The sequence below is a fragment of the Channa argus genome, chromosome 16, assembly GCF_033026475.1.
Source record: "Channa argus isolate prfri chromosome 16, Channa argus male v1.0, whole genome shotgun sequence".
In the NCBI taxonomy this organism is placed as follows: Eukaryota; Metazoa; Chordata; class Actinopteri; order Anabantiformes; family Channidae; genus Channa; species Channa argus.
In genome coordinates this window covers 11,425,633-11,569,811 of record NC_090212.1, presented here as the reverse complement: position 1 = coordinate 11,569,811, position 144,179 = coordinate 11,425,633, and the positions used below count along the sequence as shown (strand labels likewise).

At 39.9% G+C, this 144,179-nt stretch overlaps 3 protein-coding genes across 11 annotated transcripts; 1 reads left to right on the top strand and 2 right to left on the bottom strand.

Annotated features, from left to right (window-relative positions):
• Positions 1-55,986: 55,986 nt before the first annotated feature.
• id2a (inhibitor of DNA binding 2a) lies at positions 55,987-58,353 on the top strand. 3 transcript variants are annotated; one of them, XM_067480936.1, is made up of 3 exons: positions 55,994-56,459; positions 56,759-56,819; positions 57,715-57,835. In XM_067480936.1, the coding sequence occupies exons 1-2, from the start codon at positions 56,106-56,108 to the stop codon at positions 56,813-56,815; spliced, it is 411 nt and encodes a 136-aa protein (XP_067337037.1). In that variant the 5' UTR covers positions 55,994-56,105; the 3' UTR covers positions 56,816-56,819; positions 57,715-57,835. The 3 variants fall into 3 exon arrangements, with proteins under 3 accessions (XP_067337036.1, XP_067337038.1, XP_067337037.1); XM_067480935.1 differs by lacking the exon at positions 56,759-56,819 and having other exon boundaries at positions 55,987-56,459; positions 57,715-58,353; XM_067480937.1 differs by lacking the exon at positions 57,715-57,835 and having other exon boundaries at positions 55,991-56,459; positions 56,759-56,821.
• A 1,172-nt stretch (positions 58,354-59,525) lies between these two features.
• On the bottom strand, positions 59,526-100,155 carry kidins220a (kinase D-interacting substrate 220a). Of its 6 annotated transcripts, XM_067480926.1 has the most exons (33): positions 99,998-100,140; positions 97,875-98,098; positions 95,810-95,968; positions 95,059-95,157; positions 94,257-94,355; positions 93,007-93,105; positions 92,465-92,563; positions 92,204-92,302; positions 90,745-90,942; positions 90,524-90,622; positions 90,083-90,181; positions 89,839-89,937; positions 89,551-89,728; positions 89,260-89,424; positions 88,925-89,104; positions 87,548-87,713; positions 86,958-87,109; positions 86,388-86,488; positions 86,108-86,293; positions 85,713-85,853; positions 84,516-84,753; positions 84,243-84,334; positions 82,083-82,227; positions 81,248-81,410; positions 69,839-70,017; positions 67,939-68,150; positions 67,504-67,608; positions 65,046-65,078; positions 63,764-63,880; positions 63,442-63,540; positions 62,342-62,560; positions 61,341-61,562; positions 59,526-60,970 (listed from the first exon to the last, which is right to left on the bottom strand). In XM_067480926.1, exons 3-33 carry the CDS (start codon positions 95,939-95,941, stop codon positions 60,065-60,067), a joined length of 5,121 nt encoding a protein of 1,706 aa, XP_067337027.1. In that variant the 5' UTR covers positions 95,942-95,968; positions 97,875-98,098; positions 99,998-100,140; the 3' UTR covers positions 59,526-60,064. The 6 variants fall into 6 exon arrangements, with proteins under 6 accessions (XP_067337027.1, XP_067337026.1, XP_067337028.1 ...); XM_067480925.1 differs by lacking the exon at positions 97,875-98,098 and having other exon boundaries at positions 99,998-100,155; XM_067480927.1 differs by lacking the exons at positions 65,046-65,078; positions 97,875-98,098 and having other exon boundaries at positions 99,998-100,155.
• Positions 100,156-101,593: 1,438 nt separating this feature from the next.
• Positions 101,594-134,731, bottom strand: mboat2a (membrane bound O-acyltransferase domain containing 2a). Of its 2 annotated transcripts, XM_067480932.1 has the most exons (13): positions 134,243-134,731; positions 118,871-119,016; positions 115,277-115,354; positions 110,774-110,869; positions 109,883-109,938; positions 108,438-108,492; positions 107,727-107,913; positions 106,960-107,152; positions 106,302-106,405; positions 106,132-106,196; positions 105,687-105,819; positions 104,724-104,875; positions 101,594-103,770 (listed from the first exon to the last, which is right to left on the bottom strand). In XM_067480932.1, the coding sequence occupies exons 1-13, from the start codon at positions 134,324-134,326 to the stop codon at positions 103,605-103,607; spliced, it is 1,515 nt and encodes a 504-aa protein (XP_067337033.1). In that variant the 5' UTR covers positions 134,327-134,731; the 3' UTR covers positions 101,594-103,604. The 2 variants fall into 2 exon arrangements, with proteins under 2 accessions (XP_067337033.1, XP_067337035.1); XM_067480934.1 differs by lacking the exon at positions 118,871-119,016.
• Positions 134,732-144,179: the final 9,448 nt, after the last annotated feature.

The window sequence follows — 144,179 nt, the reverse complement described above, 5'->3', positions numbered from 1 at the left end:
AGATCGCACAGCAGACGGAGGCTGCAGTCAGAGCACACAGCTGCTGGGACACAATTTATTAACACTGGAACATAGGGAAGTGTGTGTGCATGTGTGTCAGAGAAAGGAAGTCATGTGGCAACAGCTTGTACTTCTGTCAGTCTTCCTGTCACAAGACTTGCTTAGGGTGTGCTATCTTGGCTGTGTGTGTGTGTGTGTGTGTGTGTGTGTGTGTGTGTGTGTGTGTGTGTGTGTGTGTGTGTGTGTGTGTGTGTTGGGGGGGGGGGGGGGGGGGGGGGGTCTGTACAGTGAAGGTAATTTAATGTGCATCAATCTGTTGCCCAGCCGTCTCCTTTACTTTAGGCAGATTCTTCCATTGTTCAGTCACATTTAATTGTCCCAGCAAGACTCTATGTGTTTGTGTGTTACTGTGTGTGTTAGTGTGTTTCTGTGTGTTAGAGTGTTTTTGTTTGTGTTAGTGTGTGTGTGTTTGTGTTAGTATGTGTGTGTTTGTGTTAGTGTGTTACTGTGTGTGTGTGTGTGTGTGTGTGTGTGTGTGTTACTGTGTGTGTGTGTGTTACTGTGTGTGTGTGTGTGTGTGTGTGTGTGTGTGTGTGTGTGTGTGTGTGTGTGTGTGTGTGTGTGTGTGTGTGTGTGTGTGTGTCCGTATGCGTGTCGAGCCTGGGCCAGCTCCTGGGCCTGCTCAGTAATGAGAACAGACAGTGCATCAGCAACAGAGCCCCAGACCTGCCTGCTATGTTGGAGATATATGGGGTGACTGGGCATCTGAACCCTGCTTGACACACAGACACGCACACACACGCAGACAAGTACATATGCATGCATGCTAAGTTCAAACCCACACAAAAACATAGACACACACCCAAGAGACAGCAGGGGAAGGGCAGACGAGGACATCTACCCACCACCAGCACAAACAAACACACCCCTTCTGTCAATCCTTCCCTCCAAGTATGTTGTTCATCTACCGATTTTTTTTTTGCACACAACATCTTTATATTATAAAACTAAGGTCTGGCTGATATTGAAATACTGTAAGTACTAAGGGTGATTAAAACAAATCCATCTTTGAATCATATTGATATTCTGTATAATTCATGACACCTTATTACTAAAAAGTATCAGTACCATACAGTTGAACAGAAAGACAAACTAGGGGGCATAATTTGTGTGGAATTGTCTTTCACACATATACAGATTTTTACTGGCTATTAATTTAGCTTACAAATAGGTAACTAATACAATGTGCATTTGAGGTCTATATAATTTAAATAAAAAAGACATCATGAAATGTTAGAAATTGAAAAATTCTAATATTTTATTTTTAAGGCAAATAAAGCCCATATTTTGCAGTGAAATACTGTATGTTAGGGACCAGTGTACCAAATGTATAGATATGACATAGAAAGAGAAGGGATTATATCAAACACACAAACCAATCTGATTATTGGTTATTGGACCAAAAGACACCTAACAAACTTACAACTAAACCTACACCAGTGTTATATTTTAATAATATAATCTTGTTATAGCTAAAAGACTAGTTGAGTCTTTTATAGTTTACAATTTTTTTGCCTACAAATTGTGATAACACTGAATTTAAACTTCAGTTCCTCTCTAATAAAGACACGCAAACAAAAACTAATAGGGCTGTGTACAAACTAGTACAATCTGCGCAGAAGGGTCCAGTTCGAGCTATTGCCAAATACATGCAGACTATGAGCCATGTAAATGTCAGCAGTGTCTCCGCCACCGGCCCAAAAAGACTTTATACACACAGGAAGCTAAGGTACGTCTGGCACTATGGGTTGCAGGCAGACACACACACACACACACACACACACACACACACAGTGGAAGAGGCTAATATGCAGGTTGAAATAATAACTTTACGTAATAAATCTGTGCATGCATTTTTTAAATACCTGAACATGTAACCAAAAAAAAAAAAAAAAAAAAGTGAACTAAAAAGCAGCCCAACCTCGGGGCTGCTGTAACTTCAATTAGTCCTCTGAAATAACTAGTGTCCTGGATTCACAGATAAAACTGAGAGGGACAGAGAATTCCTGCTTCTATCTTCCCTTCCAGGCAATTTTCAGCCAAAATCTGGACTGATGATTAAGTAGGATTATGTGCTCTATGGTGAGGTTTAGCAACAACTATGTCATGTGCCCAAACCCTGTGAGAGGGTGTGAGCACATAACTGTGCATGTGTACGTGTACAAGAGAGAAGAGAGAGAGTGAGCGAGAGACACCAAGAGAAACAGAAAGGAGAGGAGAGCAAGCTTTTGTTCCAACTGAGCCCCTAATTAGCCAGGCTAATTGAGCTGTTAATTGATCTGTTGTCTTAATTAAACATCTCCTGACGCTTCTTTGCTCCTTGTAGTCAGGAATCTGAGGGATATGCATGCATGTGTGTATGAGCGTGTGCACAAACATCAAACACAGGTTGCTAGCCCCAACAGTGGATAATCTGAGTGGGCTGATGATGCCATGAGACTCTTTAGCTGGTTTTAGTTTGGGGCTAAAGCTGTCATTATAGATCTGTTTGGGGTTATAGTGGTGGTAAAATACATTTAAAAGTAGAATCTGATTACATTAATCTATGCATGATGTACTCTGATAAAGCTGCCAATTTCAAAGAAATCTGTTGAATGACAGGGGAGGATTATGCTCACTTACTCAACCAAACCTGATCCTTTGGTTCCAAAAACAGATCATTTTCTTTGTATGATGTTAGCACTTTATTTTTAACTCATCTTCATTATATCCACCTGGAAGCAGAAAGAAGTCTCTCTGCATTCATACTTGCCAGAAGTAGCATATGTTTAAAGCAGAACACAATGAAGTGCAATGGAAAGTGACTCACTGACATAAGAAAACAATGCAAATAAAAACAGAAATCAGAAATGTCACATATGTTTCCTACATGTTTTTCTCAATTTCAGGTGTGACTGGCATTCTTTTCAGTTACAGTACATCATGTAGTTGTGTCCTCTTCTGCAGTGGTTTAATAGCACCCAACCGGAAAATAGCTCCACCAGCTCTCCATTTCCACAAAATGGAAATGTGCATTAATTCTTTTGCCAGATTTTCAGAAACAGGGTTGAAACTAGCAGTGCAACTGAATAATAAACATATTGTTCACCAAAATACTATCTGTATTTCCTTAAATTATTATTTTTTTCACCCTCTTTTGCCATTTGACATTATTCTCCTCCCTCTAACACTCTGTTGACACTCTTCCTCTCATTCTTTTGCATGTTTCCTGTGCCCACTTCTGGGGAGAACAGAAGTTGGAGAGCTGTCAGGGCATTTCCTCTCCGAGCGCGCGCACACACACACACACACACACACACACCCACAAAGTATTTTGAAGGTGTTAGCGTGCGTGTATGTGCCTGTGTTGTGTGTTTCCAGGTGTGTCGAATTGTCCATATCCAGGGGTAAGAAGCAAAGCAATGACGTTAACTTTGTCATCTGCTTAGAGGGACGGTGGCATATCACATTCCAAAGAGCTTGCAATACTGGTGTTTCTGAGCCGGCTAGGGTTTGTCAGCAAAGCCAGGTTTTGTCAGCCTGCAACCCGTGGGTGTCAACACGGATGTGATAAAGTAACAACAATGGATTGAGGAAACAGGGAAAGAGGAGAAGAAAATGAGGAATCCATTGTGAAATTCTCACATAGGCTTGGAGAATGATTAATTGATTATTCTAATGGTTAACCATTATGGAGTGATTGTCTTCCTGAGAATGTTGCACAGATTGACTTTAGTGCTTGACTGCGCTGAACCTTTTGCTTACTGGGAGGAATACAAACTTGCGCAGAGATGTAGTGTGTAATACAAAATCAACATCACAAAGAAATAAATTAAACTTTTTTTGTTTACACTTGTAAAAGAGATTGAGACTCAATGCACTGCTGCATATAAAAAGAAAGACAGGTTGATCATTCAGCAGTATGCATTCTGCACCTTGATAATTTACAGTATGAGGCACATTTGATGGAACCAGAGCTACAGTCAGTTGCTTGTAAGAGGTACATTCTGTTTTTAATCAATTTGCCTTTGCCTGGGCATTCAATAATCAAACAAGCAGAGCTCACCATGGCAGATGTCACGTCCATACTCTGTGGACTATTAAATAGGTTACCATGGCAGCACAGGGTGGTCAGGCATAGAGAAATCTATTATGGCTGTAACCACTGTATGTCACGCTAAAGAAACTTTACCTGTAGATGTGTAAACAACCTATTATAAATGGGAAAAAATATTTATATTTAATTATTATTTTATAGTCTGCATGTCTTGTTTTATATTTAAAACAAGACATGTAGACTTTGAGGATTCTATGCACACAAAACACCAATTAATTTTATACGCAAGATCATCTACAAAAATCATATATCAAGTGGTTTTATAGCCCCAGCTCGTAGCTTCTTTCTAACTTCTAACATTATTTTAAAGGTTTTGACTTGGTTACAAACACCAAAAAAACACACTGTATCAACAAAAGATTCCTGTATTCATGATAGGTTTTGTTAGCTGCCTGTAGCTTACGGAAGTAGCTTGAACACTGCAGGGTTCCACATACAGCATAACAAATGACAGACTTTTAATCTTAATTGGATCTTTGTGAGATCATAAAAAACACCCAATCTACAGGTAGCTGTATGATTTAGAACTTCCCTCTGTGTTCGGACTCAAGTTATCAGAAAGTAATAGCCAATACTCAGAGAGATTTATCTGATTTACCCTCAGGGACAGCAGTGCCAATTTATCAACTTTAGCATCAACACAGAGGACGACTGCATGGAGGCCTGCTGGTGCAATGTTGTACATCTGCATGAAGATTGGCTATGTTTTACTAACAGTGACTCTCACACTGTGCTGTTTAGATATGGCCACAACTGTAACGCACAACCTTCTGGTTTTCATTGCAAGTGTTCCGGATAGCAAAATGTCAGTGTGTCAGTTTATAGACAAATAGTGTCCTAGCTAATAATTCATTCTGATTTACTGTATGAAAGGCAGCAACAGGCTAAGTGTTATATAGTTTGATATCAGCTGTCCTCTCATGTTAGGGCAGAAGGGTTGATGCTGAGGCATTCTTCACACTTAATGTAAACAGATTAGCTTGGCAGAGATTTCAAGAGTACTCCTCTGGAACACATTATGTATGTCAAAATAAGGCTCGCTAAAAGGTTTTCCAGGTTTTTGCTCTTTGCTCATGTGGGATAGTGTGGATGTGCCTGCGGGAGTCGGAAAGAAAAAACAAAGATTAGATTAGTAGGAGGCAGAGGCGGCGTTAATGGAACGCTGATTGATCAATACATTAAGGTGCGAGGTCACTGGAAGTTCAAGCTCACAAAGTATCTGGTGCGTTACTCATAGTGAACGAGGGTCATACCAGCTTATGTAAATAAGCAAAAGCCAGATCAGGTTTGGGGCAAAACTTGATGAGTTGTGAATATGCAGAAGAATAGTGTGTCATAGGTTTGTGTCCAGTGTCGGTCTATTAGTTTTGGAGCTGGTCCATGCAGGGCCACATGGCTGGCTGTAACCGGTGAGTGGGTGGGAGGAGGCGGAGTAAACAGGAAGTCATTATTACACTTCCTCCAGCTGCTTTACACCTACTGACCACATGGACTGATTGGTATAAATTCAGTAATAAACTCAATATTAACAGGTGTTCCTCTCTACAAGCACAAACACAACACATGCTTTTTACCACATGCCTCATTTACTTCTTTCACGGAACTATTTCTGAGTTTGCAAAAAAAGGAAATGTTCAAATTACATCCATACGCTTAGATGAGCCATTGAACTAATAATGGAAAAGTCCATTAGACTCTAGAACAGAAGGAAACAAGTCCAAAATGAGTGTGGCTATGTGGGTGGAGAGTGTGTATGTGCATGTCCATGTGTGAATGTGTATGTATATGCGTTCATGGCGGTCTGCCTGTATGCGTATGCTTGTGATTGAGTCAGGGTGCATTTCTCTGTTTGAGGGAAACTTTGACAGCCTGGCATCTTTGTTCTAAAGTTCAGACAGGGAAGCAGATGGCTCTTCTCAGTGTGACTTAGCAAGCTAGCTAACTGTGGAGTGCAACTTCACCACCACAGATACTGCTGTGCATAAGGAAACAAGGAAGCTATAGATTGAGCCTTTCAGCCATAGCAAGCGTGTTAACTAGCCTAATGTGGTCTGTAATAAAATGGTACTTCTGTATCAAGGCAAATATGTTTAAGAATTACTTGAAAACTGTGCATGCTGCAAACACAACAACAATGTTTTAAAAAACAGAAAAACCACAAAAAATGTGAAATCTGGATTACACTACACCTCTATTTTATATCAGCACTATTTGAAACAGTAACTCTCACAAAGAAACATATTAGAATGCTACAGGCTTTATTAAATTAGAAACATTTCCACTGCCAGATTTATTGGGTCACATTTATGAGCTTGTTCCTAACTCTAAACATGCTGCTCTCTGACATAATCAAAAACAAATTTAACTAACCGCATCACCAGAAATTTCTTCTGGTCATTAAAGCTGTCTATTTAAAATAAATCTTGCTTGAGGTTGCTCTTGGTTAATGACTCTGCTACTACTGTGAGCTACATGACTCTAAACAGCTGATTCATCCACCTTGGAAAGACATTGTTTCCAAATAAAAGCCTCCCTCAACAGAAACCCAGACCTCACATTCTTCTGCTTATTTGAAAAACCCCAAACTTTATCTACAGTGGCAATATCTTCCCTCTCTTACTCTCTGTCTTTTCCCCCCTTCACAAGACGTTTGGTCTTTAATGTATTTCAGAGAACATCTGCTAACTATCACTGAACCTCGTGGGATTTCCATTTAGCCCAGTTAATTACTCTATCAAGCCAGGTTCATTATCATATTCCTCCTCTTAAAAAATGCACCCAACACTGTGCAACTGTGTGTGTGTTATAGGTTTAGGTGTAAGGATGTAACATGCTTGTGTGAGTGCATGTGTGCTTGTAAGTGCATGGCTCTGTCTTAAACACATTCCTAATTGCAAGTGTTTCAGCCATAATACTTGCGTTAATGAAGCAGAGCCATCTATAGGAGCCAGCTCTGGAAGTCAAGTAGGTAATCTGTTAGTTTGGTTCTCTTGGGAGGACAGTGAGCAAGTATTAATCTTGATGAACAACAGCCCTGTGAATTCTGCTTGTCTATATCATTCCCTACAGAGGTTAGTCCAGGTGACTGATGGCACAGCCTCTCTCTCTCTCATATAGGAATAGTTTGTGAAGAGTTACATTTAAAAAAGTCACTGCTGTGTACAAAATGTGACACTTGCTCTTAATAATGGTTGTATTGTTACATTCTCTAAGTGATTAATCTATAAACAGTAAGTGCCAGTGTGAAGCTTACACAGGTATACTATGGAAAGGGCAAAACACACCATAGACACAGAATCCACTACAGCACTAGTGACCAATGTCATTTTAAATATTACCAATGTTCCCTACCAAAAATGTCTCCCTAAGAAAAAAACAAAACCAAAGCAGCAGGGTGTGTACTATAACAAATGCAGAGACATTTTCATATTTCACCCAGAAGGTCGCATTTCTCCTTCAGGGATCAATACATGAACACAAACAACAAAAAAATAATACATCAAGGAAACAGTGTCTGTCCCAATATAAACACCAAGCACTTTAAAATGATAGCCTTTATAATGAGTTTTCTGTTGTGTCATTTATAATGTGTTTTCAAGTGAGTGACTATTGTTTTGTTTCTAGAGGTCACAGAATTTAAAATATTGCCAGCTGTTTTACTAAAAAAGCAAAGGAAAAAACCCAACTAAAAGTAAGGGTCCAAAAATATGCTTAGATTCCAAAGCATTAAAAATATCAAGTATCTTAAAATGTCATTATAGTAAATCTAATTATGAACCAAAAAAAAAAAAAAAAAACAACACACACACAAAATGATCTAGCAAGAGCTTGTTTAGACAACAGTCATCAAGACCTAATGAAAGAAAATTCTAATACTGATAAGGAGCTTAATTTCACTTATAAACAAAGGTTCAAATTGGTTTTAGGATCCTTCCTTCTTTTGCTAGGACACTGGAGCTAGAATGAGGACTGTCATAAATTAAAGCAAGACTTCTTAAATTTGTAAACTTTTCTGAAGAATTTGTTTGCACCACCATCAGTCTAAACGTGAGGATTTAAGTATGTATATTATGTTTTTTTGCATGCAATAATCAGACTATCCAAAGGTTAAGTCTTGTCTTTCCCTTTTTCGGTGTTGGGCTAGTAGCATCCTGGATAAATTTTGTTACAGAATGGTAGATAGTTTCTGGTAAAGGTGGTATGACTTTTGTTTTAAGGTGGAGATGGTGAAGTAGATCTGTTTTATTCATTCAGAGGATGAGGATTTTGGTCACTTTATGGCTCTTGACGGGGGACCACAAACGTAGGCCATTTTGTGTGAGTCTCTACTGTTTGTATATGAGGTTAAAACATCAGCCACTTTTCTCACCGTCCTTTCATATTCCCTGTGCCAATTTCAGGGTCTCTGTCTAAAAGGTTGCAGCAAAATGCCAGTGAAGGTTCTCAGTCATCCAGGCCTTGTTACAGTATCTGAATGTTTCACTACTCATCCAAGTAAGAAGAAGATGCTTGGATAAGTAGAAAGAAGTCCAAGAAGCAATAAGTCCAGTTGAAATCACTCAACCTTCGGAAAACTAAACTTGAATGACTGAGAACCTCCACTGACAATATTAGGCTAGTTACAAGCATTATTTAAAGTGCTCTCATTTATACCAATGGTTTGAAGACATTTGGTTTATATCACATTTGTATTGTAAAGTGTTCACATCATCATCCATAGTATCAACCACTCCTCTCTACCAATTGCCTTTCCATTTTGGTAGCAGAATCAGCACCCACACTGAGAAGCTTCACAGTATATACAGATTGGCTTCCTATATATGAAAGTCTATATGGCAGTAGGTGTTCTCTGAGTGCAGCGCAGTAAAATCTACCATTTGATGAGATTAGCTGAGTGGTGTACTTGAAATAACCTTTTGTGCGCTTCCATTATTGTATTAATCTATTCTAAAACAATTTGGTTGAATTAATTAGGCCCTACATATTTCAGAAACGCTCACAGGCTGCCTGGAAACAGATGGCTCTGAGGGCGAGCCACTCTCTAATGATTGTGTATGGCTAAGGAGAAAAAGCAAAAAAATAAAAATAAAAAAAGAAGAAGAAATAGAAATGTTGAGGAAAAGTGAAAAGAAGAGGAAAGTAGTGGTGGGAAGGAAAGAAGTACAAAGTAATTAATAATAAAACATGTATTAACAAAACATAATTTTGATAATACAGCCAAGAACATGTGCCAATGAATAAATGATTAAGCAGAGAGAGAAAGTTCCAGAAAGTTACTTGGGGTCTCGGGTCCTAATGTCTATCAGTTCCTCTGCAGCTGACAAGAGATTGGTAGCTTAACAACAGTTGGGCAAAGAAGGCTATTATCTCAATCCTACAGTGAACTGGATGGGTTCAACCTTGAACAGCTTGTCGATGATGAGCCTATCCATATGGTGTTTAAATCGTTCAGCGTTTCCCAAGTCATTAACCTTCAGGACACCTTGCACTTGTCTTCCACTTTGACTGACAGCTCTGCATAGATTTCATTCCCTATTGTTAAGTAATTAACATCAGTGGTTCAAAATCTGTCTTGAATTGTAACCCCTTAAACTGAAGCAACATATAGCCTTATTTATGAGCTTGAAGTATTACAAAACTTTTTTAGGGTCGTTTTTTAGGGTTAGGGTTAGGGCTCAAGGTCGTTAGTCCTTGAATATGTGAGAGTATTTACATTTTTACATTGATCAGATTTATTTCACCCCCATTGTCAGGTTGTTTGTGGTTAAACTTTAAAGTTGAGTTTATTCTTTAAAGAGATTTGGAACTGTGAAAGAGGTGACAACAGTCAAGATGTGGCGTGTGATTTAAAAGCAGAGAGCTTGAGTGATGAAGTGCTGTGGCATTTACAAGCCGCTGCCACATCATGAAGGACAAGTTAATGGCTAGCAGAGGGGAGATGGATCATAATGCACTTTGTGGCCCAGCTCCAGCCAAGTCTTCACTTTTTAAAAGGAATCTCAACCTTGAAAATAAAGATGCCCTCTGAAAGGAAAGACAACAGGGGAAAGAAAGTGAGAGCAAAGGGGGAGGGAGGAAGTAATAAAGAGGCAGAGAGACAGTAAGAAAGATGATACAGAGAGTCTGAGGTTAGCTAATGTTGTCACAAAGTGCTTAGCTCACTTCAAGTCCATGTCAGTTCTTGTTTCAGAGCTTGCATAATGGACCTCAAACCTCTGGCACTACTACGGAAGCCAGGGAAATTAAACTTTTCCAACTCCTGACTTGGCAGGAGCTGTGGCAAATGATACCTTTCACCTGAGAGGGGAGGGACAGAGGAGGAGTTAAAGTGAGAGTGCTGTCACTGGCTTTGAGCACAAAACACATAACAGCAAAAAAAAAACATAGGGGTTATTCCATACCAGGATCAATCAACTGTTTGAGGTTTAAAAAAAAAAAATCAATCAACTGTTTGAGGTTTCTGTTGTTGTTGTTGTTGTTATTTTTATCTCTATTGCCACAAGCAAAGTACAAATTACTATCTCACAACTGCCCTCTTTCTCTCTGGCAGTATGGCAGACTTCTGCCCGTGCCAGTGTCTCCTCTCTGACCACATCACTAACGTTTAAACTAACAGGAACATCCTGCTGCCGAACACGAGTCATCCCCTGTGCCTGCTTTTATTACCTTGTTGACACCAGCTGCTAGTTTTAAGCACTTTTAAATGCTAAGTCTGAGTGGTGGCTGAAATCACAGAATTAATGCAGTTATTCCTGCCCAGCCTTCTTTTTGGCAGTGCTTTTAAGCCTTAGACTTAACAACAAGCCTGCATTTTATGCATTCAGACAGCTGGTGGGAATAAGGCAGTTGCCAGTGGCATAAAACACAGTGTGCATATGTGTGTGTGTGTGTGTGTGTGTGTGTTATAATGTGGTCGGCGTGAGCCTTCACGTGTGGGAGGGCATCTGAATATTAAAAACTGTCTTTTAAAAGTTGCTTGTCCACAATCCAAATATTAAAATTCCACATTTGTCATATTGGTCAGCCTTTGTAAATAAGAATTTATCTCTCAGGCTCAATATTTGGCATTAATAAAGGTGCTTAAAATGCGGTGGAAATGTGACATACTGGAAACCAAATGTTGCAGATTCCTCCTTCCTCTTCACCAGTTTGACACTCAACTTCTCTCTCCACACTGGCACGCTTCATTACTACTACGCCTGTGAGAAGTCACTCGCCTCTTCATGCACACAAACACACACACACACACACACACACTCAGTAAAGTGTGTATTCCCGTGTGCCCCCCCAACCCACCCCCACATACACTTTCCCTCACTTCACACAAACTAAGCAATGCTATCTAGCAGCTGTACCTCTCCTTATGTGCAGAGAGTGTTGATCCCAGTTCTTTTCTCACACACACTGAACATATGTCAGTCAGAAACAAGGCAGACTCTGTATTCCTTCGTCTGAATAAAGTTTGCCTCACTTTTTGCACAGCACTTCTAAAATCTCCTTAGACCTGTATAGAAAGACCCTAAGAGATACATTGAGGTGACCTTGTTTTGTGTGTGTGTCTGTGTGTGTGTCTGTGTGTGTGTGTGTGTGTGCGCGCGCATTTGAATATGTAAACCTGCATGAGTGTGAGATTACAAAGGGAGGATCTGAGATGCCTTAGGTAAAACAAATACAGACTCTGATAGATGCCAGCAGCACCTGTCTGATTTACATTTCCTAATTGCAAATGAATTACCAAAGAAACATTTCGCCAGCACTGACAGGCAACACAACACAGAGACAAGTTCTACCTGAAGGAGAAAGGGTTTCACAGAAATATTTATAGGAGGCTTAGAAAACTTGTAGACAATCCAGAAGTCCCCTGAAGTCTGTCTGAATGTATGTAGGAATGCAAATGTACACATTAGTAACTGTGGAGTTTATGTGGGAGCATTTACTCTGCTGGACAGAAAAACAACTCTCTGTACAATCAAGAACCATTTAATAAGTATGTTGCAATGATGCCAACTGTCTTAATTTTGTAATGTCCGTGCAACATTCTGCTTTCAGCCATTTTAATTATCGAAAACTATGAAAAAAGCTGAAAGTAGCAATTATGTCATTCAATTATTATTTTCTAGCACAACATTTATTAAATGTCAGAACATAGTGGCACGTGCATGTTACACTATATGGTTCAAAGTGACACAAACAAACCAACAGTCTTAAAAACAAAAAGTCAAATCATCAACACCAACACAGAAGCATCAGGCATTTATTGCTGAAAAATAATAAACCAGAATGAATCTATATACTCCTGTCTGTCAATTACTGATCTTCTAATGCTCTAATTGCTTTAGCTCTAAAAGCAAGCTCAAGGTAGCTCTATACTAACAAAATAATAGTCTAGCTAGTTCTAACGATTTCCACCAAAGAGTGGAACTACTGTATACATTTCTTTTTAAATCCTTAAAATGTGTTAAAAGTCATTTCTAATAGCTACAAAATACATTGCACCTATGGTGACATTTAAGAGAGAAAGTAGGTCACCAAAATGCAAAAAAAAAGAAGAATCAAGAATTTGATTTGATAACAAACATTAAAATTAAAAATAGTAATTTTCATTATTTTACACCCCCCTCCTGATGTGAGAAGTGGTCCTGAGGGTCAAAAACAGGTCAGACAGGTTCAGACTGACAATGAAACAACCTCAAGGCCCAATCACACAGAATTCCATGACGACAACAGTAACCAACAACACCTGATGATGTAATGATTTAACTGATATCCCATACTCACCTGAAGATATATTTAACCCTTTAAACTTTTCTTCACTTCTCCTTGCCCTCTTTGAAACCATATACTTCCTCACAATCTTTACCAAACCACCATCAAACAACTAAATCATAAAAGGTAGAATATAAACTCATGTTTACTCTCTTTGTATAAACTTTACTTGTTTCTGTGATCAGAGCTGTGTAGTGGTAGCAACAGTCATCTTTGATTTGGGAGTATGACACTGTCACAGACACACACACACACACACACGCACAAACACACACACCCCAAGCAGCGGGAAACAAGAGAGGAGCAGCTGTGAGTTGCACTCATCAGTTCAGATTGAGGGAGACACAGGCAGGCTGGTAAACAGACACAGATGTACGGAGCTGAGCAGAACAGAGAGTGGGAGAAAGAGGAAGGTCACCCTTTCACAATAGGAAGGTAGCGACAAAGTCAACAACACTCGCTGTGTGACTAAAGCTACTGTAAAAAAAAACAGGACAACTGTAGTTGCACATGTCTCATATTCTGTTCAACATAGACTGAAGTTATGGTACTCTTTTGCAGGAAAATGTTATCTTTAAGTTTGGTAGATTATTTATTTTGACCACTTACATGCTCATATTTGTGAAATTGTACATCTACACTAGTTTTTAATGTGCAATAACCAAATTATTTTCATTTATGAGGAATGAACCTGAGGAAATTCACCTGCGAAGACAGACTCATGTGACACACAAACAGAGGTTTGTCAGCAACTGCCGCTGCCCCTGAGGGTGACACCCTACCTGGAAGCTCAATCCTGTCAATATTCACTATCTCAGTTTCCCTTCCCATCTTCTACACTGTCTCTTGTTACACTCATTGTCAGAGCTTCCCTCACACAGAGTCACTTTTAACCACAGGCACAGCTCTAAGTACTAAAGAAGAGAGCAGCAAGGTGGCGTAATAAGGGATCATTCTTTACCATTAAGAGTTCAAGCACTCATGAAAAGAAAGAAAAGGTCCCTAAAGAGATTATGAGAGATGAGGGGAACAAAACGTTACTTACCTGTATTCACCCATATTGTCACAGAGAAGAGATGACAGGAACAGGGCACCTATGTAGATATATTGAAAATATTATGACCTTACCTTTCCCAAAAAGTGAATTTATACTGTATTTTTTAAAATCAAATTTAAAATGCACCTTTATTGCAGTAGAGATTGTTGATTGCTGCCCTGCAGGATTTCTTGTTGAACATCTGATCAGTTCATATTCAACAGGATCATCTGTATCACAATAAAGCACATTAGTTTATTAAACTGTTATGCATTTAAAGTGCAATTATCTCTTCACTCTCTGTTGTCTTTACATTTAAAAAAAAACATTCACATGTTTTCTCAGAAAGTGGGATAATCTGGAGTAAACTCCATAAAGTTTAACAAACTTTTCCCTTTTCTGATTTCTTGTTCTACTCTATGAAACTATGTTGTGTACTATTGTGTTACAGTACCTGTCACTATAACAAAAACAGTTGTCTTAATTTCTAAATTCTTTCCCAAAGCATAATATTTTAATTAATGTTTATCTTTTACACCTTAACTGTTACTTGAGTGTTTGCACATTTTCCTGTTCCTAAAAAAAAACAATAGCTGTTATCTTGTGCCATCAGTCACAAATAGTTACAAACTGTTACAAATACGGTATGAAGGCTTACCGATCTTAACCCCCAGGCTCAAGTAATGTCTAACCAGTTTGAGGTAAACATTTACCAGCAGAGCTGATCAGACATTAATGACTGATCACCACCTGGAGCTTAACTATTCTCCATGTCCTGACCTAATATGCTAATAAGTTGTCCAGGTGTGTGTAAGCATGTGTGTGCACACAAGATGGAATGTTTGTAGCCTGCAGGAGGTAGAGTGAAAGACCATCAACTTAACAACAATCCAGGTGGTGAAATCAAAGGGAAGACATGTCGGTCCAGCAACTGTTATCCTCAAACAACCAAACTAAAACTTCAGGTGGCTAAATCTGCGCTCTTTGCAGCTGCTGCTAAAACATCCAAGAGACATGAAACATTATAAAGCTAAAGCACATCAAAATGTTTTTGCTGAGTTTCCCACATATTGAATCTTTTTGTGCAGCCAATTTCAATAGTTTTGTCTTGGCTTAATTTGAATTTCAAATTCCTGTCCTTTTTTTCCATACAAACGTCTGTGGAAATAACAAAAGTGCAAATGTTTTGCACTCTAAAGACAAGGAAAGTGACTTCCATAAACAGAAAATAGTGAATGAATGAAACCAAAGCATTACACCTTACCGTCGTCTTAATAATTTCATCTGCCTTTATCTCTGTAACACAACAGATCTCTCAATAAATATGTACATGAACGAAGTAATGACACTATTACAATCATCGTTAGACATCTTGAAGAAAATGGACAACACACCCATTCAGCAGCACAACATCCACAGCAAACTCACTAAATTAAGGGAGCACTGGCACCAGTTAACTATGTGCTGCACAACTGTTCAGTACTACGTCAAAGTAATTCCTATAAATACTCAGTTGAATTAAAGACTACATTTCCCCCCCCCCCCAATTTTTCATAACAGGACAAGTTGGTTAAGTCAGCTGAGAAATGTAAGTTTTCCTTTTCACTTGTACCACCTTGAAACCAAAACAAGCGTTGAGACTCCAATGGACCCTTGACATATTCTCATTTACCCACTGCGCTGTTGTGGGATGTCATGGCTATTAATTCTATCTGAGCTTCATTAATCCACATTTTACCATCCAGTCCCCCTGTCCTTTATCATAATTTCAGCCTTTGCCAGCATGGCCTCTGGTGGCTAAACGCAACTAGGGTCACAATGTGTTCTCTCAACTCTCTGGGAGTATATGCACATACAAAACATAGATAATAAAACAGGTCGTCCATCTCAATCACACAGTATTGGACGCATGTCATTACATTCTTCTCACTGGTGAGAAGCAAAGAAAATGCACACAACTGTGCATTCACAGACAAGTCCTTCAGTGCATGGTGATGGATATTAGAAAGTCATAACGTTTGCCAGATTATGGCATCCACTAGAATGTTGTAAAGCACTCCTGAGTTATAGTGGATTTGTGAAGAAGCTGAAGGTCAATCAGCGATGAGGTGAGAGAGAGAGAGAGAGAGAGAGTGGTAAAACGATAACCAGAAGGGACGCTTTAGAAATGCTAGCTGTTGGAAAAGAAAAAGAAACCCACGCTCGCAATTGAGTGTTGATGAAAGAACTGATGACTATCAAGACTGTCTTAGCACAGCTCAGTCCAGGTGGGCGATTGGTTGGAAACTGCTTATTGTTCCAGCAGATCTAAGCTGTTTGCTGCTATCTGAATACCAAATGGTTCCAATTTACTGTGTGTGGGGGGGATACCACAGAAGGGGGCTACACACACAATGGAAACTGGAGAGGGCAATCTGATGGAAATATCTAAATGTTCCTCTCTCTGATCACTAAAGGTTAGTCTGCTTAACTGCATGTCTGCTGAGTGGTTGCTAGTTATTCATTCCAACAGACTAACAGAGAAAAACACATAAGAAAACAGGTGTATGCATAATCAATCAAGATCATTGTTGGTAGTTTTCTCAGTTTCAGCTTGAAAAACTAAAATCAGTTGCCTGCTCAGTGTGAAATTTAAAGGCTTCTCCTGTGCGGGTCATATTTTACTTGTCAATCAAGATCATCAGCTGACCTCTGACCCCTAGATACTGTTGCAGCGCTTGTCAGTCAAGTCTACATGTCAGCCTGCCTTTCCAATCTGACTCTTTACTTTCATTCACACACACACACAACATCCCACCATGCTGATGGCACTTGTATAAAAGCCATTTCTTTTCTTTAATGCAGATAGAACATAAAACAAGAAGCCAGTGTTTGTATGTGTGTGTAGTGGGGGGAAGTTGTCTATATTACAGGACTGTAAGCACATAGAATAACTGTCGCCATGCACAGCCAAAAGCCTTTAGCATTGTGACAGAGCAGATGTTAAGAGTAACGACAGTGGAGATTACCCAATAATTGTAGCAGCGTAAATCATTTCAGAGGGGGGCAGAAAAAATGAGAAAAGGGGAAGAGAGGGGAGGAGAGAAAAAAGGATGGAACAAAGGTGGATGAACCACAGAGGAAGCAAATAACACCTTGTTGCTGGTATAACAATGTATAAGAGGACAATTTATATGCCGTGCCATTTCATCTTTTTAAATGTTTATAGGCAGAGAGCTCATCTGTAGTTGCATGAATAAGGGCAAAAGCTTCCAGAAATGAGTGCTGCCATGTTCTGTGGGGATAGTGGTCGTGGTGGGGGATAATGGTGATTATGACGATGTGGCTGCTAGTGTTATTGTCTGTGCTTGGGAGCTAATCACTGTGATGCAAGCTGCTGCTTGAGGCCAAAGACAGATGATAGAACGGCTGATCTATACCAGTATGAATACACATTTCTCCCGAACACACTTTAACGTTGTCATCTGGCACTAAAACCTCACATCAGGCCCTTACCATTATCGTTTATCCCCCAGTCACAGTTCACCATAGCCCATGCGGGTCAACAGATCAGAAGCTATGACACCCACTACAACAAAGAGTAATTTTTTGTCCCTCTCACTTACTCTGTTGTTGCGTTGACTGCATAATAAACTTAATTCAGTTAAGCATAAATTATTGTTAATTGAACCAAAAAGTAATTTTCCTAATTGAAACAGAGAAGGGATGGGAAGACCAAATAAATGAGTTAAAAGACCGTTTCTGCCTCTCTGTCTCCCACCATCTTGCCACTTTTATCTAATTCTTTTCCAATTGCAGTTCTCACTAAACTTTTTCCACATTCTGCAACTGCAGTAAAAAGCATCCAATCTACTTAGCTTCACAAACATCTTTAAAAAGGGTTATGTTGAACACTTCTGAAAACAGCAAATCCCTGTGTGTGGCTCGGTAGTTGCCAAGAGCTTGCATCAGTGTATACAAACATTCTTTACAAGAGACAAGGTTAACTTCAATGTCACAAGCAGTACCTCAATAACTTTGAATAAAAATGTGACCATTCATGCATCAATATCACTAAAGCCGTTTGTGGTTACTTAGAAAAAGAAGCTCCATTACAGCATTTATCAATAACAAAATACTTGCTTTTCCAACAGTATGGGTGTTTATGCTAATAATCCATGTCTTGAGCAGCAAAATTTGTCTAAACTGATTTGCTATAAGTTCTTCATTTTATTTCATTGCTCTGGTAATAAAAGAAAATTTTGTAAAATTAATAATATCTATATCTATATCTATAAGGATTGCATTGTCAGAGATAATCCTTTTAGATTTAAATTAATAATGTAGATGATGCAGATGTTTGTTTTCTCCCTTCTCTTTTTTTATTATAATGTGATTATTATTTCTAAATGTGAGCTCTGAATAATTTTACAGGAATAACATCTATCTCCTAGTCTCTAAATATTTACTTCATTTTCTAACCAATCTACATGTATAAGTGAACTATAGGCTGCAGAGGAGCAAGCTATGTTTTGGAATTTTAACCCACATACCAGATCCTCAGCAGAGCTTCAAGAAACAATCATATTCCAGTAAACACATGTGGAATTACCAGGGTGAGAGCTCAAATATTATCTCATACAGAACAGTATCACCCCCCTACACAGCAGCTATTGGATGAGAAGGAGGAAGTGATGTATATTGACTTTTCCTTTGTGCCTTGCTGACTCTGCTGACAAAAGAACCAGACCACATCCAGCTGCCTAACCTTATTCTGCTGAACATGATTCAGCTGCATTTTGTTTGTCCCAAATTAGTTTTTTCATCAAGCACTTCTGTTGCTTAACAGCCACAATTGTGAGTCATGCATTGGTTAAAATAGCTAAGTGACACTCACACTATTATCACAGTAATTTTTCTCTAAAATGATTAGTATATTACATGCAATATAAAAAAATAGGCTTTCTGATGGCATAACTGTCTATGGTAATGTGATCCATCTACACACTAAACATTATCCATCTATTCATGCTAATCCTTCTGCATTAGCACATGACCTTTGTAACATGAACATTCTTGTTCAACAATACAGGTCACCCTCCACTATTTGTCTATCTATAGAGTATGTCTGAGCCATCTAGCACCTTGTCACTCATAAAAGCAGTGAGGAGGAGGGAGGGAGGAAGGGGGGCAAGAGGAGACAGAGGAGGGGATAAGAAGAGTTCCATTAACAGCGCTCTAGACCTGTGTCTTCCCTGGGTGAATAATTACGTCTGACATGTCATGAAAAGGGAGGGACATCACAGTCATCCCGAATACCCCTTCTGTGTGTTCCCACCCACACATACTTGCACAAACAAGACACACACACAAATTAGGACCCCACTAAATGATTTAGGGATCGGTTAATAATGCAAGGGCTCCTAGAGCTAATTAGGTAAGTATCGGAGTGTGCAGTCTGTGAGGCCTCATCTCACTGATACAAGCTGTAAAGGAATGAAGCATGGACTGCTCACACATATTCAGAAAGCACATGGATTCATGTTTCAGTGCACACATACCCTAATACCCTAACCTCAATAGTAGTTTTAAATATTTTCTAACAGGATGGATATGACTTACATTTATGTTTCAATATTGATTATGGCACAAAAACGGAGGAGTGCCGCAGCTTTGCTATTGTACTTCTTTCACTGCCATACATTATGCATTATTAAGTGGATCAGCAAAGGTAACTGATCTGCTGTGACCCTGAGATATTTTGACCAAGCAAAACCAGAAAGGTTGAAAGGTAGCAGGGATCTGTGTGCTCCAAGAAAATCAATAGCAAGTGATTATCTGGAAAGGGGACAAGTGGAGAGCCAAGGTGGGCCTTGTCACGTGCACAATCTCTTGCTCTTTCTCTCTGGCGCCATAGCTGTCAGCCCTGTAAGTGCAGTGTCAGGGTGATTGGAGAGCAGAGAGGCCCAGAAGGAGCACAGCACAGCACAGCACAGCACAGCACAGGGGGAGTGCACCCCCCCCCCCCCCCCCCCCCCCCGACAAGCCAGCCCTCCAGAGACACACCATCACAACAAGCCAGGGTCAGGCTCCCTGCTTGCAAGACCATCTTGTGTAAACAACTGCAGGGTCAATAGTATACAGCTCTTTTATGATATCTTTAGGCTCATTGCAGTTACGTTATGCACAGATGGGCAGTTCACAAAAACGATGAATTACTCTTTTTAAAAAAAAAAGAATGTTTCGTGTTGTTCTGTTTTCATAGCTAAACGTTTTCATGTATTATGACTTAAATATTGTAAAGTGGAAAGTAACAGTAGCCTATAAGGACAGGAACTTTGTTTTTGAAATAAGTGAATTAGTGCTAAAACCGGTAAAATTCCAACTACTTGAGGAAAATGTTAGCATGACAGAGAGCTATTTGCTTAGACGTACCCGTGATGCTGAAGTGTAGGCCCGTCTCATTTCCCCGGGTCGCTCATTTACGTAGGTCAAGGTTGCAATTAGACGTCCGTTTGAAATTCACGGCAGACAGGGCAGAGGCAAAACATGTTTAGACACTCAAATAAAAACAATGGCCTTAACAAGACTTTGTCCTTTTGCACTAAGTGTTTAAACACCTACCATAACATCATAAAGCCCGTGTTTAAGAAAAAAGGGCGCAGCTAGTTAGCCCAAGCTAATTAGCTTGGGGTACGCGGAGGAAGTTAGCTTGATATTCGGTGCTGTCATTTTAATTCCGTCTAGTTAACTTCCTGCTGGCCGGTAAATGGTGTATGTAATTTAATTAATGGTCTTAAAAATGTTCATCACAATAATTATTATTTTAATATTTTTAATAGCTTATGATTGGGGGAATGAGTATTTTGTCAATAAAACTGCAATAGGTGAACAATAATTATCCATCGGAGGATAAAGAGCAAGTGAATCGGGAACCATAACCAAGACTAAATACAGAAGAAGAGTTTTCCTATCAACTTTAAATAGTGACAAGGTACCTGGCCACCTTACAAGAATAAAAGTAGAAACAGTCGCTCTCCAGACTTGATGTGCCACAGCGGCTGTTAGGTTGCCAGGCAACCCACATACTGGGGTTGCACAAATGTGTTAAGGATGGATACTGCTGTCAGAAAGTACCTACACAGTTGTGTACCTGTTACTTATAAGTAGGAAAACGCAAATTATTATGTTATATTAAAACTGTCAACATAATTTTTTGTTGATGTTATTTTTTTCATTAACAAGACTAGAGCTAATGTTTTCACCTGCATTGGGGCCTCATGATCAGCTACGCTAATTGCCAAAAGCATCAGAAAGTATTTTCCTAAATTTGCTATTATTTATTTTTGTTAGTTACTGTCAGATGTGATAATGTAGACTGGCTGACATTTATACCTAAAAATTGTTATAACACTTTTAAGCAACCAGAATCTTAGGTATATAAATTAGGTATTTATAATTTATAAACCACAATTTATATATATATATATATATATATATATGTGTGTGTGTGTGTGTGTGTGTGTGTGTGTGTATATATATATATATATATATATATATATATATATATATATATATATATATATATATATGTGTGTGTGTGTGTATATGTATATATATATATATATATATGTGTGTGTGTGTATATATGTATATATATATATATATATATATATATGTATATATATATATATATATATATATATATATATATATGTGTGTGTGTGTGTGTGTGTGTGTATGTATATATATATATATATATATATATGTGTGTGTGTGTGTGTGTATGTATATATATATATATATATATATATATATATATATATATATATATATATATATATATATATATATATATATATATATACACATGCATATACATTTAAAAATTTACCTTTAATCAATTTCTTATGAAGGAACATTTGTACTAGTAAAAAAATTTGTTTTACTCTTTCTGCCATTTAAATATAAGGGAATGCAAACTTGTGTGGGGGGTGTGGTGTGTCTATGTGTATGTGTGTGTCTGTGTGTGTGTGTCGATGAGAGGGGAATTCATAATATAATTTACATTTTTTCAAATGTTTCCTTTTTTAAGTTTCCTGTAACACACACTTGTTGACAGATTGCTCATTAGTGTGACATAAACTTTCAGCACTGTCTGCAGTTTGAGGAGCTCTCCAGAGCTCTCCCATCCCACAGCATAAGGGAAAGCTATAGCCTGGCTGTGTTCTACCTATATGTGATAGCTATGGCCTGAGGGTTGAAAGTATCTAATCACAGCTTCAACAGGTGAGGAGAGGAGACAGCACAGACAGCATGGCACCACATGGAATTCCTCCACTATCATGTAAATACAATGTAAATAAAACCACACACACAGTATCCAGGGTATGTGGTAAAATAATCATAATAATGTATAATTATATCAATAATAAAGTGTATGTTTTAGAACATTTAATAATGATTTTATTACATTATACAGTGTGGACAAATTCACAGTTTTAGTGACTCAATAAAATTGTAAAGGATTTGTAACAATGCAAGATGAAAACCATAGTGTTCAGGCATTGATTGAAGTGTACACAAACATTATTGCGTTCAATTTTATTTATTTACAATGCAATATTCTTCAGCCCAGTGTTTGAAGTTATTTGACCTCATCTTCCCCTTAGCAGCACAGAATTTAATCAGACATAAAAGCCGTCGGAGAGGGCAGAAGAAGCCAAACCTCCTCAGGGGAAGGAAAAGCAGAGGAGTGGAAGGAGACAGTAGAAGAGAAGGAGGAGCATAGGTGTCACTATTTCTACGAAACCCTCTTATGCTCTAAATATCAAAGCACTGTACTCCCAGCATAAAATATGGTCAGATATGACTCACGGCAGACGAAGGAGCTCATCCACTGTTAAAGTAAAGGCAAAAAGAAAGAAAGACAGAAAGAAGTTTCATCATTGTAGAATGGGGGTTGAGAATTTAAAGTGTCTTTGACAATGATGGCTCACAACATTGTTCTTGTTGCATTTCCTCTGGTGTTTTTTTATCAAACAAAAAAGTATTGTGTGAGACATTTGCCTCACTGAGGCTGGCTCAGTGATCAGAGCTGACCAAGACAAAGAAGACATAAAACAAAACAACCGAAGGGCTACGGTTTCTCACAAAGTGATCCTGATTATGGCAGCACAAATAAATGATAAATGGGGATTTCGTGGCGACTACATGAAATAGTGGGAAAACACATTTATTGTTGGGACTTAGAATCATAGTAACTTCCATCTAAAGTGTTTTAAGGCAAGTGATGTTTTAGCTCTTTTATCATTTTTTTAATTTAGTTTTTAAAGAGAAAGTATGTAGGATGTAGGCCAGATGGGTACACAGCGCTATTGTATGGTTGACAGAGAGATGACCTTGTTGTGCCTGTGTGTATGTGTGTGTGCGCATGTGTGTTTAATCAGACAGAGAGGGGGGATTAGAGACCAGGCACCTGGCAGGTGGAAACAGTCTGTACTCATCTGATGCCCTCCTGTCCTTTCGTACTCACACACCCACACAATATGTAACTTGCACATAAGTGGACTGTCATATTACAGTGTGTACAACAACCTGAATTGTATCTTTGTTTCAGACTGAGAGACTGTTAAGCAAACCACCCTGCGGCAGCCCCCTTGGAAGGCAGAAAGCAGAAATACAATTACAGAAGTAGGAAAATTGAAGCAGGAAGCAAGCTTCTGTATATGGCGAACAAAATGTTTCATAAATGAGGTTCTACTTTAATGATTTGTTAAAATTGTAAAGAAAATTATAAGAGGCATTCGGGATCTTTATTCCTAAACATAAGATTAGGACTTGGTCTTCAAGTTGCAAGGTGAATCTGAGAGGTCATGTCATGATACAACAGGAAAGCTGAAAACTAGTATACAATTTATTCATTCTTTTCTGTAATCTCTTGCTCTTTAATTTTGAATCCTTTGATTACTTTACAATTACAAGCCAGTAAAAAGCTGGTGAAGATTTACAACCAGTGACAAGCATTTGCATGAAGACAAGCCTTAGCTTTAATGGTTAAAAACAGTTTATACTGTGATGTTAGGGAAGAAATACTCTCAACATTTTAAAAACCCAGTCTTTAATTGGAATGTTTTTTTAAATAAGCAAAGTTGACAACAATGCAGTGCTAACACAGATGATAAATTACACACTTTTGGCCCAACAGACATGAGAAAATGCCACATATGTTTCACACAATGTGACACTACTGACCAATTTCAGGCACTGTTGTGCATTGTATTTTTAAAGGTTTTACTAGTTTTACCAGTGGTCCTGTTTACACTGCATCAATCCAAGTTAAATGACATTAATGTTGGCTACAAACCAACCATTTTGTGAGTGAAATTTACTACTTTTGTTTTCAACATACAGCATTACTGTTGCTCTAAGATGCTTAGCCTCTTACGTGGAAACGGTTTAGAGAGAATTCCTGCTAAACATTAGCAAGGTAAAATAAGCTGAAAAACATCAAGCTCAAAAATCATACAGCACCATCCTGACTCCTGTCAGCCTTCCCAAAAGAGTACTAAGCACCCCATCTGTTATGGCCTGCTCAAAGATAGTAGCTCAAGTGGAGTCATCAGTGTTAAGTTAAAACAAACACAGTAATTACCCTAATTAGGATCTGGCAGATTCCTTTAGATTAATAGTAGCCTGCATGAGATACTAGAGAGTTGATATCAGAGGCAAGAAAAGAGGATTATAGAAGGTCAAGAAGAGGAATAGGAAGGAGGGAGCAACAAATAAAAATTATTAAAAAGTAATTACAGGATAAAGATAAAGAGAAAAGATTGATTGTTGATTTTGAAATAAAAGGATAGCGGCTGTTCAAGAAAATAACTCATGCAGAGGAGGCATGAAATGGGAGGGGTGAAACTTCAGGAGGGAAAGGAAGGAGGGAGTATGTCTGTGCCGGTGATCGAGGAGGGCATTTTTTCGGCTTCAACAGGAGTAAATGGCTCTGCAGGCACCTGTCACTCTGAGGGCCAGCATGGGATGATCAGCAGTGATGACGGGGGCATGGACTTGTGTCAAGATGCTGAACCCAGATGTCACTCAAACCACTCTGGCCTGTGGGATGACAAGGATGGGCCTTAACCCTGCTGGAGAGAGAGAGAAGAGACGTGATGGAAAGGCAGCAGAGAAACATTAGACAGGGAGAAGTGAGAAAAAAGCTGAGAAATTCAGTGTGACATAAGGTAACATTTGGTAAAAACAAAAAGGGAAAACAGTGACCAAATTGTTTGCATGGTGATTATTAATATTAAAAATGTAATGATGTCATTTAACTTCAAATGCTAACGTTTCCACCATTGTGAAAACAAGCAGTTACCATTGTGGCTATTCAAATTTTTCCATTTGGACTTCATCATGGAGCTATCTATCTTGGGAAATGAAATATCTGATGTCCCTCTCCTTAGTAGGCAATATGACAGTGTGTGACCATGTGATTTGATGGCGAGAAAGGCCTGCATGAATCATCTCCTAGCTATCTAGGATCGTAACCCCCCAGGCCTCCTGGGAACACAGAGGAATAGCCAGAGAACCAGTAAATTAGAACACAATAGAAAAAAATAGAAAAACTCTATCCCACAGTCACTGGAATTCCAGCAAGCTGTTTTCAGTTAGTGCTCGCTGATTCTCAGTGTCGGTCTACCGCATCATTTCAAGTAAATGCAACTATAACTTCAAGCAACAATGTTTGGTTTGGCCATGAGGAAATCTGTGCTTCTCTCCTTTCTCTTGTTAGCGGGAACCACAGCTGAAGTTTTCTAACATGAAATTGTATTCAATCCTTTGTTTGCACTACAGGCAGAACATCTTCTTTTACGGTGATGTAATGAGGTGCACTGATCTACATGTAATTAAACGAATAGTATTACTATACTTTTCGTAAATGGCTGATTCAACTACAGTTATATTTGCATCAGGATTCAATTAATTAAGACACTTTACGAGTTAAGATACCTAGTGCAATTTTGTGAAACTAAAATTCATTTAGTATGTTGATTGGTCATCAGTATCAATTATTGCTATTTATTGGCCAATGTTTCTACAAGTTGCTATTTCAGTAGATATCCTTCTTGGTGCAATACCCCAACCTGGACTCTCATTTCACTAAGATAGGTGTCTGACTGTCGAACACTCTCATATAAACACAACCAAAACTGAAATTTTTGGCACTTTCTCATAAATTGTGGTGTATTTCATTGTGTTGATTTATGTATGACCTGTGAAGAAGAGCTTTTTGGAATTTAGTACTGGCATTTTTTGCTTGCATGTGGGTTTTTCTAATTTGCAATATTATAATATAACGTGCATTATGATACATTATTTGATAATTGATAAATTGAACTCCTTTGTCTACATAGCCTACCTATATTTCTTCCTAAAGTAGCTTAACTTTCACCATGAAGTAAATGTTAGTCTGCAAAGCTATGCTTTCAAAGTAGCCTCACAACACTGGTTATTAAAATGAAAATGTTACACGTTCACACCTTTTAACCCAATAGCAAACAGATTATGGAAAATGTCCACGCCTACGAAGAGGGCAAAATATATTAAGGATAAAATCAGAGTGAATTAAAAATCTAAAATAAATATACTTTTTGAAAGATGTTCTCTTGTGTATGGGACATAAGTGCGGGAGTACTTTTATAGTTAAGCAAACTATGTCAGATGTAACGTCTCAGGAGGCTTTAAAGGTCTATTTCTAGAAGCCTGATGTCCAGATGGGAAAACGCCCCCACAGAAAAAACTTCACACATAAAAATAAAATGGAAGAGGAGAAAAAATATTGGGGAGGGGGGGCATACTTAGATAATAGTAGTAGTTAATACAGTGAATAAGCAAAATGTTACATTTAGAAGAAATGCAAAATGCGACTACTAAGCAAGTTCATAGTAGGTACAACCTGCATTGATTTACATCATTCTCAAAGCAAGAGTTCAGAGTTAAAGGAGTAATAATAAGGAGAAAATAGTGACAGAAGACATACCACATACACAGGTCAAGCTTATCTGGAGCATATTTTCATAATCTGAGATGACCAGCAGAGGAGCAGCAGCTGGTGCCAGGCTGATTTGCTAAATATGCAAAATACATATTGTACATACACGTTATTACTGCATTGAATTAGTGCAGATATTTACCAGTTTATCGCCAGAACTTCCATTCATTTTCAGTCATACCCAGACTTTACCAATGTGGGTCACGGTTCAAGAAATACTTTTATTTGTCCCACTATAAGGGTGTATACTGTCTGTCTGTGTGTGTAGACATGAGAGACAGGCATACAGGTATAACAGAAAGAGAGTGACAGAAAGAAGAAACTTAGAAACAGTTTTCAGGGGATGCTGTGAACCAAGCGAAAAGCCAGTGATCTTTAGGGCCCAGATGTACAGTGTCCCTGAGGTGATCAGAGCCATGACCTGATACTCCGCTATTCCAGTACGCTCGGCAGATGTGGGTCAACTGACATCTGTTTCTCACTACAGCCTGGGCTCAGCCTAGCTTGGCCCAACCCAACCCTGCTGCCATATTCATCTTAATAACCACTCCCATAATCACTAGGGATTATTCTAATATTAGTGAGCACACATACACACACACACACACACACACACACAGGAACTGGTCTGATTAAGGTATAGTGCTCCATATGGTTTTGTAGAGGGTTTTTTTGGAGGGGATTTGTATGTTTTTAGCCTTTCAGTGAAAAGCCTTGAAAAAGCCAGCTTACAGAGGACTAAAGAGAGTCCCTGCATAAATAATATTGGAAAATAGCTTGGGCAAAAGCAGGGGGGTCATGCTGGGGTGAGATGCGAACTGCCAGCAGAGGTGGTCTAACAATGAGAATGCATAGTGAGGCTGCTGCGCTGAGATCTGGCCTTGAAGTTAGACGCTGAAGAGAGACAGGAGTGTGCTATTCTGTCTCCATAAAGGGGGGATTACGAACCACTGACAGGATGTGTGAATCAAGATGGCACACTCACCACACAACAGGACTAGAAAGAAACACTGCAGGGGGCTGTCAAGACAGACCCAGAGTGAGCAGGGAGGATTACCATATAATGATGAAAGATGATGGAGACTGATGAATAGATTGTTGGTGCTTTAGTTATGGGGGAGGGAGGACAACGTGCTTCTGCGAGGAACTAGATTTTAAGCATGGATGCCAAGACTTAGGATTTCCACTGCAAAGAAATGTGCTGACTTTTTCAGCTTTACTGTACTGTACTGATTATGTATTGCTTGTTTGTGCATTTCCTTGATTTTAAGCTAGTTTTTTTTAAATGTCAAGTACAAGTGTAAATTCATTAAGTTTAATTCCTTCTTAGCTACACGCCTGCCTTTTTATATTGTGTGTGAAATAATTTCCCCCCTTCTTCAGCCTCTGCCTTTTTTCTCTAAGAGGTCTATTTGTGGAAGTCATGGCCTGCTGGTGTTTACGACTCTCACTGGGCCTCTGTTGGTGTTTTTCCCGGCACACACACACACGCACATGCACATGGTCGCCCCTTACTGCTGACACTCAACTTCATTCTCTGCTGAGAACTGCATCTGTTGTCACCATGGAGATCTTGTTTATTACTTAAACCCCCCCAGCTCGCAAACACATACACTTACTTTGACAGAGAAACGGGCCGGCTGTGTCTCCCTCTGTGTTTGATTCGGTGTTATAGGACCCATCGGATCACAGCCTCCAGCAAACCCGGGCCCATATGCACAAACACCCACATAGCAGTTGGCCTGAATGGATGCAGCAGGTCTATGCTAAACACATAACCATGAGCAGTACACTACCTAATCACCTCCAGGCTGGTCTGGATAATGACATTTGTTAAGGCTTTGAGTCAACCTGCATGAGTAAGAAGGCCAGTCTGGCTACCTTTCCTCTCACATTTTACTTATACAAATAGAGTCATGCAAATGATGCAAAGCAAAGCTGCAGAAGAATCTTGGTAAAGAGGTTTAACAATGAATCTGCAAAGCACTGGGTGTGTTGATGCATACATGTCTGTGTGTGAGTATAGACTGCGTTAGTCAAAGGCCATCCTGCTTAGCGGGTGGCAGCATGCAGGCAGGTTTTTCACAAGAGGGGGGATCTGTTATGTAACATGTGAGAGCCTGCTAATCTTGGTGAACAGGCTGCTCCTCCTGGCCACCTTTTGGCCCGTACACACACACACACCTCCTGGCTATCTTTCTAGCCATGGATGGCTACACACCCAGGTGGCCTTAATAGGTTTAAGAGCAGTTGGAGATCCTCCTTTGCTCCTGTCCAGACCTGGGCCCTAATGTCTCCTGTCTCTGCATGTGACTGCACTGGAAGACGCGTGAGATGTCAAGAGTCAAGAAGTCAATAAAACACATTATGGTGGCAGCTTGTAGTGAGTTAAGTGGAATGCAGCTCGAAATAAATTGCAATGTTTTACTTTGTTCTGACTTTCTGACATTTCTAGCAGGGACACAAACAAAGGCATTTAGCTGCTATTGTACCAATTTATTTGTGTTTGTAGTGGGTGATTATTAATTGATTTGGCATTTCACACTTGGCAGATGATAACTTTGGACCCTGTGTCTGCAGCTCCACATGTGAAGTAAAGGTCATTAGATGACCTATTGGGGTCAGGTGGCCGCACTCACCAAGCTAATTCTCACCAGAATTACTCAGCTTGCTGGCATATGTTGACAGGCTCCCAGCTGAGTGGCTCAGCCTGTTAAAGACGCACACACACACCTGTATCAGCCTCAAATACACAGCCAGAGGTCCCGTCCAAAGCGACCTCAAGGGGATAGACTTCCTACAGTCTGCTCTCTTCTATAATTCGCTGATCTTACATGTGCTACTGCACAGGACTCCTCTAATTGGGACTGAAGTATAGCTATGTCTGAGTTTGTCATTATGAATTTAGTCTGACGCAGGAACAATTCCAAAAGTTAGCTTATTAATAAGTTGCTTATCATTGTTCTGCAATGCCAAGCTTCTTTCCAATTAGTTCAATCTTTGAACATGTGAATGAAGCTAAACTCAGTCGCTCTGAAAAGTCAGCATAGTGATAGTGTGAGAACATTAACCAGAAGCCCAAACTAGCCGAGCACAATCATTACAACTCTAAAAAAGCCTTTTAAAGTGGCTTCTTATCAGTAATATTTTGGGCTCATTTCATTTGTGCCCACAGCCTTTCTTGCCATTTAGCCCTTGCACCATATTTGTGACAGCTTTGATGTGTTGCAAGGTTTCAGGGCCTCTCTTCATACACAACTACAACACAGTGGCACAATAAATACTTTGATAACTGCACAATCTGTAACTCGGGCAAAAACAAATAACACAGTGGTCCTTACAAGAGTTCTTTTGTCAGGGTTTGGTTCTGGATTCATGAACCGAACAAAACAATTGGTTCCAGATTGAGGCGGGCTTCTGTTCGCCCCAGGGGGATGGTTTAAATATATCAGAGGAGAGAGAAGCAGGAATAACTGTAGAAATGGTGAGAAAGCAATCGAGAGAGGAGGGATGAAGGAAATGGAAAAGAATTCAACAATGGGTAGTGTGGGAGGATTTAAAGAGGATAGTTGGTTAAACGGGTGCAAGGATGGAAGTTAGATAAAATGTTTTCAAAACGAAGGATTTTCGAACAAAAAAGACAAAAGTAAGACACAACAGAATTAGAGACAAAAACTCTTTTATGAGGTCAGACAAAGGAAGCACACATTGTATAAACATTTTCAAACTAATAACTGGCTAAATCCATTGATTATCCATTGATCCATTGTTGTGACTTGTTTGTGTGTGTGACATGTTTTGTGACTTCTGTTTGAAATACACAGAACTTTACAGCATTTCTGCAACAGAGTGCCAAAATGGAGGAAGCTCTCATATTTTATTTACTCTATGTTGATATTCATTTTTTATCCTTCGATGTACAGGTATATTATGCAGGGATTTTTTTTCATATTAGCAACCGTTTTGTCTTACAACGGTTACAGTTTGTCCTACCTTCAGTAACTCTTTATTGAATGTAGGCTAATGATATTGATGTGATGACTGATGGGGAAATAACACAATACATTAAAAATAGAAAGAAGCTCAAGCGCCCTTGCATGTTACTGGCTCATCAGCTTATTGCCCATTAGCTTGACAGCTACTTTAGTTCACCAACCAGCCCAGTGGGTGATCACTACTCCACAAAGCAGGGCTGTGGCTGAATGTCATTGTGCCATTTCCCCATGTGACCAGGCATCAATGAAAAGTGAAACTTAAAGGCGTATAAGTCTGAACAAGGGGTGATTACTTTTTTTGGTAGAGAAAAAGTCCCTGCCTTCACACCATACTGACCTCGTAAGTTTACACAGATTGCTATGGCCGTACAACACAGCCCTTTGTACTATATTTTGTCCTCATCTTTATGTACAGCAAACTGGATGTTCAAAGATGAGGGGGGAGTGTCGGTGTGTTACTGGGGTTATGTAGGGGCATTTTCCATCTCAGATGTTTAGTTGAATCAGGCCTGCTACATTATTAAAACAACAAGAGGAATTTCCCATAATCAACCTCCACAGCTCACTCTCAACATTTCTCACAGCTTTCCATGACGTAGCAGTCTTAATGGACTTGACGGCAAATTGCTGTACTGTGACATCAACTTTCTTATTTGTAGCTCAGAGCAAAAAACAAGATGACATTTCCTTGATGTAATTATGTTATAAGACACTCAGTTCTCTCCCACTTACACACACAGACACATACTGTACGTACACACTCCTTCCCTTTCAAGTGGGTGCTCCATTCTTGAGAGGATATACCAAAAAGGGTCTAGCTGAAGTCCAGCTGCCTTCACACACACACAAACACACGCACACACACACACAGGGCACATTCAGTCCCATCTTTGGTGATTACATAGCCTTTCAAACTCATTTACACACACAAGCAGTCAGGCTTGAAAACTAATTTGTACCAACATAAACAAATACAAGGATGCACTCATGCACTGACAGTCTCTCTCTCTCTCTCAACAACATCAACAAAGTGAAAATAAGAATGAGCAGTAAAAACAACACACTCACACACATAAAAGCTACAGCCATGTCTAATCTCAATTATAAATGGTGAAGTAAAGTAATTTGACACGACAGCCACAAATTGTAATATCAAGCAATCTGACTTTGATGCCATGAAAGGATCCTGCTCCTGCAGCCGATGTCAGGCATCAATAAACCAGTCACCTTATGGTTGTGGAAGTTGAACTCAGATTCCATTGGATGATAAAAGAGAAAGTTTCCTCCTCCCTCCTCCTTCTCACCCACAGCTTCCTACCTCCTTTATTCAATTCTGCACACTCAGCCATTAGCAGAGGCACTACCTGTTTGGTCGGCTAATTACTCATTATCAGAGCTTCCACGGGTGTGCATATGGATTTTTATTTGTGTGTATATGTGCCAACAGATGAAAACAGGAGGCAGGCACACACTCTGCAGGAAGAAGGCTGCTGGCGACTGCGCATCCATGCAGGGTGCTGGGGGAATGAAGACAAACTGCTGCTGTGATGTATAGATGACTATTTGTGTGTGTGTTAATTTGTGTGTGTGTGTGTGTGTGTGTGTGTGTGTGTGTGTGTGTGTGTGTGTGTGTGTGTGTGTGTGTGTGTGTGTGTGTGTGTGTGTGTGTGTGTGAGAGAGACAGACAGACAAAATCGGCAGACAGACAGTTGTTGTGTCCCAGAGATGGATCCCTGGGCCATCTGACACCTCTTCCTGTTTGGACATTAGGCCCCTGAGGACATACACAGCTGGGGATGGGACAAAGCTGCATCCAAACACACACACACACACTCAAATACTCCACAGTATTGCTCATGTGGTATCCATATATCAGTCTTGTTGGCGATGCATTCTCCTTTTCATGTGTGACCAGCAACTCACAGTCACATGAAGGATCAAACAGCAGCTGTGAGGAACACACAGGGCAGCATCTGTGAACACACGTGCATGTGTTAATATGCATTACTTTTAATGTGTGTATGTGTGCATGTTCTAACTGTTTATTCTAAACTAAGTTTCGTCTGACATCACCTTGTCATTTTTGTGTAGCTGCAGTATCCATAAAACGACTGTTAGAAAAGGGAAAATGCAACAAATCAGTGCAAAACAGCTGCAACTCGGAGTAGAATGAGTCAACTGTCACAAAGTTTAAAGACAAACAAGCAAAAGCAAGGTCTCACACCTGGTTGTTTGGAGCAGTTGGATCAAAATGTGATATTTTTCTTGTAACATCTTCAGTTTATTTTAGTTTGGGAGGTGAGAATGAGCGAATCAGACTCTGGTACCTCCTGAAGAACTGCCATCTTGTCTGTTTTAAATACCAGGATGATGCACAATGCAAATGCAGTTTTAAAATGTGGGTATGTTATGTATATCAACTGGGTATGTAATGTATGTATGTCATATACGGTACACATTCTGACTATCAGTAAATACAACTCCATATTTACTTCAGTGTACTTTGGGTTTTAGGTCATTTTCATTATTCCGGCTTATGGGAAACACTAATGCAGCATTATACTAAGATATTCCTTGCACTTTGTGGCAACACTTTGGGTGAGGCCCTTTTCTGTTTCAACATGACAGTGTTTGCCAGCACAAACAAGGTCTTTACCTGGGAGCAGTTGCCAGGCAACCAGAGGAGACCCTAAGATGTAGCTGGTCCCAACTAAGAAATAGTCCAGTATATAACCACATATAAAGCAGCAAGTTATCACGTTTATACTTGGCTTTTTGTAAAGAATAAAGAAATCAGAGGGGTTAGAAGTTCCTGTGGTCAGATTATGTTATAGGCTTAAGTTAAGCAAACTGTTTTCCTTTGTTTCCATGCAACCTTTATGCTAGTATGGGCTAAAATGATGCTGGTGGTCAAATCATTTTTACAGTACAGACAGATCTATTCATCCAACTTAATTGAATAACTACATTTTCCAACATTTCAGACTATTCTACTGAAGGCATTTTGTAAGCATGCACGTGGTCCTCTTCATGCACCTTATCACCTAATATATAGCCTGACCTTATTTATACTCTTGGGGCTGAATAGGTGCAAATCCCTGCACCTGGGTCTCAAAGTCTTGTGGAATGATCACATATGGGTGTAATATTTAACCACATAATTTGTTAATAAGGTATTCGATTGTTTAACTTACAAAATGCTTGCGTAGACTTACAACAACTCAACTAATAAACAAGTATCAGTGGGTGAAAATATAATATTGCTGAGAACAGCATTTAGGCGAGTACTGCAAATGTCACAAAAGTGGCAGTGATTGTGTTAACAACCACACATTGCTGCAGTTGCATTGATTGCAGTGAGTGATTTGCTTGTGTGAAACTCAAGGATTCATTACAGACAACTCTGCTGTCTCTCTTTAGTTTTGTCCGTAATGGAAACAACTATATCAAAATAATAATAAGTGTAGGAAGAGATGTAAGAAAATAAAGGTGCTCTTGAGAACTGACCCAGTGGTGAGGACTCTCACATTAAAACCTTGCCTAGTGTAGCTTTAAGAATATATGATCCTTACTATGCCTGTCTAGATTTCTAGATGATTTCCACCCGTGTTCTTCTGTCAGCAAGCTTTGCTGCAGTTCTTGCCTTGGGTACTTTACCATTTAGCATAGCATTGCATTTAAATCCAGGCAGACATAGTCTGATAAGGCGGAAGACACGCGATGCATTAGTGTAGTATCTTAGCCAGCCATGTTAGTAATTCCTGGTTTGATATGAGAGAACCTGGGGAAGACGAGAGAAATATCTTAGACAGCCATGCCAGTTATCCAGCTAGCTAGCCGTGATATGGAACTGGACATGTGTGGGAGATAGAGAAAGAAGCAGAGAGACTCCTCTCCTCATCTCTGGGCAGCAGGATTAGAATGTTTACCCGTTAATGTCTTTAGCTACGCCGAAGCAAGATACACACATCAATGTGTACTGTACACACTGATACACGTAATGTAGATACAGTTCATACATAGACGTAGGAACAGATATGTTGTGCACACATCATAATTTGACATATACATGTATTGTCCATACATACACTCTGATAAGTCCAAAACACTACAGAAGCCCTGGCCTTGCTTTGTGTATATGTGGGTGTTGAGGTCTGCACCCATCTGCTCTTGTGTGTGTGTGTGTAATCTGCCTCAGACAGGCTACAGCGCTTAGAGGGGCCAGACTGCAAACACTGCACTGGGATGAGACACCTGCCACAAGGCTAAGACCCAAGCCCTGATGCACAAAACACACACACACGCACACACACACACACACACACATACACAGATGGAAAAGCCTCAGTTGGACAAAGCAGTCGGTCGATTACTGCCCAAGCTGAAGTGACATTCAGGTGTTTCTGTACTCTTTGAAACTGTATTTTGATTTAGAACTCTGTATGTCCTGCAGGGTGTGGATTTTCTGTCCCTGCGCTGTAACTATCACTCCTAATTGGTTGGTATTAGTCGTCCACAGAGGAAACACATTTGACAGTTCCATAACGACAGTGTTCATGATGCTCCTGGTGAGGAGAGAAAAATCTCTACTTATCCTCGTCTTGAAGTCTTGCTTTGAGCATCTGCTGCCAGAGTGTCACGTCTGAATTTAGCAAATGCCCAGGCACGAGGTGGCTGCGTTCTAAACGCCCAATGCTCAAAGGAGTGTCTGTCGTGCCGCGGCTCGGCGTGCCAAATCAGAGCTGGCTAGGAGCTCCCTATAGGCGAACAGATGGCCATTACTATCATTTATAACTTATTAGGGCCTATAATCCTACCTGCGTCAAACACGCCCCAATGCTTAGGGCTGGCTCTCTTTTTTTTTCTCTTTTTTTTTTTTGCCTCATTTAAAAGTGTTTTGTGTGCCAGAAAAGACCTCGTCACGATTTCTCTATCTCTCTCTGTATTTTTAATCTCCAAACTGCATGGATGACACATATGTCCAGGGACACAGGATGATATAGGGTTATCTTTCCTTTAAAACAACAGTCAACAGATTGCCCCACGATGGTGCAGAGTTGGAAGCTGATAGTACTGGATGGAAATAGAGGAACACCATGCGGTGTACGGTAATTTTCACCAACTGTAAAGGAGAGTCATACACAATAATATTTATTTTCATAATATTGCGTTGTATTGGCTAGATATGGCAATCATAGCGACAATAAACAACCCTGCATCTGAAATCGTGTTTTGCAAGCCTATGTTCCTGACTGTGTTATTGACTATGGAAATGCCTGTTATCCTTCTGTGGTTTGACATTTATCTTTTATAAAATGCTGATGGATAATTCACATTCTAGCAGATATCTGCATCCTAACAAAGTCCTTCCTCCTACTTTGTCAGTCTCTCAGTTTGGCTCCACAGAGGCAATCGTCAGTGATGCCTCACATTCACCACCCAAGCAGGTGTGGGCATTGACGTTTCTGCTGTGAACAGGCTGCATCTGTCATGTGGCAAAGCAGAAATAGCTCCAATCAATGTCCCCCTCGGACACACACACAAACCCACATACACATGCTACGCTCGCACACACCTCAGGCACCACTGTTCTCCATCAAACAAGGATCTGAGGAACAATCACTATAAACCACCCTAGCTAGGCAGTCAGGGCGATCGATCAGCTCATCACCTGTAGAAAGTATAGAAACTCAGCTGTTGCATCCTCCTTAAAGTTCACTCAGACTTTAAAAGAATCACCACCTAGTAAGGCTGGACAGATCCTGAAACCTTTGACTCAATGTCACACCTCCCATCTGTCGTCATTTTGCAGCAGCTACTTTGTTGCAGCCATTTTGTGTCCCTGCCATTTAGCACACCATTGAGCTTCAGCTGGGGATGCCAAATGGTGCGTGTGAAACCCCCCCCCCCCCCACACACACACACACACCCCATCATTTGTGACCGTTTGGATGACAGACAAATAGATGGGCAGACATGCAGGCAGACAGAGAGACAGAAGGAAGGCAGATGACTGGCTTTGATGAGCTTTATCTGGATGTGTGCGGAAAGACAGACACACAAATGTGTGTCGGCAAACAGACAGACAGATAGACCGACAGAAGGTATGTATACATGTGTGTTTGTGGGTTTGTGTGTCTGTGTGTGTGTGAGCGGATGTCAGACCAGGTTGAGTGTTTCTGCAGTGGCAGAAATGAGAGAGAGAACAGGAAGCTGCTCTCCTGGAGACAGATGGACTGCCATGCTGTGGACACACACACAAACTCTCTAACACACACACAGAGTGACACAAAACAGTACAGCCAACAACTGAACATATCAGAGCACGACTGCTGAAAACAGAAAAACACACCAACATGCTAGCCTAAACAGCCATCATGTACACACTTGCAGCACATTTGAGGAAAAAGGGCCGAAATATGCAAACCGAACTGACGAAGCCAAAGTTCACATTTGCATTAGCTGCTTCAATTGTCTCTTGACTCTGCAGATAACTTTTTCCACAGTTAAATCAAGAAGTGAAGCCTTGTTTGATTGCTAGTTTTTTGCACAAATTTTCAGACAAATGCCTAAAATCCACAATGAACACACAGAGTGTTCATTGACAAACATAAATGACACACTCACGCTCATAACAGGTGTTAATCCCGCCAGCCTCAGGTATGTGGTGACAACATTCTCACACCCAACTTGAGAGCTGTGGCGGAACTAGGCTACAGCAGGTTCTTACACCGGATGTGTTGTGTGTATACAGCAGGCAAACACACACACACACACACACCCTCATATACACACTTTGCTTTTCTCCGTCTCTTTTTTGAACAGAGACACACAGGAAAAGGAACAAGATAGTGAGAGAGTGAAGATGAGAGAGTCTTCACAGACATCGACTCCAGCAGCGACAACAGCAGTATCACACCGTGTGTTTGGGTGTTTCTGCAAGTGTATGTGTGTTTGTGTGTGTGTGTGTGCCTGGGTGCGTGTGTTAGGTGTGTTTCACAGGATTGCCAACACATCTCCTCACAGCGAGAGCCCTATAGGAACAGAGACATCTGTGGAGTGAAAGGACGCCAGCTTGCATGGCCGTCTCTTGAGAAAGGAGAGGAGAGGAGAGGAGAGGAGAGGAGAGGAGAGGAGAGGAGAGGAGAGGAGAGGAGAGGAGAGGAGAGGAGAGGAGAGGAGAGGAGAGAAAAGGGGAGGAGAGGAGAGGAGAGGAGAGGAGAGGAGAGGAGAGGAGAGGAGAGAAAAGGGGAGGAGAGGAGAGGAGAGGAGAGGAGTAATGTACAGGAGGATGGAGTATTGTCAACAGGAGCTCCAAACCTTGTCTGTTATTTGATAATTAGATACAAATTTCTGTCTAGATTAGATGGAGATGGCACCACAACTCACAGAAAACATTAATTGCCTTTCCCGATCAACATTTTTTAAGCGTTCAATTTAACCCATCAAATCAACTTAAAAAGTAAGTCAACTGAGAAAAAGCTTAATGTGGTTTCATAATTGTTCATTACTGGATGATAATGTAACCCTAACAATAAAAAAAGTTCAGTTTTCTACCCTCATTGTGAATTCATTTAAATATGAGCTTCTGTAAATAATAAATACCTATAAAAATTACCTTTGCAGATCAGTGAATTGGTCTTGGAGATGTTGGCCTTCTTCAACACTTCATCCATAACCCTGCAGCCAGGGACTTCCACCGCAAATGGAGCTGATGACAATACAAGCAAATGTCCTCCTTGTGTGTACAAGCAAGTGCACTCAAGCAGATGTGCACTGCAGACCTTGGGAGAATGAGACAGGGAACAGGACACAGGTGCACCTGCTCTCTGCTCTCGATGAAAGGTCAGCCAAATTCAGAGAGGGATGCAACCTTCCAGTATTTTTGTGTAAGTGTGTGTGAGCCAGTGGGGACAAAAACTGAAAGTGTGTGAGAGTGACGCAAGAACCACTATGGTAAAGATGTAGTGTGTGTACTTAAACTTAGTTCATCTTTTTTCCTCATCTTTTTTCTAAATAGCCACCATTGCCACACGCAGCTCTGTGATGATTGCCAGAGTGCATTTCCAGCGATCTAAGCAGGTATACAGGACAAAACATGTGCAGCCGGATCAGTGCCAGAAGAGCCAGAAGGTCTGCAATGATGTTTCACTACATAGATTATGCAGATACCGCGGTCAGAACGAGGAACAGACAGAGAGAGGGAAACAGAGAGAGAGGAACACAACATGTGAAACAGACAGACAGAGGGAGAGCAGGCAACAAATACAGACAAAAAGAGAGGACAGAGATGGGAGCGAACACAGAGAAGCAGAGCAAGTGTAAGCATGAGAGGGAGAACATGAGAGACAGAGAGAAGGAAGTGAGGCAGGGAGGGGTGTGTGCAGGCTACAGCTGGCAGAGGGATTCCCAGCGCCAACTGCCAGTGTAGTGGAGCTCCTTAACAACTTCACAGGCCCCTCAGAAAGGAGCTTTAAAGTGGCCACATGGCCTGGCCAGCACAGCAGAGCAGAGCAGCAGGCTTTACTGGGGCTCTGCACACATGCACACACATTTGTGCACAAGCATTCACACACACACCAGTGCAAACAAGACTCAACCCGCCAGCTGCTGACAGGGACAAGAGTGTCCAGAGTGATAAACCTGACCGTGTGTGTGTGTATGTGTGTGTGTGTTTGTTAGGGAGGAGGGTTACCCAAGCAAATAGCAAAAGACAAAAAACCTTCTTCTTGCTATACATGCTGCAAAGCAGTCACGGTATAGCATAACGGTTGCAGATTTGCATAAAAATGTGAAGCCTTCTTGGTATGCTAGTCGAAGCCACTTTTTTGTCTCACTCATACCTGCAAGCCTTTTCATCTCTTAGTAAGCTGCCTCTGCTGCACAAAACAGAACTATAAATTCCTACAACTGCTGTCCTCCTCCTCCTCTTCCTCTGTACCTGCAGTACGCCTCCAGAAGTGAAAACATGTGGTACATGCTGTTGAGCAAAGCAGCTTTGCTTTTCGCCGTTTGATTCCTCCGATAACAGCAAGCAGCGGCTGATCATCAAATGTTTTCAACGAGTTAAGCCTACTAATTTCGGAATCGCCCGATCCTTTTAATGTCGGTGCTTAGTGCAAGGTAGAAATTGGTTCTTTTTTTTTTTTTTTTTTTTGCTCTATTCATATGCTTGCTAATCATTATCCCTTCTTTGAACTGAACATTAAGTAAGGAATGGAGGAGGTTTAGAGACAGGGGAAGAAAGGGGAGGAGGCCAGTGGATGAGATGCCTCTACACACCCTAACTCTGTGTGTGGTGAGACAAAATCTCTCTCTCTTTCTTTCTGAAAACACCACTAGATGCTTGTCTGTCTGGATCAGCAAAGTATATTTTCCAGGGGTTGACAAAAGTTTTTTCAGTTGGGGTCACAGTCTTCCCTATTTTTTCCCACCATCACTATGCTAGACCACCGCTATACTAATGGTGGGACATTAGCATTTCAAGGAGTCTCCATTAAGGAGGGCAAGAAAAGCTGCTCTCGGCGGTGGAAAATCCATTTTGTCCTAGGCTCCAACATCTGCTGCAGCCGTCCCAGCCAGAAGGACGCTCGGATAAAGCCAAAGAGCCCTCTGATTTACTGTAATGACAGACAGACAGATAGACAGGCAGAACGAGTGACCATATGCGGAAGCAAGGGAGAAAAAGGAAAAGACAAAAACAACTTCTGTCTCACTGTCTGTCATTTTCTGGTGCTTTCTGTGGGCATGTGTCTGTGGTAGTAGTGAAAGGGGGTCATGGGAAATGCGGGTTTCCAGATAAAGCTATGCTGGAAAAAAATCCTTCATGCTAGGTGGTGTGAAACTTGAAAATAACATAAGTTATATCCAGAATTCCACAGAAATAGTTCAAGCCGAGTGGTGAGAAGTTGTCCTAATGAGAGGGACCCAGAGACGTGTTGTCATCTGGCCTGACATAATGGCTAAAAGACTTGAACCAAAAAGAGAAGACAAGTCAAAGAAAGAGGGAGAGGGATGCAGGGCCTTGATCCCTAGCCCATCTGTCCTGCTTCTCACAAGTGCCTCTATCTCCTTCATGCCTCCTTCCGTCTATAGTGGTCTCCTGTTTGCGTTGGTCTAAGCCTACAAAGTCCTAAGAATTATGTCTCAGCCAGCTCAGAGTTTCAGCAGGTGGACAGGCAGATTTACACACAGAGCAAGAGATACATTTCCAAAAGGGGGGGGGGGGGGGGGGGGGGGGGGGGGGGGGGGGCAATAATTTCAGGTCAAACTAGGATAATAACATGTTTTTTTATTTATTTAAATATACTAACTCATGTAATATAATGACACCGTGTCTTCCTAGTGACAGAGTGTATGTCAATTGCATGATCTTTTTCCCCACCCAAATAGAGTATTTGTGATGTTATGGTGCCACAGCAAAGATATTTTTGTGTCCATCTGCGAAGAGCGTGCTTAATAATAGCACATTCTCAAAGATGAACACTGCAGCTATAGTAGCAGACACTTAACAACCTCTGGGTTGCTGTGACACAACACAAAACAACTGTGATGGATATTGACTGTTGCCATGCACCAAAACAAAAAACTCACTACAGCTGATAAATATTTTCTCAGAGGCACATTTCACTGTTAAGCTGGATATTCACCCATGTCCACTTTAAAATGTCTTTTAGGAGTAAAGATACAGACGCAAGTTGTCTGCTAAAATCTGAAGAGACAGAAGTCCTCTACTGGGAAAGGCTTTCATACCAAATATCACAAAAAATGTCTCAATAAGACCGTTATACCAATGTTCCATTCTAACAATCCTGGTTTATTTAGAGACAACAATTTCCAAAAGGGTTTCAATTTAGAGTGGGTAAAAAAAGGTTAAAAAATGACTTGACTTCAGGAAAGTTTTGAACCAATTTGCTGTGTAATTAAAACAATAAAAATCATTTGTTCATTAGTTTGTCGAACATTGTTTTCACTTGTGATTTTATTATTCTAATTTCAGATTTAAGATATTTTCAAAGGTGTGGACACACACGCTGGTTGATTAGCCAAAACAAGTGTGTTGAAGAGAAGAAAGGCAATGATGTCATCAAGCCGAGCTGGTGCATCACATCAGCGGCTGACCTGGTGATGTCGCCTGCAGTGAGCACCTGGCTGCTTTCACCACAAGAGAGCCATTACATGTCAGAAGAGTGTTTATACTGCACAGTCATTACGCACCATCACACACACACACACACACACACACACACACACACACACAAACACAGAGTCATCACCTGGTATGCAACTCTAACTTGACAAAACAGAAGAACTCACAGTGCATTTTATAGTGAAAACATGTAGTACTTTAAGAAAGAGCTCTGTATGCCTCTCTGTGGTGTCACTGAGCCTCGATGCCACAGCTATTACGCAGCATCAGGCTGAATGATGCTTTTTACTCTGTGTGGTCCAGACGCAACTCATCCAGGCAACTTGCTTCACTGTGTTTACTGGTTCTTCTAACTTGTCCGTCCACACACACACACACACACACACACACACACACACACACACACACGTCATCTCACTCTGTCTGCACAGGTCTGGTTCTGAGTTCCATCACTCCTAACAATTATCTTTGGTGTTAGCTCACAGATCGGGCACCTTGCAGTCTCTGGCTGTCACAGACAAAGCACGCACTGGCACTTAAAGATGTGTTTACAAGAACTGGGAGTAAAGTGAGTGTGTGTGTGCGTGTGTATGTGTGTGTGTCTGCGCGCGCGCGTGTGTGTGTGTGTGTGTGTGTGTGTGTGTGTGAGTGAGAGAGAGAGAGAAAGAGAGGGAGAAACAAGAGCAGAAGGCTAGCTTATAGTGTGCTACAGTCAGCAACACTTTAAAAGGAAAGCTTGTAGTGTGCTTTCTGCTACCAGATCATGTCCAGTGTGTACACACACACATACACACAGAAATATGCACACACACATACACAGAGCCAGATGGACAGCAGTGCTAAGGCTTAGTTTAATGACAAAAGGACCCTCAATCTGGACACAGATTTATCACTCACTTTAAAGTCCATCTGCGAGAAGTTTGGACCGAAAACACAACTGCTCAATTTCTCTGCTTTCCTCAGCTAGTGTTTGAGCAACTTAGCAACTCTCTGCCTCTCTCTGCAGACCAAGTTCGCTCACATGCACACGTTCCCACACACAAAGTCTCATACCTCTCCTGCATCTGTAACAAATCTGAATGATAAATGTTTGAAGACGGGTGGGGGGGGGAGTTGCTGAGAAAAAAAAAAACAAGGACAACTCAGATTTTTAGCCTGGTGGCAATATCATGGAGGCATGCAACCATAGGCTTTTATTTCCTGGGTTTAGTGGTGTCCAGGGGCCTGGCAGCATGTGGGGTGGGATGGGGGGGGAGCTGGGAGGCAGATAGACAAGAAGAGTGACAGCACAGAGATAGACTAGCTACCTATTTATAGCCCAGGCCATCTGCAGAGCTCCCTCTTGTCTTTGGTCATCCTGTTCACAAAGGCTTGGAGGCAGATTCCAGCAGCCCAGCGCCCAGCCGCTCCATTCACTATTCATTCCAGAGCCGGCAGCACCATATGGATCCGGCCCCACTGCTGGGCCTTGGCCGGCCTGTTTCTCCCTCTCTATCTCTCTCTCTTTAGATTGACATGGTAATGAAGCCTGGGTGGCTTGCAAAGCGCTCTCCTTTCTTTTTCGCTCTCTTTCTCCCTGTGTTTCTCCCCTCTTCTCTCTCAAAGATGCTGGGCTTGAGCATGACCGGACACCCCCTCCTTCTCCTCCTCCTTCCCTCCTGTTCTCTTCCTACAACTCTCCCTCCTCCTCCTCCTCCTCCTCCTCTTGCAGTCGTCTCCTTCTGTCTTTCTTTACAAGCAACGCAGACACACTCGTCTTTTCTCTTTACCCACTCTCCCACTCATTCAAGTGATCTCATTTAATTCTCAGACACCTGTGAAGAGCTAATGTGACCTTAAGTGGCTACGATGCTCTGTTGCCAGTCTTAATATACACATGAACATCTCCATTCTCACCGGCAGTGATACATTGCATTGATATACTAAAGCTGAAATGAGTCAAAATGTCATTTTTAAATCATTAATGTCACATGTCGGTACAAAGCTCACATACTCCTAGACAACATCCTCTTTTTTCAGCTCACATCCCCTTTCCATCTTGACCATCTCATTTCAATGAGGCCAATCTGGCAATAAAGCAGAAATTGAATCAGAGAGGGGGATTCCACACAAGGAAACTGTTAATGACGCTACAAAGCGCAGCCCCTTGGGGGAACTAAGAGAACTGTGAAACTAAACCCAAACAGAGCTTCTGTCAGCCTCTCTCCATCCCACTTGGTCCTTTAGTCACTGGACAAATAGGAAAGTGCACTTCTTTTCAAATATGCCATTTTAATTAGCTGAGCCATTGATGGGTTTTATTTATAAAGCCATTCTGGACAAACTCCCATCATGTCTGTGCAAACTTATTTCACAGACTTGCACATGGTATCTCAGATCAAAGGATTTTATCTGCTGTCTGTCTCTAATGTAAGGACACAGATGGGAAAAGTCATTTATATTTTTTGCTTCTGCCACTTAGAGCAGTCTGAGAAAGAAACTGAGTAATTTGATATCTCTTGATATCTCTGACCTAATGTATATTCTGTGATAAATGACTCCCCCATTCATGACCACTAGTTTTAGACTATTAGCCTATTTGAGCTCTGTCAAAGCCTGTTACAGAGCCCTAAACTAGCACACTACAATATAGGTGCTTTTGTGAATTTGCAGTTCAGCGTAGCCCATGTGTTAAAACACAATGACAAAATTTACTTTCTGTAAAGAATACATATACCTTTTTAAAAAACATTTTATGATTGTTCAGCCAAATATTGCATAACCATTTGCCAAACAACTGTCTTTTGCAGCTACGACTCTGCACGTCAATTCTCTCGTTATTACAACACTGTATTCAGCAACGTAATTGCTAAGACCTCAGGATGTGGCAACGCTATTTATAGTTCAGAGCAAGAAAATTCCTAATGTTCATAAGAGCTCCTGATGCAGTACAATAGACTGATTTAAAACAAGTAATGAAAAATGTAAGTGAAAATCCCCCAACCATTGTGCATGTCAAACTCTCTAGCACAGAGAGTTTATTGGAGAGAATAAGGAAACATAAGTGTGGGTGTGTCTATTTTCTGTGGCAATATTTTTAGAATATAGCTAATGCTAAAAGTACATTAATAGTCAGAGGTATCATTCTTCTGCTGTAGTGTGGCAGTCACCTTGGGATCTATGGAGCCCAAGGCCTAGGCCAGCCTAGTTAACCATCCATGCTGTGCTGGGCCTAACCTAATTAGGTGCCATCCCAATGTCAACACTGCTGTGTTCAGAGCCTGATAAAAGACAAGCCTTTTCTTCCTCTGCTCAAACTGTGAAAGGGCTACAAAGAGCCGGGTTAGAGAGACCCCACCATCTGCAAGCTCTCTGTGTGTGTATTCGTATGTGCGTGATGCATCCGTGCTGTCATTTTGCTTTCAACATTAAAACATTTGCAGTCAAATGTAGGAAATGAATCTGCAGGTTCTGTGCCCAGCTTCTTTATCTTAACAATTAAGCGGCAGGGATTTAAATCAGCTGTTTCTGTGAAAGTACGCCATCACACCGCCTAACATAATCACTTCCATCTTACTCACAGCAGTTAATGTACTTCATACTCATATCTACATACAGCTGTATCTCTTTTGGTGTTCATTTCATGCCATGTGTGTATTGTGAATCCACTCCTACTTCAATCTGTGTACACTCTAATTTCATATTTGTGATTCCTTTATCATTTTTTAAATTTTACCTCACATCCACAGCATAATAAAAGTACAGAAATATTTTGCACAGAAACCTTAATTAGGGTCGATCAAATATGGATCCGGGAGCAGGGAGGATACACACAGGCATACACACACACACACACACACACACACACTCAGTGCTGCCTTTTTAATGTGTCGTCAAAACCATCTACTAATTCCATTTATACGGATAAACACTCTCACAAATAGATTACCTACTACATACGATCCCCTCTTTCACTGTGAAATTGTGGCATGGAGCCACATCCTCCCACTGCTTCTTAGTCCATTAAAATACAGATGAGAGTGTTTTACAGTCTGGGCCAACAGCAACGCCTCCCAGCTAATCCACCAACAAACACAAACATCAGATGAATTATCTGTAATGGAGAGGACTCTGTTCTGGCAGCGCTGATGGAAAAATGAAACAAAACATGAGTTTATTTTGGTAAATATTTGGATTCCATTTTGATTCTACTTTTCATGTACGTAATTAGCTGGCAAATATAGATGTGTATAGAAATCCTTGCTTTTTCATCATGGGGGTATCTTTAGGTGTGCTTCCAGCAGTTCCTTTCAGAAGTGGATCATGCAATTCTATTCTAATAAACTGGATACGAGAGGAAAGTTTCTTAGCTTTCAGCTTTTGAAGAGTTTGTCAACTTCTGCTTTTAAAAATGCACTATAAGAAGAGAAATCCACTGCCTCATTCCTCCATCCATCCATCCATCAGTGGCCAGCAGCACACTTGACAGTTTCACTGGCTCAGGAGCCAAGCAAACAATGCTGCTCTGACAAGCGAATCTCTCCCGTGTCGGAATCTCATCTACTTAAAGCACTATTTATTCAGCACACAGCGTTTTAATGCTGAATCTTGGCAACGGTGCGTGAAATCCAGCAACTTAATTCCATTAGCTTGTTACTCCAATAAGCCCCAATAATCTAAAGCTAACTGCAACACATACACAGCCCTTGGAAATACATGAGCCATAGCTGCTCCCTCTGGGGCATTTTTAATAACACTAATAGCCTTTAAAGGTTGATTCATTTTACTGATATCAAAGTAAATGGCCACATTAACCTGTGTTGGTTGGGAAAACTATAGTGCACAACATCATAGAGAGGAAGTAAGAACTGGTGGCAATATGAAACAGCAGGCTCTGGGGATTTAAAATATTTGTATCACAAAGTTTTAGGGATGCCACAGCAGAAGAAAGTTGTTATTCAAATGCTTTCTCTTTCCTGCTGCTGCTTAGTTTCCCACCATTCTGAATGAACCGCCTTATGCTTGATCGTAGTCCACACACAAGGCTGAAGCTATTGTTGATAAGAGACTGAAGCGTCCCTTCAAATGGGGCTTAGCGAGTGTCATTCAGAGACTCTGCTCTTCATTTCAAAAGTGACTCAGCTTTTGTTAGTCAAAGGGTGAAGAGGGTCCTTTAAGACCCAGATGCCCTTGGTGGGAAAGAACTGATAAACTGGTAAAAGTGAGAGAGACAGAAAAGAAATAGAGGCAAAAAAGACAGAGGGTGAGAGAGTGAGCAACGGTGGCGCTGGAGAGATAATCTGAAAGGAAAGAGAAAGTAATAAGGATAGAAAGAGCATGCCAAAAGAGAAAGGCATGAAAAAGTCCGCGCTGGTAGGTCTGATCCTACGTGAGCCGATGAGGATGATGTGACGGGTGAGGAGGGGTGAGAGATAAGAGCCAAAGAGGATTAGAGCCGTGAGAACCTTTGTTGTTGTGATCAGTTAAAAGCACTGGGTCTCAATGATCCACCTGACCACTTCAGCGTGCTTACAGCAGCAAATATGCATGTGAGGAACGACAAGACACCTTCAGGAGCCCTTTGAAACAGAAGGCCAGGCAAAGCTCGAAATTTTTAAAAACTCCTCTTTAAACATTTCTGAAGTGCATAAGAATATCTTCCATAGAAAAGGGAAAAGTACTTTTAAAAACACAATTGTAAAGAAACCCCAGAATGTGTTTTCCATTTTGAAGTAGTGTCCAGAAGATCCACTGAGGAAACACAGTTCCTATAAAGTAAGAAATCTGAAAGGAAACATGGGGGAGTTTACAAACCATTTTTCAGTTTTCTTCTGATTCTCTTGTATTTCTTTACCTAGTACGGTATATGATATATTTATTCTTTGAAAAACTGATTTGAGCTTTAATTTGATTTAGCAAATGGTTGCATTCACATCCAGCAGATACAAAGAGTGTTCACTTGATGAAAGAATGCCCTATATTCAGTTTCCTTTTAGCTCTGTTTTTGGTCTCTACCAAGTCCAGAGGGAAACATCAGACACTTTATCTGCTAAATGCGCCACTTTGTTCACCGGCTAGTTGCAAACTTTATATGTCTGGCTTTTTTCACTGAAAACATTTGTCTGCTGTGAGCAGTGAGTTAGACTGCACCACAGACAGTTACGTTGCAGGCATAAAACTAAAACATTGAGTTGTGCTATAAAATCTGTAGAGCTGTCTGTCGCTATTTTATTCCACAGGAATTTGATCCATTATTAGTATTAAAATATTGTAGCTTCAAAATAGAAAATTGACTTTTGGTCCAACAAAAGGAAATGAGGTTATAGTACTTGTCAACTAAAACATTTAGACATTGATGTCCTGCCAGAGTTTATGGCGGGCAGAAACCTTCTAGAATGTACCTGCAGAAGAACTGCATTGTTTAGAAGAGAAAAGCAGACGAAATAAATAATAATTAAAATAATAATTAAAAATATTTAGAAGCTTTCAGTTTGATGTGTGGTTGAGAAGCTCTGGAGGGAACTTCAGTGTATTTTTACTGCGTTGTGCCCTGTGCATAGAATTGTGTATACACACACTAATAATGTATAGTGAAATATTGAATGGGAGAATGAGTGAATGATTTCAGACACAACCCCACACTCACACATTGTGGTCTAGTTTTGAGAATCTGGACTTGCTAGTGGACTCCAAATTTTCACACTTGTTCTGTAAACAATAAATAACACTTCAAAGCAGCTTGGCAGAGATGGTCTAAAGCTGTTGGCTTAGAATAGATTAGATTTAAGTTCTGGCACTCAGTGTGGATGAAAGACTACAAATTGGTCATTAGTATAGACATATCTCTGATACAGCCCTGTTTATCAAATTCCACAGAAGCAGCAAAAGATGCTATAGTTTCATTTCTTCTGTCACTGAATCTTATTTTGAGGAGTTATGAATATGTGCATACTTGCTATTCAAGCTCCCAGATTCCACCTAGATACGTGTGGTGTGGAGGCACCTAGCAGCTCCTCAACCCACTGGCCCAGGCTCTGACCAAACACCAGACAAATCATTTACCTGAGTATAAATAACACGAGTACAGGTGGTCAGAGATGCCACAGGACAGAGCATAGAATCGGCCAGGACTTTTACAGAAAGGAGTGTGTTTCCTGCATTAACTCTCTCTTCCCTCTGCGCTGTATAAATAGATAAAGATTGAGTAAGAGCAAGATGACTGTGGTCAGAGGGTTTGGGTTATAAGGAAGTGGGCTCTGCTGCAAAAATAGATACAGCAGAAAGAAACAGACTTCTGCCTAGAGGAAGAGCTCAGTTCGAATTGTTGCCCTTCAGGTCGGAGAGGGTCATAATAGTGGGCCATAATAATAATAATCCAAACACTATATTAGTTGAATAGTTGAAGTCTTGAGATCTTTCTAATTTCAAGCTTAGCACAAGTATAGCATAATTGGTTGCTGAGACCTGACCTCCTAAATATTTTCGGACAGAGTTGTGGGTACAGCTTAGCTAACTAACTGAGTAAGTTTTAGCCTGCTCAAATATTTGTTCACAGTGTGGATTCAGTGTGGAGAATTGACATTGACTATAACTGTCATTTTACCTAAAAGGATTTCAACTGGTAAATGACCTAATACGATTAATATTTTAAAAGACTGAAGTTATCGTTTAAACAATGAACAACTTATCAGTGAAATATATAATTTGGCCTCATTAAACTGTGATATTTTTAAGTCGTTCTACAAATTGTGAAGTTCGAGTGATTTTCTGTTTGCTTGCTTTGCTTGGAGTGTTGTGATACTTATTGATTTATACATGCCTAAATGACCAACGTGTCAACAGTTACCAAGTGTTGGAGTTGTTTTAGCCTTAAATCAGCCATAGAAAATGTCTTTAATTCTTTAAAAAGGCAGCAGTGAATGCAATCAGTACATGGGTAAAGTTGTCTGAAATGAAATGCAACTTCAGGGTAGACTGTCTCCGCGAAACACGCGCTCACGTGTGTTACCATGGAATCCAAAACGTCTCAGGCCAAGGTGGTATCATAAGCTAGTTTCACGTCTCACTTACATTCTCAATTCCCTTTGGAATAGAGGAACCTGACAAACTATACCCTGGGATTGAAATGCTAAAACAACTTAATAAATTCTCTAGCCGGAGCTCCTCTTGGAGGGGACAGGCGCAGACCCTGTGAAATGTTAGCGTACCTGCACCTGTCACATCCTGACAGTTACTGACTCACTGGTCATTAATGTTAATGTTTATCATTTTCTGCAACATAACTCTATGACAGATAATACTTTCTATCTCCTTATGCATACAACACCTCACCTCCACTCTCCCTGCAGCGTCAGAAAATATCTGATTTCAACAATCATCCTCTAACACTACGTTCCAACTAGAAACCACAGTCATACTCTGTGTGAAAGTGGAGATATGCAGATATGTGATTGCGAGGGTACAGACTGCTAGCTGCAGTGACAGCTGTGCTGCAGTGATAGGTGGGCGACACCGCAATGTTAATGTGTGATTGTATGCCAACGGGCAATATTGCCGAAAAGTTAAGCTGCTGCCAACTTTTCCACACTGCCAACTGGTTGGTTGTTGTGACACTGGCCAAAAGATCTGAATGGTTCAAAAATGTAGAAGAAACTTGACAACTTTGGATGAGTAATTGCGTAAGTTGTTCACGTTACATATGCAGGTTATAGCTTAATGTATTATATATGTCCAGGACTCAGCTGTCAACCTCCATCTCTCTCCTCCTGCCCCAGCTTTTGCAGCCAGCTGTGTGTGTGAGGGCCAGCCTCCAGGAGGCTTTGAGTGGCCACTCCACGACCAGCCTGGAAGGCACTCGGGCAGCCATGGTGCCTTTGTCTCGCTGTCCAATCTGGCCACCTAATATCTCCCATTCATTCATCTCTCCCAGTGCTTCCTGCCTGTCCGTGTGCCTGCTGCAGCCTCTCACGTTACAATAGAGCCAGGCCTCAATGGCTGTTGCTCAGAGAGCAGAGAGAGTCCCATCTGGACCACAGGGGAGACTGATGAGAGGCGGGAGGTAGACAGAGTGAGGGATAATAGTGGCTGACCAGATGTATTTTAGTCAAGGCCAAAAAACTGGTTAGATCGCAGGTACTTTTTACCTTCATGTGGAAGTTTTCACAAAGACAGAAGCATCACAAGCAGATGAACTTGTGCTAAATGTGTGATGATCAATATAAAATGTGCACCAGAACAGTCAGATGATCTGCAGAGGTCTGAACTTTACCATTTCACACTAAGATATTGAGATGTTTAATTAATTGTTTGGTTTAACAAGAACAAATTTGGGCTATGAGAATCGATATCACAATAAAAATTACTAATAAAAAAAAAAGAATCTGCACGATAACAAATGACCATATATGAAGCTCTAGACTGCGCTGCACTGCACCAATGATTTTCCGCCAAGAGGTTGCCAGGTTTTGTTGGCTCCACTGGTGTTTCGGCTGCTGGTTCTTCACCTGGTGCAGATCACAGTTCCTTGCGTTCACCGTCGGTGGCTCTACACCGTTTTGGGGGTGTATGAAGGCAGACCACGCCCCACGGGGGTCGAGGCTGCTACCAGAGTCCGTGCGCCTCTGTTGTTGTGTACAGTCGTCCACGCGACAGGCGCGTGGCAGCTCAATCAGGAAGACTAGAGCGCGAGATCTTTCGTTTCTCTTGGACGATAAAAAGTTGTCAGCGGTTCCCCGGTGTTGTTACTGCGAAGGACACGGAAGGAATTCTGCAGAGGAGCTCACTGTATGTTTTCATAAAGTCCGCGGTTTGTACGTTTAGGCTACATTTGGTGAATAAAAAGTCTTTATGAAGGCACGAGTTAGAACGTACACCGTTTCTGCAAGTTCTTCAGACTTTATCACACTCTTAAGGTGCTGCGTGAGAAATGATGACCTCTGATAGCAGGATATTAATCGTTTGGTAGCTGAAAAACACCAGTTGTAGGTTTTTTTTCCCCCTTTTCTGTTTTCGGTTAATTACCATGCTTGAAACAGCGCCATGTTGGCGTAATGCTTTTGCGCACGTAGCTGTTCTGTCTTCAGAACAGGTCACCCAAAAATGTTGCGTCTTCTGTCGTAAAAAAATTATTTTTGCCTTTAGGAGAAACGGGTAAATCATTTCAAATCGGCCTAATATTTAGAGCTAAGTGCAGCTGCAGGGAGGAGGATCAAGTTGACCGGAGCGCAGACAGTCCGACGCCGGGGCAACAGGGCGCACTTCAGCTGGCTGGCAGCTCCGCTTTGTTTTCCGACCCTTATCTCCTGAACCCCAAACTAATAGGTCGGTGACCAGGAAGAGAAGGGCTTTTATTTGTTCACTAGAACTGTTGAGTGACTTTTGAGACAGGATGAGGAGGGGGAAAAAAAACTTAAGGGAGACGTCAAAAATGATTTGTTGCTCATTGGTTGCGCGTGGGTTGCATGGGAAATGTTTGGCTGTTTGGTTACAAGGTTGTTGTTGGTTTTTTTAGTCCTCGCCCCTGACGTTTACAAGGCATATGGTAAATAAATAAATGTCAAAGTTGACAGCATTAGTTGAGGTTAGTCATCATACTGCCACATCTGGAAACAACTATGAAATACGCAGGGATGAGAGAGCGCTCCTATGACAAACAAGTTAAAACTAAGTTAATATTTGTTTTTCCTGAGAGCTGTTTATGAGTAAAAATATGGCAAAAGTTGATCTCTCCCACGTTTCATGGAAGAATTTCAATCCCACCCCGACTGACACATTTAAGGGAAAATGATTTCAATGGTAGCCTCTACTTTCAGAAGAAAGAATGGGAGGTGTCACCATAAAGTACATTGTAAGAAAAGTGAAGAACAAATAAAAGCAAGAAATACAATTTTAATGATGAAGTAGTCCTTCAGTTGAAATATTGCTTATGCGTAGACAGAGAAGTGCAAAGGCCAGTGGGGATGGTGCAGCTCCTTTTAATAATTCCATAGGCTTTTCTATAAACATATGACTTACTATATAAAGTAGGCCAACAAGTACTTATGAACTTGTGTTATTGAATAAAAGTGACCTAAATTAAAAGTCTACTTAAGTGGATGTATGATGGAGGAAGTTTAAATAGTAAGTAAAACTACAACATGCAAATGTTTTATAACAAGTAAAATCAATTTAAAGAAAAGCATGGTACATAAAAGGCAGTCAAACCCATAGCTCTTACAAGGATCAAGAGCACAAGTACCTATACTGTAAAGAAATAGTTGGATTCTGGAGATGAAGTAAGCTACTGAAGCAATAAATTAGAGTTTATATTTGTAACCCCTGTTGTATAGCTAAAAACATAATCTGTTAAGTAAACAGAAACCAAAAAGTACCAAGTTTCGGCGTTTCCCTGAAGTAGAAGAAGTAGTCTATAGCATGGAAGGGAAAGGCTCCAAAAAAGACAAAGAAAAAAAAAACGAATGCTAGAGGGTAATTGAGGGAATGTACTTTATTACATTCCATCACTGGTGGTTCTTGGTGGAGGCGGTTGTGTCATCCACCTCCTTCATATACGTGTGTTACATGACGTATAATCCACCACAGAGTAGCTGGACCGTGAAAGCACCACCAGGACTTCAACCTGCAGCGACCTTAACCCCTGTAGGTACCGGGTGTTCAGACTTGTCTGGTTCAGCCCCCGGGTTGATCAGCTGAGAGAGAACCACCTCGGAGTGACAGCCCCGAAATCCAGTCTCCGTGGAAACCGCCTCAGCGGCGCCGCGAGGGCTGGCTCGAGGGCTGCAGTGAATGGGTGACGTCACGGCGCCGGCGCCAGAGAGTCTGCTCCAAGACAGACAGAGAGAGAGAGAGAGAGAGTGGGTGTGTAGAGGAAAGAGAAACAGTGGAGAGAGGTAAAGGTAAGGCTGCCGGTACCGGTGGTTCGCTCGGCTTTGCACCGACGTGCTCTTGCGCCAATTCATCACTCGTCTGACAGACATCGGTCAGAGGCGTCCTGTGAAATGTACACAGCTGTGGGAGCACAAGGAAGAAGGGGAGAAAATGGAAAAATCCTATTGCACCAGATGTGGACACAGACTGCAGGAGTTCCAGATTATATTAGAAATGCATAAAGAGCAGGTTTGTCAGACAGAAGGTCCGTGTCTGCACAATACAAGCGCGCGCAAAAAGAATGGCACTTAGGGTGTCTATGGTGTGTTCAAAATACCGCCAAACTGGTATGATACATACTTATGAAGAGTATATCTGATCACGAAATGATCTGAATATTAATTATTAGAGATTGGAGTAACTTATCTTTTCATTTTTTGTGTAATCGAATAGCTTTGCTTCTCAGGACTGCTCCTGCAGACTGTGCACTCTTGTATTATTTCGGCTTTTAGGACTGTGTCCTTCTGCTGCAATTTCTTGCAAAATAAATACATTTAAATAAAGCCCAAAATATTAGGAATATTATCTTTTCCAGTCTCTCCATTGCAAATTATAGGCTAAGTGATATCAAGGTTTCTTTAAAAATGCGTTGGTTTTTACATTTATCTGTGGGGGGGGGGGGGGGGGGGGTTAATCTACAAAGCCAAAATCGAGCACATCACAACAGTCCACAGATGCCCCCGGGGGCAATTAGTTAGCGCAGCATCAAACAGCCTCCCATCACCTCCAGCTGAAGAATGCAGCGTGTAATTCCTACAAACAAATGACTCATTCAGAAAACATTAAAGCGTCAATAATAGTTATTCACCTCGTCACGTGTTGAGATATGAAAGCCACATTTGTAGGCCACGACTTAATGAACTTTGACACCCAACGTACTCAGGTGACAATTAACAATGAGGCGCTTTACTGTAGGGTTTCGATACGCAAATCCATTTCAAAACAACGGAGTAGAGCGTTGGATAAAACTGACATTTGGCGCACTTGCAAATCCTTACACGACTGCAACTGTTTTACAGATGAACTGTGAAAAATACAATACTAATAATTCAATCTCTAAACTTTTAACAGGGCAAAGCTTATACGCTCAGCTGTGGCAAATTTGGGCCACTGCTCATAACAATAATAAAATACTATTAAAAAATAGTGCCTCCATTTACTAAATCAGATGTTTTTGTACAAACAGTACCACACAAATTCATTTTCTCATGCGTAAAAAACAACTACCAACTGTCTTGGTGCTGCTGTGACCATTTTCCTGGTCGAATCTATTTCCAATTTGTCACTCACACATTTCTTTCTAATAGAGACTCTCTGGGTTTGTTCTTCAGACTCATAAACTCGCCTTCACACCGGTCCGGGCTGCTGTGAATTAGGATCAGGCGCGCCTGATCTGATACCTATCATCACTGCTCCACACCTCCAAAACCGCACGTCAACCAAAACGTGTGTGATTATACACAGAAGGATGAGTGATGAGTGACAATATGATATTGTTCTGTCAGTAATAAATGTGTTCAGACACAAACTGTCTTTATGATTCATAATAAACGCTGCTCGTATTTCAATTTTTCAGTACACCTTACTAATAGTCTTTCTTTCTGCTTGATCTCCATCACAAAACTGTGAGATCACATTTAAATGATGAAGCCAAAGTTAGTGGTGCGTGCTCACACATTGCCACAGTCGACTGATAGACATGCAATTCATTAATTTTCTTGATCAGAAACAGGTAAGGGCTTAATTTTCCAAATTGCCCACCGGAGCTGGGGAAGCGCCCTCTGGGTTCCGCCTCCAACATGCGTTGCCACTGGTAACGCGGAGGCAAAAGGAGGGGTGTCAGGGAGACCGGCCAATAGTAGAGCTAAAAGGCGTTGAATGGCACCGCGTCCGCCCCCAATCAGGGCGTTTAGCCTGCCCCTGCCGCATGCCTAGCCTCCTGCCTATATAAACCACACTGACAGCTTAGTAATCCAGTCTGATCGCTGATCGTTTGGCAAAAGCAGGACTTTGAAGAAGCAAGAGATCGACGCAATCAAAACCTCTCGCTTTACCTAACACTGACGAAAATGAAAGCAATAAGCCCCGTTCGGTCCTTCCGGAAAAACAGCGCGAATTTATCAGAGCACTCCTTGGGAATCTCTCGGAGCAAGACCCCGGTGGACGACCCGCTCAGCCTGCTTTACAACATGAACGACTGCTACTCCAAGCTGAAGGAGCTGGTGCCGAGCATCCCCCAGAACAAGAACGTCAGCAAGATGGAAATCCTGCAGCATGTCATCGACTACATCCTGGACCTGCAGATTGCGCTGGACTCCAGTGTCGCACTAACCAGCCTGCATCACCCTGCGCGACCGGGGCAGGCTCCATCCAGGACCCCTCTGACCACCCTCAATACAGATATCAGCATCTTGTCATTACAGGTAATTACACCGTAGCTAAACGAGCCTCTTAATTGGAAAACAATAGCCTTGTGTGTCGTGAGAGATATTTAGTGGGTTTGTATTTGTGCGCATAGCCAGTGCGCCTTTGTAGCCTATGCGTAACTCGCACAAAATGGCTTGTTGGAAAAGAAAATGGCATATTTTTTTTCCCCCTTTTGTTCACAATCAGACGAGGAACAGACTCGACCTGCATAACACTGATGCAACGCCAGTCACCTCAGTCGGATGCTGCGTGAAGAATTAACATTTGGTTCGCTTGTTTGTTTGTTTGTTTTCAGTCCCCGGAGTTGCCATCAGAGCTGATGACAGATGACAGCCGGACTCTGCATCGTTAAAGCGGTAAGTAGGCTGTCCTCATGTCTGCTGCTGCATTCTGTCCAGGGCTTTTAGGCTCTGCTACAGCCTGTCTCCCAGTCTGCTGGAGCAGAATGGGCTAGAATTACCATTTACCAATCCATTTGTTCCCTGTTAATGTGGTTGTCGTCTCACGTTGCTGTTATGATACCAATATGTTTTTGCATGAGAATGCGCTGCAACACTGGGGCGTCAGTTGTGGCTTGTCTGGAATCTAGTTTTGATAAGCTTATATTCATATTTTAATTGTTGTAGAGACTTAAAAGCAGACACTTCAGTTACCAGCCGTGTCTCAAACAAATGGCTTACACTATGGGCCCCTGTAGGACTTCAGTGTGTCAGAAAGGTGACCCAGATATAAAGACTTATCGCATTAATGAAATAATTCTGTCTCATCTGCTGTGGTCAAAGACATTGCGCTGGTAGATGTTTTGCACCCGGGTTTGGTGGCCTAAAACGGCAGAGATTCGCTCCAGGCTGCTTGGGTTACTGTATATAAGTAGTAGTCGTCAGGGTTGTATTATACCCTCTTGTGTCTATAATGAAGAGCATCTGCAACAGGAAAAATAATGGCTGTTTGGATTACTGCTACTACGACGTCTGCACATAATTGGTACAAGAAGTGGGTAGGCGCCAGCTGAGCGGCAATTACGCTGATTCTTCCCCAGATTGTAGGATGAAGTTGTGTGAGAAGCGCGTGTGTGTGTGTCCTCCTCCTCTTTCACGCTGTGTGTACATCTGGAGCGCAGGGTTTGCATAGTATTGGGAGTGTTTGGTTAAATGTTAAAAACTGCGGCTTCCCCTCTGGCGCCAGTCTGTCCGGATCTGTGCCCTGTTTGCATTTTCTAAACACGCCTCTCTCTCTGTCTCAATCTTGCAGGTGTTTGGTCAAGACGCAAAAACACACAGGACCTGGGGAGCAGGACTTTCCCCCTCCAACCTCTGTCCTCCAGGCCTGGATTTTTCTTTTTTCTTTCTTTTTTCTCCTTCTGAAGCTGAAATCAAGAGACTTTTGCTTATTATGGGACAATCTTATGTGATGTGTTTTCTGTTTGGACACTTCAATATTATTTAACTTAAGACTTTTTTTTTTATTTGTGGGTCCTTTCTGGAAAGGGAAGGCGCGTTATATTTCCGACAGTGGGAGGAAAAACGAGATTATTGTCACAAGGATTTATTTCCCCACCACCCCTGTCCCTCTCCTTGTTGAAGTCTTCGCTTTTTTTGCGGAGGTGGGAACGTGAATAGAAAAGACAACTTGGTTAGTTACTGTAAAAAGTTTAGTCTTGTCTTGTCAGAATTGTTGGCACATGAAGGACTGGACGCTGTTTAAAAAAAAAAAGTTAAAATGAAAGAATGAAACCTTGTGAACTCTTACCGAGAGTTTATCTTGTATAGTTGCAGGAATTTGAAACTTCTGCAAAAGTGTAATGTTGTACTTAATTATGCTGAAACTTTTTATAAAAGTAATGTAAATTGTACCTTTTTTATACAAAATAAATCAAAAACGCAATTTGAACATGTGTTTATTTGGGAAAGGGCTACAGTTTGGAGAATGGAGAAACACTTTTTTTTGCGTAAAGTCAGTTTCCAGCAGCGCGTTCGGCTGACTTTCTCCGTAATGTGGACATAACTGGGCTGTCTGGTCACAGAACATGTGACGCCCTTTAAAAACAAATCCCACAACAAAGTTTTCTTATCAGACCTGTGGTATGTGACCTATAATCTAAAATACAGCGTCAACACTTCCCCGAGGTAAACAGTTGCACAAGCTTATTTGGGGCGCATTGACACCACTTTAATTTTCTCATTCTATTTAAAATGGACTAAATGGTTTAGCGTGACAACCTGAAACAAGGAACCACGTTGACTTTTATATATATATATATATATATTTTTTTTAATGCTAAACTTAACTTGAGGTGCTACCAGTAACTCGTTAACGACCAACATTCAAACCATTAGGATGAATTTATGAGCGTGGTTTCGTAGGGCTTGTTGCTTTCCACTGACTCCATTTCAAAAACATGTCCTAACCAAAAAGCACTGGTGTCCATTGACTTTATCACAAACTACCTGAAATGGCGAGAGCACCTAGGGCCAGAAAAGCTAAATGTCAATGAACACTGACAAACCGAACATCTAGGACTTAAATTAACTGTTGTGACACACTATTGTGCATTGTTAATAAAGTTGGCAACACTCGCATTGGGTTACTGGTGGTATTTGCTGCCCTACAGAGAAAACTGTCAAGTTATTTTCCTGCCTTTGCAGTGGAGCATAGTGTCTGCGGATTTCTGGAGTGAAAATATCAGACTGGACTCAAAAAGCACATCTGATTTTACCCTGAGGATGGTCTCAACTGGTGAGAGACCTCTTTACATGATTCAAATTCATGAAGAGTATTAATAAAACTTACTACACATAAATTCTAATATTTAAGACAAATACATTAAAGAGGCCCAACCACTTTGGGGTCCCTGAGCTGTGGCTCTGTGTGATACTGACAGGTAGTGTCCGTGCCACCAGTCTTCTCTACCTTTTTGTATGGAGATTGGCGCCATCTATCGGACACCGTGAAACCCACTTCACTGAGACTTTATTATAAATAAAGGGAAGATTTTAAGTTGGTGTATGACACTGTATTTACTAGATAAATCCTACAGAGATGTGACTCAAAAAGACTAAAGGTTCTGTATAGGTAAATATTTATTAATATGGGAAAAAAAATCAGTTTCACAAAGAACTATGGAAACTACTTTGGAGTTGAGCACACCCATTTCTTCTACCAGACAAATGACCAACAAGAGATTGGACCCATCTACATTGCCATCTATTTGAAATTTACTAACAAACAAAACACGTCTGAGACTAGAGCTAAAATAACATCAGCTTTTTCAGTCGGGACTACATTTCCTGAAGCAACACTTTTTATCTTGTGTAATATAAATGTCCACAACATTTAACATTCCTACAGTAAACTTACCAGTTTCACATTCAAATAAGACAGTAATCACGCTACCTATTCAAACACACAGGATACCAAAAGGCCTTGTTACAGAGGTCAAACACTACTTTTGATTCATGGCAACACATCCTACATTTTCACCTCAACAGCACAACACATTTCTATTCTAATTCCTTGCAATGTGACACAACATCAACTGGTTTACTATGTCAACCAACATCAAGAAGCCTTCAAGATCCTTCTGAGAATGACAACCAGATCCTCAGAGGATGCTCTCCCTCTCATCTCCCAGGCTAATGGTACACAGGTTCTGGTTGTGGATGGCGGCAGCCGTGGTGTTGGCAGTGCTGCTGCTGCCAGGGGTGATTATGACAGTTGGCAAATCGTTGATGCCGGAGGAGGTGGTAAGCGAGTGTGCGTCTGTGATATTAGCCTGCAGCTGACGACTGTTGTTGGTGTTAGTGTTGGTGGTGTTAGTTGGACTGCTTGCGTTGTTATTAAGGGTGGTGTTGCTGGCAGTGTGGTTGAGGTTGGTGACACCGCTGGATGGCCACACTTCCTCTGGGCTGCTGGCCATAAGGCTGGTCTCGGATGGAGCCTCAGAACATATGGACATGCGGGCCACTGTGGCGTCCTGCAGGCCACTAAGGCTGCTGGGGAGGAGACCTCTCTTCTTCACCATTCCTTCAAGTTCCAGTTCAATTAGACTGGGCTTCAGTGTTTCCCTCTCACTGTCAGCATCTCCTTCAGGCTCTTCCAGGGAGCGCTCTGAGGAACTGTCACTGGAGCGCATTCCTGAGTCAGATGAATCCTTCTTATCCAAGAGGATTTCAGCAATGAAGCCAGGTTTGGTCAGCAGCCCTGTAGGATGTGAGAATCTCTGAGAAGACAAAGCCCGTGCGTCTTTGTGGAGGAGAGGGGTGGTGTTGTCAGCTTCTTCTGGGCCTGAGTCTTCGTCGTTGGGCAGTTTGAGGTAGTATGAGCCAGCAGCCTTCTTCCTGGTGCCTGGATTCCTTAAGGCTGAGCTGTGGTCCAGCTTCTCATCCTCTTCACTGATGGGGTCTAGGGGCTGGGCGTCAGTCCCTGAGGCGTAGTCCGTGGCATCAGTGATCTTGGAACCTCTCTTGGTGAAGGACTTGCGGCTGTCCAGGTCAGCTCCATCTTTGGCCTGAGAAATTGGAAGCAGATTTAATGAGTTCAACATGATATATATACATACAGTATCATATGTTAATGGCCGAGAAGCCTCCGAAGAGCAGGTTCCTGTCTCAGCTACATGTGCCAAGAGGAAAGCGAGTATAAATCAGAAATGAATAAAGGCAAGAAACAGTGATCTGCCTTTCCCAGCCCAGGAAATACAACAAAACACAACTTTTACAAGGACATTGCATGAAGCCTGATCTCAGAACTGTGTCTTGGTTATTTAAAAGTACTGTAATCTGATAATGGAAGCCTCTACTCTGATTCAGCTAAAGGATGTATGCCATCAGTGAGGCAGTAACAAAAATGTGACAGTGTACTTGTGACTGTCCACCCACCCCTTTGTCCTCTGAGCTGGCAGCCTGAAGGAACTGTCCAGGGTGGGGTTGCAAGGGCCTCTCTCCCCCACTACCAGACATCTCCAGCTGGGCCATTTGAGCTATGTACTCCCTGTAGGCATCACGATATTCAGCCTGCTGCTTGTCTGTCAGCTTGCAGATGTCATTAGAGGATTCCTGGGAGTTGAGACTGGACATGCTTGAGGTTCGGTGATTTGCCACCTGACAAGATGAAAAAAACCTTAAGTGATGTGCAAACATCCATGCAAGTTTGTTGAGGAACATGTTTATGCTGTAAGCTATAGAGTAAGACTGCTGTGCTGTTGTAGGCTGCGGACCTAGAGCACATGACAATATAATAAATAAAAAATGTGACAACTATGTGGCATATATTAAATTTGTGTAGTTGATACAGGAAAAAGTTATTGGCAAAGAGTCCCAGCAAAGTGGAAATGAAAGCTGTGGTGTGTTTTCAGTGTTAAATCATTTGAATTCGCAACAGATCACAAAGTGAGATCATATAAAAACAGCAGCAGAGGCAGCTGCTTGCTTGTGTTTGCTTGTATCCGAGAGATTTTGCAAATTGTGAATAGAAAAGGTGAAAATAACAGAACATGGGGCCCCTTGACACCTTTTAGTGCAGCGTGTGTTTGTCTGTGTGTCTGTGTGTGTGTGTGTATTTTTAATTCTGTCATCTTCAAGAGCACTGTAAGTTTCCTCTGCAGTTCCTTTTTCTAGCTCACCACACTAATGTGAAACCATTGAGGTCACTAAAACAGAAGCTAAACAAGTGTTTAGTGCAGGGGACACGTGACCATGTATAGGGTGTGTGACCTATGTGTGAGTGTTACATATACACACATGGCCTTACAACGGCATCTTTTACGCTTCTTACCTCTTTTGTACATGTATACGTATCTGCGGCTTTAATGTGGACACAAACAATAAATAATGATATCTGCTGTTCTGATGTATTTACACTGAGCTGCAGGAAGACTGACCGGGCAGTGTGAGTTTTTGCTATGTCTCGGAGGCTCCTCCAACCCTGCTCCACTAAGCTCTTCAAAGCTGAGGTTGAGGCTGAAGGCCGCTGCTTCATGCTGGGCCCTCCTCGAGCGTCTGCTGGGATCCCCATGGTGCACGCTGCTGCCCTGTTCGCTAGCAGCTCGGGACTCATCCTGAAGAAGAGCCTGGCTTTCAACCTGACGTTGTTCCATCACCTTGAAAAAGATGTCAGGTCAACATTTCCCATTCCCAACAATAATTCTTTTGATTTTGGTTTCAGGACACAACGTGAGTGTTACTCACGCTTTTTCAAAGCATGTGACATATAAACCAAGTATGTTAGACAGCAACAACAACAAGAGCATGTGCTTCCTTAAGTAGAGCTATTCAGCTGTGCTTTCCTCCCTGACAATAACCTCCCTTCATCCAGATATCTGTCAGCCATCTTGAACCAGATGGCCGTGCTGGCTGTGTCCTGGCAACACAACACTGTTTAGCACATGCAGCCGTACAACTACTGCATTTTCCAGTTGTGCCTATGTGAGCTCTGCATAGGATCATAGATATAACATGACCGATGTGGGGCTTTGGGTTGGTATAAGGAACATAGCCTCACATCTGATGTAGTGGAGCTGGCTACATGTGGATGTGATTTTAGCCATGGCTGTGTTTGACTGGGTAGTGCCCTATTCTTGATACAGACTCTGAAATATCCTGTCCCGTTGTCTCAGTGCAGTGCAACATGTCGTATAATTAGATGCTGTTTTGCTTTTCTTTAGAAATATACGAAAGCTGACATGCATCAACAGGATGGAAATGGCAGAGGTTAGTGTCTACAAAGTATCAAGGGGTGAAGAGAATACAGGCTATTGTAAGTTTATTTCAGATCTTCAGAATAACGACTGAGTTGTTCGTTTAGCTGGCGGACTGTGTTTCCTTTACCAGTTATGTCTACTGATGGCCCACTTATTTCGGTTGGACGCCACACTCGCAAATCTTCTCTTATCCCATTTGCAAAAAAACATTACACGTATGATACATAGCAACTATACTACAGCAAGCTACTAGGCCAAGTTCGAGAGGACTTTAATCTCACCATTGCCCTGAAGAGCTGCCAGTCACCAAAGTTCATCTCCATCTCTTTCTTCAGCTCGTCCAGGTTACACTGAGACAGCACTCGACCATTTACATTAGCCTGAAAGGGACAGACTGATCTGTTGATGTGCAAAGTTGAATCAAGCCAAAAAAAGTAAAACCAATCATGTAGTAAAGCGGAGTAGAAGGAACTGCATTAGGGAAAAGTCAAATGAAGAGAACAACATGCAATATCAAAAACTGTATAAGAAAATAGAGGTTTTCTGCTAAATTATGCTCTAAATGTTTGATAGAGAAACAAATCACATTTTATTAACACACACCTTCTTTATGGTGGCAGAATACTCAGGCAGCATGCTGGAGTCGAGTCCATCTATCTGTTTGAGATGCTCGCACACTGCATCTGTGCTCATAGAGCTGAGCAGGATTGCAGGAGAGACCTGTACAAACACACATATAATTTAAGAAAAAGTAGACTATATATAAGCTCAGTCCACTGACCAACCACACAAAACTCACACACTCTGCTATGGCAACTTAACACTCCAACACACTGATCAGGCCAAACGAGCAACTATTCCTGGCAAAGAGACATGCAGGCCTGTTACTGCGAGGCACACAGAGGTGCAAAACCACAGTCCAGCACAGTAATTCTCTATCAGTCACACAGTGTAACTGGAAGAGTAAACAAAGCTGCCAACCTATCCAAATAGACCGTTACCTGCCCTATTCTGTTTTCCAGTGTATATATAAGCATGTAAAGTGTGTGCACAGCACTTAAAGAATGGAGTCTCTAAGTCTGTGAGCGGCTGCTGAGTGGAGCCACACTGAAGCGGTGGCTACCAAGCAGCTACGAAACGTGATGTGACTGATACCACTGGCCTGTTGATCCTGTCTAATAAGACCTCACAGACAGCCAACACACTACCCTGCTGGCACAAAACTAAACAAACCTCATCCACTCTCCTTTTGTCCCACCCCTCCTCCCTTTCTTCACTCACCCCTCTCCCTCTGGCTCTGCTTGTCTTTGTGAACCTCACTCTTGTGCCTTCCTTCCTTCCTTCATCTCAGCCTCCTGCATTGACCTCCAACTCTTTTTCCATCACTCTGTTTCTTCCTTAATCCATCTTTACTTCACACTCCTTCTCTCAGCATCTCTAGTCTCTCCCACCTATTAACACCATTAAGACATGGCTTCAAACTAAACCCTCCAGCTTTTTTTCCGGATTCACAGAAGAGGAGAGCAGAGCTTAGTTGGCCTGTGAATGCTTGCAAGACAAAAATAAACTAACATAGCTAACATAACATAGTACATAATAGTAGTTGCCGAACTCTCTGTAATTGCAAGAGGAGGAAGACTGACACTTACGGAGTTAATGTCCTCATAGAAGACATTTTACTCTAGAATGAGTCTATGTTAATGAACTACTACATGACCAAAAGTCGTGTCTGGTACTGACTTCTACTGATGAGTCTGTATTATGTCTTTCTACAGCATGCTTGGTAGCAATTACCCTATGTTAGAAATGTTAGAGATCAGGTAGAAATAGGTTGAACATGGAGAAAGGGTAGTAGATGGAAGTAGCCATGAAACTAAAGGTGTACCTGTTTTAATTTGTGGGGTAAAGACTTTAAATGCTTGATAAGGAGACAAAAGAAACACAGACCAACTATCAGACAAAAATACACACAGACATTTATAACATTATACACTTTGGACTGTGCTTGTGAAAAAGGAAGTAGAGTCGGAAACTAAGACCTGTTGAACTCATGATCATGGGGAGAGGAGGGACACTTAAAACAGCGCAGACAGACATTTGTATGCCTCACGGCAGGAAACGATATGGCTCCTTTGCAGCAGCTGTATAGCCATCAAGCCATGTCAGACTGGAAAAGAAGAGGCTATTGGAAGTAGAATTATTACACAAGGAGATTGTGTTTTCGCTGGAATCAGTGAGCTTTTAGAGTCATTATTGCTGCAGTGGATGGATTGTGTATGAGGCAGAAACAGAGAGAAAAATCGTTAAGAGAATGAGACACCTCTCACTCTGCACAGAAAAAGATGAAGTTTCAATTCTTGTCTTGAATATGACTTCTCCATTCTGACTGCAACCGTGTGTTCTAAGAACATGAGCAAAGGCGTAAATGTCTGTGGCTGTGTCTGCATGTTTGTGTGAACCCTTCCAGTGTGTGTGTGATAAGACTGTAATTACAGCTGGGTTGAGCTCAGGGCTGGGCAGAAGGATGGGGAAGAGGAAACAGAGCTCTGTGAGGGAGGAAGCGCCTTGGTAAAGAGATAAGCTCAACCAGAGGTAGGCTCATTGTCAGTGTGTGTGTGTGTGCGTGCGTGTGCTGCCAGCCCCAACAGTTGCTCTGATGATAATCCCGACAGCCCAAGGAATCCATACTTATATTACACACATATTACACACATCTGCGAAGCAATTACAATGGGCTAGACCTGCATACATATCCAGAATTACACAAAATCAGTAAGTGTACACACACATGCACAGACTCCTATGTGAGCACACAAAGAGACGAAGTGTGAACCAAAAAGGGATGAAATAGGTTAATATATGTAGAAAAGCCATAATGGAAGGGAACTTAAAATTTGGACTGAGGAAGAAAGGAGAAGAAAAGAGACAAACGAGCAGAGGAAGATATGAAGAACAAAGAACTGCATACAATTTACGACTGATGAAGCTATAAGGAAAGAGATTTCTTTAAAAAATTAAAGAGAGAAATACGGTCATGGAGGAGATAAAGGAATGGAACATTACCCAGTAATCTATATTTAAATCTTTTATACAGTTCCTTTAAATGCTTGCAGGCACTGCCATTATAAGTAGCTTTGTGGAGCACAAATCTCCTGAGTATTATAATCAAATTTTTCTAATGGAAGCTGTATTCTCTTGAAATGCGTGAACATTAGAGCGTAGAGATTTAGTTCTTTAAAGCACAACTTTATGGATTCCTGAAGTGAGACACTTAACACTTCAGTTCATTTATATGAAAATGGGAACTGCTATTCTGCTGCTCTACTTTAAGGTAATGTCAGTCAGCACGCTATATTTACATCTGCATTAGTTAGTAAGAGTGTTATCTAGAGTCTATATTTGTTATCACAGGTTCTTTAAACAGTGACAAAATAAGTAGTCTGCATAACATATAGTGTACATTTTTTGCATGCAACACAATACACTACAAGTGAGGCAAATCATCAGGTCAAGGGGCAGATAATGAAGAACTGATCGCATATTTGCATTTTTGGAGTCCACCGCTACTGTATGTGAGAATGTATGCAGTGTATGGGCTGATATTAGTCAAGTTACCATGATGGGGTCAGAGCGACAGGAGGAGAGACCTTCTCTGGCATCATCTGCAATAACAACCTGACATGGACATAGAATGAAGACAAGGACTGTATACAAAAGGAAGGACTAATGAATGTTTGACTTTTTGGCGTCTCCGTTTATGGAAAACCTTCTATGCCTTTGACCTGAGTTTGGGCTCAAAAACTGGGAAAAAGCCCCATCAGTGTCAGGAGCTTGGAAGTGGTTGGATCCAGAGACAGTGTAAACAGGAGAGCAATAAAAATCATGTCACGGAAAAGTTTTAAGCTAAAACACATTAAGAGAAAAAGACGGACGGACAAAAGAGGCAGGTAAGAGAAGAGGAAGGGTTAAATTATAAATTTAGTACAAAAGTAAATTAGTGGTCAGACTTTGTGTGGTGTGCACTATGTCGACACAATGGACCTGACTGTATGTTGAACAATTACCAATATATAATAGCAATATGTCCTGAATTTGAGTGTTTGTAAGTTTAATAAAAATATTTGAATTAGCTATCCTTTGTACCTTTGTGAAAACACTGTCTAATGTAAGTTAGTTTCAGTTTCAGAAACCTTCGAACAGAAGACAGATTGAAGCAAAAGTGGCTTAGGCTTTCAATCAATCTATATACGCAGATAACTTGTTGCAAAATGTAACTATAACACGTAGTATATCTGATGAGTTCAAGGTAAAAATATATGCTAAGTGAATCCAGCTTTACTTACAAGTCCATTGGTGTCCTTAGGTTGACCAGGTGTTTTAATGGAAGGGCGGAAGAATGAGGGGACATGGTGCCGTGGCAGGTGATACACATTATGGGGGAAATAAGGCTAGGAGGAAGGGAAAATGGAGAAGAGGATGGAAAGAGGAGAAGGGGTAAAAAATAAATGAAAATTATAAAATCATATGAGGGAGTTTAAACATACATGTGAAAATATATGCAGTGGGGAAAAAAAAAACACAAACATAAAGTGAGGGTCATATATTAAAAAACAATGGTCACATTGTACACTGCTAATAAGTTAACGGTTGTTTCTAGTGTCACTGTTAGAGAGCAGGCAATAATTCCCAGCATTCAGTGGGATTATTAGTTTTTTCATTGGGTTCTTATGGACACATGATGACTGTAAAGAGTACAACAACCCTCTGTTCTTTCTCACCCGGTTGTAGAAGGGATGTTGAGGACCAGTCATCCCGCTGAAGAAGGCACTGTGGGGCTGAGGAGGCAGGGATCCGGGAAAGGAGCTTGACGGGGAGCAGGCAGTGGAGTGCTGAACATAACCTGACTGGGGACGGGGCACTGCCTCTTGGAGGGGCAGCGTGGGATAGGTCACTCCTCCCATGTGCATCTGCTCCCTGGCTGCACGCACATCTAAGGGAGGACAAAGCCGGGGGGAAACAAGACCAAGAACAGGAAAGAAGGAACTGTTTATCTGCGATGCTGATGATCATATCTTGGCGATGACTATAAAGACCCTTTAGATCCACCCACGCATCAATAATTTAGCTTTATTTCATCATCTCTCGAGAGTTTAGGCAGTTGTGAATCCACAGAGAAAAATACATATCAAACAATTGACGCACAAAAAGCAAAATTCTTGATTCTGGAAACACTGCTGGGGATACAACAAGAATGTCCTTCCTGAGCATTTTCTCTGTATCCAAAATAGAAAACAATCAAACAAGTACATGTTGGAAAGAAAACAAGCGCAGATGTTACGATCACAACGACCTTCAACTGTGAATTAAATTCTCACTTTGATTCCTATTACTCCGTTTGCTCACAAACTAGCAGGTGTGCTGATATTCTGTGTTTTCCAAATTTTATACCAGGCATGAGATGCCTCTGGCACATGGAGGGCATTGCACTCACCCATGTAAACAAACAAAGCAGACCATGTGAACTCATAGGCACTATCTCATAAGAGCTTTGCCACAATTGTTTTCACATAAATCAATTTGACTTCGAGAGGAGTCGGGTAGTAGCTGACTAGGGAAATTCAGTGGAACCTCGCAAATTAAAAGTTAAATAAGCCCAGAGACAGAACAGAGTGGCTCTGTGTGGCTGGCAAGAAAGTAAGAACCAGAAACAGAAGCAGGCACCAGAATGTCTCCTGGTTATACAAGTGGCTGCTGAATGACACACAGAGTGAGACCCAATCCAGCCTGTGAACACAATGGGGGCCTTATGATGTGAGTCAAGCTCATGGGCGGGTATCACTGACAGCACTGCCCACTGGCTGGCCACAGGACACTGGGCACCAAGAAGTGAGGCGAGCGGGATGGCTGGGTAGGAGCATTGGTTGCCTTCTGCTCCCTGGGGACACACCTTTGAGCAAACGCGCACAAATAAACACATTTAAAAAGTATACACACTTCTACAAAAAGAGTGTAGTGTGTGTAACCAGACTGGACATCTGGTTGCAGAGCATGGTCAGCTGCGCCCTTCGTGACTCAACCTTGGCTTCGTAGAACAGACTTTGTGTGTGTGTTTTCTGTGGCCTCATAACACTATGATGAAGCGGCTTCACACCAGACATCATTGACACTCCCGTACAGGCTGAATGGATGCTGACGACCAGTAGCAAAAGCACAGAGCCACTTTGGCTTACAGTGTTACGTCACTCTAACTACAAACTGTGAAATTTGGTGCAGCACTACGCGCAGATTGGTGACAGCGAGTGAAAATATTTTCCTGATCCCACAGTGCTGTAGTGGAAACCTGTTCAACATTTGATTGTTTGGAAATGAGAAGCAAGCTGTGGGTTTCTGAGAGCCCCTGCAGTGGGCGATTTCAGAGCAGACCTTCCTGCAATGTTATGAGTAATGTCACTGCCAAATGAGCTGGCTTCGAATTCAACACATCACAAAGAGGACAGTTCTGTTTCTCTATGCTGCTGTATACTTAATCATTGTATGGACTTTAGACACAAGAGTATGACTAACCTCATTTTGCCTCGGGAACACAAACATATCTACACACGTCACATTATTATGGCAAAAACTATGACACTTTTCCTTCACCAATCTGCACAAAACTGTGTGGAATTGTGTACGAACCTGCTATGATCTCCCTCAGTTTAGGGTCTAGGTTGACGGTGCAGGGCAGGAACATCTCCACATCTCTGGCAGTGAGGACAGGCGTCCTGGAGGAGACGAAGACCTCGAAGCTGCGGATGTCTCCATCTATCTCTAGCAGTGGCTCTACATCCTTAGTGGTGGGAATGTTGTTGGAGATTCTTTAGAGGAAAAAGAAGCCCAGAATAGGGACTGAATTAAGGTTAGAAGTAGTGATAATAAACTAATATTTACTTTTAAGTATCTTAGGTATTTGGACACAATTTTGTTGTTGGAATGTAGGATCTTCAAATCCATAGACTGTATATCAAAAAAACAAGCAATCAAACATTTTCTAGACTTTTCTGTGGAAAATCAAATGGTTATAAAGAACCAAATGAATTCTGCACACTGTGTTTATGTTTGTTTACACAATGTTCTTGTATATTTGCAGTGATAAGTGCTTAGCATCACATTCTGATGAAAAAGGAAAAGAGGAAATAGCAAACAGTACTGTTAAGATTGAAGAGATATGCAACGGTCATCATCATCATGAGAGTAGAGAGATAACTGGATTTAGAGAAGGCAAGATAGTGAAAGGGGGGATGTTTGAGGACAGATAGAGCGAGGGATGTTATCTTTTCTCAGCAGAGGAGGAAACCTGAGAAGATGACAATCAGGGTAATTTAGCAAGCAGCAGACGGAAGCACGTCACGATACGCTGCTACAGTTAACGTGATGTTTGTTATCACGGCCTTTAAGTAAACACCATGTTTGGAAAATGTTGCAGTTTATGGAAAATAGAAATGTTTGCCTTTGGCACCGCACAGTATGAACTAAAGCTGAAACCAATAGTTTAGAAGTGGCAGTAGCATCTATGAAGTGATGAAAACTAAGTGTGAACACTGACATGTTACTGTATAATGTAGTAAATCCAATAAAAGCTGCACAAGGTTATAAAAAGATATCACTTCAGTCAAGGACAGTGTAACATGTGGCTGGAGCTACAAGGGAAGCAAACAGCAACAACCCAGAGCAATCATTACATTGGAACTCATTAATCTCGTCATTCAGATATGAAAATATGAAACTCTGAGTGACTTATGACACCAGCCATTCATCACCAGAATGTGCCGCTCTTATCAGATGAACGAAGAGACTCCAGCGGGGAGCAGACATTTTTTGCATCTCTGCCTCCATTTCTCATCTAAACTATTTATCATATTTGTCAGCAGATGATTTTCTCTCCCTATGCCCCGCATCACCTTCTCTCTTCTCTGATTATCCCTGACTCACCCTCTTCCCCACACACTGCCCAGTCTGTGTACTGGTATGCTCTGCTGAGGACACAGGCTGATAAGTTGGGTTTTTCCCATGGGCCTGATCTGTTTTTTAGGAGCGAATACAGGCAGACTTTTCTGTGACTCGATTGGATGATTAGTACCATTGCTTCAGCATGGAAGCCGTGTCAGGGTGAGGTCAGCATCTAACCGGAACCTCACACAGTTGTTATAGCTAATAATCCATCAGTTTCTCAAATCCAGTTAAACCACTGGTTAAAATGTTCCTTGTGAACCCGATCCACATGAAGAAAACAAGTACACTGCAGCTTGCACTTCAAATCCATTTTAGGTTTTAGTTGATACGCCTACACAGACTGGTTACAGTGAGTGTAAAGGTAGGGGTCCAGCCTTCTGTTCAAGGACACTGTGACAGGACAGATGGCTGTGATGGACATCAAGGTCATAGGTTCGAACCCCGCAACTGCCTTGTGATTGCAGGATGTCTCTAACCAAATGTGCAAGTCTGGCAAGAAATGCAGAGGTGTCTTTTTCACATGCCAAGAAGTGGTGTAGATATTTACACTGAATATAAATCTTTTCATCTATAATTCACTCATACTGTACATATCTCCCCAGTCCTGTGTGATCATCGTCAAGCGATTTACCTCCCAGCAAACCAGCCTAGGTGTATCACCCAAACCCCACTGTCCCTAACTGCCTGTAGAGGCACACCTGGACTGACAGAAGAGCGAGTAAGCTGTGGGTCGTAAAGACGCTGAGGTACAGCTGGGCTCCAGTGGACAAAGCCTTCTCAGATCTTTTCTCTATTAGAACCTTTAACAAAAACCAAAAAGTCGCACCGAGATGAACCTCACTCATATAATCTCTGCTGGGGAAGAAGGAGTGGGACAGTACAGATGTTACCTGCACATGCACATATATGCATGAACAGCACCAGCGCCGATTCAAACAATACAGAAAAAAACAGTTGTGCATTGTCCAACTCAAGACACCTATGCAGTGAGGGTGGGGGAATGAAACAGAAGTGGAGTGTGTGCTTGTGCACATGTGGAAGCACATGTATATGTTTGTGTGAGTGTTTGATTCCTTTTCCCATGAACTGTATTAACCCATATATAGCCAGAGAGAGAAGCCTGTGCTTTTTCTCCATTTCCAGCTGGCTTACTGATGTTTATTTGTGGGTCTGCAGACACAGACCAACAGGAGCCAGTGACTCTCTCACTCACACATGCATACAAATACACAGGGCACTTCCTTTTGCTACACAGAGACCACCCTCCAAAGACTTTCTAAGGAATCTAAGGATTCTTTTTATAGGACCATATTGCATAGCTCATCCACCCAGAAGTCTATGCCAAAACTAAGAATGGACAATAATAATGCAACAGAGACTGTCAAACAGATGCATTGACTACTTTAGATTCTTCGCATTTATAATTTTTTGCATGATAATAATAATTATCATTTTGCTCATATATCAGATAAGATTACAACTGAAAACAGAGCCAAGTGTCACTTTGACACTCAGCCATAACATGCTTCACCAAACACTTACCATCCAACAGCAATAGTATCTATAAAAACTAGCTACAACTGCCCATATTTCGCCGGCCTGCGTGTTTGCTCTGGCATGCTGTCACGCCATGTGAAAACATCAAGTAGAACAGTCAGTTGCCACTTCCAAAGCCAACGAGGACCTGGTGAGAACAACAAATCTAGGACATCCATCACTGAGATGTCACTGACACACAGAGAGACCAAAAAGAAAGAAAAGGGAGAACAGGAGAGTCAGAGGTCCATTCTTGACTAGTCAGTCTGTGGAGAGACAGGACAAAGACAATGTTACATCCATACTTCATCACTGGCCTTGTTAGGTCTTTGGGAAAATGCAAGAGAAGATGGACAAAGTTACATAAATACTCATGAACTGACAGATCATAATCCATTAGAGCAATTCTGGGCCACATGTTGAACTCATGGGGTTACAGAACAAGGACTACCCACTGAATAACACCAGTGTGTCTGTAAGGATTAACCATTTTAAATGACTTCCTTTGCAGTTAACTGATGGGTTGCTGGTCTTGGCATTAAGCGAGTGACACACATAACTTTGACATCCTCACAGTGAACAGACAATGCAGACAAAATGAACAAAGCCATTCTTATCAGCAATCAGTGGCCAAATGACAAGATGGATGCTCGGGTTTGAGTGCCAAGGAAACCGGCATGCTACTTTCAAGCAGGCCGAGGATGAGTGAGATAAAGGCAGTCAGGCATCCCAGCAGCCATTCCTGCACAATGGGCCCATTGACAGGACCCAGCTTATAACTGCAGCAGTACAGGCACTTAGGCCCAACTACTCTCTGTGTGGTGCAGCCACTGGGAGCTTTCTGAGCTTATCCAAATGCTAATAGTTCCCAAAGCTGACTGGAGCATAGCCTTCCTTCTTCTCTCAACCTCCCACACGCTGCAGCTGATGAGAATGAACAGAATTAATCTTTCTATCCCTTCTGTCTTCTCTTTGGGCACTAAAACTATGAATGTGCCACTTGACTTTGCTTTACAGCTGCCCTCTGTGCTTACGGACAACGTGCGCACACACGCCACAAAGAGGTGGTCTTGCTGCCAAACATTTCCATAAAGGGACCCAAAGACAGAGACAGATGCCTACAGAACAGACAAACGGCTGTGCACATTGTGTTTGGGAAGCTCAAGAGCTTCTATGTGAGACTGTGTGACCAGTGCAACAATGTGTGGGTGAAGAAGTTAACCAGGCCCAGGTCCGGCACATTCCTCCGATGGTCAGAGTCATATCAGAGCTGCTGGCACAGTGTCTGCCAAGCACAGGGATGAAACCAGTGAGGCTCTCTCTGGGAAAACAGTGAGCGGGCAGACAGAGCAGCAAGCTGGCGCGTGGACTCGCAGCATCAATGCTGAGAGAGGTTATTGTTACAGTGGAAGCTGCCAAGCCCTCCACCACCCCAAAGGCAGAGGGGGAGAGAAAAAATGTGTTTTTACTTTAGATGACGCCATGTACTTTGTCTCCTTAAAATCCAGACGTATTTCCTTGATTTGAATCAAATGCTACAAGTAATGTGGACACCCTGTGTCTCTGCTTTCCTCTCTAACTTTCTGTCTCTCTTGTTTCCTTGTCTTGGCAGTGCCCTCTGCCAACTTGTGGCAGCATCTGCTTTCCATACTACACATACTCGTGGCAAAGTTTAGTCCAATAATTGAAACTCTCTTGTACTAAGCTGGACCTGCGCATCCCAAAGCAAACCACAGAGACAAGCAGGCTAATGGGAAACACACCAGGCTGATAAAAACCAAGCAGCTTAGGAGCAAGCGGCCTCTCAGTGAAATGGGCTCAGGACTCAGTGGTTCTCTGAAATGTTGATTAAACTCATGTGCAGCGCCGAAACGGAGCCTCCTTGTTCCAGACCCCAAAAACCTTAGCTGAACCCTCCACTTTGAGTAACGAAGGCCTTATATTTGACAAATAGCAAAAAACATTAAACCTCAGCTTTGTGATTTATGTGCAAGAGTTGAGTTTGGAGCATCCTAGGGCTATAGCAGAGTTCATTCATTATGGCACTAATTGTACCACAAAGTTCATATCGTCAGCATGTGGTTGTTTGATAGCTGTAATGGCCAGCTGATAAACTGAGCAATGCCGAGTTATGAGGGGTGGACAGATGAAGTGAAGACAAATGTGCTCTTCTGCAGCAGATAATCATTCTGTTACAGAAGTAAAATCCATACAGGGTGTGATAAAAATAAAGTCTGCGATTCTCAGGCTCAACTAGTAGTCCTATAGTTAACTTCCCTTAGAGGGGATCCATGCACCAGCAATGTGATGAGAATAAGATAGCCAAATTTCAATAAGCACATGAGCCTGGGAAAAAACGGATCTAGAGAAAGACCGGATGTTTGTTGTTTAGTAAAACTACAATCATACAAAAGCTTCTGCACTCCAATTTGAGTCTGAGTCCGAGGCAGCAGGTGAAAGCTTCTCCTGATCACATGAAGTATTTTGCTCAAGGAACCCAGCAGACAAATCTGATAACAAAATCCTTTACATGTGCTGCTCTAAAAGCAGATACGCTAAATCTTCAATTTGCCCTGCTCACTTGATGTTTTGGTGTGTTTTCCAGTCACACACCAGCCCTAATATGACCTGACCTCCATGACTTTAAAAGGGTCGGAATGTTATTGTCAGTTAAGAGCCCGATGTGTGTGTGTGTGTGTGTGTGCACGTGTGTGTAATTATCAAGTCTACTCATGGCAGAGTGGCAAATCTCACTGTCCACTTAAAGGTCAGCACTGACCCTCCTTTAACCTTGCATCATTTATAATTAAACCCCCACCTTCCAACAGTTTGATTAAAAAGAAACAACAGAATGGGAGCGAGAGCAGTGATAATGCTTAAGCCTAGAGAAAATACCAAAGTATCAGGCAGATGTCTACTTCTCAGCCTTTCTTCCTGTTACCTCAGTGTCTTACCTAAATGTTAATCAAAGCTTGTCACAACTGATGGATGACTTTATCACTAAAGAGCAGAGGCCAGTCAAAGGTGGAGCACAGGTTTTTATTGCTTTTGAAATGACTCCTTATGCTTTGTACAGAAAAGGGAACAGAGCACTTCTCTTGTTTCAAACCAATTAGACTAATCCCTCAGCCTCGGCTTATGGGCTGAAATGAAAAGGGCTTTTAGGATTTTCTAACAAAGAATGCTGCATGACGTTCTTTCCGTCCTCATGTGGTCACCACTACACACAATTCCATGGACAGGTATACACAATCAAAATCTCACCTTGCACGCAAACACACACCTCATGTGTCACCTTTAGACACTGAACATGGTTGCCATGTGTTTTTCTTACATTTTAAGCAGCTCAGTGGGGGCTGAGTGTTGGTGGAGCTGGCTGTGGCTGATTCATGCCTGAGTCACCACCGCCAAACACCTGAGGGATGGAGGAACGATGCTGCATCCTGAACAGACACATACTTGAATGGAATGGACCTAGGGGAACAGGCATGAATCTGTGTGTCCAGCAGCCAGACTATCTCACTTGGAGCAGCAGCATCACCGAAGGCTCTGAATATGTCTGAGGCATGAACACACCAATGCTAAGATTTGTTCAACAATAATATTTTTGTTTTTGTCTCAGGTCCCCTGTCAGCAGACTATCCTATCAGTGATGGAGTCAATAATTAAGACATATGTATAGTAGGTGCTTTAACATCCAGCCTTTACTAATTCACTCATGTAGTCAGGCTTCTTAGTAAATGGCAGTGCAACAACTGATCAAATTACCAGCTTTACTTAGTCTTTCATTGAAATTGCTTCTGGAGGGATTTAGGATAGGGAGAATGGGCTCCTTCGGAGGACAGAAGAATAGGGAAAGAACTATTGTTGAGCATTTGATGTGCATGTAGATCACAAAAAGTGTCACAAATGCGACGGGAATTCACATGAACAATAGGATGCGTGGAAAAGAATAAAAAGGTTTTCGCTTGAGGGCAGGACAAGTTCAAAAGTATTTATCATAAGAAAAGAATAGGATCTTCCCATTACTTTTACGTACAGATATTTAAAAGCTTATTAAAGGATTCCACATATAGAGAATCACCTGCAACAGCTTTGGAACTGCACTTTTATCCCAGCACATAATTGCGACCAAATTGCAATAATTGTGCCAATTAAAGTAATCCTGAATGAAGAGAGTGTCATCTTAATGTTTCAGTACTTGGATTAGGAGTCTCTCTCTAATTAAGACTGAATTGCCTGGCTACATATTCATTGAAAGTGCGATTAGTGCAAGCAGAAAAAGTTTTGAAGTGTCCGAGAAGAGTCTGGTTCTTGTCACGGCTATGAAAGGGGGATTGGTTTGTGCATAATTGTTTTACAATTGTTGTTTTACAAACAAATACTGGCAAACACAGAGACACTGCAATGAGCAACGCTTCCAAAAGACCACTTCTTTACCTGACAACAATTTGTCTGCTGTGTTCTGCTTCCTGCACTCTGTGTGTCAGTGTGCACATATGTGTGTTTGTTGAACCCAGCCTGCATCTCAGGGCCTGATTAATTACACTGATTCTCAGAGGAGTTGAGGGTGGCATATGTTCATGCACTGGTGTGAGAGCTAGGTGTGTGTGCGTTCGTCAATATTGTGTGTATGTATACATGTGTTGCATGTGTACCCCACACTCATTTTAGTATGATCTGAAGTAACTGTTTGCAAATGTTCAAACACAAAAGTTTGTAGTTGCAAGTAGTGTTTATATAATTTGTTTATTACAGTTACAACATGCAGGTACTTTACCACAACTAAAGTGTCTATATGTGTTTCTATAAGTGCATGAAATGCAATAGTTTGTGTGTATGTATGTGTGGATGTGTGTAATGAACACAATGTTCAGGTGCAGTGCCAGAAACACACTCCTGCATGTGGCGGGGGCATCCTGGCACAGACAGGGCACCAGATGTCACAGCAGTGCAGGAACCTGCTCAGTGGACCACTGACACTTTTTTTCTACAGCTGAAAATGCGATCTGGGCATTGAAGAAAATACTCTCAGAAGGGACCACCGTCATACATCATAAAGTCCAAATATGTTTACCCTTTAATATTGAACTACAGTACTTCAGTTCATTAGAGATAATGACAGATACGGTTATAGGATGTCTACAGCATTCATGAAGTTGCATCCAGACATGCAGGATTCTGCATAACTGACTAAAGTATTTAATATTTAATGTATCAACACAGATCAAACAACTTTATAAAAGATAATGAGCATGTGTACTATGTGTACATGCAGAATTTAATAAAGTAAAAAAAAGTGAGTAGACTTCCAAAAATATAGTAAACAACCAATGTATCCAACAGAAAAGTTTGAACAGCATCCAGAAGCCGTACTTGCTCTTTCATTCAAGTTACTTTATAATAGGGCTTCCACTAAATAGGCAAATGTAATGAGTCTAAATAACATCAAGCAAATAAACATACAAAGTGCCATTAACACTCTTGGGAAATGGCAGGGCTCCCTTAAAGCAATAACCATAAAGCAGGAAAGAGCTAGGTTAGCTACAGTCATTAAATTACTAATGGCTGGAAAAAAAAATAGAAACAAGGACAACGGACTCATGAGAAAAGATGACATGAAAGAAATAAAAGAAATAGCTAAAAATCATCACTAAGTCACACGGCTGTACAATTTAAATATAAATGAATATTTTTGTTTGGTGGTGATCAAAAAAAAAACCAGCATTGAAAATATGGATTTGTTGACTATAACAAGAGGTTCATTCCAAACATTTTTATGTTTTCTATGTAACGTCAATGCTAAGTAGGTCATGACGTGAGGTCAGTGTAACAAATACTCTGTGCGTGAAAACTTGACTGCTCTGAGCCAATATCTTCTCCAGGCTTGGCCATGTTAAACAGTTTGTTCTCAGCTATCTTCAGTCTGGGCAGGCTCTGCTCTTATCACTAATGATAGAAATCGCTGAGGTTATTAACCGATTACACATTCTCCATCAGATTAGGAAGGCTGTACTGGCCTGCTCCTGCTATGGGAATTAGTGCTTTTTTTACGCCATGTCCTACAATGACACATGTTCTAGACAGGCAAGTTGCTAAAAACAGCTTTCGGCACTTTTGAAAGCGTGTGTTTGTATGAGATATGAGGAAAGGAAGGCAAGTTGTCTTTTTTGTAGGAGTTCATGTACACACCATATAGAGTAGCTATCGCTATTATAACTGTGATGATCTCTATGCTATCAACACATGCCCATGTGCTTAACTAGTGTATACGTTCATTTAGTGGTAATTTAATAACCTAGTAGGGCATATAATCCAAACTGAAAGCCTTACAAGACCTCAGGCAAGTATCAAACCTGTATTTTATTTTTACTGAATGACATCAGAAAACATATTTTGTACCTCAGCTGTATCTATACTAATAGTTTAAATATAAAATACTTCTGATATAATTTATAATGTCGCTAACTTAGCCACAGCAAGTGTTACAAAGAGGAGAGGAAGAACATGCTTCCTTGTGACTGAGATGCACAGCGACAGTTGACCTATAAGGGGCTGACTCACCCCCACGTTCACTTCACCACTAATATATTCACTTAGTAACGCTCAAGGGATGTGCAGTTCCGTTGTAACAAAATGGCTGAGCACAATAACTTGTACACATCAATGCATACTAAAGTAAAGAGAACACGCGTGAGGTCTGAACCCTAGTCAGTTACGTTCACAGAATGAGGCAAAATACATAACATACTTGTCGGAGCTACACACACAAAAAAAGAGATGTGTGCACATGTGCTCTGTATGTGTGTATTCATATGCACTGCTGAAAAAGGAAAGCTAAAAGGAGTAGGTAGCTATCTATTTCTTAAGCAGAGAGACAGTTGAGAGAAAGGGCCTGAGGTTTTGCGGGGTCAGTCAAGTGCTCATCCATCGCTACTGGAAAAAGGCAGACTAAGTCATCCAGAACAAAAATGGGACCGAAAGAGCCACAGATCATATGAAAGAGGAAGAAAAGTGCAGAGAGAGAGAAAAAGATACAGAGACGAAAGCCTGAGTCTTATCAGCGGAAGATTAGCTCAAGAGATAAGGCCTCTAGGCAAGGCGCTGTGTTTAGCCTGTTTGAGGCTTCCTGTCATCATCATTAAGGCTTCTTCTCGGACAGCCACTACGAAACAGAGCAGCCATTTGGAAAGACACCCAGTGAAGAGGAAGATAAAGAAAGACAGGACTGTTGGTCAAGAACAAGATGATGGCTATATTAATTCTAATGAGCAGTGTAAGCACAACCTCATGCTGTGGTAAAAAGGACTTGAGTGCAGGACCTTTGTTAGAGGGTTTTTTCACAGTAATTATGGTAGACTATGGACATTTTCTTTAGGGTATCCAGTATCTAGCCAGTATCTATACATAATAACAATATATAAAGAAGAAGTGAAGTGACAAATGTTTGTCGTTACATTTACAATGATAATAGCTACAAAGCTTAATATCCAGCTAAATAATCAAATTACAGCCAGACTGAGATTCTTCTCATGGAATAGTCTACCCTCCACTCATCTATACACATCCCATTTAAGACTTAAATACAAAAAATGGAAGGTAATGCCTATTGTCCTCTAAAAATCAAACAGCAAAAACCCACTTTAATGAGGCAGTGGTTTGGTTTGAGATGGGGGAGGGAGAGCTGTCTGCTGAATCTAACTGGCTGACTGGCTGACAATAACGGTCCGTGACACTTTCCTGCCGCAGGAGTCGTGGGCAATGGTGTATTGTGACAGAGTGCAACCTTTAAAGGCCAACAACTGATGCGCAACAGCATCCAAACACAGCAATTCAAACTGTGTCGGCATACTCTTGTCTACAGTGAGCACACCTAAAAGAATTCATGACAATGCACATACAAAGGCATGAACATTCACACGCATGTTTATACACGCAGAGACCTTCTGTTTGCTGCTCAAATATTTATATTTGAAACTAAACTGTCTTTTCTCCAGTTTTAGGGAAATTTATCCGTACATCAAACAAGGAAAGCCCAAGCTATAATACAGACATCAACTGCCTTGTACATTATGATCGATTACAAAATCTGTCTGTCAAATGCCAATTAGTGTTGCACTCAGTGCCACTGGCAGAAAATTTGCTCTAATATATCCCACACAGAAAACAAAATCATCTACTGCCACCTGCTGGTTAAATGAACTTAAAGTAGTTCTTTACTTAGTTCAACACTGAGATTGTTACTTCAGGGAGGAGTTATTGTTTCACTGACAGAAGCTCTGGCACATGGCTAAATAATTATGACTTCATGAAAATTAATTTGCCAAGTAAAGAAGACGAAGACTTCAATAGGGTTAAGGTGTCAACAGAAAGCTAACAATAAACATATGCATTAACATAACAGAGTCAGAAAGGGAACTGTACAAAAAAATGGAAAAAGTAAAGATAAAAAAAAAGAATGTAAGGAAGGTGAGAAAGAATTAAATAAAAAGTAAAATGCAGGTCACATCATGCATAGGTTGCAGAGAATATATGAGTGTGTTTTTGGTGTGTATGTACCTCTCATAAATGGTCTTAAGAGTAACCTGGTCAGACACTCCGTCAGTTTCTTCCAGATAAAGGATAATCCACGATGTCCGGTAAGGCCACTCTTCTGTCAGGTTGATCCATGATGCTAGCCGATCCCAGTGGAAAAGGATCTGATTGGCCCGTAACAGACGACCTATCAACAACGGAGAAGACGAGTTGTGACTTTAGAGTTCAGTGTTCTTATTATCTTCCTCAGATAATAAACATTTAAGACTTTTCCATACTTCTGATGGTCACTCTCAGTTAATAACATGTCCGATGTCACATGTTATATTTAAATGAATGAATGAGCAGCATATTTGATATGTAACACATTATTGTTCACATCTCACAAAATCAGTGCAGACTGGTCTACATCAATTGTCTGCTGTCTAGTCTGGAAGTTGAGTCATGTTAACTGGAATTTATTGTCCAGTCATTGGGAGCTACAGTAACAATAACAACTCCTACTACCCCTCATCACAGAAATTGATCGGGTTTGACCCCCAAGTGGTTGTATGAAATGGTACTAATCTTCCTGAGCAGCATGAAAAAGGGGAGACAAATTGTGCCCGAGCCCCCCCCGATTGAGAAATGCGTTTTCCACCTGAACATAAATTGCTCACAGCCCTCTCAAACCATTTATCATCCAAATTGGTCAGGTAAAGGTGGTCTATCTTTTGTCTCATGGTCATGTCCGTGAAGTGTAACTGATTTTCCTGTGCTTTCTGAGGGATCATGTCCACTTTGTGGCTATTGACGGTGCATTTCAGGCGTATGTCTTTGTTAAAGGTGGTGTTCAAGGAAGGAATGGTTTATTCTTCACCTGTGATAGAAACAATGTTAAGCAGTCGCCTCATGGTCTGTGGGCTTATGTCACTGAACCAGTCCTCAGTCACCAGCAGCTTGGTCAAGTCAAAGGACATCTGCCTGGTAATGGTCCTCTGCATCTGGCGACGTCGGTATGTGTCCTTTAAGCAGATTAAAATTGTACAAAGGCAAACAGAAACTCACGTTAGCATTAAGTACAAATCTCAAAATGTATAATATTCAAGGATGGTGCTAAGCACTAAGTGACAGTGTTTGAAAATTTTAGTGAAACTGTTATAATTTTCATGAAAGACATGATTTCACATTGTCAAGCTATACAATTTTCAGCCAAATGAATGAATGGACAGATTTCAACCACTATCCATGTTAAATAGGATTTTAACATGGATAGCTGAGTTACTGTATATATTTCAGGGATTATTGGTTTCTCATTCTATATGAAGCTGCGTATTTTTAAGCATATCAACTATATAACTTATTGAGTAGCATTAAATGACTATCAACGTTACATAGCAAAAGAGTGTGAGGGAAACTGAATAAAAGCTATGTTCATATCATTTTCTCATGAGCAAAACACATACTTTTCTGTGACTGTAAATAAAAATCAAAGAGCCGCTATCTAAAGCTGAACAGTCATGACACACAGACAAGCTATTGACACAGATCTACCGGAGAACATCTGTGATGATATCAGACAGCTGCCGTGGTCATGAGCCAAGGCAAGGCTTTTGGTTAACTTTGAAGTTGGGATGCTAGTCTCATGACCTCTTTCTCAGAAAGATGGAACATATGGTCACCAATCAGTCAGATGTCTATCACAGAGAAAGTCCTACTTTACAGCTTTACTGGTGATTGTTTTTGTATTTGCTTGCTAATACATAGTTTACTACCAGGATGAAAAAATATCTTGGAAGGATTAAAAATTTGAATGCTAAATTTCAGATAACAACTGTTTTCCTTGGTGAAGGTGAATTCTTTTTTAATTGAGATTGTACACATAATCATAATGTCAGCCACAACTTGAGAAAACAAATGAAAATGGAGAGGCATTAATTTGTTTCTTCTTCTGCCCTCATTTAATCTGCACTTGTAGAAAGAGGGCCCTCCTGCCAAGAGCTTGCTAGAGGCAGAGGGCAAATAAAGAGCATGCAGCCTAGATACAAAAGGGCCAACACCAATAATTGAGGGTACTAGATAAACCCGAAGTACCAACAAATGTCAAACAAACAAACAAACAAACAAAAGAAGAAGGAGGGGGATAGTGGAAAGCTCTCACGGGTGGGGGGAGCATCAGCGAGAGTAGTAGAGTCACTTAGCCTCCTGCCAGCAGACCTGGTGCCAGTGTTTTGTCACAGGGACCCACTGCTGCTAGGCCTTGTCATTAGGCTGTGGCAACGCAGCAGGAAGGATAAACAGCCATTACATCAATTGCACCAGGAACCTTGGCCGCACACCGAGCACCTTTCTCTTTTCAGATCTGTGCTTCCTTGTGTCCTCTGGCCTCTAAGCTGCCTGCCAACATTACGCCTGTGCTGACCACCCCCTTAAGGGAGGAAGCTGAATAAACAGAGCAGTGTCTTTCTCAACCAGCAACACTAACCTTGTGTTTTATATTGATGTTGTGGTAAAGGGTTTAATTTTGTTGTGATTAATGTCAAGACATCGATCATTATTTCCAGCTGTAGAATATTTTTAGATAACATGAGTGTTGTGGGAATAGGGATGGTGGGAAAGGAAACTAAATACATCTGTTTCCATTTTATTGTTATATCAAAAGCTTCTTTGCAATTTGTTATTATTGCTGGCTTTTTTGATTTGGTTGTTATGGGTCAGGGTGGGGTGTTAGCTATGGACATTTACAGTAAAAAGCAGAACAAATGTACACTGCTTGTTTCTTGGTCTTATAATATTATGGTCGAATTAAATATAATCTACTACTCTTGGACTTGTACTTCTAATTGTCTATTAATATTAGCATTCTCCCACCTAAATCTCATGTAAGCAGCAAGATGTGTCTCTAAACTGTCTCTCACAGGGTTGCTTGTATGTGCATCATGGTGAGGTCAGAAACCACTGATGTGGGGCTGAAAACTTTTACAAAACACTATAGGCATCATTGGCCAATGCAAAGCAAGTTGACTTGAAAGGCTGTTACCCTGCGGTTAAGGGCATTCTTGCTACCAAACTTGGCTTGGCCTGGTCCCAAACTGTTCTGCGATATTTTTCTGTCCATGTCTTCATGCCATCCTGCAGGGACAAAAGAAGACACACAGGAGAATTGCAGCAGAACAAACAAAATAAACCAAACATTGGATGGCTGAATTCAAAAGAAACAACAGCTTCTGGACCTATCGATCCATATCTAAAATACAGTGTAAATCTCCATATATACATATGCATATCAAAATGTTTTTCCCTTGTCACTTACCCTCAGTGTGCAGCCCCTCTCCATTGGTGGGCGCTGCCGTGCAAAGCTTCTTGGCTGTACTAAGGCCTCTGCTGTTGAGGAATACTGGCAAGTGAACGATGTTCCTCATGTAATCATGGCCATTAATGTTTGAGTCTCTTAACACACTGTTGAGATTTTGGTTGATAGCTTTGATGATAATATGGGGGTCGCTCGCAAAAATGGAGATAAAAGGGCCTTTAGAGAAAAGCACCCTCACCTAGAATGAAAAAGGAACCATACATACGTTTGAAAAAGACCTTTTACAATCACCTTTTTTGTTTGTTGTATGTTCCATGTGTTTTTCTAAATATACAGTATGTTCAGTATAGTTTGGAATGAAAAAAAGGAACTAGAGGGTTTTGAACCTTGACTTGATTTGATTTCCTCATGAAATGTGTAACTCGGAACACTACTTCTATGTCTACTTCTTACATGTGAATATAGGTAACTTACAATGTAAAAAATAAACAACAGCTAAAAGTAACAGAGATCTACAGCACTTAAAATGAATCACTCCTGTGAGAGCTGACTGTCCACAGCACATGGTGCTGGGGATTTCCATGCTAACTGTTGGACACTGTTCAAGTGTCACAAGACAATCATTTGTGCAACATGCATATGTGATTTGTTAACCCCAGTCCACATCCAAAACCTACAGCACCATCCAATAAGGCACTCAATAGAATATCTACATCTTTAATGCACATTATCTTGTATATGTGAAGTACATAGAAGCAAGGTTGAATTTACTCATTTACATTAACTACACAAACTGAATTTAATGGAGCTATGACTGAATTTCCTTGAACAGAAGTGACTTGGAGGTGCTTGCAGAGATGAAAAGATTGCATTAGCACACAGGAGGCTGCCATATTCTTTGGGATTACTTCACCAAATAATAACATTTGGCTAAAAGAAATTATATTACTGCAGCTGGGAGGAAGAATATATACTTGGAGGCAAGCTGAGGCAGCTGGGAACACCAGGGTGGCTGTGTTGCACAAAGATGTGTGTACAGGTGAAAGATCCATTTAAAGGTGAGGCCACATGGCAGCTGCTTTACAAAAATCTGTCATGGATATAAATTTATGTACTTAAGTGACATATGCTATTACTTGGGAGGAAGCTGCGCCCATTATGCATGAATCCACTACACAAGCACAGACAAACACACACCGTGTCCAACATCTGCAGCACTTTGTCCTGCTCACAGGCGTCCAGTCCGTCGATGATCACAGCCATACGTGTCTGGTTCTGGGTGAAGCAATCAATAGTTTTGGCCATTTTTGACATTAGTTCCACTTCCTGTTTCAGAACCTGGTGAGACATTAGGGGGAAATATATATATATATATATATATAAAACTTAAAATGTCCTTACAAATTCTATGTCATTCGGGACATGGCATTTCGATGGTAACTCGAGCAAGGTTTTAAAAAATATTATTATTTTTTAAATGTGAGAGAGAAAACAGACTGGGTTAGAAACTAAAACTTAACTTCAAAATCAAATAGAAAACACTTTTCCATTAATTCTTAATTGGAAGCAATGACCAAAGTGCAATAGTCTACCTTCATAAAGCCTTCACTCTTGAGTTTGTGCAAATTGTTGGCAGCACCGTGCAGGCGTTTCCTCTGGGAGTTGAGGACAGAGTCAGCCACCTGCCACCAGGTCCTACAGTTGAGCAATAAGGCAAGGCCCACCACGCCGGCCATAGCTATTAGCACTGCATTTACTGTCAAGTTTTCAGAGTCCACCTGCAAAATAACAGCATAGAAACTGATTAAAGTGGCCTATTGGTTAGAATGCATACTGTTTAGAAAGGTTCAGTAGCTCACTGATTTTACTAACCTTAAAAATAGCCAACAGTGCCACACCAGTGATCAGGCATCCAACTGTCAAGGCAAAGAGCACGAAGGAGGGAACACAACAAGTTTTCTTCCACTTCTTACCTGAGGTAAGTGAGAAATGTACAGTAGAGTGATGTTTTTCTACACAGTGAGGCATTGTGACTCTCTTCACACACTCATACAGTTTGAGAGGGGATACAGTTAATGACAAAAACATTGGCTAAACTGTTGGTTTCAAGCACTGGCAATTCCCAACAATTTAATTCTGTAGTGGATAAAATGATTACTAATTTAAAAAAGACTTGTTTAAGGGAACTGATTTGCAATGCTAATAAATAAGAATATAACACAAAGTATATGATGACAGTGTCATTATATGAGGCAACAAGTTGTACTTAATTTTCTGTCACCAATTCAAATTCACTATCAAATATGTCAATTTGTCAACTATTTGCTAATAATTGTTTAACCTGGAAATCAGAAACATTATTTTCAGTCCTAGTACCAGGCTTTGTGTAGGCTGGCGGGGAGGTCATAACATAACTAACAAAGCCAAAGACAGCGACGTCACCTTGGTTTTCACCATTCTTGAAAACTCTGAAGAGCCTGGTGGCCATGAAGCCAAACTCCCTCTCACAGGCATCTGAGAGTGTCGCAATCATCTCAGCCATAGAGGTCTCCCCTCCAACACTGGACAGGCGATTATAATCTGTGAACAAGAACCTGTGTGACGTGTGAGAGAGACAATAGACTGATGGGTATAATGGTTTACAATGACTGTAGTGTCACAATACAGTTGTGTAATATTATTAAATACATTACATATATATATATATATATATATATATATATATATATATATATATATATGTATATGTATATGTGTGTGTGTGTATATATATATATATATATATATATATATATATATATATATATATATATATATATATATACATACACACACACACACATATATATATATATATATATATATATATATATATATATATATATATATATATATATATATATATATATATATATATATATTACACTAAATAAATATTTAGTGTTGGACAAATAAATATTGTATTATTCCAGAAAAATTCTGTAGACTGTAGTGAATCTATTTCTGTGCTTGTGCCTGTCTGTCACTATCACCTGACAGGCAGAGCACGAGTGGTCTGCTCAGGAAGTTCAGGAGGGTTGACAAACATCAGTTTGAGCAGTAGTTCCAGGTAACCAACTTGGCGGGCTAGACGGGTGCTGATGACCCAGGCCCACTTCCAGCTCTCCCTCTCACGGCGACTTCCAAAGTAGACCAAAACTACAGACAGTAAAAGAGGTTTTTGATTACAAACAATGCAATTGTATTTGCATTTTAGTTACATTTTTATCTTAAATTCTCTTTTATTACCCTTAAATAATGAAGGCTTTATGATGTTTCAATTGTATAATAGCACCCTTTAGTGAGTGAAGCAGTTTCTAAGCATTAGTTTGTATAAATAAATAGTGAGATAGTAGTATAGTAGTTTGTGGTAAAAATTGGATAATAGATAATAGTTTTGATTACTTTTTAAATTATTTCAGGTGCCATTGTTGTAGCTTAATACCATTTTAATTAACTTTAGCAACAAATGGCCCAACATGGGAAGGATAGATTTCCAATATACAAAGTACATGTGCCCTTGAGTGGTTCATCAAAAAAACAAAAGTTAAATTTTTTTAACCATACAAACTTGTTCATTTTATACTACACTGTTGTTGTTCATCGATGTGGGCTTTTCAATGGCCAATGAGAGAATTAATTAAGGTTTAACCTAAATGAACACTTGATGAATAATGTAAATATGTGAATTATTTTTTAAATAGCAAACAAAATTAAATTAGAACCAGATTTTGTTTAATTTATATATAGATTTTTTATATTTGTAAAGCAGCAAGATGAATAAACTACTGTATTTTTAAATCATTAAATACACTCAGTTGGGTAAAAATAGTTCAAACTAAAACTCTATTAAATCCTCCCTTCATTATGGGTACAATGTTCGGTCTTTGTTGATATAAGATGATGGACTTGTATGATTCACATGTGAAATAATTATAAGGGTGTAGTGATTGTTGCTGTTCAATTTTGTTGCTTTCTACTAACAGGGGGTTTTACTATTTATTTTACCACATCTGTATAATGAAGTTAGTCTAAGTGCAGAAACACTTCTCTGTTTAACACAGTACAGTTTAAAAGCAGCATCTTCCACAATGATCATACAATTGAATCAACTCCTCTATAACTGTTTCAAATTGAGCAATATCACCTTTATGAAGTCAGGATTTATTATAGGATTATTGGATTAGACTGACTTAGTTTTACATGTACGTTTTCCTAATAAAATGATAACTGAGAATTTATTAATTTCTGCAACATTAAAAGGGGGTATAGGTATAGATTCTATTATCTTTTAAAGAGGAGGCTTGCTCTTTGGAGCAGGGCAAATGAAAACATGATTTAATACTTTTCGAGGTCATCTGTGTGCTCACCAAAAAAGATGTAAAGGAGAGCGAGGAGGCTGAGGGAGACAGCAATTGCCAACTTCGGATCAACAGTAAAGCCCAGAACAGCAGCCACTGAGCCACAGAGCAACAATGTGAGGAAGACCACCAGCCATGAGAACACGAACAATGGCTCTATCTGCTGGCCGGCAAATGTCTTCATCTCATCTGATGGACAAGGGCAGAGAGAAGAAAAGGAAAAGTCAGAACAGTTTAGTTGTTAAAGGAACTGAAAAAAGGCATCGTTTAAATAGCAAGTTTCTACATTTCTATTATTTTTTTCTTCATATAAACTGGATTTGTGATCTTGTGAGATAACATACCCTCCAGTTTCTTAAGAAGGAAAGACTTTCCACTACCCCACTGAGCATACAGGCCAACACAGATAGGTGGCTGCATGGTGGGCTCGCTCAAGATGTCTGCTAAAGCGCTGCTATACAGGTCATAACCCAACATGTCTCCATCTGACTCAGAGGGGGAGAGGTGCTCTGAGAGGAAAAAAGAAAGTAGGAAATGTAAAAAGATAACAGCGCAAATAAATATGACAGAATAAAACGTAAAGCTGTACCAACAGCCAGGCAACACTATATGGTTTTGCAATCTTTGAGACGTACTGGCTCCAAAAATCTGTGTGAGGATGCTTTTCTGATGGGTACAGTCAATGTTGTATGGTGTCTCTCCAGCTTTGTTTGGACGGTACAGGAGGCGGCCGTCTTTAGGGTTTCTTAGCAGCAGCTCAGCCAATTTTCGACTTCGTCCTCTGATGGCAATATGGAGAGGCGTGTCTCCTTTCTGCATGAAGAAAAACACTCATTTATAAACACTCAAAAAATGCTCAAAGGAGCTGGTATGATGTAGTTTTTCAGTACAAGCATGAGTTATAGACAAGTTTTAAACAGTACCTTGTCAACTGCAGACACCTTTGCTCCTTTATCAAGCAGCAGTTCGACTATTTCTATGTTCCTCATTTTTGTAGCTTTGATGAGTGGGGTCTCTCCCTCCTACAATTATAGCAAATTAAAACAGTGTAAGATGTCATTACAATGCAGTAGATGAGAAATCAACATTAATAGTTACAAAATAAAGAGAAAAAAATCACAAATATAGGAAATTTGCCAAGAAAACAAGTGAGTGAATGTGCTGTACCTTGGTGCAGCTCTCGGTGTCAGGGTTACACTGCAGGATGTCTCTCACCATCGTAGCGTTGCCTTTCTCCACAGCCCAATAGAGGGCAGTCTTTCCATCCTGATAAAGGACAAAGCAAAGAAAGATTGTCTACCCTAGAAATATAAATTGTGTCCAAAATACAAAGAGCAGATATGTGTTGTTCAAATGCCATATGTTAGAGTACAGTGGTAGTTGCATAATTTCAAAAATTAAGCACAGAATGTCAGTATGTCTGTTTATATAGCATTAATATATTTGTGTAGTTCTTAACTCCGGAGTAAATTACATTTTACCAATAAACATGAGCTAAATAAACTGTATTGAGTTGCAGTGACATTTCATAAAGACAACATAAGAGGGCCTCCTGCCTGCTTTCAAACATCAATAAGGCAACCAAGATTGTGGGAGAGGAGGGCCTACCTGGCCCCTGACGTCAATATCAGCGTATTTATTTAGCAGAGCTCGGACTATCTCCACATGACCTCCTCGCACTGCTCCAATCAGCACTGTTTCTCCGCTCTAAGAAAGATAAAACAGACAGAGGAAGACAAGAATTAAATTTGATTCACATTGCATAGCAACCTTTTTACAACATCCCACTGATTTTAAACAGCAGGCTGGTAACAGTAAGGAGCCCTCACCCTGTCTGGGATATTGACATAGGTGCCAGCATCGAGCAGGTCCTGTAAAATCTCTGTGTGCCCCTCCTTGGCAGCAATGGCCAGGGCTGTGTTGCCATCCTTGTCTGTCATGTTGACATTTGGGTTCCTCTTCAGCAGCTCTTTGACAACTTCAGAGTAGCCGCCTTTCACAGCTACAATCAGAGCCGTCATCGAGTTCTAAAAACACACACAGATGTCACTTGCACATTTGAGGGTCATTCTAACTACCATTTTAGTATTATACAAGTTTTGCTATTCTTGACTGGTTGTAAAAATATTGGCTGGTATTCTTGAATAAGACACTGATCCTGCTGTTCTGGGCTTTACTGTTGATTCGAAGTTGGCAATTGCTGTCTCCCTCAGCCTCCTCGCCCTCATTTACATCTTTTTTGGTCAGGTGAGCACCTTGCATGGTCAGCCACCGTCATTAGTGTTTGAGTGTGTTTGAGAATTGGTGAATGAGAAGCAACATTGTAATGTACTTCAGATAAGTATAATATAAGCAGACATTTTACTATAAATGTTATTTATAAACTATTGCAAATTTATTGTAGATTGTACATTTTATTTAGCAAACCCAGTATCTAATATATTTTTTCAGGCACCAGAGTCTCTTATTTACAAAGGAATGTTTAGTTTGGCAACATTAATTACATTAATTGTTTTGGATGGTATAGACAGTTTGTGTCAGAAGAAGAAGCACAGATGTTCTGCAGCACAGATGCTATCAATTATTTAACACTGCACTTTACTAACACATTTATGATGCTTGGAAATGACACTGCTGAGAACAGGAAGTCATGGCATCTACATGAACCCAAAACACATAAGACTTCCTGGGGAGTTAAACAAGCAGTTAAAAATAATAATTCAAAACTTTAAAGAGATATCAAATAGCCATGACGGTAAAATATGTAATTAAATCTAAATGATAGTATAGATATTGAGATCAAACCTAATAATGAACATGATTAATATGTGATAAAAAGCATTGTTGTATTGCACAACCAGTATCTCAGCTGTTTTGAACTATGACAGATAATGTACAGAAAAAACAAAAACAAATTTATAACTATATTTATAAACTTGAGTATATTTATAACTAATCTGTGTCTGGTTCCTTTCTGTTCTTAGATGTGTGTCTGACTGAAATTAAAAATTCCTTCCAGTATGCTTTAATGTTTTTTCTGACTTACATTTCTTCTTGCTTTGTACCTTATTTGTAAGTTGTGTTAGATAAAACATATGCCAAAAGTGTAAAAATAAATGTAACATTTACTAGTCACATAGTAATAGACAGAAACAGAGAACATACACAACATAAAAAAGGCTCTAATAATTTAAACTTTCAGAGGACTTTTTAGATGATAACTGTCTCTTTTTGATGCTACTGACATTGGGCAAACAACCAATTACAAGTAAACTACAATCTAGGTACCGCTCCCTCCTGGTCCACATCGGCACCATTGGCCAGAAGATGCATCACACTGTCATAGTGGCCCTTCCTGGCCGCCCAGATCAAAGGAGTTGTACCATACTGCAAAAAAAACAAGAAACAGAGTGCATGACACACGTGATAATTTAGTCACTAACAAAGACATTTTAAATAATGGAAACCTAATAAATAAAGCATAAAGAAATTGCATCTTATTAGTGATTAAAAAAGTGAACTCATTAACATCTGTCAGTAAGTTGTTACCTTGTCTGAGCAGTTGACCTTGGCTCCGTACTGCAACAAGAGATGAACAATCTCTGCATGCCCTCGACCTGCTGCCCAGATAATCGGGTAGACGCTGTACTGTTGGGGAAGAGGACAAGGGTGAAGTCATGCTGACAGTAACTAATGATCAGTGTCCTGCCATGACTGAAACAGCAGATGATGGGGTAAGCTTCACACTGGGCAGCTGAAGGGCAGAGGTTGTGGTTATGTTAACATTTCTGTTACACTAAGGTTATGTTTGCTGATAATTATAACTAAAGTTTACCACTTACTTATCAGCTGAAACACTGCATTACATTAACATGAAACCGTCAAAATCAAACATATCAGGTGTACATTTTTTTTAAATTGTCCTGTTCTATTTTTTGAGATTAGACTGAGTTTAAAAATAGCGCTAATAACTTTTCCTGTTAAATACAAGATGTCGTGACTGTAAACAAACCCACTGTAAAATAACAGATGCCAATAATCCCATTAGTATGGGGAAATAAGAAGAAATACAATGCTTCCAGTCTCAGTACCTGACCGGTGATATTGGGGTTAGCTCCGTTTTCCAAGAGCAGTCGGGCCACATCTGTACGACCTTTGTAGGCTGCCCACATGCAAGCAGTCCAACCTCCCTAAGAATATACAGAGAAGAGAGAGAGAGAGGTAAGAGGAGATCTTTTCATGAGAACAAAACTGATTTACATAAATAATATATACGGCATACAGTCTGTATATGTATGTTTTTATAATAGTACGGAAGGGTAACAACAGTTTCCAATGCAAATCCTTACGAAGCAGGGAAAATCTTAGCACATTTTGTGGTAGGAAAATGTGCTATTTACAGCTGGTGTGACACACTTCCCAGTGAGTGAACAATATCACACAGGGTGGTTTGTTATAATCCAACTGTGATGATCTGTCTTGTGCAGTTTAGACACACCCCACACAGCAATGAGTCAGTTGATGTTCATAATTTTACAGAGAACAAGAAAAAAATGATTATGTAACACACATATATGCGTGTGTGAGTGACAATATGTAAAATATATATATCTAACAGTTACAGCACATCAGGAACATTTTTTTATGTTTCTGGAAATGTAAATTGCCACTTGTGCAGGAACATACAGACAAATATACTCAGCCCAAGTTAATAAATATGTGTATCCCATTCCCATCTGCACATTACCAATGTTCCCCAATATACAGAATAGTCGCTACAGAAAGCTTTCAGACGCTTGTCTGCTTCGCACTGTTCTGTATTCCATTACAAAATCATATCACTGCCCCATGCAGAGACAAGCAGAGCTCAGTAAATGGGATTACTACTGCAGTGGAGCCATCACACAGAAAGTAATTTCATTTTATTTCAATTTCAAGGCTAACAATTCATCCATTTCAACCAGCACTAGGGTCATCACACCATAAAAAAACATTCATATACATGAAATCACGACATCATTATTATATTTTGCATTGCGTAAACGTTACATATGATAAATTCACTTACAGTGAGCAGACTTTATCAACCTATGAAGTTTTCAGTTTAGTATGTTCAAAAGATCAGCAGATGTTTCATGTTATTTGTCTTTTCTAAAAAAAAAATCGTATAAACAATAAAGTCACTGTTACTCTCAAGATACAATATATTGCTATTCCTTAGTCTTGCCCCACCCTACATTGCATTTTTATTTTTTTTTACTTGGGATAATTTGTTTGGTATTCATGAGATATAAAATATCTTGCTACATCAGCCAGGTTATGTCTCCATCTGTATTCTTACCATGTCTCGATGCTCCAGGTTAGCATTGTTCTCCAAAAGTTCTCTCACCACCTCAATGTGGCCCTCCTTAGCTGCAGAGATCAATGCCGTCCAGCAGTCCTGTGCAGAGAGAGAACCTGTTACTGTGGAAATTCCCATCAGATTTAAAATCCATTTTGATAAACATTTGACAGAACTCTAAGTATGCTGGTCGAGGACTGGTTAAAGCACACAAAGGACCTACCAGCTGGTCGTACCAGGTGCTCATGGGAACACAGTGTCGCATGGACAAACAGAGTGTCAAAGAGTAGAGTATGAAGAGACTGCAGAGACTGTAGTATGAAATGCTTCTCCTACCTTCTGCTGCGTTAGTGTAAGAGTGCCATGTGTAATAGCAGGTTACATGTACAGGAGATGTTAATGAGAGGTGTGTGAGCAAGCATGCGTGCTCTTAAGCAGGAAGGTGTATGCATGCGTGAGTGTGTGGCTGCCTGCTGAAGACACAGGGTGTTGGCCAGTGAGACGATCCTGTCATTTAGCAAAAAGAGCAAAGGTAAAAGTATGTAATAAGTTGTCATTATGGTTCATAATAGCTGAGGAATAAGCCTGTGTGTGGTGAGTTCAGCAGGATTGAACATCATGGCAACCAGTGCAGCTACGTCTCCTTTGTCGAGTGAAAGATGTGGTTAAAATGACCTAGGTGTTTTTCGTCAATACAGTACATTCTTAATATTTCCACAATATTCTGTCCTTGTGTGTGAAGGTGTGTTCAAATTAGGCAGTTATAGGTAGATGGTTGGTGTGTGTGTGTGTGCATGCTTACAACATCGTCCAAGTTAACATTGGCTCCTCTCCTAATGAGCTCTTCTACTATGTCCACATTGCCCTGCTCCGCCGCCACCATCAGGGGAGTCTGTCCATTCTGAAACAAAGGGATAGATGAAACAAAAATTCTGAAGATTTTAAGACACCACAAGAAGAGAACAAGAAATTAAAGATTGCAAAACTACTAGATTAGGGATACTAAATAAACAGTAATATTATCTGAAATATTACACTTTTTTTACAAAGTGGCAGCATTACAATAAAGCATTCCAGTGTTTTAAACCTACTACCAGATACTTAAAAGATACGTGGTTTTAAATTTTTTTTAATTGCTTTTGGTCTATATCTGGATTTGGTCACCACCACATTATGTCATTTACTTGTGTAAATATTAGCAAATGTTACATATAAATACATTGGCTGATGACTATTTTCAGCCACACATAAATACACAATTTGTTCTCAGGAAATGCATTCTACTGGGCCTGGTTGGCCACACATCTCTCTCTCTTTTTGCCATGTGTATCATTGTCAAAGTTTTTCTCTGAGTAGTTAGTACTAATAACAACTATTTAATACACACTTTATTTATTTGATGTTTTATCATTTATCAACACTGAACTACCATCAATGATCATTAAAACAGTATAACAGTACACGATCATAAAGAACCTTTTGTTTCTGCATACTCTTTTCTAAAATAAAAAGCTTCAGCCAATAGAAGGATTGTTGTAACATAGCTGACTTACATCGCTCCGGCTGTCCACATCTTTGAACCTGTCCAAATGTGCTTTAATTGCAGCCAGATTCTCTTCTTCCACGTAGCTGAACAGACTTTGGATGGCCAGAGAGGTCATCTTCAGGGAGGTGGTGGTATCCATGGCTGACTTCTAAACTGCTGAACACCACTGTAGAGGAAGAGGAAAGCAGAGTGCTGCAGCATTCAAATAAATTAAACAACATCACCCATATATATTTGGACTGCACAGCTAAATGTATGACTGTACTAAGAGACAAACAGTTAAAATAAACAGTCATTAAAATGATGTTGGGGAATAAACTAATACTGTTCAACATGCAAACTCACCCACATAAAGGAAAAACAGGGAGACTAGGTCTTATTTTAAGGGAGCATCATTTTGCTGTACAAACACATATGCAACATATACACTTCTACAAATGTGGGTACAACTGCCTATAAATCGTTAACTTTAGAGTACACATGTACTGTATTTGTGTCTGTTTCCATGGCTACAATAGTACAAAGCACTGAACATGCTCATCAAACAAGAGTTAACGAGGCGTTCAGTTTAGTTCAGTCTGCCTGCTCATTCTGAAAACATGACCTAAAATCTGTCTGCTCAGTATAATAAATGCAATATCATCACAATGCTCTGCTCAACAAACTGTACAAAGTCATCAAAAACCACTGAGGAAAAACAATAGCTTTTATACTTCTTCTCTTTCCAGTACTAAGGATTAGTATAATTGATGAAAATCAACCATGTGCTCCAATTATATCAAAACTATCCTCAGTTCCACTGTGCTCCACTGCCCTAAATTGGGCTTTGTGAAACTTGTATACACACAAAAAAATTGTGTACTTTAGGGCTCTTAGTTCCTTAAGTACATTAACTGCACAGTTGCACCATACTTCACTATATATATATATTTGAAGTGAGGGGAAAAAAAGCAGTAACACAGGTTAGGCCATTGTCTGCATCTGACAAATCCATGCAGACAGTCCACTTTGGGGACATTATCTATAATTAGGCTCCACCATTTTAAAGATTTATTTTAAAGCCAGACAGACAAACCTGTTCTTTTATTGACTGAGTCATTTAACCCCTTTTACTCTAGCATGTAAAACAAGATTTGTTTCATAATTTGTTTAATATTCTGGCAGTGCAGCAAAAATTTTTCAGAAATATTTATATTCAAGAACTGTTTTCCAGTGCCTTCCTGTATATTTATTCCAACACTATCTTTAACTCAATCTTTAGGCAAGATCTCCACAAAAACTGGCTAAAAATGGTAAAATGTTTTCATGTATTTTACCATCAAGAAAGGAAAACCCTACAAAAATGACTGCTGATATGGTCATTTAAAAAAATTTAAAAAGCCATTAATGATTCATCAAGTTGAGCTCTCCCATCACCGACTCACTTCCTGCCTTCCACCCATAGTAATGTTAAATTAATCTGATACATTTATTGCTTGCAAACTGCTTTGGCAATAGGTTTCACATAAATTCTACCAAATATACTGCTCAATATTTTACCATAATACCGAAGACAAGCAGCACAGCCTAAGGTTAGTAATCTCTTAAAGGTCACATGCTTGTTGGGTTGTGAGCACAAAGGCCCAAAACAGTCAATTTAAAGCTGACAATCAATTATTATCTACACAGTCTTTCCTTTAATATGATCTCTGACCTTGTTACTTCCATCAACAACCACCTATAACTGTTCTCTCATAAAGAGTGGCATGCATAAGTATAAAAAAATCCTTTGTTTATGGTGAAGGCAATAGGAGCCTGTTGACACACCCTCCTCAGCTCTTAGTCTCTAAGCACAATGGGTGGAATATAACACCACACAAGAACCAATCAACATCTAGCTCGCTCTCTCTCTCGCTCTCTCTGTTGAGTAGTGATCAGATGGGACTTCATACTCATCCTTTTCACACAACATGCGCCAATTAATAAGCAGGAACAGAAAAATTACAAATTAAAAACAGTAGAGGCCATTAAAACAAATGACTAAAGCTGCTAAAAGATTGGAACTAAAAAAGATTAACAGAAGAAGCTCCTACCTTGGTGAAGGTTGAAACTTAAAATGTAGCTATTTAACAGCAATCTTTATCCCTTGGTCACTCGCTCACACAGTATCAACAAGCACTGTCGGGCTGGCACTCAGCATCCCCCCTTCACTCAAGGCTGAATATTAGATGAGGGGGTTGGCCTACGCCCATCTCTTCCCAACACAATAGGTGCACGACCAAACTTCCATTCATCGCATGCACTGGCTCTGAATTAACTGATAAAGATAAAAGGATGACCAGGACAAATTAAAATAGTTGCCTAATCTGCATTGTTTCATTTCAAAAGCAAAGAAATGAAAAAGAAATTTGAATGATGTTTATAGAAACTATTACTAGTACTCTGTAGTGATTGTGTTGTTCATCAATTAAAGCCAAAATGTTGTACTTATCCTGAATATTCACTTCTATTTTCTATACAAATTCCATAACACCTTTTTTTGTTGCATAAAAATATTTTAATCAAAACACTTTCAAATTAATATAAATCAAAAATTTTAAATACTTCATTATTGCTTCTAAATTATTTTTTCACAAGAATAAGAAGGTTGTAGGCAATGTGTGGGTTTGTCAACCAAAACAAGCCATTTAAAGATATCAACTCCCTGGCTTAAAAAGATCCTCACAGAAACATAGACACTCGTGTCACATAACTTTAATGCAAACACTTGATAGGATCTCTAAATTTAAACAGTCAGCTCTTCAGGGCTTGTCATGTGGGTGTGAAAATGCTGAACTGCTGAGGATTCAGTTCCCCACCACGTACCAGGATCTGCTCCAAAAACAGCTTCACTGTGTGTTGCCTGTAAAACTTTAATACCTCCTAACTGGTCTTTTTATATTAGTCTGTCTCTGTAAAACTGTATTTACTTGAGTAGGGTAAGTGTACCTATTAAGTCCACCTTCAACTTTTAAGTAAAAATGTGAAAAGACACCATACTATTTTTGAACTTAATATTTTGTCAAATTATGGCATAATTTGATTTCTTTTTATACATATATTTCATGCAAAATAAAATACATTGCTCTTTTTACCATTAGCTGCAGCTGTACCATTTGCACCACCTCAATATCAGTCAAAGAGGAGTCCATAAAGTTTCCATAAAGTATAAAATGATGAATATATTTTCAAGTGAGAAATTATTCATACTTTTACCTACACTGATAGGCCATAACATTAATACTGGTGGTCTTAATAATGTCATGGAGGACAACGGACATCATGGCTACTCTGAGCAGTCTGCAGCTACGCAGCACCTTATTCAGCAAAATATGATACACTGTGTGCAAAGCTAGTAGAAGTACACAAAGTAAAAAAAAAACGTTTCAAAACAGCAACTAGTAAAAAGAAAAAAGGGTCAAAGATCACTGTTTGCAAAGGTGGAACTGACTCTGTCAGGTGGGTTAAACCATCAGTCTTTAATAGTTCATAGTTTTACAAAAAAGATCATATTATTATATTAAATTACCAGTGGTATTAATGTTGTGGCTGATTGGTGTAGCTTCTCTTTGTATATCTATTTAATATAAATAAATATTATCCGCTGTGGCGACCCTGAACTCACGGGAGTAAGCCGAGAGGACAAAAAGTATATAAATATTAACCTAAATCCGCTTTTGGTTGGTTTCATGGGTATATTTAACCTAAGAATGCTATTTATAACGGAGGTTTCTAGAAAGAAACTTAACATTAGCCAAAGGTCTAATAAATAACCAGCTACGGACCCCGAGGGGGACGAGCTCATGCCGAGGAAATGCTGGATGTTTCTTGCCCATTTTACGCAATGATAGTTCTGGTACAACAGCTGCTCTGGGTTGTCAAAAAAGTTCACATCTGGATGACACACACATATTGGCCTCAAAGGAAACCGGGCTAAGAGTGGTATACTCTGGCCTTCCTGGCCCCTCACAGACGCTGTTGACCAGGATGTCACAGAGGGACAAACTTCCCGTGATTATCACTAGGAAGCAACAACAAAAAACAGCTAGCTGCACTTCCAGCGGCTAACAAGCTAATGCTAGCTCAGCGGGGCTAGCTGCGCTACAGGTCCTAGTTAAACCTACTTTTATCCGTAAGAGGAAAGAAAAGTACAGTGCAAAACTTGAAAACCTCCTACCAAGGCTGTGCTGGTCTTTAGTTTAATTCCGGTGAGGGGAATATGACAAAAAAACACCCCTTGTTTATGTCATATTATCTTTGCTTGTGTTTTAACCTGCGGCTACAGAAACATTACAACCGGAGCTCCACCTCCTGCTAACCTGGTTACAGTGGCGTCAACATGTGGCAGAGCAGCGGGGCGCCACGAAGCCCCCTAAGCTTTATTTGGTGTAGCTGCCAGGGGTGGGTTTGTTGCTAAAAATAACACTGTGCACTTCTCAAAAAAATATAATACTCATTTAGTTGCACTTCATTCTCATACTCCACTACATACCAGACTGGGAAATCCTGCACTTTGACTACCCTGGGTACTTTATCTGCAGCCCTGTATTGTTAAATTGCATTTATTGATAATACTTCTGTAGAACAAATACTGAATACTGAATGCTGAATACTGAAAAAGGCATGTACTTGTCTAGTTACTGCATACTCACAAGATTTATAGTAATTATTTAAAAAGGATCTCTGTTTAACAGAGTCTTGGTGTGGAACAACAGCAGCCCAGCTGGGAACAGTGGAGCTGATTTCAATGTATTACTTTATTTTTTGATTTATTAAGAATCTACAGCTACCAAATTACTTTTTTAACAACTGTAGCTGTTAAATACACGAATATGTGATGTAGTGCAGTACTCTACTAAAGTACACATAACTAGTTGCTTCCTGGCACTACTTTCACTTATAACAAATTATTTTTAATTGTCATGTTGATACTTCTAATTTTTTAAGAGTAAGGGTAGGCTACTTGTCCCACTGACACTTTTTGTAGACTCAAGTTTTGATATATGAAACACATAACATTTTAAAAGAATACATGTGGTTGTACTTGTAGTCTTTAAAAACTTTTACTGAGAAATTGCTCTTTTAGTACAATAATCTCCCCAGCAGCAGATAGACTAGTTAAAAGAGCTGCAGCTAAATTTACACAGTGTCAATAACCCGAGATTGATAGAACGATTACAGTATGCAATAAAATCAGTAAGTTTCATGATAGTAAAACTTTTAATGTCTGACATTTACTTATAATGGAGAATTATATTGCTACTTTTTCTTGAGAAAATAATTCAAATATTTCTTCTGATATTTCAAACTACAGTCTCTAATCACCTATTATGTTTCTGTTTGCATTAAAGAACAGACCAAGAACCTAAAGCTGATGGTCAATTTATTATGATAAATGTCTCTCACTTTTTGCCGTGTGTGTGCCTATTGTGAACTGCCTACACACATTGACACACATACAGATTAGGTGGACCTTGATAAAAGTTCTTATTACACCTAGTTGTTTGATTTTTATTTACTTAGTTGGAAAGTAGGTAAGTTATCTTAATAGAAGCACTAAATCAATAAAATGAATGTTAACAATAATTAAAAATCATTTTGTTCTGCCCAACCGCAACAGTGAAATGCACGGAATTCACAAGACCCTGAACCTACAGCCTAACGGAGTAATTCTTTGCCTGCATCTGCATTTTTTAAAAAAGGTTACAATTTACCCAGTCATTATTATTATTACTAATAATCATTTACATCACAGGACAAAAATAAAGCATATATCATTTTAGTGTTTAAAAATAATTTCTCTTTATTTTGCCACATAAATCAGATTTTTTATGTACTGTTATATAAATCTTTCAATAAATTTCCTTTGCACACAAAAAATAGTGTTGCACAGGCACGCACACACATACACAAACACATACACACTCACAGGCACCCACGCTCACATACAAACAAAACAAAATGCGCTATTTTTGATTTGGCACTTTGGACATGTGGAGCAGTTTGCATTGATCTGCTGGTTTGGGTGGCCATGCAGTGCAATAATCGCTATGTTTGTAGAATAACATCCCTCTCCCTTAGTTGGGCCATAGTGTGCAACACGGGGCCCAAGCTACAAATAGAGTTTAACTGAGACCACATCCACATCAAAATGTACGGATCACGTGAATACTGGTACACACAGTTATAAAATATGCAATGTTAGAAAGTCTTAAAAAGAAATGAAAATGTGTTCATATGTCAAAGCTTACTTCTGCAGCTTTGTTATTTTACAGGACATAAACACACCAAACCAACTTTAAAAAGGACAACTTTAAAGTGTTTGAAATCCTCAGATTATTTCCTGCTCTTATAAATACATAATGATGTGACTGTCACAAAAGAGAGTTTCTAACTGTGAATATAAAATGGCATTTAAAATTGCTTTCTCTGCACCACATTTTCTTCTCTAAATTACTAAAAGTGTCTCTTGGTACAGGAATGTATCACAGGGTTGGCTTTGAACTGCTGCAAGAGTAAACCAGATGATTTGAAAGGCTTAACGTGAGCCATGAACCTAAACAAGGTGAGCATACAGTGTCACTTACACTTTACAGTAGATGCAGCCTGAAACCTAAACCTAATGTAAGAGCACAAAATATAAAATAAGACCATTAACAATAATAGCTGGTCTATTTCTTGGAATTTTGTACAATAATATTACATATATAAATAACTGTCAGGTTTCCTCACAGACAAATGCAAATTGCACTCTTACATAATTTGTAGACTGAATATTATATGTGCTTTTATGGGAAGTGCATTAATTTGAAAATATTTTATTACATTACATTGCCCAGTAATAATTATGGCTACAAAATCTTTTCACTGAATATGGTAATCTGTTTTTTTGATTTTTTAGGATTTAAGACAATGATTTATTCTGTTGGACTTCCACTCATTAAATATTTTTGGATAGTCATAATAAACAGGTGGAAAATGTAACCCCCAACCCAAAACCCCCACCCTGACATGTTAGTATAACACATCAAAAATAATGTTGAATAAAATCATACCCACGAACATCAGAAATCCTTAAAAAAAAAAAAAAAAATCATGACAGGGTTAAAAAAACAAAAACAAACTCCCTTTAAAACAAACAGTTACATGATGAGTCATGTTTGTCAAAAAAGCAAAAGATATGAAAAATATATAAAGCAATAGAAATTAATTTAGTCATTTTTGAGTTCCTCTTTTAGACTTTCCACTGCTGGAGACAGACAATATCTGATTTGCATTTCTGGGACTTTATGTCTGACAAAGTAAATTCATATGGAAAGAAAAAATAATTAGGAATTAATATTTCAAACTGTTCTTTTCACAAACATTTAAAAACAAATTAATGACAAAAACCCTCCACATACTGCACTTTTTATTCTGTTTGCATAACCTGACACCACTATGGTGTAACTGCATTTGGGTTCTTGCAGCATGCCAACCACACTGAGTACATAGAGGGTTTAAGGCAGCTTGGAAGTCTTCATTTCCACTTACGTAATGTAACCGCTATCACGCATTAGTATACACTGTGGCCATTTTTATATCTTGCTATCTTATCCATGTCAGGGTGACTTTATGTCAGTCTTGCTACTGGAGGTTTTGCATTTTTTCTCTGATTCCTAAAGAATGTCCAATATTTGGTTCTTTGTCAGCTAAACAAGTTTTCCAGACCCCAGCTCTCAGTGGTTTCAAGTTTAAGTCAGTGTTTCTGCTGCTAAAAGCACTGTGCATCACTGTCCCGAGCTTCATGTGGCTTTGTCTTTCTGGTTGCAGTTGTTGTCTGTTCTTTTGTGCTCTTTCTGGTTGTCCTGCAGGCTGTCCTGCTCTTCTTTGGCCTGCTGACATCTCGATTTGACAGGTAGGGCCAGTACCACCAGCACACACACAAGATGTAAGCAAAAGTACCAAGACCTGCAGTGTAAAGATATTGCAAAGAGCTCAGAGCTGTATTTTATTTAGTAATATTTGGAAAATGAAACAAAATGAAATGAAAATGAAACAAAACACAGAATTGTAAGTCAGATTTGTTTTGCCATGCTAGAGGTTTGGCTCTGGGCATAACAATGTCAGTCCTTGCTTCTGTTTCAGCCTAAAATATAAAGTATCAAACACCTGCTGGATGGATTGCCATTTAAATTTACATTTCTAAATTGAGCCCCAACTTTTTCTCAGTCTTTTTTATGACATGTTCAATTTTAGTAAAACATAATAGGATGAAACGGGAAAAGATCCATTTTTAAAAATCTTTAAAAAAAAAAAAAAAAAAAAAAAAAAAAAAAATCACTGGATTTAGCCATAACAGCTACTTTTATTTGACACAAGAATGAATTAAACTAATCTATGTAAAACCATTTACCAAACTAGACGATGATGTTACTGATCTGAACAATACCCACAGATAATAATGCATACATCTTAAACTTCTACCACCTCCTTCTCCAATGTCGTAACTGCTTTAATGAGACTGTTTAATACTGCCTGTCTAACAGTCACATGCTGATTTAACAGCATCCCTCTCCTGACTGACACTGGCCGTGGTTCGGGCCTTCATTTCCCAGCAGCAGTCGAGCAACGTTAAGGCTGCTCATTTAATTTGCTCCTCATCAATCTTCCCCAGCCTTCACTCATTAAGCTGTCTTGTTAACTGTTATAGCCTAGTCTGAGGGTGGCAGTTTAATGAAAAAGCGAACTTGATTAACAATATAGATATTACAGTAATTTTACACTCACGTGTGCAACTGCCCTGACTAATTACTGTATAGAGAGGCAGAGGCTATAATATTATCTCTTGTACTCTGATGTTTTGTTTAATGGATGGAGGCAACAGAGCTTAAAGCAGTTTTGTAACAATCAAACACACTTACCTGTAGAATTTAAGTGATGGACCCACAGCAAGTAGGACAAATGGCACCACTGTGTAGCTAATGGCAACCTGAGTCCCTGCCCACGTGATGACATCATAGATGCGCTTATACGAGTCAGAGACCAGAAAGTGTGGTCTGATGTTGTGCCTTATCTGGAAAAGAGGGGAAAAAAACATCCTGTAAGTTCATCACCATAATAGTTAAGTAAAGATATCTAAAACAAAACAATAATTTTCACTCAGTAAACTAGACTCGGATTGAGCTACAATAGCTGATCTTGTTCCTGTTATCTTGATGGAGACATTACTGCTGCTCATTATCTGCCCATGTCTCTTTGCCCTTTCTCTTTCTGTCTTTATCATCTCATTATGACTCTTCAGATGCAGTGGAAAGTCGTTTTATAATATAACTGTGTCAGTGGTCTCTGTGCTCTACTTCAGATAAAGACGGAGAAAGACCCTGCAAGAACTCTCTTAACACAACAAATCCACTTTGTGCTTTCCTTCCGAAGTAGTTTATCAGGACTTTTAGTGTGTTTCTTCCAGTAGCATCAAGCCACTGTCTTTAAATAAATATCCCTCCTTTCATGGCACCAGAGTAAAGTGGTCTGGCTCAACAAAAATTAGTGGTTATGCCCCCACAATTAAATTAGGTGTAAGTGCTATCGTACTTTATCATAACCCCCTTGCTCTCTATAAAGGGGTTCTGCTGTTTGTTTGCTAAGTAGCTGTGGTAACTCTAAAGAGCCCTTATCTTTGGTGTGGCAGTGAAAACAGAAACAAGTCAATTTTCGTGGCATAAGTTCTTAAAAAGTGTTTGTTATTCACCCACTATATTAATTATAAGCTGCACAATAACAACAGCAGAATATACCTGTACTACAATTTTATATCTATTTGGCTCAATCTGGGAAGAAAACCTCTAAAACGTTCGACTGTGTCAAAAAAAAGTGCGTGTACACACCGCTCGTGCAGCCATTGTCATGCTGATGCCAGTGAAGAAGGTCAGGTAGTAGCCGGGGTACACCCCATGCCACATAGCTGATAACAAGAACGTGGCAGCAGTGGGGTTAATGGGACAGCGCTCATAGCACACCCTGAAGAGGGACATGAAACACACCCAGTGTTTGGGTCAAGACAATTCAAGTTGAAACAAAAGACAGGTTTCATTCCAGGCACCATTTGAAAAATATAACAGAAGGATAGTTTTCTTAATCTTAAACAGTTTTTCTTCTTAAAAGTCACATTATAGGTTGCAATATAAGTAATAAATACTTGCTTCCGCTTAATTAATATAAACATTCTACAAATGAGAAATATATAATAAATAATAAATATTGCATTTGTGCCCACAACAGCTACTGTAGGATTTGTACCGACTCAAATTAAGCAAAGTAAAATGTTCTTACCTTTTGAGCCAAAGAGCTGTCTGGATATTCCAGTTGTCTATAAACATCTTGTAACTGGTGGCCAACTGAAATTAAAAAAACACAATATATTTTTAGGATCTATCTGAAAAAGGCCTTTATCTGGATTTAGTAATAGTCCTTATTAATTTCTTTTTTAAAAACAGCCTAACCTCAATGCCTGGGATTCTGACATTTGAGATCATGTCCCACCTCGGGGAGCCATCTTTGTTATATCCACTGAAACCAAATCCAGCAGCATTGTTGATTGCATCAGCTGCAGGAGAATAGTACAACTGTTTGTGAGTACAATTGCAACAACACTGGAGTACAAAAGCTACCTCACTTGCACTGTCAGTGTAGTCATTTGCAAGAATGAAGAGTTGCAGTGAAGAGTTTAATTCAGCACTAGATGGCAGTGTAATGCCAAGAAATGCTGTTAATAAGAGCTGGAACTTTTATTTTTTGGAAAACAGACTAAAACATCCAAATATTTCCAATTGGCTCAGTGAGTTCATATCACTCAAATGAGGAGTGGCAATGAAAAACCAAATGCTTATATATATATATGCTTTCAGGCTCTTTTGATACCTGTTTGCCTAATTTGCATTTGATCAATCACATCCATTTTCTCTTTTCACCTTTCCTGCATGTTACAAATTCAAAGGCAGCATACAAGAATCACTCAATGTACAGAGTTGCAAATAAAAGGCAGGATTAGAGTAACACAAGAATTGTGCCTTTACTTTTGTTCTGCAAAAAACAAAACCATATCAAATAGGTCAGAAGAAATGTGTTCACACTCCAGCAATAAAGCCAGCACAAACTTACCTAGTGTCCAAACGAAGTAGTACTTTGGTCTCAGTGCCAGCATGGCCAAGTAAAGGTAGACAACCTGCAGGTGAAAGGGTGTGGAGCTGACAAAGTCATCATCTATGGTGTCCTCCACTGGTAGCACTTTGCAGAGTGACAGATAAATAGCCAGCGAGATGGCACACGTACACAGCTTGGAGATCACAGCATTCTGGGTGGAGGTGAGAAGAAAGAGAGAGATACAAACAAATACTTTTGTTAAACCTAAGTAAACTATATTATATTTAAATAAGTTGTTTTTAATTCAAAAACTCCAGTAAAAAAAAGTCCTTTGAACATTCTCCTGTATTTTATATTTACCATTGTCTGTCTTTCATTCTTTTGATTTCATGTTTTATGAGATAAATACACAATTAACTTATTAATGCATTATTCAGGAAGAATACTGATATAACCTTGAGGTTTAGATATGTGGGTCATTAAATTCTTAACAGTGTCTAAGTTTCTGCTTCTCTAAAGAAAACCAAATGCAAGATAATTACGCCTGGTCTCTTAAAAAGCTCCTCTTCTCTTTTTCTAACATTAACCAAATATGCACTCAAAGAGAGAACTTCACAGTTTAACGTCCTATTTTCTAAAATCATACCTACTGATGATGTATGCAGGTGCTCTCTTTGAGGGTCTTATAAAGCCAAAGCACAAACATTAGGTCAGTTTTACCAGTCTCACTGGACTAAACTGGACTAAATTCTGTTTGTTTGTCTGTCCTAAGTGTTGTGTTTTACCTTGGGCGATGGTTCGATCTGCTGGTGCCTCCCATTCTCTTTGCCGTTGGCATTCTCCAGGTGCCGTGGCTGATAGCATGTGCCTTCAATGAAGGCCATGTAGTCATTGTAAGAACAGGTGGGCCCTGCCAAGATGCCCATGAAGTTACAGTTGTAACTCAGATACTCCAGCAAGCTGGGCATTCGACTTGAGAGCCCCAGGGAGCAAAAAGGAAATGTCAGGGCTTAAGCATTATATTGATTCACATTCATTACACAGTCCCGTATGAAGATCCACGACTCACTAAACCTTGTGAGTTGATTTAAAATACAACACAATACTGTAGTATAACAAAATAACTCTGACTTTGGGTGAATTTGTGGTTTTACCCTGCTCAATTTTATCTGCTAGTGGGGCAAAATGCAACTGGATGAATAGGATCTTTCGTTTTGACTGCTAATTCCTCACCTTCCATGTCTGACTTGGTGACTGACTCACAGTAGCACAGCAAAGTTTTATGAAACAAAAGGTTGGTGCCTCACATTTAGATTCTTAACAGTAATTGCAATGATTGCGTAACAATGGCCTTTTCTCCTTTTTACTGCAATTCTCTTGCAGACTGGTATCTGTCAATAGCTCAGAAATACTTATTTACAACAACAACTTTTTAATAAAACTTGGTTAAATTAATTCATCATCTAAAGCTTTAAAAACATACCTGAGTCACATACCTGATAGCTAGGTATTTCTGACTGGGAGTCAGCTGACCCTCTCTCTTGGTCAAACCTACAGACAAAGAGAGACACTTAAAGTAAGATAAAATGGCGTAGTACAGAATACACAGACATGCAGTTAATACAATTGTAATGAAAAGCCCGATTCTTTAGAGTTGTGGGGATTGCAACCGCATGTAGCCAGTATTAGAGGTAGGTTCCTTTAATTGTAACACACAGGCTCAGGGGCCAGGATACGTGTTAATGTAAATAATATAATCTTCATTCAGCTGAGTTAGCAGGGAGGAGGAGAGAGAGCATCATAAGTATAATGCAGCAGGGAGACCAGGCTGCTGTTTGTGTATGTAAGAGCTTTTCATCTAAGACAGGTTGTTTATACAGTTCTTTTGTGATGCCCCCATAATAAACCTTGTAAAAGGACAAATTAAATCTTTGACTGATATTCCTAATAGCAGTTGCCTTTATATAAAAGCGAGAAGGTAAATAAAGCCTTTGCTATTGTTTGGGCCAAATGCGTCTGAGTATCTGATTGGTTTTAATTAATCTGCTCTTTGTTTATGAAGACCTGCAGTGACTGCACACACGTGGCCAGCCCTGGCATCATCGAGTACAAGTGAGGTTGCCTGTACAGCTCTTTGTGCAAGGCTGTATTGGCTACAATTAAATGTTTGATGCCAGTATAAAAGGACAACACACTGTGCCTTTAATAACTCTGTGCCTTAGAGCAAGAATTCGAGCTGTGTCTCTGGAGTATTTTTGCTGTACAGAAACATAATAACGGTGCAGTGGATGTGTGTGTGTATCAATATAAACAGCAGGCAGGTATCAGAGTGTTAAAGGTCTCTAAGGAAGGGGATTACTGTGTTGGTTTCTCATTAGAATCATAGCTGCAAAAAGAATGTGACCTCACCAGAATTTAAAAAGCTACTTTACACTACATACACTTACATGGACATCAGTTGTTATGTGACTGCTGACTGTGTTTAGTCTTGAGTGCCATAAAGATTTGAAAGTCTGACATCAAGTTTTCATCCATCTATTTTTCAGATTTAGCAGAATCAAAAGTCTTCATCTGTGTCAAATCCAGATGAGCCAATGGAAGTTGATCTGGATCTACTGAATTTCTAAACTAAAGCCGCTCTGGCGTCACTTTTCTTTCAAATTCAGTTTGTCCTTAAAGTAAGCCATTAAATTTCAATAATATTGTACATATGTGCATACAACTTATACGTCCCTTACACAACTCACACTGTTCTTTCTTGTTCACTAATCTGTTGTCAGAACTGACTTCTCACTCGAAAACACAACCATGTGATCGCATTTATATACTACTGAACTGTTATTTTCACTTCTGTTGTGTCTAACTCCCCTTTTCATACAGTGTCTCACACACACACACACACACACACAGACACACAGACACACACACACTTTGGTCTTACCATCATGTATTTCAAACACCAAGCTGGTAATCTTCTGTGTTATAACCATCATGGGCCTAACAAAGGGCAATGAACAGAAGAAAATACATATAATATGTTGAACAATTGCTTTTCCTGTTAAACTGGTAGGCCACATCAACCAGCATAAGTGGAAGGAGATGCTGTTTTAGACACAGTTTATAGCGCCATGGAACCAATGGCTTTAAAGGCAATCTTTACAGTAATAATAGTAAAATCAATTGCAGTCTTTCTGTTGATGCTTTCTTACACAAGTACAAGCTCTTGACTGCTGTTGCTGGTGGTGGCATCAAGTTAAGCTACAGATTCAAGAATACAGCAACAGACCTGAGATTTACAGGTCTTGTAATAAAACTGCTTTTTGAGAAGAAATGATAGATTACCTGGTCCTGTAGATTAAAGCATGTTTGACTACAGGGGTTGTTACACTGACATTTTACAAAATGTGAATTTGACATTTTCAAAGAAAGCAAGAACAGCAGACAAGGTTTTTGAATGAGTGCAATTTTTGCCATCACAGAGGCAATATGGGGTTGCAACAGGTTGCTTAGCAACTAGCCACCCCCACCCTGCTGGGGGAGCAGGCTGTCTGCTTGAGTTATCAGACAGTCTTAAGGAATGGGAACAAATGACAAGGAACTAGAGTCTCTACCAACATTCTCCTGCGGAAACAGCTGAGCAGCGGGACAAGTTCTTGTTTCTGTTGAGCTCACACCAGCTGAGTCATAAGCAATAGTCCCCAGACTCTTACTGGTAACTTCTCTTTTTTACCATTATTACCCTCCACCTACTTATCTAATTTAAGAGAAAGGGAAATGATCAGTTTTTAATGAAGAATCCAAAATATTTCACGAACTCTGTAGTTATACTTACCCTGTAAAATCTGCTGAGTACATGCCATAGTCAAACACGTAGACTCGTGTGATCTGACACAAGATCAGATAGCCAAGTGTCACTATGAAGCAGTACCTGCACAGAAATAAAAACGACAAACACATGGGGTATATGTTGGTAAAACAAAAAACAACATGCAAAGATAGATATTGCATTCAACATAAAGTCTTGGTGCATATAGTCTTTATTCTCTTGATATATATTTTCAGACAGGGTATCTCCATATAAATACAAATTACATTTTTTTCCTCACGGTTCTGAGGTGGAAATTGGACAAAAGACCAGAGGAGACTCATAATGTGTGGGGAGGAAGACAGCACAACCTTTCAACAGAAGACCAAGGGGAGCGCAGCACTGAAGTGGCCTGTCGTAAAAAGCCGTTGCAGGGTAAGCACAAGTTATAACCAGATAGCTAGCATGTCCCTGCCACCAACAATAAGAGGACTTTGCTACACACCAGATAAATCAAGGCTTTGATGAAGATACTGTTAACAATAGGACACCTTGATTCGAAAAGGGCCTACTGTAGCTGCAGCCCATGATGCAGGAAACAAATCCACCTGGTCTTTAATACTGACCATTTTAAGCCATTATAAAATTTATTCAGACCAATCACAAGCTTTATGGGTATTTCAAAACTCATTTGCACACCTTTTAAATCACAATACTCTCAGAGAAACACGGGACACAATTAATATACTGTGCGTTGTGCGCTCTGAGATTTACGTATTAGTATCCAACCCACATTTGGACGGTGGATGATGGCATAACAGTGTACACAATATCCTTCAGCATCCCACACATATGGGAGACTGTGTGGTTCTTTAAAATTGTCACCACATTCCCACATGAGCCCTGCCACAGCATGGCTCATTTAAACATGTTGCATGGATAACCCTAAATTAAAATGAGCTTTAGGTAATTTATTTTTTGGAATAATGTTGGTATTCTACAGCTTTCTACACTGTCGACTACTGCTAATTATAACCTTTCTACAAACAACAAAAGACAGAATCTGTCATTAATCTTGTCATTAGCAGACAGGTAGAAATGGATGTTTTCATATAAAAGTGAATTACAGGAGCAGAAGCATGCAGGTTTGGCCTAAGTGACATCAGGGGCAATTAAAAGCCAAAAGTACTCTACAGGGTTCTAACCTGATAACTGATGCAAACAACCAAAAATAGGCGTTGGACATGAGACTGATTGTTTTATCTTGTACAGTATATCATGATGGATGAAAACCCTTTCCCCCTTCTAGAACAACAACAAGAACAACAAGACTAATGCAAAAACAATTTTAATTCACGTTATCCTGCCTAAAATTCCACTTCTACAACATTGCCTTGAGCTTTGATTGTTTGATACAGTTAAGATATGATCAGACAAACGTATTGTGTATTCTAAACCTGGCATTGACAAGAACCAAAAGAGGGACTCTGAAACAAACAGGAATTAAGTAGTCCTGCAAGCTGGTATACTAGAGCTAAGATACCCAATGCAACTTAGAACTGAAAATGCACTAAAAGGTTAAGAACCTAGGTTCTGCTCCATCACTGGGACACATAGGACATGGAGAAAGTGTCTGGGCCAAAACTAATCTTGTGCCACATTTACAAATTTCTCCAAATACTATGCTCTGTCCTTAAAGGGAATAGTAAAATATACGTAGAGTTTTAGGGCGAAAATAAAAATGATCATAAAAAAGGTACTTTGCTTAATGCGGTGCTACACACTATGAAAGGAGATGCACTAAAACCAATAGGAATTATAAACCTGACAGATATTTCAGGTGCTTTAACACAAACAGTTAATGCGTACAACAACAGCACAACAGCAAATTACATAAACTAAAACTTTAGTAGTCCAAGCTTAAGTTTTTGTGTTAATTCTATTAGCATCCTTCCTTCAGTGATGGGGTACACAACTGCATCACTGAAAATGTGAACTGTATGTGCTGCAGCAGCTTCTGTATATTTGCAGTGAGCCCACCTGGCATTCTGTCTCTATTCTCATCCGATTTGTGTTAGCACAGTAGGGGTGATGTTTAATTTCCACTCAAAGCATCAGGTGACACCTGTGACTAAATTATGGAAGCCTGTGAGACAGCTAAACAGGTCAAACTCCGGACAAGGAGAAACACAGAAGCCCGAGGTATGACTACACACTGTACATGGAGCAATGAAAAAACAAATAACAGGCTATACATACATATCTCAACCCCTTTCTCTGTGGTTGTGTACAACACAGTATACACAGTATATGACTCGAAGCCCACTTGATGCTTCCTCGTGGGCATACACAGGTCCAGAGGAAATATCCATCTGTTCAGCATGCAACTGTGAGGCAGCAATTCACACACTCAAAACCCATCAGGTTCACAGTCAGGCTTTCACACTAAAACTTATATAAATTCCAAAGAAACAGCGTGCACATGATACAAACAGAAAAATTCTCAATTACTTCTTTAAATCAGGCTTTGCTAAGGATAAGACAACCATCATGGAAAGCTAAGTTTCAGTGCCCCTGTGCTAGAAAGTGCTTTCAATGCTTAGGGTTAGTACATTAGGCAGCGCTTGGTATCAAATAACACCTGTATCACTAGGAGCATCTGTACAATTTAATGGGAGTACATACATTACTGCCACAACCTCGTCCTTGCTTATGACATATCTGATGATCTCACAGGTCTCTGTCTCTCTTGTTCCACCAACCAGCAGACTCTGCTAAGTTCACAATTGAGGAATGTACAGTAGAAATACATCAGGAACATTCCCTGTTTGCTCACCTGATCAAACAGGGCAGATGAGATTAAAAGGTACCAAATACGATGTACCACCACTAAACACAGAGTGTCTAGTCAGGCCAGATCCAAACTAAGCCAGGTGTACATTTATAGCTAGTCCTTGTTGTGCACTTTATTGTGTCAGACTGTTAGGTGTCAGTGGAAAACACATCTTGCTATGGTGCACAGGTCTAGGGGGTGGTGTGCTGTACACAGTGTTTTCCTCAAAATGTGTCACAATCTAGGTGCAGCAGTCAGTGCAGCCCTCTGAATAGTGTTACTGAAGTGTACATACTAAGCATTATACTGATTCAGGGCTTACAGTTTGTTACATAATACAATTAAAACCAAAGGAGGAGGGATGAGGGATAAAGCAATATTAGAGGAAAAGATGAATAAAATAAATTTAAAAAAGGAGAAGAGCCAGACAATGTAAGAATCAATAATGTATCAGATAAAATCATATAGAAGTGGCAAGTAGATGCAGTACTAGTAAGAGGAAACATAGAATCATCAGCATTTTTGAAACATGTGAAAGGCAGTTCAAAGAGCAACGGCCTTGAGTTAAACAGTGGGACGACTTGAACCCTCTGTCAGAAAACACAAACTGAAATCTCAACCTGTTCCTCATATAATACCTACTCTAAATAGACTGCTTGTATAGCACTTTTATCCAAAGCGCTTTATAACGTAGCTTCTCATTCACACACACACACACACACACACACACACACACACACACACACACACACACACACACACACACACACACACACACACACACACACACACACACACACACACACACACACACACACACACACACACACACACACACACACACACACACACACACACACACACACACACACACACACGATGACAGCATGGTTCTTGCCTTACCGACTGAACTACAGCAGCTACTTTGCTATGCAAAACCCTGTGTTGGTAAGGTAAATGCATTCTGAAAACATGAACATGGTGACAGTCACAGATTTCAGGCTTTTAGGTTTTGCAGTAAAAATTATACCTCAACATCTAGCTCTGTTTAATATAATTGTTTTGTATCACATTTGTTGAAATTCCCTCTACAAACAGCATTAGTGGGTTTTTACGTGTGTCGGTGTCTGTACCTGTCTGTGACTGGTTAGATAAGCAGTATCTGCGACTTCTGGTTTTAAAAAAAGTAATAAATGTTATACTGTCAGTGGGTTTTGAGTCGTTTTCTTTCTGTGAACACTATTGTGATTTATGTTTTGCTAGCTATTTAAAGCACACTCCCAAGTGGGAAACATTTACTGTTTACACCTGCACTCATAACCTTGAATTCTGGCAAAAACAAAATAAAAAATTACATCAAAGCATTGTGTGCGTGTGTGGTTGTGTTGATGAGCCATGGACACAGATGAAAACCTGGGGGCAGAATACTTTGTCACAGTGACCCAGATTTGCTTGTCTCCAAAACAACACCCCACAAACACACAGACAGATGAACAATCAAATATGAGACATGTCATCTACAATTAGACAGTTACTCCTCTTATTTTGTTTATTAATGTGGGAAAGGGATTTGCAATTCTATGCAATTTTAACATTTTCATGAATTACGAGATCAGACAATAATTTCAGCAAAATCCTTTCGTTGTTTTTTTTTTCTGATGAAATTTGCATTTCATCTGTACTCTACTTGCTCTTACTTGTGCATATGCTCTAGGCCAGAGAAGACCATTACACTGTAGGACAGACCACTCTGCAACAGGAAATGGAGAGAATACCTGTGAGGGAGACAGAAAGACGAAATATTTAATAATTTATATTATTGTTGAAATTAAGAATATAGAGGAAGTGATCAGTATAGATGGTATACTATACACTCGGCTGGATTTAGGAAACTTAATTCTTTAGGTTTTAAGCTTTCAAATGCTGTCAGCTTATCACTATATTCAATATGACATGGTTTCTTAGTTTGTTATTTACTGGAAAATGTATTCTATGAAAGCCTGTTAGAGTTCATAAGATACAATATGAACTTAATATTACTATCTACATTGTGTTTCATTATCCCAAACTGTCATTAGGAAGAGAAAACAAATCCACAGTCACATCTTCAGCCATGTGTCATCTTCAGTCACAGGAGAGGGGGGTGACAAGCACAATCACAATATGTTCTCATTTGATTCCCATGACTTCCAGCAGCAAGATTTCTTACATTGCAGCATAACAGAGAATTACGCATGAATTGGTGACCTGGGTTATGAAACTTGCTAGTTTTGATCTACCTCTCATTTTTTGTGAGGTAGGTAAAAAACACAGTTCAAAAGCAACAGCAGCTACCAGATGGGTCTTTGAAGGGTGCAGGGTGTGATTCTGACAGTGTCAAGCCTTCCAGGAAAGGAGAGATGCCACACTGTGTTAGTAGTCAAGAGAGAAGGTATGAGGGTTTGGAAGGGAACAAGGGAGGATGGGATAGGTGACTTAGATGAATGAAATGATGAACGAGCAAAAAGAGGTTTAAGAGTAACAGGAAAGTACATGACAATCTGTTCTTATGTCTAAAATAACTGCAATGAACTCAGTACCATTTGACGGAGGAAATGTTTGAGCTGCTAACAAGATACTTGCATGTCTTCCAGGCAGGAATTGCATCCTAAAAGGAATTACTCTGCAGCATCTGCGAGACAATCTGTGAGACAGATCCTCTACTGCAGCAAGGGGCTCTCTAAGACAGAACAGTGTGCAAAGGTGTGCAGTAAAAGTTTAAGTTATAGTTTCTATTATAGTATCTTTGTGTATAGTATCTTTGTGTGTGTGTGTGTGTCAGTGAGTGAGTGAGTGAGTGAGTGAGAGAGAGAGTATGCATTACACAATAGCAAACTGAATGTGATCTTATAAAACAATAAAAGTGCAGGGCTCTAAGTTACTGGAATGTGCTTTGCAAATTCAAAGTTTCTATTATGGTATCGTAATTAATTTTACACTTTTAATAATGTAACTATAGTATAGTGTAGATACTTAACCTCCTCACTTCTCACATCAAGCCAGGGATAATGAATACTATTGTAAAACGTATCTACTTATAGATATGTAAATGGGCTTATAGAATTTAAATTACCGCATAAAATAAAACTCTTAGGCAGACAAGATGTCTGTCATATCTCAGTCAATGAAGGTCATAAAAGTAAACCGGCCAGCCGGCTGTGGCATGTCTGTGTAGAGATAGCATGTTTTCACAATGCCTAAGTGAGTTTCTTCCTACAGTCTAAAGACACGCAGGTTAACTGGTGACTTTAAACTGCCCATAGGTGTAAACGTGAATGTGAATGCTTGTCTGTCTTTAAGTCAGCTCTGTGACAGACTGGTGATATATCCAGAGTGGACTCTGCCTCTCACTCAATGACAGCTAGGACAGGCACCAGGCCCCTGGGACCCATAACAGGATAAGCAATACTGCTGATGGATGGAGAGCTGTCATGACTTGGACAAAAGAGCGAGACAAACTGTATTTTTCACCAGCAAATGCATTGGATTTTGTACAGACCAAAATGAAAACCGGGTTGTCTGTCTTAATTTTTAACTTTAATAAAGAACCACATCTCCAAATTTCTTTCTGATGCACAGAAATATTTTAAAATGCCTAATATTTTATTGCCTAATGAACCAGTACAGTTATTTTCTTTGCATTTCCACCAACAATTTATCTCCTTCTTTTTATAAATGTTTTGCTTTATTGCTAATATTTGGAGATCACAAAAAAAAATCTCATAAGCATGGTATAGTTGGGACTAGGAGTAGGGACAGATCCAGCAATATTCAAAAAATCTTTTCACTTATATTTAATTCATTTTTCATCAACCAGGGTAAGAAGAAAGTCAAACCTTTGCAAACATTGCATTATTTAGTATAGACACAAACTTTATGTGCCTAACTCACGCTGTATTTTAACTACAAGATTCAAGAGGCAATTATAATACATTACCTGCCCTGGCCACAACAAATTATATCATCCAACTGCAGGTCAGGGTCATTGCTTAATTTCGTAATCTCACAGACACTTAATGTAGATGGTGTTCTTTTAACCTGTTTACCTGAAGAGATTTCATCTTGTTAGCAGTTTTACACTAGCTGGATGTCTGGTTAATGATACACACAAACACAGCAGTGAGAGGCACTGTGCCAGAAGTAAAGTGGATTGTCTATTACAGAGCATCAGCTTTCTAATTGGATATCACTTACTACCCGATCGACCAACTTGATTTTGTGAGGATGAGGAGAATGAGGACTGGCTGAGGGTGAATGAAACAGGGAGAGGCAGCATGGGGAGCAGCACAAGTGAGAAAAAATAAGTGGATGATGGCCTGGCAGACAGGGAGTAAGCAAGGAAAAGGATGTAGAATGATACTAGGAGAACAACAGCCGAGTAAAATAAAAAACAACAATAAAGTCAAACTCATAATTTGAACACAAGGCTAAGAATAGAATATTTTTTTAAAATTATTACTCATAATCACCAACCATACACTAATGAAGTAGCAATGAAATGAGAAATTTGACACAAATTCAAGCGTTAAAACTACATCTATATCAATTACTAAGGTACATTGCACTGATATATTGCACAGATATTGCAGTAACAGGCAACAATTTAGAGAACTGATATCAAGTTAAAATAGAAAACTAGTTCTAACTTGTCTTTCTTCTATGTGATGGTTAATTGAATACCGGGACACTATGGACTGTTGGCTGAACAAAGCAAATCTGAAGACTGTTGGTGTAAGTAGGATTGTTCCACGAACATTAACATTTTTCAGTATTATTTAGAGGCAAAGCAATAAATCAATCTAAAAAAATTGCTAAAAAAAATCTTAAAACCCAGTTAGACGCCTTTTGATGTTAAGTTAATTCATAATTTAACTTCATTATTGGGTGTCAATATCTGTCTAGCTATCTGTAATTTAGGCTACAAATTAGTATTCAAATTATTGATTAGATCTTTTCTATCAAAGATCCCATAGTTTAATTTTAGAAGTCACTGAAATGCTTAGGCCCATTCTCTGAGGTTCAAGGGAAAGCAATCTGGGAAATGCAGAAGAAATGTCAAATGACACTTACATAACAACTCCTTACATTACATAACATATCATATACCTAGAACTGTCCTGTAAGAATGACAATATTCTTTCTAACAATCCAAAAGCATATACAGTACAGTAATATACAATGACCATAGCCTCTAGGAAAAGTATGTCTAAATAATTTGGTGGAAGGCCTTAAAAAGGACAGTGATGACTCACCAGCCAAAGCAAAAAAGACCCACGTAGAAGCCAAGCAGAGTGGCCACCACATGTCTGATAAAGGGACTGGTCTTACTGGGGTGGAGGTAGATCCTGAACCAAAAAGCCATCAGCAGGGCGAACAGCTGACATGCCACAAAGTTTACCTGTGCAAAGGGGCACAGAGACAGTCATGAGTGATACTAAGGCAAATAAATAAATATAATGAGATATAAGGAAAGCAAGAACTACAGAGTTGACCTCTACAACACAGTCACACATCAAGTGAGAAAAGAGTAGAAATACACAGGATGTGAGAAAGTGTTAAAGCACAAGGTAAACTCCAGATTTCAGCATAAAAGACTTAATTTTCAAAATGTTACGTAATGGCACCACAAAATTATTATCACTGAGAAATATGGCACATACTTTTGTAGGCACTTCTTGCTCAATTATCATCCTGTGATATGATTATTGGGGGAAAACACACAATGTTGAGATTGTCTGCATTATGTTCTTTCAGCCTGTAAACAGGGAAGCTTCAGGGATATATACTCTATTCCTCACTCTCATCATGACAGACATACATAAATTCTTACATGCATACATACATACATACATAAGCACTTTAAGAAGTATTTATTTTCTCTTCACGCCAGCGGTCAAAAAAGGACAGATGGCCGTACACAGATAATTCTCCCAAAGACGATTTATTGGGGCAAGACACAAATACAGCATTGGAACTTTACTTACAACAGGTAAAAACAGGGGAAATCACTTGCTGTAGAGATTGTGAAGGCCCTTGAGGCAAATTTGTGATTTGTGTGATGAAACGGTACAAATAAAATTTGAATAGACAAAGAAGCTTTCATGTTTGTTTAATGTCACATTCAACATTGAACGCCTGAAGGGACAATGGCTCATTAACATATGTAGGTCATGTTAACTGATCTGCATCAGGCCAGTAAGCAGTGAAAGGCCAGAGACACTATGCAAACTATGGATTATGATCGATCGATCGACAAATAATATCAGGATCCCATCTCTTTTGTTGCTCTGTTGGTTAAGGGAAGATCCCAATTGGGACGGAGATTAATTTCATTAACAGATAATGCAGCAGGAGAACCTGAAACAAATGAGTGTGAGCTTATCTTAATTCTGACATCTGTGGATTTTATGAGCTACACCCAAAAGCAAACTAAAAGCAAACAACAGACCAACAGACCATTTGTTTTACGTTAAGGTGTGTCATTTTAGCATGTTTCTGTGTATCTAAAAGTCAACGTCATCTATTTGCACAATCTGATATGAATTAGAGACAAACAACCCAACCTAACACTAAAAATGAGTTTTTATTGACACTGGCTGACACCCCCCCCCCCCCATCCTTTCAATATAAAGTGCTAAAAATAAAATAATGTAATGGCACACATTAAATAGACCTCCTCTGGCTTTCCCGTCTCAGGCAAGCCTCTCTTTTCAAACAGAATTTACCCAATTCACAGGGTTGGATATCATTTCATGCTTTGATTACTTCAAGCTGCTCTCATGGTGCAGAAGCCGTTGCCGGTTGGTTGGATGAAACACCGACTTGCCAGCTCATGCGCCTGCCCACAAAGCGAGTGACTGTCTCATTTGCAAACTAGCAAACATCCCACACTTACGACAGACACTGATTTATAAAAGAGGCTGAATGAGTCAAAAATAGCCAGTAATGTTACAGTGGATGGGTTGTGTAGGAATCATGGTATTTTTCTTGTGCATAACACCACCATGGCATCAACAAACTACAGACAAACATATATTCAAACTAATATTCAATACAGATCCATATCTTGAATTATAACAAACTGTTTTCAAGCAACTGCTTCCTTACAATCCTAACAAATTGAGGAACTATAATTTCTGTTTTAATATAGGAGCAAATGAGTGTGAAATATCCACCCTGGATATCAACACACTTGCTGCTTTGTAAGGCAGGAATTTCATGTGTGAGAGTGGAAGGGTGTGACAGAGGAACTGCATTTTTCGAGGCTGCACTGTGGGTGACTGGAACAATATGACTGTGTGGCTAAACCCCAACTGAACAATTTATTGACTTTGAACTTTGTAATTTTCAGTTTTCCATGTAATATGAAGTATATGACTGCAGTATAATTCACTTTAGACTGTAACAAGCATTACAATATAAAAGCTTAAATAAATGTGTGGCTTTAATGAAAACCACCACAGCAGATTGAACTCACTGTTATGACCTCATTCACACACAAATTTCACATGGTTTCACACTTTTCACGTGACTAGTGAAAACATGACAAGTGAAAAGGGCAACTAAGGTCAATATTGGCAGAGCAAACTGTAAACATTTGCCATATTGCTTAAAAAAAATGTCACCTTCCAAACAGAAATATCTCAGGATTAGTGTTAGTTCATACAAGTGGCTAAGCTTTCAAAGTGCCATCTTAGGTGGTGAGGAGTGGAAATCGCCCTGTCCGACCACCGCTGGTGTCATTTTGGCATGTAGTTTTGTAATTAGTTTGTTACTGGATGGTTTCTCAAAGTTTTCAGGTGCCCTAAAGCTGTATTCGCTGAGAAACTGTCACACAGAAGATTATGAATTGGCAAACATATTTAAAGACACTAATTGAGAGTCTAGTTTCAAATAACTGTAAAGAACAGTGGTCTCAACATGCAGGGAGTCAGAGAGATTATCACTTTTAGGAAGACCACAGAGATTCACATTAATTGAGGCCTGTCCTCCCCTATTGAGATTTCATAGTTTTCACAGCAGTAATACTAAGATATCTTGTTATCAGTATTTCTGAATGAAGCTCAATCTACTAGCTGCAGGAAATGCTGTGATACTGTAGAGTGTCATTAGAAATCAATGCCCACAGTAGGGAAATCAACTGTCAAAGTAAACACAGCCATTTTCAAAACCGTTCTTTCCACTGAGCAGCAGTTGTATAATGAGACCACATGCCAGCTGACTTGCTACATTTCACTCACAGATGTGATTTTACACTGTGAACATGTGCATCGCATTGAAGATGTTTTCTATATGAATTCAAAGAATTGCTGCGTATCTGGCAACTGCTGATCCCTCCTGGGCAACTTTGGCAACAAGAAAAGTTGTTAGGTGGTAAGGTGAGAATGTTAGATAATACACTGCATGACAAAAACAAAAAAAGTCTAAAAAGGAAAACATCAGTCTTTGTTAAAGGCAAACTAACATGGTTTTCCCTTTCGGCTTGTCACCAGTACTGGAATAGTAGTTCCAGACACTAAACAAACCTTTTGCAAGAGACAAGCTCCTGTGGCAGCTTGCATGGTTTCTTCATTCATAACACATGGATCTTGTCTTCCATTATTGATTCACTCTAAAGCCAAGCTTACCCTGGGGTACAGCACTTTTTATTGTCTCAGAACATTTAGGCAGAATATCTGTGCTGCAGAACGGTTTAAAATTCAACGGCAGACACAGAAAACGATAAACTCTTTTGGTTAAATGCGTTGCAGCAAACCTACTGAATTAGTTTGCTGATGACAAAAAATAAAGACTAAGGAGTCTGTGAAGGTTCTCAGTCATCCAGGTTTGGATATGTAGAAAAAGACTGAAAGAAAAAAAGACTTAAGAGAGGGTTAGAGGAGCGGACACCTAAAGAAGTTTGCCTGTGACTGATAAAACTATGTTAAATACTAGCAATCAAGAGCCAGATGCAAACATTTGACATTTGAGCCTTTGCCAACCTGCCACTCCCAAGTTTTCTTGGTGAGAGATTATAATTCCTTTACTTCCCACCTGTGCCTAAAAAAAACACAATGACCCATCTAACAGGTTTGGCAAAAACAGATACTAAAAGAACTCTCGTACATTCTTACAAGCAGCACTTTGAAACAGTAATCCATGGCTTCGTTACCACCAGGCTGGATTACTGCAATGCACTTAATCTTGGCGTAAATCAAGTCGTCAGTCTCTCGACTGCAGCTTGTCCAAAATGCAGCAGCACGTCTTTTAACCGGCACTCGAAAATATGAGCACATTTCTCCAATATTAGCTTCACTTCACTGGCTGCCTGTGCAATTTAGGATCAATTTTAAACTTCTATTTGTTTTTAAATGTTTAAATGGAGCTGCCCCATTGTACCTCTCTGAGCTTCTGCATCCATACGTTCCATATGCTATAGTATACTTCTTATTTTAGGTTTTTAACCTGTACAGGACTTTGGCCAATCTAGTTGTTTTAAAGCGCCCAACAAATAAAATTACAAGAACTCTATTTCCTTCATCTCGAGCATGCTTTTACACCACAGAGAGGGAGTGTCTCAGCAAATCAGTCCCCAAACTTTACAGGGCGTATGAGTTAGAGAGACAGACTACATGCATATGTTTTGATGGGTCTAGCAGGCGCCAGTGAGCAATTATCTCTTAAGGGCAATACGCTGTCTTCCTGGCAGCTGTGGCACAGGGCTCAGCACAGCTTTAAGAATGAAGCGGAAGGGGAGGGAGGAAGTCAATGTGGATGCAGTGGAGAACAGAGATAAGCCACCTTCCTGGCTCAGTGAGATACAGTGTGGATCTCTCCGTCTGTGTATGTGTGAAGGAGAGGAACATAAAAGGCCTCCTGATCATGTCATTTCCACCCCACATTCCCCTATTGTTTCCTGAAACGATCACCAAGCTTTGCCCACAATCTTGATTGTACCACTAAGCCTTAGTGGTACTTTAAATATAACTTTGCATTTTGCTCCGCCCATGTGCCATTCTAACCGATCAGCTGGAGAGGTCACGTTGAAGAGGAGCTGCAGTCAGGCAATAAGGTTGTGAAGAAAAGGAGAGTAATGGCACAGGAGGGAACAGACAGATGACGATTTTTTTTTCCTCTGGGCATAGCAAGACCAGGATGCTACAGCTTTCAGAGCTCTGTGAGGCTGTGCGTAAGGATGCAATTGTTGTTTTTAGAAGCCTGTTTGCATACTAACAACATGTTAAGATAATGATGTAACTAAATGCAATATAAGTCAGTAGATAAAGTAATTTGAACCCATAAAAAGGTAAAGACCCTAATTTAATAGTCTAAACAGGGTCACAAATATCTTGGACAGGATTTACACAGCAATATGCAGAAACAAAAATGCATTATCCTTTTTGGTTAGCCTGTCCAGTGTCTACTAACACTTTCTAACCTTTATTTACCTTTTTTGCAATTTGTGGATCATCACAAAAATGGAGGAAGTAAAGTGCATTATCTGTTTCAGTGCCCCATGGGGCTGTAACGGATAAACATCTAAATTAATCTGACTTGATGAATCTCTGTGGGTGGAGCACACCTTTCACAAAACAAAAGGTCTTTGCTTGGGTAATCACTTTCATTCCTGCAATGAACCTGATTTTACTGGGATAATATCACTTTCCTTAAATAGAGCCCAGTGTATGGGACAGACACATAGCAACCAGAGACTAAAATAGTTCTTTTCTGCACAGAACAGTATATGCCTTCTTATCCAACCATACTCAGTGACTGCTGAGTTCCAGTCTAGGCGCGTGTGAATGCATCTGTTTGGGTGTCTAAACAAAGTGGAAGATATATTTGGAAAGTCATTAGCATAAAACCTTTTTCCATGTTATTTAGTCAGGCCCCTCCACCCTCTTCTCCAACCATATAGCCTATATGATGCTACAGTCTTTTTCATTACCATTGGCTGTTTTCTACAATGACTCTTGCAAATCCACAGTGTTGAGTGAAATCCCTGAAACACTGAAGTTAAACTCAACTAGAGTCAGAGTCTGTACTGTGTTTGTCAATGTGAAGTGGCAAGAGTGAGAAACAGAAAGATTATAAATGTTTCTTTCATAAAGAGAAAAATAGGTGCAGAAATCTGTACAAGCACAAGCTATAACTGCTTGCAGTATATTGCAGTTTATGAAGCAATTATGTCGCTTTCAATAGAAATTTAGACACATTAATGCTCTTATAAAAGCCAGCTGGAAAATGCACAAAATGCTGCTCCATCCTCTGCCATTCAACCCCATCCTTGGATGGAGGATAAGGAGTGTGGTGAAATGCCTGCCAGTGTTCTCCCACATGCACACACTTGCAAACAAACACATGTGAACACACACGCACACACACACACACACACACACACACACACACACACACACACACACACACACACACACACACACACACACACACACACACACACACACACACACACACACACACACACACACACACACACACACACACACACACACACACACACACACACACACACACACACACACACACACACACCATCTGCAGCCAGACAAAGACACAGGCATTGTCATGACTACTTTAGTCTCAGCCAACAAATGTGACACAACTGGTAATGGCTCCTCAAGACATGACATGCGTGTGTGTGCATGCATACCCATTGCAACAAGATCATACCATCATACTGACAGTATGGGAACAATTGTGTCCTTGTTTTTTTTCTTTACCAATACAAAGCTTAGGCTTGTTTGGTCCACTGGTAGTGCCCCCACTGTCCACTCTCAAACTGACACACACACACACAAAAAGTTACAAAAAGAAATGTGTGACACTCTGGCAAGCTCTTTACCTCGAGTCACAAGCCTGTCTGCTGAATAAAAATGTGGCCATTTGAAGTCAATGAAAATAAAGCATTACATATATAATCAATGATTATCCATGATTGCCTTTGAATTTAAAATAATTTGTTAGATTGTTTTGTTGATGCAGCAACACATTTAACACGGTCTTCAATGCCACTGTAATTGCGCTGGTGCTGGAAACTATGACACAAGTGTCACATAGACAAAAGCAGCCCAAAGGAGGCATGCACTGATGCACACACACATGGGCGAAAGTTAAAGCCTGCAGCGTGGTGTTCTCCACTCTGAGCTGATCCCAGTCAGACTCTATGGTGAGGCCTGCTATTAATAACCAAACAATCGTCTATTTCCCACAAGACAGCCAGCAGCACTGGGCCAGAACCAGGTTCAAAATGTGTGTCTGTGAGTGAGACTTCTAGCTTGAAACATCTGAGCCAAACTAAAGCAGAAATTACAGGGCTACGTTTGGTCAAAAATGCCATCTGTACTCTGAGAAGTAATACTGGTGTTCAGTGAGAAAGAATAATGGTTGAGCTATGTTATCATTACCCAGGGATGAAAGGCCTCAGCTTAGATATGTACTGTTGCCATGTTAAAATGAACACAGAGCAACCAAAGAACAAGAGGAATGAAAACATACTGGCATCATTATAAAGAGACACACAAAAAGCTTTGAGAAAGAGTTCTGTATGTGTAGTGCATGAATAGTACAGTCTCCTTCCCGTATTTTTGTTGTACATAATCTAATAAAGTGAAGAAATGATTCCGGAATGATTGTGTTACATAGTACATAAACTCATGCTGCTTGTTGATGCACGTCTCTGCCACAGGGCTGAATAATGTAAATGCATAGAAATATAAGCAAGTAGCATTGTGTGCCAGCCACTTTTGCCAGCGATGCAGCCATATGATTTATAGCATGAGAGGGAGAGACATTTTTAAAGGAGCTCTTAATATTAAATCTTGACAAATTTGGAATGTGCCCAGACTTGCCATGGGATATTACTGCTGTATCCTTGGGTTCAGGAAAAATAAATGATCATGTATTCCCATAGTCTCTTTAGGTATAAAAGAAGGACATGCACATTTTCAGTTTACCATTATGAATTCCATAGTATTTAAGACATAAAAACACATTCTTATTTTGTTGCCTTTCAACAAACCTCTCATGAGCCTGAACATCTGGTGGAAGGTGATAAATTATATATATTATATACATTATAAGTCTGTTTTCTAGTTAAGAAGTAAAAGTTGGACTCTTCTGTGAAGTGAAACGTAATTGTGTCATCTAAAAACCTTCTATTGTGTTTTTGTTTTCCGTTTTCCTTTTATGGTAGGTACTGGATGTAGTGTGAGATGCAAATTCAGCTAAGAGACAGAATCCGGAGGTTGTCTCGAATTCTTAACCAAGGGCAAATCCACAGGGCTACTGGATGCTCCACTCACCCAATTTCATTCACACAGAGCTGCTGAAAGAAAAATTTCTGTTACTTATAAAGAAAAGCCAGTAATATGTGTGGCTACCTCTAAAATCATCACCAGTATGTTATTTGAACATGGGGTTACAGCTTTCCCTTAATATATAGAGTTAGTGATTTGAAAGGAGTTGCCATGCATGAACAGTCTTTGAAACAGCTCAGCCTCAAATAATGAAGTAGTGCACCTGAAGGCTGAAACTAAAGGCTACACGTTCTTCTTTTATTCACACTTCTCTCAGGGTGTCCCTATTTAGACACTAGTCTGCTAGTCTCATTTTTCTGAGGAGCAAGTGGAACGAGGTATTGTGAAACATTTACTAGACTGTAAGGGTGTAGTGAAAGAAACACCTGCTTACAAGTCCTAGCATAAAAATGGAAATTGGTCATTGCAGAATGTTTTGTTGCAACTCTGTCGAGCAGTTGCTCTGTTCTCTAAATCAGAGACAAAATCTCCCGTAAAAAAACAAAACAAAACACTGATAGTGAACACTGACACCCCTGAGCAATACAGCAGTACATTCCATTACATCCTACTTTTCAACAGCTTTGAAAAATTGGCCCTGTAAAGCAGCATTAGTATGAGTCAGACAACTGCTTATGTTACCTTCGGTATAAACATAAGGTTTGCAGTTCCCCAGACACACAAAGATATTTAAACAATACAGAACAAATTGTGTCGTGTTTCAGAAAACTTTAGCGTTACCACTGCATGTGTTGCATCCTTTTAAAAGCATTTCGCAGTCTTCCACCTAAATAATAATAGCACAGTGTTACTCAAAACATTTTGCGGGCTCATTATCTCAGTTTAAATGTGTGTGAACCACTTTAACAAGTCAGTGAACAGTTCAAGAGTAAAATGGACTTGACCGTAATCTGTAAAGCAACTGAATTTCATTCAAGCTTTCGGTCAATGTAATTTGTGATTAAAAGTAGATTGTTAGTAAAAACGAAATGGCATTAATTATATATAGGAGAAACTCACAATATTCCTAGCATTAGCAACAACGTCCTAAGAAATGAAGTGAAGAAATGAAAAAAGAAATCCACGAGTTGCTATGATAAAGTACCACGTATAATGCAAGTCCTCAATGGTGTGGGGTAAGAGTGAGGAGACATCCAAAAGTTTCAAAAGGATGGAAATGCTCTGATAATTTTACACAAGTACGTTAAGTAAGTGACATTTTACTGTGCCGTGGTACTGGTCAACACTGACAACATCAGCCAAGGCCCAACACTCTCTAGAAGACCTCTCATCCGCTAAGTCCTATTTAATGAGTCTAATCTACAGTTTGTAGAAAGAGCATTTGTGGCTACATGCACTTGCTACAAAAGTGAGTACAGTATGCTTGTGGTTTCTGAGGTAATTTCACACCTTAAAAAAATGAAACTGAGTGCAACAGTTAAACTGAACAGAAACTGGAACTAAACTGGAAAGAAATTTTTCAATTTCTCTCTTTCACTGTGTTGGAAATGTCGATTTATTGTGTTTCTTTCGCTTATGTCAAGCACTAGGAGTTGACTCTCTGTTTAAAAGGGGCTACAAAAACCTGCCTTGCGTTGTATTTTTTACAGTAAATTATCAGGCAAAACATTAACTTCAATGGTTAATGTATTACAATGGTGTATGAATTACACAGCCATCAGAGGTGCAGGTTTAAGACAATCAATGGCAGAAAGCCCTGAGAAGAAAATTTGTCAATCAATTTCACATTTAGTGAACAAACTTTTCAGATGACAGTGCAACTCGTAGTTAGGGATGATGAATACTCAGACTGAATATCTACTGAAGCATAGAGCCACTGAAAGATAAGGTGATAGAGGCTTGGGGAAAGGTGTCATATTTTATCTGTTACTGTGAAGGTGATTTAGCTGAATGTGCTTATTGACTTAACTCAGTGGAGTTACACGTTGGACAACATAAATATTTATGTCCTCCATTTATATTTATGTGGAAAAAGAGGAAAGGCAATCAAAGGCACTGCACAAACGTTGGCCATAGACAACACAACAATTTGCACTGTCCTGAAAACGAAAGAAACCACTAGTGTACTGAGCAGAGCAACGTCCACAGGGCAAGGGTAACAGTATCATTTGAGACTTAGCAGAAATACAGTGGTAACAGAGCTATTAGCTTGCATGTCATGCCATTTCTGGAAGGGACTGTATAGTTGAGTAATTCACAGCTTTTAAAATGATTTAGTGAAAACCTGTTCCCTTTGCGCTTGCTCTCTCTCTCTCTCTCTCTCTCTCTCTCTCTCTCTGTCTCTCTCACTCTCTCTGTGTGTTGCACTTCAATCTTGAGAGTGCAATCTTTTTTTAGCACAGAAGCCCACCCTCATAACACCATACTATTACCAATGGAACTAATGAGTTAGTTAGCTGAGTCATGTGGACAGTCACTTATGTAGCCACAGAGAGTACTTCAGAGTAAAGAGACACAACAGATGCACAGATCTCCCTGTCCATCTACAGTTAGACAGCTGGCCTATGCACTTTGCTAGATTACACAGTACAAAGCACTGCACAAGAGCAACATTTGATCAGTGCTTTTAGATAAGGTGAAGATGATGTCATGGCTTTTATTTTTTTGAGCTGCATGTTGAGAGGACCCCCCTGCCCTTCTGGTAACCCACTGTAATCACCGTAGCAGGCTGAGCACATACCTCGCAAGATGGCGTCCCGAGTCCCAAAACGTTAGGAGTGCATAGCATAATATTACTGTATATATACTGACTTCTCAATACCATGTCTGCATTTATTGCCAGGAATGAAACCAGCACCAGAAAGCCTTACTCCTAAAAGACAAAACTTATTCACTTTAATTTTCCTTAACAAAGCTTCAACAGAACTTTGCAGATTATTTATCTTCAATGCAAGTCTTGTATGATGCAATTTCTGCTGGATAAGTATGTGAAACAGTCTCATGACAATATCACAAGCTCTTCCCCATGACCGATTGTTCAATTTGTCTGCATTATATTTTACATTTGCAACAGACAAGCATCGTTAAATTCACAATCATAAATAAAAAACATGTTTATGAACACCTGCCTGTTTGCAACAGGAAACATGAGAATGGTTACAGTGCCCCTGATTTATACAAGGCTCCTCCTTGTAGAAATCAGGGGCTTTTATTCCTGCAGTTGTCATTACAGTACTTTGGTCTGCATTCCAACCTCAGGTAAGTCCACTTTAACTTATCCATTCATTATTTTACAGTAGGAAACATGTGTCACTGATATCAGGGAATTGTCAGAGGATAAAAGGAAAGCGAGGAGTTTGACACTCAACACTGTATGGGCTCTGAGGCCAACAGTACAATAGACCAGAGGAAATGCACCATCAACAACAAAAGGAGGCTTGTTAACATTATAAAAGATGTTGCCATCGACTGACAAACTGCAATCTAATATGTCACATAAACAGAAGACAAACTGTACAGCTTGGCACCGAGCCTTTTGTGACGACAGGACACACTGCAGCAACGCCTTTACACTGCGCGCTGCTACCTAAGAACCTGCTTCTTTATACCACCCATTGTTAGTTCATAGAAATGACTGACGAACTACAAGGCCACAATCTCACAGAAAATGAGAAAAGCCGCAAATTTGATATTTTCTCTATCGTTTTATAATTGGAAATACATTTTTGCATTCTTTCTTAAGGCTACTGCTGACCATCACATGTGATCACATGTGATCACATGTGATCTTTCTTAGGGTTCTGCAATATATCTAAAATCTATACAGATTCAAATACTATATGTATTTACCATTTATGATTATGGCAAACACAAAACCCAAATGGCCAAAGAACATTTACTTTCAAAGGTAAAAGCACAGCAATGTCAATTCATCATGTGGAGCTTGTGTACCCAACACAGCACAGGTGGGAATTTCCACATTGCAGACCTGTGCAGGTGAAAACAGCAGTGCTGCCAGCCTGCTCGAAGGCAAGCATCAGTGACTTAAACAAACTGATATGAAACTTTGGCAAAAACAAGTCTCTATTCAGAAATCCCTGATAATAAGCTTTGCTGTCACTATGTCTTTCCCACGCTGTCAAAATTTCACTCATTCAATTATGTCATTCCCGACGTGTAGCCAATAACCATTCACCCCTGCAGTCCTCTCGCTAATCAGTTGGCTGATTGAAAAAACAATAACGTTATGCTTCTGTCATACTGTTTTTTCAGATCCATGTTCACACAACCCCCCTTCTCCCTATCACCACCTTGTTACAAAAAGCAATGAAAAGTTCCATCATTCCTCCTATGGCTCACTTTGCCATCACCAACATCTAAGCCCCTAATTTTACAAACCTATGTACTTCACGGTTAAACTTACTGATAGGTGTGATTGCTAAAGTTAAGTCTCTCAATAAATGCTTGTTTTCACACTATATTGATCTCACCTTATTTTGTTTATTTTTAGATTATATGAAACAAATACACTGCGACCTGTTTGGAAAGGGCACAGCACAATAAACAGATTAAAGCTGTAAGTGTATAAATGTTAGGGAGCCAGTAGAGAGATGCACCACACATGTGATTGTCTAATGCAATAGTTGGCGTGGGGGTGGCAGTAAAATGTGAAGAATTTTCTTGATGACACTTGTCACAACGGTCCAACAGAGCAGTATCAGCCATCTCTTTCTCAGGCATGATTCAGTATGCAGCTAAGCAAAACCAGAGACACATAAGAGTAAGTAGGAATTTTGTAATAAACAAATACATGACAGTAAATGACTTCCTGTCTTGGAGCCAAAATGCAGCACTTCATACTGGATATGGCCTCGCTTTGTCTGTGACAAAAGGATAAAAACAGCTAAATACAAAACTGGGGCAGACGCAGCTTGGGATTGTGATGTGTAACGTTGAGCCTATGAATAATCTTTTTCATATCAGAACCCCTGAACCAGAGTAGGTGTATACGGTGTTTGTGTGGGCAGTGGGCACACGTTAATACAATATCGGGCCTTATCCAAAAGTAGTAAGCGCATGTAACAGAGAAAGAACGGACTGTGTGATATTAAGAGAAAGAAATTGAGAGAAGAAGAAGCATAAGGTCAGTTCAGATTTCATCCATCCATCCATTATCTTAAGTACTAATCCTGTTCAGGGTATATGGTACACAGACAGACAATCATTGAGCATACACAGAACAACAACCATTCACGCTCACATTCACACCTGCATTCACAACATGAATGCAGGATGATCGTGAACCTAAAGCGCATCCATGCTAACTCCTTAAAGAAAGGCAACAGACAGCAGGTGAATTTAAACCAAGTCCCTTCTAGCTGTGTGGCCACTCCAGCAACATGCCATTCAGTTCAGATTTCACAACTCCTATTATAGCTGTGACACAGGCTGGCGCAGAGGCCTGTCTCTGGTCTTAACAACACACAGTGAGCTGCCACATTATAACAGCTTCATTAAAATGAGTGAAGATGTCTGTAGGACAGACAGATCATACAACTTCTGAGTGGCTGTGTCGATTTCTGTGGTGCTGACAGTGGCTGTGACAGCGAGGCACCCAGCTGGCAGGAAGCTAGCAAACCACATAGTCACAAGGGTGACACCTGTCCAACATAATAGTGTGGGCTATGACAGCCTATGATTATACTGTTTGTCCTATTTGTACAGTGTCTGCCTGTCTTTCTCAAACAATTTCTAATCAAATAGAAACAACTGCTGCAAGCACATGCAGGGTAAATAGCAATATAACATAATATACCATAATATAACATAATATACCAATCTCACTAATGTAAAAGAGAGTTGTGATCACATGCTGGCTTGTGCTTGCCCTTTTAAAGCTTTAATAAAGGTTTTGATCACATTATATGAGAAATATTTGAATACTTACACAGCCATGTTATCTTAATAACATTTACAAACCATAAGCAAAATGTAGGGTGACAAGTGATGTAAACAAATTGTCCCCTCACAGGCACGGTATGACCACACATGAACTACTGCCCAATTTGGTTTTATGATGCAGAACAGATCCTTTAATAGTCCATTCTCACCAAGCAACATTCCCATCACAGGCAGGATCACTTTAGGGCAGAGAGACATAACAAAACATTCCAGTCTGCACATGCAGGTAGGAGTGAGTCACGAGTTTGGAGGAAACATGCCATGGTACGATAACAGGAAAGTTGAAATCATATAGAGACCTTTAAATCTCAATGTAATTTGCAGGAAACCAATGTGGGTAACATGTGAAAGCCCTAACCTTATTCAAAACCATCCACAGGATCAACAACTGGGGCAAAAACAAACAACAAAAAACCCTGAGCTACGCTGACATGGCTAGGTGCATGCACACATAATGGTATATACAATTAAATTCGTTGCTATGGAAATGTACTTTGCATCGTCATAAGTGTGCTGTCTGGAAAATGCCAAAGTGCAAATGTTCACAATGTAAACATTTGCAATATAAACATGCTGCAATGAATTTGACTCTAGCAGACTATCACTACCCGATGTCATTTTTATATCACGGTGAAGGAGGCTGTCAAGCCCATTTCAGCACTGCAACAAAATGTGAAGACGTGTGAATGTGATGAACTGTTTCATTACCTGTGAGCAATCATGACTAACACAGACAACAGTACTTGATGGAACAGCATGTTTTTAAACCTTAATTTAAGATGGTTTAAATTTGCAGACGCCATTATTTATGATTCTGAAATATAGGTTTTTGTCTCATAATTGCACATGGCTTGAACACAGCTTAAACATAACTTAGAAGTCATGTGAGAATCATGCCAAATTTCTAAATACTATTTCATCCTAAGCAAGCTGGTTTCCCATTTTTTTCTATTGTACAGTTCCACATTTATAATAGAAACTAAACTTTACGTTCTGTTTCCGAGCAACAAAAACCGTTGTCTTTAACAGATAAAGACTAGCGCTGACTTAAAGTGAATGTTAAAGTGAAACTCAACAAGTTAAACCGGACTAATAATGATCCGATGAGAAGCTGATCAGAAGATTTCACAGGGTCCTCGGACCCCAGTTTGGCAACCACTGAATTAGACATCGAAGTGAAGAGACAAAAGCCATTATCTGTACAGAGGCTTGCGACGGTGAAACACAAATGAATGTTAGCATTCGTTTAATGAATCCGCATTGCTTGAAGGTTAAGCGAAGAAGAGGGGGTGCGCACCATCTGCCTCCACTAACGTTGCATCCACATATCTTCTCCAACTACGCCTAAAGCTGTTTGGCTTGTATTTCGAACTCGCAAATCGACAGAAACTCCGTCCAAACACCGACCTGATCGAGAGGGAGATTGATCATTTCGCTGAGTGGCTGCAACAGAGTGGATCCGGTGCACGATGCTGTCGTTTGGGTGGCCATGCTTGGTCGGTGTCCGTAAATCCTTCCTCTCTCTCCTTCGCCAGCACTTCTCTCTCCTCGGCTGCTGCGATGATAAATACTACGCCGCCGCTGCTGCTGCTGCTGCTGTTGCGACGGGCTGGACGCTAGTCATCCACAGCACACCTTCAACAAAGAATACAAACCCAGGACGAGAGCGTCTCTGCTGACCGCTTTGTCTCTCGCCTAACATCAAACACAAGACGTCGTATTATTCTTATTATTGTCGTTGTTGTTGTTATTTAATTTTTGCTTTAGCTCGCCGGTAGCACTGTTCTGCCCTTAGCATTTTTATTGTTGTGGTTCATCTCTTTGTATTTGGGTTAGCGTGCGTTAGTGGCGTTTTAGATGTTAGCAGCCACAAGCAACACACATAAACTTTTATATTTCTCGTTAGTGGGGGGCTTGTTAGTAGGCTGGTAGAGTCAAAATGTTTATTAAATACACTAAAATAAATATTATGCGTTCTGCCTCATTTCCTGCTTGCTAACATTTTAAGAATAGATCTTGTATTTCTACGCCGCCCACAAATGCGACAATGGCAGGGAAGGACACGAACTATCTTGACGGCACTATATCTTTGCCGACATTAAAATTAGTGATAGTGTGGGCGGAGAACTGGCGGCCCAGTCCTCTATAATAACCATCATCATCCCATCAGCCCCGGGAGATGATGATGATGGGAGACGTGACATCACGCAATCCCAGAATTCATCAGTCGAACAGCAACACCGCCATTTCCACAGGAGTAACGACACTTGAATAATTTGTGTGTTGTTTGGCTTTAACAAACTTTATTGAGAAACAATATTAACATAAGTAAAACATAGCTCATGTTGCATAGTCTAATTGTATAAAGTGCAGGTTGAAGAGGTCACAAGAGTTTTACATTTATAAAACAAAAGCAATATATATGCACCATAACCACAAAGTCATTATAAAACCTTAAGAATGAAACAGACAAATCTTGGTTGTTTTGTTATTCATACTGTTTGAGATAGATAAGATATAGGTTTTAGTTTTGACTAAACCAGGGAAAAGTTTTACAGTTATAACATTTACATTTATGAAAATGATTGACTTGAGATTAAATAACATTTATCAGATAGCCTACAATTTGTCTTTGTCATTCCTGCTGTTGTCGAGGAAACCAAGCAAGATATTTTCTCATGTTAGAGAGAGGGTGTGTTGCATTTTGGAAATATCAAAGGTCAATAAATCCTTCCAGAAACCTTTAGAGTATCGACAGTTCCAAAGTAAGTTAACAACATCCTTAGTGAAGGGTGGGGGGAAATAGGTTTTAATCCGAAAGTTCTTGGTACTTTTCTTTACCCGAGCAAAAGCTACAAGTCCAAGAACCTCCCTGGTCTAAAGGTTCATCCAGTGCGCTTTAACTTGCATTTCCATATCAGGGCAAAGCCCTGCAAAGATTAAACAAAAGTAGCCCCCAATGTCCCCACTCACCTCACTACTTTTTTTTAGATGTGATTTGCAGCATCAATTTCCTGAATGCTTCCCTGTCTAACATCACCACCTAGTGTTTCACAGCAGTATTTAATTCTCTATTATATTTCAAAAGGACATAAACAGAATTGTGACTTATTAATAATTTATCAAATTGTAAATGTGATTCACAATGTTTTGCTCATATTTTCACTGTTTTTATATATTTGTTCATTTATTAAAGGGGGCCTTCACTGAATTTAAACATGCTTTTTTGGTTCTAGTTTGGGTAGTACACGTACATAAACGCCATTAAACTTGGCATTGACTTCCTATATCAAAACATCTCCCTACTTCGAGCTGAAAAATGCCTCCACATAACATCATTTAGAGAAACCCTCAGTTCAGTTTATGTAATCTTGTTGCTCACACTATGGAGTTTGTTTTCATGTTCAACCTCCTTTTGCAGAGCTCCACCAGACAACATCATCTGAACACTAGAAGCAGTCAAATGTATATATATACGGAAGTCAAAGGGAAGTTTAAGTTAAATTTACACTAAAATAAAGCCATAGAAAGCAAGTTGAAAATTGGTTAACTTGAATCACTCTACTATCATTCAGTGATGTCTTTTGTTGTGCCAAGTCACTGTAGCCAACAGAGGGCAGCATTTACTAACCTGCAACAGGTTCTATGACATGAAGTAATTCTCCACTTAAGATTGTTTTAACAGAGCAAAAGCTACAAGTTTATAAATCTGCAAGAAAATATTATGCCCCATGTGCTGTGAGGCCACTAGCCTATTGAATCAACACAGACAGTGGCATGAGAAAATTCTGACAGATATTTGACAAATTTTTTGATACAAATACGTGTACATTTTGTAATATTTCAGACTCAGAGAGACACAGACATGATTCGGCAGTAGATTATATGCAGTATAACACCTCTGTCACACAGGAATGTTATTACAGATGTGTAACTCTGACCTCTGCACTAGTATTGCTTATAGTGAAGAAAATCCGATGAGTTTTGGGGATGCAGGAAAACATTTAGATTTTGAGCAGAACATTTATCAAAGTTACATAGTTAGTTACTTTAGCAAAAACAGGTCAATGGTTAAAATCAGTTCTTTGATCTTCTGCCACATACTACCTCCGAATAAAACATACACGAACAACCTCCCATGAATGACTGCAGAAGGATGATATGTAAGAACAAGGAGGCGAAAGAAGGAAAAATATAAGGACAGATGCAGTGGAGCAATAAACAATAAAGATCTTCAGGTGCGGTGTTGGGTGATTTTAAGCTTTTACATCAGAGCTATTATTACATCTGAGTAGGGGGAGAAAGACAGAATAAATGACCACGTAATAAATTAAAGGACATTTAAAGATCATAAAATGTGTGTAAGAAAGATAACAAGCCACCCAACAAACTAAAACAAGATCATTTGAAAATTTGCTGAATGTATATGCACTAATACTTTAAATTTATTTGTTGAGATTTTGATTGTATTTAGGCACGATGAATGTTGTCCTGTTGCTCAAGTGTCCTTGAGCAAGACACTAAACCCCAAATTAGTTGCTCCCGGTAAGTGTTGGCCAGCTGCATAGCAGCCCCCACCCCCTCGGTGTGTGAGTGTGTGTGATTGTGAGTGTGGATCATATGTTGGATGTGATCATAGTAGAGAGTGGACACCTAAGTGTAATAATGAAAAAAGATGCCTGACAGCTGTCTTCCTGATGGAACTTGCTTTAAAAGCTTGATAATGCAAAGCTTTTACTACACCAGTATGTGAGATAATTTTTGGAATGATATGATAATGGTTGATGATGGGGGGAAAAGGTTAATAATACCTTTTAATATCCACTGTTGGTTTAAAGGCATTACATTTTATTTGAAGTGGAGTTATTATTAGTTATTATTATTTATGAAGTGAAACTCAGTTTAAAGCCGCTCTTTGCATGAGCGAACTAAAAATCCTTGAAATAAAAGGCCAACTGCATTAATAATCTTAAACCAGGCAGCACAAGAGCATAAAGGAAATGCACCTGCATAATTTCATATTTTGTTATGTTTGTGTATTTGTCAGGAATGTTTTGAAGCCTTGTGTTTTTTCACACAATGTGGATTTTGCAGCATCTTCACACCTTTTTTTATGAGTTTGTGTATTATGATGAGAAAGGAGAAATGAAGAATGATAAAGAAGAATGATTCAGATTATATCATATGCAGATGTCTGCAAGCAATGGGATTAAGCTATTGATAAGATTTTCCAGAATATTGAATGCAAACGAATATCATTAAAATGGCAGGAAAAAGCTGCATCAAAAACTGCAAAAACACACTTCTGATTAAAACAATTTAAGTAATGTAAGATCATTTTTATGTGTAGTATAATGATAGATTTTCGCTTAACAATAATAAAACTATTTATTTAAATGCACTTGAATGCATATGAGTTAGCATATGATTATTTCAAGTTATTTATAAATTCCAAGCACGTCTGAAAGACCCTTTTGCCTTCTCTTATAGACTATGTTACATACTCTCCTGAAACACTCACCATGTCCTGTACTACAGTTCTCATATAATCACCATTAATCATTCATAGCTACACAAAGAGAGGAAGTGAGTCTGACATTAAGACGGGCAGCTGGACAGACACAGATTCATTGCATTCATGTCACTCCACTCAAATGCGTTTTTGTTCTTCCTCAATGATATCCAATTAAACCCACAATCATGAAGAGAGACACAGTTCGTTAAGTTGACATCGTCATGGCAACCCCATCCCTTTCTTCACTGCCTCTCTCAGATACTCCACCTAAAGAGTGTGATTTTCCAGAAGAGAAAAGAGACAGTGAGAAAGAGCAACGCGAGACAAAGCCCCCACTAATCTATTTAAAAGGCTGTAGCAGCATCTGAATAGTGGATGGGTTACAGGAGGTTCCCTCTCATTCATGATGAAGGTCGAGTGATATTTATGTACGAACTCAGCTGTATAGTTGATTTGTATTGTTGTGAGTCTACAGTCTCCTTATATAGTCAGTAGTTCATGTTTTGCAGGAGCGATCCTTTAGGGACATGCAGCTTTTCTTTTTCCAGATCAGACAGGAAGTGTCTCTGTATTTGGGGGTCAGGCTAAAGGCCCCCAAATGACAAAACATGTTGAAACAGAACTAGTCCTTCCCTCTATGTCTCTGACTCCGCAGACACAAAAAGCTTTCTTAGCAAGTGTTTCAATGTTTTAATGTTTCCAGGGGGATTTCTCTGCAAGGACTTCTTCATTATTGCTTCAATAAACAACACAACACCGCTGCAACACATCCTGCAGATATTCATGCTTAAGATGGGGCCATACATTTCAATCAATAACTGGTGTTACCCAATCAATATGCTCTTGCTCACTAACATATACTAGCTGTGGTATAATAATAATATGATTGTAAATGCTTCCTGGACTCCAGAAAACATACTTGTACTCTATGCCAGTTGTAAATTAGTCAGAGCAGCCTCCTAATATTATTACTGGAAAGTGTGTTTTGCCTGTTTTACATTATCCAACAACACAAGGAGATACCATAATGTGCTAAGTCTGAGTGCAGAAACTCAGACTCCCACACTTTCCCCACATCAATTTTGGAAAGAGTGGAGTCAAATCCTTAACCATAATCTATTTCAGTGGCAGAAACACAAGCTCTCCCAGCTCATTGTTTCATTTTCAGCTCACAGTTGGCTGCAGGGTGGGGCAATCCTTCATTTTCCCCTCACTTACAGGACACTCTGACCTTATTTGTACTACTGTCTCTCACTCCTTCCTCCTTCTGTTTTTCTGCCTTTATTTTCTTACCTTTGCCATCTGAGTGAGACAACAAATGTGCTTGACTTTTTCAAGGTTCTCTGTGGAGAATATGCTATAAATTCACAGATTTATATGCACTAACAGGGAAAGCAAATTAAGGTCTAAACTATCATTTCTAACTTTTACTTACTTTTACAGACAATACACAAAGTACATGCAATATAGTAGTCAGTTTCTGATTATATTTTTTTATTTTTCCCTTGATCTCAGTCAATCTGTGGTCCCCACACCAAAGTTTAGCAGCACTGAGAAAACCAAGGCAGCATGCAAAGCAGACTTGTATAGCCAAAGCAGCAGGGGAGGGGAAGAACAAGAGTGCAGCAAGAGTTAGGGATTTCTGTTAACATATTTATTTCTTATCAAAATTCCTCTTGAATGATAATTGTGGATTCAGTGTCAAGAGCACCACTGTACTGATTTTACATGCTGACATGATGTGTCAGAATCAGCAATCAATTAAAGTTCTATTGTTAAAGCAAATGACAAACCGTTAATGTCAATATAGTATCATAGTACTACTACCACTAGCAGCTGGTTGATTTAGCTTAGCAGAAGCTTAGAAACAGGGGAAATAGCTAAAAAAGTTTTTTCTTGTCAGTGTCGCTATGTTACATAGTTTTTTAAATTTCCTTTTGCATTGTTTTGCATTTTCAGCGTTGCTCATAATGTTAAACTCAAACGTAAGTCTGTCATTTTTGTCATTATTTGTGTTTAACATTAGACTATCTCCTTTTTGTTTGCTTAACCCCTAAATTTAAATTCAAAATCATCTCATTGTGGTTTTATGTAATTTTGTGCATAAGTATATTTCACAAACTATCAGAATATTCCTTTAAATTAACATTGGGTATGTACTGTCTGGTGTTTTCTTCTTCTTCTTCTTCTTCTTCTTCTTCTTCTTCATTTTGCTTTATTCACTAAATATGAACAGATAATGATAAATATTAGCTTTTCTCAACACAGTTACCATAGCTGAGGATAGTCATGAAGTTAATGGGCTAACCCAATAAAAGAAATTAAGTAATCCATCAAGGAAATTTTAGAAACCAATTTGTGGTGAATGTAAATTGTCCCCTCTGGTGTTATTAATGCTTCAGTTTCTCTCGCTTACATTCATACTGCACTTGCTGTACTGCATGGAGACATTTTCCATAATTTACTTTTCCACATGGCTAACACTCTATGATGTCAGGAAGATAGATGAACAGGATGGATGTGAAAGCTCCACTCTGCGTACAGTCTGTCTGAACTGTTGACTCTGGGTGGGACAGACACAATCATTGAGTTACATGGACTGAACCCGTTGCCTCTCCATTAGAGTTTCCAGGAGGTTACAGAGAAATTCACTGCATAAATACTGTAGCGCTGACTCCTCGTTCTCTTTGAACCCATCAAACCCTATAAATGAGGCTTACTGTAGGATACAAGATTGTGAAGTTAATTGTCTAATTGAGGCAACACAGCAGAAAGCATCCACCCACATTTTCATACTCTTTAATCAACCAACTCTGATCCCATCATTCTGGACCTTACAGCTGCTTCAAATGGCTGAGAAGTATTTGAATGATCTGTTGTGGTGTCAGAAGAGATGCATTGCAGCCTGGAAATTTGCACTGTAACTGTAGTTGCTCAGGGAGTCATTGAGGTTGATTTGGATGCATGGTGCTGCAGAGATGCTGATTCAGTCATAACCTACAGTCTGCCTGACACTTTCCCCAGGTCTCACTTCTGTCAACGGGTATGATTGTTCCTGTATAACGAGGCACACTATCAGTTTACCAAATGTCTGTTTTCCACCTAACTGTAAGTGTCACAGTGGTCGGAATTGTTGTTTCATCTTATGCATTTCATTCATAGAGAAGTTATAGAGAAATTAAGATTAAATTAAAAGAAGAAATAAATATTTAATTGTGATGCTATGATGAAGATTTGTAAGTTCGGGGTGCATCTAAATATCTGTACTGACCTTGTGATATTCTGTACACTATCATTGTGATCAACTGTATATTCCCAACCCAGCTCTGCTAATGAACTGCTTAGTAGTCTGAAAATATTATCACATTTGAGTGTGCTTAATTCTGTGGTTTAACTTTTAATATCTTGTGTTTTGCAATACCTGTAGACCAGCAAAGAAGCAACATACACAGAGGGAGAATGCAGCTACTAACCTTTTATTACTTCAGGAGCCAGAGAGAACATGCTAGATGCATCATACCTGTCTCATGGGATGCTGAATAAAATAGGATGCTATGGCATACAACGGAGTCATGCTTAAACTGCTTTTGCAGCGTGGAAACTTTTCGCAAGGGGTTACAAAATTCAAGTGAGAAAGTGAAACAGTTGTTTAGGCATCTTGATTTATGGCAGCTAGGAACCCAAGAAAGGATGGTGCAAGTTGACACGTTGCCTGTCAGGATATAATGAGGCACAGAGACACTACAGTATACGCTCATGCTCACGGTGCCAAATCCTAAAATGAGTAGTAATTACTGTGAAAGCCTCTTACTCATAATGATGATCGTAAGGCTGCAGACCCCTGGCTCTTTATGATCATCACTCAGATGAGCGTGTGTGGTAGGGGCTGGCTAGAAATGTCATGCAATTATTTTACAGAATGTTATCCCTTGGGTGTCCTTCAGGGTGGCAAGGTTAAATGAAACTTATCAGACAGGTCTTCCCTCTTGTTGAAGTGTCTGTGTGGGATTAGATTTGGATGTTAATAGGCTGTAGTGGGCTGTAGTGGTTTCAATCTAAGACTCTTTGAAATGCAGCTGATGTTTTATTAATAGCTTTAACCGTGATAATGATCAATTTACCTCATTTGTGTGAACTATTCCTATGATGAACTAGTAACACAATTACACATTGTAAATTGTAACAGGCAATTTCATGTGGCCAGCCACCAAGGACAGTAGAACGAGACTCTACCGGCTAATTAAATGTTCCTTGTTGCACACACAATGTGCAATGCCTCCAGTCTTGGCCTTTGACCCTATTAGTGTTTTCACCTGGCTTATAGATAAAATATGCATCTATAAGTGATTGACATGCCAGACAGACAACACAATTATCATTAATAGTAATTAGCATTTGGCTATATTTTATGCTGCAACTGTGAACTGGGAATGAAAACAAAATCTAAATGTTTTATTTGCTCTTTGCTGAGGCTGACATATAGATTCCTAAGCTTGCAGTGCCTATTCTTAGTTTAAAGACATAATTAGACAATTAATTTTTAGGGGACGAGTTTAGCAAACAATCACTTATGGAAGCACTTCCATTGAATCAATGGTGATGTCAATACAATATGTAATAATAAAAACTGCTGACCATATGATCACACTTCAAGTGACACTTCAGTCTACAGTCTACTCTCAGTTTTCCTAGCACCGTATGACTGCAATATGTGAGAACATGTCTGATAATAGAAATCGAAGTAGCATTGCAGTCACTAAAATCCAGGGCACATTTGCCTAGCAACAGAAATATCTCTTCATGGTGGTAAGCCCATTTGTGAGTCAGTGCTAGACTGTTTCACTTTTACTTTAAATTCCACAAGGCCATCTCGACAGAGCATCCATTGATAGAAAGTTGCCAGAACACATTGCTGAGTTTCCTCTTTCAATGTTTGTGAGAAAAGACTTGATCTGTTACAGTTCACTGCCCCTCCTTTAAAGCTCCACGCCCCTCCTCTTGTTCCTTTGCCCTACACTTCCCCTCTTCTCTCCATCCCTCTAGCATTAGGAGTGAATAGTGTTTCAGCTGGAGACCTGACCTTGGCCCAGAATTTGCCATTTCATCCACTTCTGTGATGGAAAGTTTAACATGCAGAACGGTTAGAATTAGCTGCAAGTTGCTTAAAACAAAGAAGTCATTCATTCCACTTATTCAAAACATTGAAAGCTGGATTGTGAAGTTATCCCACCTGTTACACAATCATGATGTCATGGCAACACAATTAGGAAAAAGTGATTCCCACTGAAACCTCAATCCTCTTTATTGCTGTGACATGTTCCTAGTCCCTGCTAACTATTCAAATTCCAAATCAGAAAAAATATATAAAGAAGGTTTGTGGCTTATTTAAGCAAAGAATGAGTCAAGTGACACACCCTGTGCTTTTCATTTCAGATTAAAATCACAATACAAATTGCAAACACGTTTTCCAACATCTGTGTGCAGTATGACATCTGCTTTGTCTTTGTTGTCTGCAGATACCTGGATGTGTTTGGTTTTGTGAAACTGAGACATTATCTGTGATGAATATGGACATTTTCACTTTAGTGGCTCACTTAAACATTTGACGATGTTCAAACACAAAGTTTGTAATAGAAGCAGATCCAACTTCTACCAAACTGACTTGTTACTTACTTATTTTAGCTGGATGTTTTCATTAAATGCATAAAACCTGCATTTAGACAGGCAGATGGTACAATAAAATACAAACACAGGTCATAGTGGTGAAGAAAAGAGATGGTGTTGTGTGGTTCTGCGCCTCACTGAGTGAGAGGCTGTATTTCTGGATAG

Excerpts from the sequence above, each read along its gene's own strand:
- id2a (XM_067480935.1), top strand. The coding sequence starts at position 56,106 with ATGAAAGCAATAAGCCCCGTTCGGTCCTTCCGGAAAAACAGCGCGAAT. Across the intron at positions 56,460-57,714 it reads TCAGCATCTTGTCATTACAG|GTGTTTGGTCAAGACGCAAA; the intron begins GTAATTACACCG and ends TCAATCTTGCAG.
- kidins220a (XM_067480925.1), bottom strand. The coding sequence starts at position 95,941 with ATGGATACCACCACCTCCCTGAAGATGACCTCTCTGGCCATCCAAAGT. Across the intron at positions 84,754-85,712 it reads TGCTGCAGATGTTGGACACG|GTGAGGGTGCTTTTCTCTAA; the intron begins GTGTGTGTTTGT and ends TTTTCATTCTAG. Across the intron at positions 65,079-67,503 it reads CTAAGGACACCAATGGACTT|CATTTAAAGTCTTTACCCCA; the intron begins GTAAGTAAAGCT and ends CTCCTTATCAAG.
- mboat2a (XM_067480932.1), bottom strand. The coding sequence starts at position 134,326 with ATGGCCACCCAAACGACAGCATCGTGCACCGGATCCACTCTGTTGCAG. Across the intron at positions 119,017-134,242 it reads TCAATCTCCCTCTCGATCAG|GTAAACTTTGTGGCATGTCA; the intron begins GTCGGTGTTTGG and ends CCCTTTGCACAG. Across the intron at positions 106,406-106,959 it reads CTACTTCGTTTGGACACTAG|CTGATGCAATCAACAATGCT; the intron begins GTAAGTTTGTGC and ends ATTCTCCTGCAG.